Below are 138,912 nucleotides of genomic sequence, written 5' to 3'. Positions count from 1 at the left end.
ATATATACATCCGTTTCCGCTGTTGTTCTCCTCGCAGTTGCTTTCATTGTCGTTACATAAAAGGTAAAGCGCAGTTCGGAGCGGCGGCCTTAAAAAGACAAAAGCGGCAAAGCTAATTAATACAAAGGCGACGCATTGATACCCTGCCATCAGGAGTGGCATGGAGGACACAAAATGCATCGGAGCTGTCAACTTATTAAGATTTGATTTTGGATAACTAAAAAACTATGGCTAATGATTGTTAGGATTGTCTCCTGGTCTGCCACATAACAGGCACCAAAATCAATGCAACTTTCTCGATCTTATAATGGGTTAGAGTATAGGAGCAGCATCACCGGAAACAAGTTTATGGTAACCTTAATGCTTAAAGCTTTCCTCTGTTTTGATGCCTCTGCATGACATAAACTTCACTTATTAAATATTTGTGCTTAATTAAAAATGTAATTCTTACGACACGGCAACACGAAGCAAGGAGTCAAACGGAATTAAGACTACTTAACATTCTCAAAGCCAGAGTTCAAAGTGGCGTTAGGCTTAACAGTTAAGAGGATGACTAACAGAACAGTGGCGGGTCGCTTCAATCCATCTCGAAAGTAGATAAATAGAACTATTAAACTATATTATTTCTTGCAGGCATGAGAGTCGCCAAAGTGGGGAGTGCGTTCTGAAAGCCGATCAGGAAAATGCTGGCATATATGTATGTAGATGTACACCCTTCTGAATACAGGGTGCTTCGCCAGTTGCAGAACTGCTTCTGCGTCTTTGTTCACATAATCCATTTGAATCCATTTTCGGTTAATTTTTAAGAGACCACAATCGATCTCCATTATTGACACATTTTTGACAAATTGCCAGATAGCCGCAGTGCTGCTTGGGCACGGTGCCGTATTGTGGCCAACAATTGCAGAGTCCTTTTTCGTTTTCTTATTCCGTTTCAGTTATGTGTATATCTGAAACGTGTCTGGCATTTCAAAACCTGCCAACACAAAGGGTTCCCTCCGTCCGTCCCACCTTTCTGACTTGCCAAATGAAAAAGGGTCAACGATTTGCGTATTATTTGCTTTATTTTCAATACTCTTACGCATACGCAGCCCGACCCTTGTCAAGTGCAAAAGGTCTGGTCTGGCGGCTCATTGCTAGGCAATGAATGCCTGCCTCAATGCTACGCAAATATTGCCGCAATTGCTGGCGGTAGTCCCATAGTCCTTTCTGGCTCTCACTCGCTTTAGTGGCATGTTGTGTCCTTGCTCCGCTTCTTTCGCATTTCAGTTCATTTCTAGCCTTAATTATGTGCGGCACTGAGCAAACAACAAATGCACAGGCGCCTGGCCACACATGCATGCCCCTGCCATGCACAGCACATGCAGCTCTCAGTTAATTGCTCATGCCACTCGGAGCTCTGCGCCACTTGACCGACCTGCCACTGCAGGGCAGCCTGCGCCGCCTGCCCCTTCCTTCTGGTCCTCAGTTGGTCTTAGGCCAACTAGGTCTGACACTATTTAAACTAAACGCTCACCTAAACTTAAAATCATATTCAGCCCAGAGAAAAGAGAATGTTGTTGCCCTGGTGCCCTGCGGCCAGAATTTCGTTATTTAACAGCCAAGCAACGGCCTTTGTCTGCGCTTGACCCTCTGTCACAATCCGCAGTTCTGTTTCTCCCTCTGCAAGTCCCTAGTCCCTATTTACTTGTGCCTTTTCGTTGGTCCGACTGGGTCTTCCACTTCCACTGTCTCTGGCTCTGTTGCTATTGCACAATGCTGTGGAAAAGGCTAGCTTTGATGTCCTCTTATCAGTTCATCGCCCTGGATTCTGTCGTGCTCGAAAATCAGTCGAAAAGGGTTCTCTCATTGCTGCCGAGGTTAAGTCCTTTCAGAGATGAAGAGATAGTTTCCCTTTGCCAGATTCACATGGAAAGAAGGGATAGCTCGAAATGGAAAAGCTTGCACAGTGAAATCTCTCGGGGGATGGAGAGAGATACCTAAATAGTACAGAACTTGTCCCTTTATGTACTATTTAATCAATTAATTAACATTTGATCGGTTCTATTTTTTTAACAAAATGTGATGAATACAATTTAAATTGGTATATCCAGTAGAGTATTTAATATAAGTATGGATGACTAAATAGAGTCATATGACCTCTTGCTGTGCATTCCAAAAATGACCTTCTAGGATTTGAGGTTGAACCCTTTGCCTGAATGTGGTTTCAGTGTTGGCACGAGGAATTTCTCATGAAAATTGTTGGAAATGTGCATTCCTGGAGCTCTTTTTGCAATGGTTACTGCTGTCGATTTACTAGGGGCAAACAATGCAGGTAATAATGAGAGCCCGGGCCAACGGCAGGGACAGCTACCGCGACGGAGACTCATGCCACCCAAAAATGCCATTTCCTGCTACTTAATTTCCGTTTCAAGTGAATTTCCTTGCTGCTAATTTCGTTGCCCACACACACACAATAATAAGTACACACTGACTTGGGCAGCAAAACACGTGCTGAAATGGAAACTGGGCCACACGGATGCGGACACGGACTGCCTCTGCCTCTTCGTCCAGTGATTTTCGTCGGTTTGCCATTTGCTTAGCGCATAGTTTTCTTTGCCTGAAAACAAAGCAGAGCCCGAAACAAAGCGAAAACTTTAATATCCGTGCTCAATGGCACAACAGCAACAAGCTATACGGCGGACAATGCTCACTTCAATGTCTATTGATGGGCCACGTGTGTGTGTTGCCCACACCTTCCCATCTGCCTCTCTTTTACTCTGCCTATGTCTATCTACATATGTATATACATACGAGTATATCTCCCTCTTGCTTTCTGTGTGTGTGTGTGGTTTCGTTTATGCGCAGAAATGAACACAGTTCACGAGTCCATGGATTTGGATGGGCAACTGTAGCTGCTTCCCCAAATAGGATTTAAATCAAAAATGCAGTTGCAATGCAATCGAAATAATTATATTTAATTAAAAGCGAATCTTCTGCTAGCTTGTTCCGTTGTATCAAAGTGATACCCATCTGTTTCGTATACGTATTTTTAGAATTTCAACCTTGAAGTGCGCATAAACAGAAGAATTTTGGGCTAGGATTGTGTTTCTGCCTCCGCTTGGGCGCATGTTAAGCCATTGTGAGCCTTGCCAGCACGCTTTTAACCCGAAATTCAACGAGTTAGCGTCTTAGACAAAACTTTTTTAACTGAGCAGCAGCATAAAAGCTCCTCGGCCATTACTATCATTCACAGAAGTAGCAGCAGCACCAGCAACAACAATAAGTGACTGCTATTATGGTGGCTTATTCGGGTCTGGGCCTGGATCCTGGTCCAAGACCCTGGCCTGGCCTGGTGCTGGCCCTGGTTCTGCTTCTGTGTCTGTGTGTTTGCTGGCATTTTTATTTGCAGGGCAAGGGTTTACGGAAAATGTGCATTGAGCGTTTGTTTCTCTATCTCTGGGAAGTGAGTTTGGGGGTCCAGAGTCTGCTTTTGTGCGCATTGTTTGTGGCTCATTGTCTTGCCACTGGTTGCAGTTTATACTCGGTGCTCTGTACTCCTTGTCCTTGTTCTTATCCCATACATTTCGTATGTATGCTTGCTGCATGCAGCATTTAGTATCTGCGGTTAGCATTCCGACTGCTGCTTGTCTCTGTTCAGGTTCAGACCGACCTCAAGGAGCAGGGATGTTTGCCCAGCACCGTTCCGGGAAGCTGGCTGCCTACCGATCCAGAGCTACCGAGCTAATGTGAAATATGCATGCTTAATTGTAATTCTAAATCCGAAACCACGGCACATTAGTCGCCCCATGCCCGGTCTGTGGCAGTCACTGTTGCAAATTAACATCAATAATAAATTTCGATTTGCAGCAATTACGATGGGTCTCTTGGTAATGGGATGGTGGCCATGGGAGTTGCCTTATCAACGATAAACATAGTGGTGAACGATGCAGTTGGCATCGGCCACAGCTCCTCCCATTTATTTGTAAAAATAAGCATATATGTATGTACATATGTACATACATAAATATATATATTTATATGGCAGCCACATTGATTGATTTATTATGTATTTATGGGCGTATCTGTGGGGAGTGGGTGGGTGTGTGCTGCTCGATGGGAAAGCGTTTCGAAAATTATTCCGCTCGCATTATATTCGATTGAAGTGCGAATACTGTTGCTAAATGTTTATACGAATATTTCCACGCAGGGCTATTTAGAAAAAATTAATGTTTACGGTAATCCCGATGCCATAAACGTCACATGTATGCCACCCCCAAAGGCCACGGCGGCCCCAACCGCAGCGGTAAGTCATGCTTTACCCCGGCTCTAAAGCCACAGAATCAACCGAATGAAATGATTTGGATTTAAATTAATTAATGAATAGCCAGGCAACTCATCTTATCATATCAGATAAATTACATTTAAATTGCATTATGTCTACAGCAGTGAGAGAAGATTTGCATTGAATTTGGGCATATTTATCGAGAATACTAAAAACAATGTGTAATCATATACACTTCTATGGCATGTCCGTTAGGCGGACTAAAATCAAAATTGTGCATTACACAGAGTGTCAGTCAGAATATGGAAATAGGAGTAGTTCAAACAATGCACCCCTCCGATTACAATTGAGATATGGTATTACCATCATTAGCAGACAAACACCATAAATTAGACATAATAGCACATTTCATATCTTAGAAATGAACAGAACGTAAATGAAGTAGCTTAATGCTTTGCATTCTCCCATTCTGTCATCCTTTTATTCATTTATTTTATTTAAAAGTTAATCAATATCGCGTTTCCCTCTTAGATTTTCGTTATATTTTGTACTTATTACTTATTATTTTGACTTTATTTTATATTTATTTCTTTAAATTGTTATTTTTATTTTGAAGGATCTAGATTCTTTCTTCGAAGATGGATCTGGAGCGGTATGTTTTCCACAACGAACATTTGGTTTTTCCTACCATAGTTTTAACTTTTCTCCCTCCCCACTTTTTTCTTTCTCTTTTTTTCTGGTCCTAAGGGTGAACCCTTCGAAGAGTCTACGGAACTGAATATTTTGAGCGATGAGTTTTGGTCCTCCGCTGATGAGGTTAGTTTGTGGTGTGTGGCTAAATAAAAGGAATACAAAAAGAGTTAATTAAAATAGAGCAATTGTCAGTGTAATATTGAATAGAAATGCATTTTCAGTGGCATTATTTTGGTATTGCTATTGACAGTGCTCTTGAAAGAGCCATACAACTGGCCAGCATTGGTCAGCGTGGGTCAACACTGTGGTCGACTGTTGACTGCACTTTACATAAGTAAATATTTATATTTAGTTATACATATGTTAATTTCGCTCTGGCTTGTTGCCAGGCCCAGCGGTGGAGTCGGATCGGGCAAATCGACCGATGCAACAACTACTCACATTTGCACTTACGTCTTAATGAGTTTTCAATAAGCAAACGATATTTGTTTTCCCGTCTCTGTCCACAGGCAACGGACATCTTCGACGCCAGTGGCATGCAGCCCCCAGGACAGACGCAGTACACTCACGAGCGACGTAAGTGCAGGGCCAGATTCCTTCTGGATCCCAATTAGGAGATATGTTAATGCAGCTTGCACACTTCCACGCTTTAATCCTTGCAGCATATCGCGGCATCAAGGGCGAGAAGGGTGAGCGCGGGCCAAAGGGCGACAGTATACGTGGCCCCCCAGGACCACCGGGCCCCCCTGGGCCCAAAGGCGAAGCGGCTGCCTATCCACCCTTTGTGGAGACAACGAGTGCTGGGGCTGTGAGTATTAAAATATTACAATTGGGAAATATTTGCCGTTGGCATGTCCCTGGTAATGTGATCTCAACGAAAATCTCTTTCTCTCTTTTTCAGAAATACACTGGCGAATGTACATGTAATGCGTCTGATATCCTAGAAGCCATCAAGGACAACGAGTCGTTGCGGGAAACGTTGCGCGGTGCGCCCGGTGCGCAGGGCAAGGACGGGAAGCCAGGCACCCCTGGTCACACCGTAAGTACAGCCGCAGAGGCGTCACTTTCTGCCTTATCCGTGGGCACATCTCTTTTTCATCCCCATCTCCCCGACGGAGCCCGCCCATAGTCTATGTGTATGTAGGCCAATTTCGAGCTACAACGGGTTGCCTAAAAGCCAATACTTGACATGAATCTAACACATTTTCAATTTCATTACACACATCGTCTAATCTTCAAGAGTCAGAGTGGCTGATGGCTGGCCGGACCCCAGGGGGCTCCATGTTTTCCTATGTCAAACATCATAATTTGCACTGTGCAACTGCGTGGAGTGGAGATATGTTTGGTGTTTGGTTGAGTGTGCCTGTTCGTGTAACCGGAAATGGAAAAAACGTTACCGCACACACTCACGCAGAGATAGGGAGAAACACACACACCTCCCTCTCTTAGAGAACGAGAGAGATGAGAAGAAAGCGAGAAAATGGGAAAGCGACAACCTAACGAAACGAAAATTTCTTTATGCGCCAACTCACGCTTAAACACTTATCCACTCTCCGGGTGCTACTCGTTATATTATCTCATCAACTGAGAACGTCTTTGGCAACCATAAGAGTTCCGTACGTCCGCACAAAGGGACTCTATGGCTGTGTCTATGGTAGCGTGGGAGTATGCCTGAACTACACTCGACTGTACTTTCCATTTACTACATGTGATGTGCACACTTACTTTCACTCCCACCACCATACCTCTTTCTCTTTCTCCCATCTGTCTGTGAGTGTGGGTTTGGGTCAAAGGCAAAGTCCACACTGTTACAAAAAGATGACTGCCTGGCCTCTGCCTCTGCCCCCAGCAAGAACACTTTGCTCCACTCTCCTCTTGAGTCCACTCCACTCACTTAAGTGCTTATCACGCAACAGAACCAAAGTTTTAGAAGCTATCCGAAAATGTAGAAGCGCACAAAATGTTGAATTCATGTCCATTACTCTGAGAATTATTCAAAAAGTGAAAAGAATCCAAAGACAAAGTGCTCACCCATTTCTTTCCACCATCCACTCTGAACTCTACAATCTGAAACGGTCTGTCCTCATTTGGGCCACTCTAGCAACCTGTGGAACGCAGCCTCTTCAATACACTGCAATACATCAAAAGGAAAGCGGTATGCCAGCCAGACATTCTGCGGTCCATCGCAAGCAGCTAACTGCTAGGGAAATATGCCAATCTATGCCTCTGCGTATATCCCAACCACAGGGAATGTACTATGCTGACCCACCCATCCATAGACGTTGTCCCATGTTTATTCGAACCCAACCCTGTCCCAAAGGCTTCGCTCGCTGAGAAATATGGCCAGCTGGCGCGCATACCGGAAATTCCTGCGACAACATTGTTGCCCCACTGCTAATCCCTTTACTAATAGCAATTAATTTAAAAGACGAAGATAAGCAACAGCTACAACACAACATCGGGAACGACAAGAACGACAAGAACGGCAGGAACTGGAGCACGGACCGAGGCACGCAAATGGCTCACAGCGTGACCATTTTGCATAAGATTAAGAACATTCGGAGACACATTTTTTGTGTACCCATCCATGTCGCTATTGGAATGCCTACCAAGTCGCAGACCAGGCCGCAGACCAGGACGGGCGCAGCGGCTGTCGAGGGCCCGCGTAGATTAATGAGCTCGGACTGAATCGCAACGATTATGTAAATCGACCACACAGCCAGTTAAAGCACGATCCCCGCCCTGGCCCACACGAATCTCTCGAAAAGCTTGTAGCCACCAGACCCTTTAGAAACTGCAGATGTAGATACGTAGAATTTTAGCACTAAGGACGTAGGACACGTTATATGCACGCCCACTAATGTGATTTATTTTACTGTCGCTGCCGGCGACATTCTCCTTCTCCTTTGCACGTCTCTCTTTTCTTCTGCTCGTTTCCGCTCGTTTATCCAGGGAGCCACCGGCGTGCCTGGAGCTCGAGGCGCCCGGGGTGCAGAAGGTGCCCAGGGGCAGAAGGGCGAGCCAGGCGTCGATGGTCTGCCAGGAGTCGCCGGTCCGCCGGGGCCAGCAGGCCCGCCTGGTTTGCCCGAGAACTACGATGTAAGTATCCTTCAAGATATGACCTATTTCAATTTCTGTACAGATTGTGAATACACTAATATTTTAATTACAATGGGTGTTTCATGTGGAGCTACAAATTCAGAGTTAATTATACATATATTGAAATGAATAATATAAAATGATCTTTGTCCTATTCTCCGGTAAACGTTGATATAGCTCTACTCTACTCATCAGAGTACCACAGTAAAATCTTAACCAAATTTTGATTAGAGTATACTCTTCAGTGAATTAGTATCATTTTTTGTATACGAATTTATAATGAACCCAATGAAATACCCACAGACTTTGGCTATAACAAAGTTGTAAGTCTCTGTACGTTTTTAATCTAGGATTAATAATTATAAGCCATCAATAATACCGTGGTAATATTGTAAAGTTATAATTGAATATGTGAATTTAAAGAGTTTTAAATTGTATAAAAATTGCCAGGGTATTCGTATTTCGGTTCACCGAAATTATTATTTAGTTTTTGTTCTGACTCAAAATTGCACCTTTTACACTGGGCAAACTGAGGCGCGTTCGTTAATGCAGCTGGTTGGTGTTCAGGTCCAGGCACCCATCAGTCTTCTTTCTGGCCTCCGTCTGTTTACAATCACGCACATCTTTATGAATTGGCACGGCTCTCGGCTGGGTCTGGGGCGCAGTAAACGTCCGTCGTGTTTTACAAGCCACACAATTTGCCTAAACTAATTTCCTTCCTGGCGAGCAGAGCAACTGTGAAAAATTACCACTCGGATTGGGCGCAGACCTTCTCCATTCCGGGCATGGCGTCACGCCAGTCCTTGCGAAGCGAGCAAGGAGCTGCGAGCACGTTCTGGCGCTTTCAGTGTCGTTGTCGCTGGCACCGCTGCCACAAATGGTCTATCTCTGCTAATAATCTTAAAACCGCAAAGGTTATACCACAACAACATCAACATTTTCTTTTCGAAATACGAAATGCCTGAAACATAAGCATCTTGAGCACGCGAGTCAAAGTCAAGCCTAGCCCTAGCCCTAGCCCAAGCCCACGGGCTTCTTTCAGGTACAATTCCGGGGCCCCGCATGTCGATGCCGCTGCCAGAGTTCCAGCTTGTGGCAATTACCGTTATCAGCGCACGGCGCGCGGTTCACGCGGTTAAATGCGGTAACACGCACACAGATACTGGCACCCACTCACTCACTCACCCACACATCACTACTGGCATCCTGGCATCCTGGCATGCTGACACCCTGTCCCTAACGCCGTATCGCCGCCATTCTTAACCCTTTCATGCAAGAGTGAAACTTTTCTTTCTGCCGCCCGGCTTTATCGCCGCACTTCAACGCCGTATGTTTGCCGTATATTCTCCGCCCCACCGTCTAAGTGGAGAGAGTGTTCTGTGGGAGTCACGAGGAGACTGGGCCGCAATCATTATCGCACTGTTACGTTTATGAAAGTGTCAAGCTACTTGTGGTCGACGGAGCGGCAGTAAAAATCAGACAGTGGGCTCTAGACTCGACTCTCGACTGTCGGTTGGAGTCTGACGGCTCTCCCATTGTTTAATGTCGGAGGGCTTATCATCATTATCATCGCGGCAGAGCCGGCCTTTGGTGGCGATGCTTAAAAGCTTTTCGCTTTCCTCTGTTGTTGCTCGTGTAGGGTGTAGTACCCCTTGCTCCTGGGGTAAGCGGTGGCTGAAGGCTCGCCAACAAAGAAACTCGATTTTTTTTCCAACCATGGATTTGGCCTTGTGGATATGAGTATATGTACACGAGTATGTGTGTACCAGAATAATGGATCAGAAAATTGAAAAAAATACCATATGAATGACACCGTTCGAATGTATGCGTCAATGATTGTAGGGTAGAAAGCTAGCCGACTTTCGCGTGGAGCTCTTAAGAGTTTCAATCGCTACATTTGGGGACTTTGTGACTCAAATGCTTTTATGTTTATTGGAACAACTTTTGATTGTTGACACGACAATGACAACGTCTCAGACGTTTGATATTTTATTTAAAAATCTTATCGTATCTATTTATATCTACATATTTATATGTATCCCAAGTTGTGCCTTGTCCAGTTGAAGGTGCAGTTTTGATGGGCATTCGTTTGTCCCAAGTCATTTTTGTTTCATTCTTTTCGCCATCGAAGTGAATTCATCTAATAATACGCTTTAATTTCACGCCCATTGCTCTATAATCGTATATTTTAAACGTAAATCGTGTCGAAAATTATGTATTCTTATAACAATCAACACATAAATAACAGATAAATTGGAATCCTACCAGGACTTTCAAGGTACAACCATTTTAACAATTCCATTTTATGTTCAAACAACTAAAACGACTAAGAAAAAAAAAGATAAATTTGTTGTATATATGAGAAAAAAAAGGCAAAAGGTCGGTTCATCCGGGTAAGCAATGGCCACAACACTTAATGGACTAGAACCACTTGGCATCATTAGCCCCGCCCCCTAATCTGGGAGAAGATCATTAATCAAATTTCCGCCGCAGATACACCTCCATACGGCCATATCTGTATGTTGGTGTGTCTGCGGCATGTGCCCCTCATCAAAAGGGGCCGCCTGCTGCTGCTGCTGGTTAAAAAATGTGGGGCCCAGAATACATGTATCGAAAATAAATTGTACAACAAGCAAATATTTAACAAATTACTATGCCTGCCCTCTCTCCACCACCCCACGAAAACACACACATACACGCACACATACACACAGGAGTCCTTAATGGTCAACTCGATGGGCACATTCCGGGGCACGACGCAGCCTGGACCCAAAGGTGTGTCTGGCGAGAAAGGTGAAGCGGGCCAGAAGGGCGAACGCGGCGATCCGGTAAGTCAGAGGGCATGTCTAATAAATGGCCCAAGTATTCCCCGTCCACACCTACCTAGTCACCTACCCAGTATCCCTTGGCGCACGTGTGTGGGTGTACGAGCATACACCTACAAACATACATATATATAATATATTATAAAGTGTGCTGGCGCCCACACGATTGTTGTTTCAAATATATAATAATTTCTGCCCTATTGACTGCTCAATTGATTTTGAGGCTCATCAAAAGGGCAATCAGAGCAGGAGGTCGTTTGCTGTTCCTGGTCAAACGAGCAAATGGTTTGGGAATATTTTCTACTTGTATGTGTCATATTAGTGCGCCCGTCCGTCCCATGGGGTATACTTAAGAAAACGCTGGTACGTACATACATAAATACATATGTACTTCTTTATGGGTTTGAACCGCCTACCGAAAGTAGTTCTTAAACATTTGCGTGAACAAAACCTCATCTTAGAAACAAATGTTATAAATACTTGTTAGCCAAATGAATAGCCTGATATTAACCCTTAAGAGGCGACAACTCCTTAAGTACTTCCCTGATTCCAAGCTAAATTGTTGCCAATTTGATAAACAGTCAAATAAATGTATGTATTTCGGAGCATGGGGCACACGCCTTCCAGCTCGATCCAGCTGGGCACCAGCTTCCCCCTTTTTCATATTTATGGCATCGCAGTCATTTGTGCGGTCGTCCAGCAGGAAATGCCCAATTTGGAACATAAATTTCTATCAGCAACCAGTCCCGAAATGCGTCACTTGAGACGCTGCCAATATCTGATGATTCCTGCTCCGGTCGCCGGTTGCCGGTCGCTCCTGCGAAGGCAATTTAGGTGCGTTTATAGCTCATTTGATTTTCAGTGGATACGATCGCTGGGGTGCCATGTGGACTAGTTTATGTATGGTCATACGGGCACGTCACACACTGGATACTGGATACAGACTGGTTCGGTCTAAATACAGCTGGAGAGCAGCCAGCAGTGAGCTTTAACCATTTCATTTCTTTTCAGTTCTTGTTGGCATTATTTTCATAATAAGTTTTGGCCATTTGGGGAGCTCATCCTGCTTAGGCGGCGCTTACTTCCCTGTCATTACCCTGTACGCCATTTAGCAGCTTAGTTGGGGTGGCTTTGCACCCTCAGATATTGTTGCAGACGTCCTTCTATGCGGACCCTCGCTCTATCCCTCGTTAGCGTGGGGCGAGCATGCTCGTATTTCTTTTATGTGCAACTTCAAAACTTAAATCTGGCAATAGGGCTTGCATAATGTGTTTGTTGGTCTGTTGGTCTGTTGGTCTGGTTTTTACTTGGTGGCCTGTCGGACGGTTTCCGGTGTCGCAGATTACTCTTCGAAATCGGATGCAGCACACCTCCTACCGCTGATCCATTCAATTTGGAGCCTCCAGAGACTTATACGACCTTTGATACGTGTAATGTATGCATGTATGTGCTGCTTGTGGCAAAAGAGACTTACACCATACTTCGGCTCGGGTCAAGGTCTCTCTTAAGTAGTTTCCACATTGTGGCCACACCCGGAATTAATCGTGCGTGAAATAAAAAGAAATTATGCAAAAAGCTCCTCCTCCTGCTTCGGTGAAAGCACATTATGTAAAAATCGATTCGGATTTTATGATAAATTTACGCCCAATTTGTAGGGGGAGGCCCGTTCCGTTCTCCCTTAGATATCCCGCTTCGTTATTGCATTACAATTTCGGAAAACTAATATGGAAATTAGCATTTTAAACGTATGAATACACGCACAATTAGGTTCATTTCATTAAACCTAAAAAAGAGACACTTCCCCCATTTCCAGCGCTCTCTCAAGGTCTTCTAAAGACAGCCTCCGGAGCATTCGCGCGCACTTTGCTAAGGCGAATTACACACAGATACATGTGTGCTTGTATGCGTGGCTTATTAATTATTCATTAGTTGGTATTAAGTTGGCGGTACGGAGCAGGGCTTGGGGCATGGTGGAGGGTGGCGGTGGGTCAAACCGAACGGAAACCAGGAGCCGGATCATCCACAAGCTTGAGCCTCCTGCGAGCTCTCTCCACAACCCAATGTTGGGGAAGGGAAGGCTCGTGCAAATTTATGGCGAACCATTTAAGGCGCTGATGATGTGGAAGACGACGCTGGGGATGAATCGAGTCGGCGCACCCGCTGGGTAGAGTGTGTGTGGAGGGGGCTGGGGATGCAAACTTCCACAAAGGCGGAGGAGACGACCCAAAAGGAATATGGTTTTTGTGTTTTCGGGCTTGTCACCGAGCTGTGGTGCATACATTCGGGCGCATAAATTTCCCCAAACGGTGCGTGTATGGGTGCGGGATTTCGGAATTGATTTGATTTCAAAATGAGTTTGAATTGAATTGTTTCTGTCGTCGACAGAACGTTTGGAATTGAGTTTTACGGCCAAATTAGGCGAGGGAGGCTGTACTGTACCCGAGACCCGAGACCCCAGTCCTCGTCCCACTCACAAACTGATCCCCATTCCCCTTGGGCCACATGTAGCGTATATGTAAGCCCGTAAATCATTTCACACACTTGCTTTCTTTCCGGACCCGCCTTCTGTCAGGGTCACAAAGGTACGCACGGGTCCAACGGCGCAAAGGGGGAGCCCGGCGAGCCTGGCACCCCCGGGTTGCCCGGTCTCCCTGGACAGGCTGGCCAGCCGGGTGGACTCGAGGGCCTCTCCGCCAACGGAACCAAGGGCGAGAAGGGCGAGAAGGGAATGCGCGGGCGGCGCGGAGGCACCGGCTCCACTGGACCGATTGGGCCGCCTGGGAAACCTGGAGCAGTGGGCGATATTGGACACTCGGTAAGCACTGTACTGGAGAATAGCTACTTGTAACTTTTTCCTGCATATTCATGAGGCTGACCAACTTTCACATGCTTTCACCCTTTTGGGCCCTTCTGTTGTTGTTGCTGTTGCTGCTGTTGCTGGAAGAGGGAGTTCAGAAACAAACAGGAAGACAATCGGGGCCGACTAAGAGATTGGCCCCGGAAACAAACAGGGACTGAGGAAGATGCAAAAACGAAAGCGAAATAAACTCAAACGAAAAGTATTTTAAGTGCATTTTCATCACGGTTATTCAGAACGCGGCAGTCAGTGCACGATTCCGATTGCAGTTTATCCAGAAATTCCGCCATTACTCCGCAATAACAACACTAAGCAGCAGCAAGAACAGTGGCAACAACAGCAGTGGCTGGTACTGGCAATAACAACTACGCCACGTATACTGCCATGGCATTGGCAACAAAGAGTAACTTTCCTTTTTGGCCGTTTGTGAGTCAGTGAGTCGAGAGGCAGGCGCGCGTGTGCCTCTCTGTGGCAACTGGCATCGCTTACCGCTCCGAATCAGAGTCAAGCTACGTATTTACATGGACTGCAGCTTCGGAGTGCAGTGGCGTGGTGGCCAAAAGAAAACTTTGGCTCCATTGCCGGAACGGGAAAACAAAAGCGTTGCGACTAGAAAATTGTTGCACTCCAAACGGCAAAAGTTTGGTAATTTTCGCTGGCCATAGTTCAACTGGTCCTGGTGTGCCAGGCCGGGCCAGGCGTGTGCTCTTACCGTCAGTTGCCAGAGCCACTGCCTTTGCATCTCCTCCTCGTTTGCAACAGACATTACGTTTGTGCGGACGTTGCTGCCAACGATCTTATAATTTCACTCGAACTTTCCCACTTACGGCAAGTCGAATGTGATTTTTGTTTGCTACGTGCTCGCACAGCATGTATTGTACGTCCGTATATGTACGTATTTTTGGCACAGTAATTTGCAGTCATTTTAATAATTGCACGTATCTAATGAACTAAAATAAGTCAAAGACGCATCAAAGTTTGAGGTACCCTTTGGGAATCTACAAAGTCAAAGAACTGACATCCTTTAGAGTCTTTACTTATAATCTCCCTATTTAATCGATTCACAGGGCCGACCTGGCATGACAGGACCAAAGGGTGAGATGGGACCAAAGGGTCCCAAAGGAGATTCTGGCGGCCGCGAAGGGGTAAGTGTGCACAAGCATCCCTTTTGGCTTTTGGGGGCAATGGTGATCGATCACCAAAATGACATTGTTTTCGCAGCCCAAAGGTGAGAAGGGTGACACTGGCCAGGATGGACGTGATGGACTGCCAGGACCTCCAGGACTACCCGCCTCGAGCGGCGGTGACGGAGACAGCAGTGGCGTCCAGTACATACCAATGGCTGGGCCACCTGGGCCCCCGGGACCCCCTGGCTTGCCGGGGCTGTCGATATCAGGCCCCAAGGGAGAGCCCGGCGTGGATTCGCGAAGCTTCTTTGGCGACGCCTCATACTACGGGCGACCAGGTGAGTGGGCCCCGCCCCGAAGGTGTCGGACCAGGTTGTAAATATGTCCAGTGGCAGAATATTTAAGTGCCTGTAGTTGTGCCTTGATAAATCATACAATATCTGTACATAACTAGCATTCTCCAAGCCCGAATCAAACCAAATCAAATCAAACCAACTCATTTGTATCGTACTCGTCATCAAGGTGCGCGCTCATCTTTAGACGAACTCAAAGCACTGCGAGAGCTGCAAGACCTTCGCGATCGTCCCGACGGCACAGCCGGTAAACGAACCCCCTAAATCTCAACTCCATCCACAATAGCTGTAGCTACAGTTTGGCCTTTGAATGCCCGTATCATTTGAATGTACTCGTAGCATGACTTTTCATTCCGACCACACCTCTCTCACTTTACTCCCGGAATGCCCCAATACCCACTCGTATTGTACACATATTGCATGGAGCGCGCTGCTTCCCATATTTGCACATCATGATTAACTAATTTAGCCCGTTCATAGAGTACAACATGTAATACTTTGCGTATTCGAGTATTTTAACACCGTCATAAGTTCTTCCCCGGAAAACACATGAATCATGAGCCACCTACATTATTTTGTTTACTTGTAGCCCAGAATTTAAATGTGTCGGTCTTATTTTGCTTGCCTTTTTTATGTGGAGTTGTTGGAGAAACTGAGAATTACCAAGCCAAAACTCCTTAAATCATATGTATCATCTCTTTTCTATTTATTTGGCATTAAAATATTGGCATGTTTAAATTCTTTGTATTTAAAATCATTGTAATCACGGATGCATAATCGCCTTAAAAGTTTAAATTAATATGAGGAGGCTATTTGGTTGTTATTTACCATTTTGAATTCTTTTCAAATTTAAACAAATAAGCATTTTCCAATTGTCGTTATTTTCTTATCTTTTATATTATTTATTTTATTTGTGCTTGGCATAATACATTTAGATTGCTTAAGCTACTGCAGCTATGTATGTACATATGTATGTAGCACTCAGAAAAAAATATTGAATGTTGTTCAGAGCCCATTAGTGCTTCATTATAATGCATATTTCATCTTTGTAGAGGCTCCTCGTCAGCCGGGACACTCACATAAACACGAAGAAGCCTTGGGGCCTGCAGTAGGCGAGGAACCATACTTTTCGGCCTCATCGTCGAACATAAACATGAAGATTGTGCCAGGCGCAGTCACATTCCAGAATATCGATGAAATGACAAAGGTGGGTCGGTCGTATAACCGCCCTTGGATAAATTTGGAATCTATAATTTACTTCGAAACGCTTTAAATACTCGTGCTCCTATCTTCTGCAGAAATCGGCACTCAACCCGCCTGGAACCCTGGCCTACATCACCGAGGAGGAGGCGCTTCTTGTGCGCGTCAACAAGGGATGGCAATACATTGCGGTGAGTCCTGGTTTTGGATTGGGATTTGGATCGGCGTTTGGGTTTGGTTTTGACGACTGGATCCAAGAAGGGAGCTGGATTTGATTTCTGCCTCCTAAGCAAACAGACTAAAAGCGAGCTGAGCATGCTGGCGGGGGTTATTATTTTTAGAGCCGCCTCCGAGCGGCTGAGTGATGTTCCATTATGGCCATATGGCCCCGACCCGAAGACAAAGCCGAATAAAATGCATATCAAAATAGAAGAGAAGACCCACAGAACCAGCACCAGCACCAGCCCCTGTCCCCGTTCTTATTTATTTATTTATTTTTCTTGCCTGCCATAAAATAAGGCTTGTTTGGCATTGCCCTTGTATCGACTCGACTCAACTCGACTCGTTTTTTATTTGCACATTAAATGTTGCAAGCGTACGGACTGATTGCCCCATGGATTCGCAACCGTCGCACATATGTATGTACATATGTATGTATGTATGTATGTGTGTACGAGTATGGTATGTGCGTATCCTGGCGTGTCTGGGTGCGTGTGGCCCGTTATTCAATTATATTGGCTTGAACTTGGCTTTTTACTTGTCCCAGTTAACGGATGCAAGAACATCCACAGAATCGAGGGGAGTTGCTGAGGAAATATGTCATGTGGCAGGCAATTCGACGACACACAGGCTCACACCTCATCCAGCAGGTTTCAAACATTTATTGACGAAATATAAAACATGCATCCAGCGATCAGGAGGGACCCACATTGGAGTCATAAATTGCCACTGCAGATTACAAATAATATTAAATGAAAATCGAGGGTTTTATTATCGTTTGTTGGATACCCAGGATAGGACCCTACTCCCTTAATTCGCCAGAGCCACCTGCCAATTAAGTTTCCCTGTCGCCAAAACAGGTCCTGGCCAAGGTTAGAGGCAACTTGCTCCCTCTTGCCACTGGCCACTGGCCACTGGCCGCTGGAAACTAGACCTTGCTCCATGGCAATTTGCCACGCTCAGAATTTGTGAAGGATTCTCAAATTACACGCAAAATTGCTCGATTTCCCAGAAGCTTGTTAAACGTTAAAGTGGCCACAATTTCAGCTGCTTGCTTCTTTATTGAAATCAAAAATCTGAGAACGGAAAATGGAAAATGTAAGAAAAAACTAGTGCCTGCTTTTTTGCACAAAATGCAAAATATTCTCGGAATTGGGTATAAAAAAAAATATAATAAAAAGGAAAAAGAAAACTGCTTAAGATTCGATTTCCGCTTCCGTCAATGCAAGGCACAAAAGCCTTCACAGCGGGGCCGACGCATAGAGCTGGTCCTGGCAAACTGTGCCTGGCATGTGCATAAGGCGGCCCCGAATGAAACTGAAATCTCTTGCCTTTGACGGCAAGCAGCATTTAAATACTTTTGACAACAAAAACCCCAACACAGGACCATGAACTGTCAGGGCGCTGGGTACTCACTTACTCATCCTCGTACTCCTACTCCTACTTGTAATATGCCAAAATCGACCGGGGGCAAAACCCCTTTGTTGCCCTACTAACTGGCATTTGCATTTCGGATCCGTCTGGGCCCTACACCCAGTTGTCTACACCCAGTTGTCTCGTACTTTCTTGTAGCCGAGGCGGCAGCCTAATTAGATTTCAGTACACGAGTCGACTACTTAAAGTTCAAAATAGTAATTAAAACTTTTGTCAGACGACGTTGACGACGACGACATCGGTGGCTGCGACAACGCCAGAGCCAGACTTGGACAGAGCATTATGGCACAACATTCAGGAGGATGGCAGTCGAAAATTTGACCTTAATTCCGTACAAAAAGCGCGCGGAAGCCTGGTGCTGTTTGCTTCATATTTCCCTACACGTAATGCAAATATTTGAGCAAAAGTTTCAATACAAGAGCGCTGATTTCATCACATAATGGCGCGATTCTTGGGCTCTTTGCCCCCTTTCCTTGCTGAAATATTAACTGATGTCGGTTCCTGTGCGGAGGGATACTTTTGGGAAGCTCTTGTTTTATTAATTACAAATTCGTCAAACGCTTGTTTGTCTGGTTGCCTTTTAATTACGTTTACACATTTAATTCCCGTTGTCTCTTCCATTTTCTTGCATGCAGCTTGGAACCCTTGTGCCGATCGCCACGCCCGCGCCGCCCACCACGGTGGCGCCATCGATGCGCTTCGACCTGCAATCGAAAAACCTGCTGAACAGTCCACCTCCCCCGCTCAACACGCCCACGGTGAGTGCCCTCCATTATATGTACCAACAATATACATACATATTTATGCATTTATGTATGTACATACTCGTATTTATGTATATTTAACATTCTGTCACATCGGATAATGACATTGATGCAGAGAACAATTGAGTAGTTCTTGAAATATGATTGTAAAGCCAGAGTTCCATCTGTGATTCCCTTTTGAATTGTATATTCCTATTTGTATATCATTCGAGGAAAGAGCGAGAGAGTTAATTGTACTCGACTTTGCCACGTTGAGATATGAATATTTCATGAATCCACACTTCACGCGGTTTAAGGCCAAGTAAAGACTTGGACCTATTGATATGTCTGCATAAATGTCGTTAGTCCGCTGAGGTCTCTAACAATAACTTGGATTGAGAAACTTTAACTGACGAGTCCGAACTATCCATGATTTTGTATAAGAAAGGCAAAAGAATTTTTCCTAAACTCATAAACTCATAATTAATGCGCAGTCGAAGAAATGCGAGTCGAAGCAGTATTGTTAATAAACCCTACTAAAAGCTATCTATAATTAATTGTCGTTGAATGCAGTTTACCACCGCGCCCGAATACGAAACGGTAATTAAATCCATAATATGGCATACCATACAGTATCGTAGCGTAGAGTGAAAGTAACAAAAACCAATTCGAAAAACTCGAAATATTGTAAAATTAACGCATCTCCTGCACACACACATGAACACAATCGTTGAATAAATAATTTGATTTTGTTTGCTGGTCAATGAAAATATTTCTAATTAGCGAAATTGCATTTTGAGTTCTGTTGCACACGGAACAATTGGTGTAGTTTGATTTTCTGCTTTTGTCTCTCACACTCTCTCTGTGTTTTTCGCCCAACCGCCCATTGGTGGTTTTTGTGTTCTCATTCGACCAATCCAATGGAGACTGAGACTGTCTTTTATTCGTATTGAAACACGTTTTATATGTACCTGTATGTGATGGTTTGCTTTTTTACTAGACGCTTCTTGATTGCATTTTTTGTCATTTGTTTTTGGTAATCCTTGAAGCTCTTATGAAAGCACAGATGTTGAGGACTCAACTCCTCCTCTGTTTTTCTTGGTGATTGAATACAAAACGTTCATTATCATTCATGAATTCTCTATTAAATTGAACATATTTTTGCCCCATTCTGCCCGCTGCGTCTTCAAACAAAATTAACGGGGACTACCAACGAAATGCCTTAAAATATGAAAATAAAATCACATTTCTAGTGGTATCCGCGAATGGTGAGTCCTGAATTTCAGTTACGTAAGAATCGACCTTGTGCTCCTGTCTTTATGAGTGTTCCCACCAATCCAATCCAATCCAATCTAAGGAAGTTTCGGTTTAATAATTTTCTCTATCCCGTGTTCCCATTACCCCCGCCCGCTTGCAGGCAATTACTTGAAACATTTTACTCTACATTCCATCCACTTATCGTTTTTCCAAGGCATTTTTTAGCCGGAGACTTTTGTTGTTCAAACAATTTCTGGCTATTAAATTCTGTATTAATTAGATCTTAAATTTCTTGACTTGACATAAATTCCGCATTAATTTGCTGACATATTTTACCATCTTCGTTGGAACAGCTCCGCGTGGCTGCACTGAACGAGCCCTCCGTCGGCGACCTGCAGGGAATACGCGGCGCGGACTTTGCCTGCTACCGGCAGGGAAGACGAGCCGGCCTGCTGGGCACCTTCAAGGCGTTCCTCTCCTCGAGGTGAGTAGCGCGTCTTATCGCGAGTGTGTCTTATCTTCTTCCAGATTTGTTCGCGTTTTAGCCGTGTTTTCATGCTTAGTTTTGGCTCTGGCATTAATCCCCCTCGCTATCCGAGCGCAAAGCCGTGCAACCGTTTTCGGCATTGCCTATACGCCACGTTGCTGAGCCGACACTCGGGAAACTCATTAGTTGGCTCATAATCTTGATTTCTGGGCGAGAGCCAAGGGGAACAGGGCTCAAAATATGAACAAAAGCTTCTGAAAACAATTTCGTGCAATTTATTTACACAGCGCCTGCTGAATGGGAAGTACGAGTACTCCGGTAGGCTAGCAGCGGCTAAATATATGAGGGAAAACACGAATAAATAAGCGAATATAGGTGGTGCGGGAAACGCACGTAGCAAAGCACCTGCCACCCCCAGGTTTCTTTTGATGGCCATTTGTTTGCTCGCATGTAATTGCCGCTCGTATGATGGCCATAATCTGATCCTTGTAGTACTAGCACATAAATGAAACGAGGAAATTCGCCCACAGGGTACAGAACCTGGACTCCATTGTCCGTCCTGCTGACCGGGACCTGCCCGTGGTGAACACGCGCGGCGATGTGCTCTTCAACTCGTGGAAGGGCATCTTCAACGGACAGGGCGGCTTCTTCTCCCAGGCGCCACGCATCTACAGCTTCAGCGGCAAGAATGTGATGACGGATCCGCTATGGTAAGGCTGCTTTCTATCAATCTATCAAAGAAGCTGCTCACATTCTCTCTAACTTCAGGCCCTTGAAGATGGTCTGGCATGGATCGCTGCCGAATGGAGAGCGCTCCATGGACACATACTGCGATGCATGGCATTCGAGTGCCCACGACAAGAGTGGGTACGCCAGCGATCTCGCGGGTCATAAGCTGCTCGAGCAGAAGCGACAGCCCTGCGATGGCAAGTTGATTGTGCTCTGCGTAGAGGCCCTCTCTCAGGATCGGAAGCGGAAGAAGCGGGACGCCATTGACAGGTAGTTACACGTGTACGGTTTGGCATTATTGATTTGGCATTAACGCTTTATGGCCCGCCCAAACTTTGCTCATTATCCCCGTCCCCATCCCCATTCCCCTTGCCACAGTCACAGTCGCGGTCCCAGTCGCAGCCAAAATCGGGAGTTCCGTACAGCAGACGAGTATGCAGCGCATTTGGACGATTTACTGCTGTAAGCGGGATGGTCCCATGGAAGAACAATAACAGAACAAACCATTCTCATACATAAAAGAGGAACCAGAACCAGAACAAGAACAAGAACAAGGCAAATCACGGACACTGGCACAGACACACCACACCCACATTAAATGTAAACGTAAATCATGGCCATGCATATAATCAGCGAATTCCAAACAGAAACCAAAAAGAGAATACTCAGACGACAGATGGAGAATAGGATGCATATAAGTACATACAATACAATATATTACCGTACACACATAAATACTTGTCGTAGGTAATACCTAATATACATATGTATGTACATGTATTTTGAAGTACGATACATACCACACAAACATACATACATATATCAGAGATATATACATACATATATGTGTATATACACATACATATATAAAATGTACTTTATGTTCAGGACAAGGCAACAACAATTTTTGTACAAGCAGGAAATCGTATTTTTAGTTTGTAATTTGTAATTTGTAACCTAATGTTAGCCCTAACTTAATAGTGTAATTTTTGTAATTACTTAAGTTCGTTCACAGAGCAAGAGCAGGGCATCTGAATCACTGGATTCACTGGCATCACTACCAAGTCGGAACAGCCCAGAGGCCTGCAGGACCTGGGCATACGCATTACTGGCCAAATTAGTCTCTTACTTAGAGTGCACCCGGGTGACATCAAATACTTCATATCCCATATCCCACATGACTCTGTATATGCGTGTATAAATGTGTATTTTTACCACAAGACTTCTAAGTGTGTGTAATTATAAGGAACCGAAGAAAGGAAGAAACAATAAGAAATCGTTTTTAAACTATCGCATGCATCCCACTCTAGCCTGTCTATAAGAACTTACATAGGATATACATACATACACTTACAACTACTACTACGTATGTTTTATGAACGTTTTGTATGTATACAGAGTCCTTCGTCGGTCAGAGAGAGATTTTCTACAGTGTAGTGCGCAATTCAAACAAATACTCAAAATCCGAGTTCGGATCAAACTTTGGTACGCATCCGACGGTAAAAGTAAATTAAATAATATAGTCACATCCCGGCACACCCACACACCCACACACAAAAGCATGCATATATGCGCAATTGTGTCATGTGTGTAATATTCGTAATTATTTAAATTCGAATACGGATACTTAACTAAACTCTAATTATAGTTAGTTACATAATTTCTTTTTGCATTTAATCAATGCATTTCCAACTAAAACATTGTAATGTAATTAAATGTAATTGTAACGACAGTTAAGGTATTAATTTAAACAAGAAACAACAAAGGCAGAATACAAACGGACGAATAGATGGCATGGAGTCAGCCAGAAGACGGCATTATAGTTATATATATATATTTAGTGAAATCAAAACTGAAGTGTAGAAGAAAAACGAGAACAGAACCCTCTAGTCGTAAGTCTAAACTATAATAAATTATGATGAAGTGAAAAGAGCATAACATAATATTGATAAAATAACTTAAATAAATAATACGAAATAATAAAAACTAAACTATCGAATACACTGAAATTGGAGAGTAATTGTAATTAATTGGAGATTAGAGAGTATTCAGATTAACAATTTATTGGGTTTAAACTTTCTCTTAAACGCCAAGCGATAAGTAGAAGAAACATTGTTTTTTTTTTGTGTTAACACTCCACAAGCAAGAACTGGTAAACTGATTTATTGAATGGTAAGGATAAATACATATGTACATACATATATGTATGTATATATGTATTCAAGTATTTGTAGTATGTCAATGAAATATTAATGTTTATAAACATTTATTTATGTGTATGCAAACGTGGATAGAAGGGAGCTGAACACTTCTGGCATATAAACAAGTCCCCTTGGAACGAGACTCAATTGCAGTCTATATTCATCGACAAATATTTTATGTGGCTCATACATTTTTCACTAAATAAAAGAATATTACGAATTCATCTACGGGGCGAGAATGCCAAGAAATTACTTTGATCAATATTTTTCATTTCACTTGAAATCAATTTCCATTTCCAAACTTAAATGCCACACACCGGGCACAAAACCAAAGAAAATGCTGTCCCATTCCCCTAAAAATAAACGGGAGTATAACAGTGTACCTGTACCTGCATTTGTAGCCACATCGATGTTTGTCTGAGCAGCACGTTTGATAACCAATTTAAATAATTTTTCACTTGAATTAAAGCAAAAGATTTCAAACAAAAAGAGCCACGCGGCCCTCGATACTCTGTGGAGCCATTGATGCTATATGAATTTCAATGGCAAAGCAGCACATAGTTTCGTTTGGTGGAGGGGTAGATTCCCTGTGTCCGGATTTGGTTGTTGCCACAGCGGTGAAACAGATACCGATGCCTATAAAGATACAAATACAAATACATATACATACATACATATATTCATCTTCATATACTTATGCACAAGGCCAGGGCAGAGCGCTGAGCCGTAGATGCGACTGTCAGCCAGGCCTGTCAGAAGCCAGCAAATAAGCAAACAAGCCAGGAAGCCGGAGAGTGCCAACAGTTGCGATTGGTCTTGGGATTGGCACTGGGATTGGGACTGGCAGAAGCCACAGTATTAGCCGGCAGAGGACCGGTTGGGGAGGGGAGAGTCTGGCAGGCGGATGCGTCCGCACTTAGGCACAAAGCAATCAAACCAGATGAGCGGGATGAAATTTTAATTTAATGAATGAATACGAAAATGTTGTATTAGTTGATTAGCTGTGAGGCCAGAGAGTCGTAGAAAGAGAGTCCGTGGTAAGCTCATCCATAGGCACCATCGAATAACTGGAATTTTCAATTATAAACCGTGCTGGAGGAAGTCTCCGGGTGGTCTCCGGGCAAGCAAACTTTTAAATTCCGTGTGCGGCTGACAATGTCATTCATCATAACACATTTAGCCGTGAGCTTATTTAATTCCACTTTTGTGCCCAAGCGAATTTACAAGTTTTCCGAGCTTGTTTTCCCCGCTCCACCGTTTCCCCTCCAATTCCATGTGCTTTTTTTATTGAAAGCAGAGCACAAAACAACCGCTCAACAACCAACTTTCTCCCAGCAAGCCACAGAACTTACGCATCCAGCATCCGTAACAAGTTCTACACACACTCGCCCACGAAAACACACACACACGTACTTACATATGTCACGGATAAAAACAATTTATCATTTAGCTTATCAAGACGAGCGGCCTAGCGTCCATTATTCTGCGGACGCAACGCAGAGAATTGTTTTTTGATGATAGCCCCAAGCCCCTTAGCCTCATAGCCCCCATTGCCCCCATAGACCCTGTACTCGAGGAGCAGGGTAAGCAAAAAAAGCAAATGTCTGAGAAATGATTATGGTTCTGTGCGTATGTGATTTACAATCTATCACAGCTATTGGGGTTTCGAATTACCCAAAATTATGAATGGGTTCCAATCAAAATAAAATACTCGCAGGAGTTCAATGTGCTTCATATTCCTATGATGAGTGGGATGAAGAGGGAGCCTGCATAGGCTCCTGGGCCTCTGAAAATAACTGTACTTGCTGCTCATGCAGTTTAAGAGGCTTGTAGATGGTTTGAAGTTCCAAAGAATCAGAGTTTATGTGGGAGTATATGCTACAATAAATTAATCTTACGATTTCATATATTTCTATGCATTGCGTAACTAACTAATGGCTGTCAACAGCCAAACGGCAAGTAAGTCTCGCAATTACAGCGGACAAATATCAGGTACATACATAAACGAGTATGGAGAAATAGGAAAAAAGAGAGAGACTTCAGGGCTGGGCCGCTCAACGTGTAACTAAAAACCAACAATTATGCATGCCAAAACCGCAGAAACCAATGCAACGCCCACAGCCCTAGCGACGTCAACACGGCAGCGACAGCGGATCGGAATTTGCATAACTTTGTATGAGATTCTCCAGCGCAGAGCGGCAACGGCGAGCCACAATATCGTTCCTACATGCATGCCGCTCACACACACATACGACTATACACCCATTCCAACCCATCCCAGACAATGTCAGTGAGCCGTCAACATTTCAACTTGTCATGCGAGCAGTCAGTGCACAGCCACTGCAGTGCACTATGGGGAATTTTACCACCCTTTTGTGGCAGAAATTAATAACTTCCAAGCCAAATAAGATTTATTTTTTCAGTTTTTTTTAAGTTAGTGGAATAGGTGAGAGGAAGGCATTTTGAATACATGGACTAAAGAGAACGCCTTTTCTTCAGTATAAAATCATATTTTTATTTTATTTTTAAATTGTTTCAAACAAAAAACGAGTAAGAACTTTTGAGAGAAGCTTCGTACTCGTAACAAGTTTTATACCCGGTACTCAGTCAGTGTACCTTAGTGGTTTTTCTCGCATTTTAAATTTTTCTACATTCGTCATCTACATCTACATCACTTCTCCCGCCAACACACACTTTTAGCTTACCACTCTCCCCCGGTGACGAACACTGCATGAGGCAGAGTGTTCGAGCGAGAAAGAATGAGCAACAAAAGACAAGCATAAGCAAAGCTGCTGGACAGGGACGGATGTAGCCACTGCAAATTAATTTTCTCATTCTTTCTATATTAATGATACAATCTAATCACAATTCGGTGATCGAATAAATATGGTCAAAATCTTCAACCACACAAAAAAAAAAAAACGAGAAGGGACGTGTGAGACACTTCTTACGCGTCACAACTTTTATACCCGGCACGGAGTACCACATCTGCCCTTTAGCGGTTATTTGTAAAATTTTATATTTTTTCTTCATCTGTCATCTACATCAACAACACTGCTCACGCCAACACGCTCCTTTAGCTCGCCACCCTCCCCTATAGACACACACTTCAGAGCGGCAGAGGCAGAGGCAGAGACGTGTCAGGGGCAGAGGCCATAAACAGCGCTGAAGCGGAGTATGAATGCAGCGGGACGGGGTGGGTTTGGCCACTGCAAATTAATTTCTTCATTGTGGCTATAATAATAATCCAATCGTATCCCAATTTGGTGATCTGATAGATATGGTCATTCCCTACGGAATAGCGTTTTTAGTTTTCAGCTATCTTCAAAATTGTAGATTTGGGAGGTTTTCGACCTTTTGCGGAGCCGGAAGGGGGCGTGGCTCATTTTTGAAATACACTTGTAACAGTGTGAGCATACAGAAGTCTGGATGCAAAATTTGGTGGCTCTAGCTCTTATAGTCTCTGAGTACTAGGCGCTCATCAGGACGGACAGACGGACAGACAGACAGACAGACATAGACTCGGCTATTGATGCTGATCAAGAATATATGTATATACTTTATGGGGTCGGAAACGTTTCCTTCTGTGCGTTACATACAACCGTTATTCGCACAAATACAATATACCCTATTTACTCTTCGAGTACCGGGTATAATTATCATTAAGCCCCAATTCCATAAACAATAGTTTGGTTCGAAGCGGAAAAATGGTCAGGGTAGTGTAATTTTCGCTTGTTCATGGCAAACAGTTGAGTTTAATAGATGTTATCTATACAGTGGTGCGAGTTGTGTCAGTAAAATATAAGACTGGCGTTATTCTTCTTCATATATCGGTTAAAAAAATATTATTTGATCGACTTTTGTAAAATGAGTGCTGTCCAGAAAAAGTGGTAAAATTCCCCATAGTGCAGTCGCAGTGGCGCTCACAGACACAAAAACACACACTGAAGCGGTCGCAGAGAGGGAGAAGAGGCATGCTGAAAGTCGAAGACGTTGCCCCAGGCTGCAACATGGCCTACCTTCAATTTGTCGGTGCTCCGTGCTCTGTGCTCTGTGCTCTGTGCCCTGTGCTCCGCCATCGCCATCCGATAACCAAGGATGTGGGGCTGGGGTAGGGGTCGGGCACTATGCCACGGATTTTGTTGCATACTTTGCTGGCTTGCTGGCAACGAACGTATTATTTCAGTTACGTTTTGCGGAAATGCAACTGAAAACTTGCAATTTGTTTGACGTTTTGGTATTTTTTCGTATGAATTTATAATGCCCTCGACTTCAACACCTGTCGTTTGCTGTTTGTTTGTTTTGCTGGGGGTTTGCTTCTTGGTTTCTGCTGATTTATAATGTAGACGGGATCCTCCTCCGACTCAACCCTGCCAAGTGGTTTATTGATATATCAGCGGAATCATGATTAGGCAAAAGTCAGGAAATGCTCGCTTAGATATAGGAACTCTCTCTCTCACACATGCGTATTTATGTTATGCCGCCGCAGTAACACACAAAAGGTAGCAACTTTTAATTGAAAAACTTGGGCACTTACAACTTGCGAGGCAACGACTCAGCGACTCTCTCTCTCTCTCTTCATCCATTAGCTTTTGCAAGCGCAGGTGTGGGCGGGGCGGCACTGCACCAAGCGCCGAGCGGCAAGTGGCAAGTGGCAATACCAGCATTGTCACCGGCATTACTCAAGTTGTTAGCCATGTTTGCAGACACAATAATCAAATACGTATACGACAAGCGATACTGCTGACTGTTGTTCGCGGGCAGGCTTAGTAGACTTGAAGACGGTTTTGTCCTGTTTGCATAGAAGTTTTTCTGTTCTCCGTTTATTTTTCCGACAGCCGGTGAAGAACTATACGGCGCTAAGTAAAGTCTGGTAAAGTCTAAGTTTTCTATTTTGTTGAGAAGAACATTTTTGACACCCACCAATGCAACGGCAATGGCAATGGCATTGCCTACGGCCGTAAAAGCACAACTAATTCAAATCGCTATTCTGCGCTAATTAAACTATCTGTGACCCTCGCCGTGCGCAAATAAAACTATCGAAACAAATGGTTTAAAATGCTTTACTTTTAATTAGCCGGCGAGGCGGATCGGCAGCGAAATGCATAATTCAAATTATGATTTGGCTTTTCGGAACTAATCTGTTTTGGCCGAATCGTAATTGGCAGACGGAAATTTCATATGCAAATTGTATTAGGTGTCAGGGGAGAGCAGTCCAGTGGCCTGCAGTTCTGGGCCAACCATCCAACCACAGCGATTATCGAGTGCCGCAGCAGCAGCAGGCTCTCGCATAAGCGAACGGCAGCTAACGCCCCGAAAGCCACATGGCCTGAGTCCCAGTTCCAGTTCCAGTATATCATACAAGCCATAAGCCTATTAATAGCCCCTGTCTGCGATCAGACAAGCAATTAAAATTGACTGCACTTTTCAGCGGATGCCGGGTCTGGGTCTGGGTCTGGGTTGAGTTTCAGGCCCCTCCGACCACCGCCCTTTCTACGGAGCCTTTTTTACGGAATTTGCATTGTTGAATTGGGCGTAAATGTGTTGTCTTCATCGCCACGTGCACGTGCTCCTGTTCCAGTTACTGCCACGGCCAACCGGAAATTTTTTAGGACCTTGCTAGCGCGTCTAAAAAAAGAGAAAAATCGCCCGGAAAATGCCTTGTAATATGGGACAATTCGTGGCACGATAGCTAGACAGGTGATCATTTGATGGAATAGGACAGGAATTTAATATGTTTCTTATGAAATATGTAATCATCTGGTGCATGTACAACAAAGATACGTCGGGTATGAGCTCTGTAGGTTGGACAAGTAGTTTGGATAGAAGCATCCTGCATAAATCACAGTGGAACTCCTTTTACTTGTTTTGTTAACTGCTTAGAGCTTTTGTTATTCGCTAAGAGCGGCGCTATTAGGCACCCAAAACGAAGCTTAAGACGCGAGCTTTCATCGTTCCGAAATAAACTTAAAAGCACATCCTTACAGATAAAAGCTGTATCATTCCTTTCCTTGGTTCTAGACCCAAATAAGCTTTTATCTGGAAATCAAAAACGGATTTAGTATTTTGTATTGTATTTAATGTAATTCAATTATTGCAATATAATATACATAATATGTAAATAAATAATGCAACTCCAAAGCATTAAAAAGTTAGCTTCATGGTTATTCGTACAATAAATCATTATAACTTTAGAGAACAATCGTCTGAATATTTCCTGACCTTAAACATAGTAATAATTTAATTAATATCCTTGCACTTTGGCCCAACGCGAAAATTGTAAATATTTGCACTTTGTTATAATATAATATATTATAATGTAATATGTATACATATATATTTTGGTTGTTAAGGGTATAAGCCTAAAACATGCTTTCAGTATTAATAACTCGTATGTTAAATCATGTTCTTTTTTGACATTGATATTTATGCCATCGCTATGTTCCTCTTGTATAAGTAGCTACATTTAAAGTTTGGTCTTTGTTTCATGGCGGGAATGAAACGCATATGTTTTGTTATTCCATTATCGATAATACTTTGATAAATGTTAATCCGCGAAAATTGTTGTTGTTACTTAGGGTACTGGTACATTGAAACTCGAATTTGCTAAACTTCCTCCCGGAGCTGTTCCCGACCGGAAGTCCATCCATTCATCGATCCATCCAGTCGAGAACAGATCTGTTAAATTCGGTTTAACGCTAAAAGTGTTAACATTTTAGTGAGTATTTTGCTTTCTGCAGTATAGTTAACTATAGTTCAGGCTAGGATAGCTTTGATCGGTGTACAAGTGTTACATTAGAGTTTCTGCTAGTTGGTCAAGATTTACTCTCTAGATTCGGTGTACTTCGGTTACAGATTTTGGATGATATGCAATTGTCGGTAGAGTATCGAGAAGTGTAGAATGTGGAGAGGAGTGTACATATGACAGAACAGAACAATTTTCAAATCTCCCAAAATTGCATCTTCAACAACAATTAACAATAACAATTAAATAATTATTCGATATCAATTCATGTTAATTCAATTGGTTAAATCTAAAATTAAATTGGATAACACTTTCGAGTCCCACAATTCCAAATACGTTTTAACATTATTGTCCTCTGCTTTTTTGGTTTTTGTGTGCGCCAAGTAAATGTGCAATCAGAACCACCACCATTACAATTACATTACAATTCAAACCGAAAGTGGTCCGATTTATTGTGTAAAGTAAAATGAAAATGGAAAAACGAAGCTTCAAGTGCTCACGACACGGGCATTCAGGGGTTCACGGGACAAGGGTGCTCGGACAGAAGTGAATGGCATGGATTGTGATGTAGAACGTGAGTCAGTGATTAATTATGAATGGAATAGCTGTTATACATATGTATGTATGTATATGTAATACGCTCAGCTTGTTCATAGTACAATAACGACTGTAGCGAATAAATGCTAAATGCATTATTAATTAATAGATCAAACACACATTGCTGCCTCTCTACTAGTATTTACACCATAATATCGAAATCACCCAAACGCTGCGTTTATAATTAAGTACGGCGCCATGCATGGCCGCAAGTCCGTCGGGACCCCGCTTGGACCCCGCTCATACTACTATCACACCGCTCTGGTGTCTACATCAGAGCGCAGCGGTTCCAGCGGGAGGTGGTGCGCACGCTCTCGCCCTCGTTGAGGGCCATCGTCTTGGACCGCATCAAGTTCAGGTCCGTGCGGATGCTGGGCCGGCGGGCGTTGGGAGTGACCACTCCGCAGGCGTCACTGAATCGCCGCTTGATCGAGAGGGCATTCTTCTTGGTCCCGCCCACAGCGGATCCGTGCGGCGGCAGCGGCGAGGGCGCTCCGAAGACAGACACTAGGCGTCGATGGTGGTTCGGGGTCATCTCCAGCGGAAGGTTGGAAACCATGAACAATGCATAGAAAAGGTCGTCGATGCGATAGTTCTGGCGCGCCGAGCACTCCACGAAGGTGCAGCAGTTGTCCTGCCCAGCGATGTAGCCCATCACCTCGTCCAGCTGCACGGTCCTGTAGGATACCGGAAACATTTGCACTATATGTATCATATGTATCCTTTAAAAATCTGTCAACTCACTTGAAATCACGATCACACTTGTTGCCTGCCAGTATCATGGGAATCTTCGGTAGACTCTTCTTCTTGAAGCCCGAGCCGGGGTTGAGGGCCGCCCACTTTGTCTCTAGGATGTTCTCGCGAAGTCGCACAACTTCTTCGAAGGACTCGCGGCTATCCATGCTGAAGACCAGTATGAAGAGATCTCCTGGAAGCGTAGCCGAAACCCATAAAAGGAACATTAATCGTCGTTAGCAAATGCAAATTTATTGCTTATTTACGGTCTCACATCGGTGACCTACGCACTCGCAATTTCCTAGACACTATATGAAGCGCTTCCAACACCAGAAGCTCATCTCCGCTATGCTAATATATGTATGTGTTTATGAGGTCCGGAAGTGGGCTGGGAGTTGGGGTTGGTTGACTACTGGGACGGATGAACGAAAGAGGACAAATCAATAGCTGAGAGCCACTGATACATCAATACCCTAAATGCTTAAGAAATAGAGGTTACATTAAACCAAGCAGCCCTGTATAAAATGCTTAAACTTTTCAGTTTCGAAGATTTGAAGGATCGGTGACATATAGTGTGTCTACTTGCAATTGAGCTGCTAAATGAAAATGGCTATCGCCTTCTTAAACGACATAATATGTACATCGGATATTGCAAAACAAATCAGATGTCAAAATTATCCTCTCAAAGGGTATACCAAAAAACTTTTGCTTGGAAGCATGGCAGATGGGGCTGATTTTGATGATAATTTATAGGACATTAAATAGCGCCCGAGGAGGGGAGTCGATGACTTAAGCGATGAAACGTGCGTCTCATACGATTGCGGTGAGACCGCACACACGCCCAGGTCCCTAGACATCATGGAGACCCGATTATTGCGGGTTGTGGGTGGAGAGGGCAGAGGGGAGAACTCACCAGTTAGAAATGACAAACGACGCATTGCGGGAAACGGATGATAGCCAGAAGTATCCAAAATGTCCAATTGAAAGACCTCGTTTCGTATGCGATATAATTTGCGATGAAACTCCTCGATGGTCGGCGTGTATGCCTCCTCGAACCGATTGCCCAGGAAACGTGCCACAATCGAAGACTTGCCGGCACGTGATGAGCTGCAAAGCGACAGATTGGAATGGAAATTGGAAATTCGAATTTGAGTTGGACGTTGAGATTGAGATGAAAGTGGACCCTGGACAGTGGTCTATTTTACACACCCGAGCATGACCAGTCGGTAGCAGTTCTTGGCTGAGGGGAGGCTATCATCGCATAGCGATAGGCCCGCACCGGGGCCGTAGATGAAATCATCCGCCTGCTCAATGGCATCGAGGTTGGAGTGATGTTCCAGCATGTGTGCCTGGTGCAGTTCGGCCGTGGTCACTATTCGGCTGCTGGTCACGGTTCCGTTACTGCCGCTTGCCGTATCATCCAGAAAGGTGACCACATGAGAGGCACCGCTTCCAGCTCCAGCTCCAGCCTGTGGGGACGGTGTCTCATCGGCGGTGGGTGTGGCCCTGTTTGGTGCTGCGGTGGCGTTTGTCTGTTGATTGCTTTTGATCCTGCCACTGCCACTGCCACTGCCGCTTCTGCTGCTGTTGTTGTTGTTGCGTGCGTTTCCGATGCCGCTGCCAAAGCTATTGGCCGTGGCTGTGGCTGTGCTTGTGCTTGTGGCTGATGAGGATGAGGGTGCTGGCAATGTTCCTGGTTCGCTTATTGCAACATCCACGTAGTTGTTGTTGTTGCTGCGCGCACAAAACCAATTTTTGCAGCGGTACATGTTGACTGTATCATTTCCGCCACTTTAATGGACGTCGTCGGCTCCGTAGGTGGGATAATTGGCTGCCTCGGTGGTGCGATGGTGCGATGAAGCGACGAAGCGATACGCTTTGCTTGCTTGTTGATTGCCTGTTTTTTCTGCAGCTTCCGAAAGTCAGTTGCGGTTGCCACTGCCACTCCCACTGCCACTCTCGTGCCTCTGTAAAATTTGCATTTTCAATCACTCAACTTTGCCGTCAACAGGCTGACATTTGCATATGTTGTACGTACTAGCCCTGAACGATTTATGCTGCTTTAATGCTATAACTTAGCCCTTAGACCGCCCTGAGCCGGCTAAAATGCATTAGCTACGTCTGCTCCTTCAGCTGCAAAAAGAGAGAAGGATGTAAAACGTAGAAATGCATTCAGCTCGTAAATATAAAAAAGTTACGCCAGCTGCTTAAAAGGATGAAAAATGGAGCATGGGCAGGAGTGAAGCAAGCAGAGCAGGGGAGCCGAACATTTCGGAGGCCATTAAGCACGGTAATTGCCCCAGGCCCATTCCAGGCGAATAAACCACATAAAACGCAAGGAAGGCAGGAAAAGTGCAGCAGTTGAAGCATCCTCGACTAGGACATACCCGGCAGTCGGCAGCCAGAACGGAATCATATGAACATCTGGTCTCGAAAGTGGGCTAATGCCTAATCTCAAACGAGCAATTTACTATAATTTTCTCATGGGAAAGGAAAAGAAAAGAGTGAACAAAATCATTTTGGGAATCTACTTTATAAATATTTTCCCTCCGCTTTGACTCGAATGTATCTTTGGCCTAAGGTTAGGCTTCGTGGAAAATCTTCTTTCATTCAGTTTAAATTCAATCATAAATCAACTGAACAAGGTTCTCTTCCAACATATTTTTACATATTCCCTTATTTATTTTATATTATTAAAATTCACAAATAGCTCCACTTGGACCATTAAAAGGATTGCTACTTCTACCCGAGCCCCTGGTCGACCGATAATGGGCATCTTGCCGCAAATCTAATTAACTTTGTTTCAGCATGCTACGTGCTCCGTATACATCAGCCGGAACGGCTACATTGGCTTAACTCATGCATATCGCATGCAGCACAGCAGCCCGAGTGTGGAGCGGAGCGGAGGGAGGAACCCCAACAGTACGGCGTTCAGGACGGAGACCGGAAAGTGCAGTTACCGCCGTTTCGGTGCTCGACACTCGCCATAATCGAGTGACCCAAGTGCTCGTACTTGTGTTCAGATTTCCGCTCATTTTCTTCATTTTCGTACACTCTTTTTTCGCGACCATGCCGCATACTCGCCCGTTTCTCAGAGGGGTTTAAGTGCCAGCTCACAAAAGGAATTGGAGTGGAAAATTTGCAAGAAAAGAATTTACCGCATATTATTACGCACACAAAGGGGGGCATCGGCGTCGCACATGAGCATAAGGCGACCGATAGCCATTCGGAGCCGAGTACAGGGTCCGAGCAGAAATCCGAGCATTGAGCATTTTGGGAACTGGGAATAAAGACCGGTTATCGCAACTACTGGTAGTTTTTCCATAATTGATTTTGGCTTTTTGTGCTTTCATCCGCCTCCGCTCCGTGTGGGAAAGCGCACAAATGACTTTTCGCCTTCGCAAAAATAACAACGGTAAAGCCTTGACTTGAGACAATGGCGACATTTGCGGATAAAAGTGGCATGGGAAACGGGTGCCGTGTGAATACAGGAATGCCACAATGAGAATAAGGAATAATCAACTAAATGACGTCGCACTTTTCTTATTATACCCGGTACTCGAAGAGTAAATAGGATATATTGTATTTGTGCGAATAACGGTTGTATGTAACGCACAGAAGTAAACGTTTCCGACCCCATAAAGTAAATATATTCTTGATCAGCATCAATAGCCGAGTCGATTGAGCCATGTCTGCCTGTCCGTCCGTTCGTCCGTCCGTCTGTCCGTCTGTCCGTCTTGTTTGTCGGCTAGTTCTCAGAGACTATAAGAGCTAGAGCCACCAAATTTTGGCACCAGACTGCTGTATGCTCACACTGAAACCAGTGTATTTCAAAAAAGAGCCACGCCCCCTTCCGCCTCCGCAAAAGGGCGAAAACCTCCCAAATCTACAATTTTGAAGATAACAGAAAACCAAAAACGCCATTCCGTAGGGAATGACCATATCTATCAGATTACCAAATTGGGATCCGATTGGATCATTATTATGGACACAATGAAGAAATTAATTTTCAGTGGCCAATCCCACCCCGTCCCGCAGCTTATAGCAACACACTCTGCGTCGCGCTGTTTATGGCCTCTGCCCCTGACACAGCTCTGCCTCTGCAGCGACTCTGCAGTTTGTGTTTCTAGGAGAGGGTGGCGAGCTAAAGGAGCGTGTTTGCGTGAGTAGTGTTGTTGATGTAGATGACAGATGAAGAAAAAATGTAAAATTTGACAAATAACCGCTAAAGTGCAGATGTAGTACTGAGTGCCGGGTATAAAAGTTGTGACGCGTAAGAAGCGTCTCACACGTCCCTTCTCGTTTTTTTTTATACCCGGTACTCGAAGAGTAAATAGGGTATATTGTATTTGTGCGAATAACGGTTGTATGCAACGCACAGAAGGAAACGTTTCCGACCCCATAAAGTATATATATATTCTTGATCAGCATCAATAGCCGAGTCTATGTCTGTCTGTCCGTCTGTCCGTCCGTCTTGTTGAGCGCCTGGATCTCAGAGACCATAAAAGCTAGAGCCACCAAATTTTGCATCCATACTTCTGTGTGCTCACACTGTTACAAGTGTATTTCAAAAAAGAGCCACGACCCCTTCCGCCTCCGCAAAAGGGCAAAACCTCCCAAATCTACAATTTTGCAGATAGCAGAAACCTACAAACGCCATTCCGTAGGGAATGACCATATCTATCAGATCACCAAATTGGGATCCGATTGGATCATTATTATAGCCACAATGAAGAAATTAATTTTCAGTGGCCAAACCCACCCCGTCCCGCAGCTTATAGCAGCACACTCTGCTTCGCGCTGTTTATGGCCTCTGCCCCTGACACAGCTCTGCCTCTGCCGCGACTCTGCAGTGTGTGTCTATAGGGGAGGGTGGCGAGCTAAAGGAGCGTGTTGGCGTGAGCAGTGTTGTTGATGTAGATGACAGATGAAGAAAAAATGTAAAATTTGACAAATAACCGCTAAAGTGCAGATGTAGTACTGAGTGCCGGGTATAAAAGTTGTGACGCGTAAGAAGCGTCTCACACGTCCCTTCGTTTGTTGTGCACCTGTGCAGCAGTCATGTTAGAAAAAGTCCCATTACAGCCTAGGCCTCAGACTTGTGATTAAATTGCACCTCAAAAGACGCATAATCCAAAAACACATTCAATTCAAACGTATTCTTACTATTATTAAGTTCACAAAAATTGTTTACAGTGTCACCGAGCTGTGATTAGACTGACATTTTTTGACGAAAAACAAGCGAATATTGGAACGAAGGTTTCTTTGCTATTGACAGATAATGGCACTTATGGTGTAAGTTTGTCTTATGACAAGTGACACTTCACGCAGAGTCCATAGACGTCCGTTGCAGTGCTACTCTGCTTACCCAGCATCTGCACCTCCGCCTGCCCCGCCCCTGGACAAAAGTGCCTCGTAAAAGTGCCTGCTGTTGCCGTTGCCTCCACTTTCATTCCAATTTCGCTCGCCACGAGAGTTTCCACAATATCTCATATTTGTTTACAATTCGCGTATATAAATGCGCAAGGTTCCCGTGCTCGTGCTCCCTCCCCCCGTGCCGTGCCCCATTTGCGGCTGGGCTGCCATAAGTTGGCATGTGGCAAGCGGAACGAGATGCAATCGACACCTAATCTGGAGGGTACATCTGGAGAGACACTGAGTGGCAGGGAGAAATCCGACAAGTTCAGTGAGAATCGTAATGAAATGGCTGTGGGACCGCGGGTCAGAGAACGGAACCGCAGCCAACGAGCATCAATTACCCGTGAACATTGAGTGATAATCTAAGTGGGGTTATCTCGTCCACCACCCGCGGCGAGCACAGAGAGCACGCCATCTCAGTCGCGATTCGGACAGCCCTCGGGGAGGACTGTTTTGAACTGGGTTAGACGTGGGGAATGGCAATGGGAATGGATCGAACTTCAAGCAGCAGTGTGGCAGAACTTGGCGCAGGAGACGTCGAGGGGTCCAAGGTGGCAGCCCATCAAGAATACGCCGAAGTCCTGTCGCTTGCCAGGCACCGTCGCAAGCGGAGGTGGAATATTCGCTCGTGGAGCACCCTGGATCTCTTGAGTGTGGCGGCTGTCGTCATCGCCCTGCTGCTCATCTTAGGCGCCATTTACATGCACTTAAAACAGAGGCCCCATCTGGGGCGCTTGCACATCGCTCGGAAGGAGAAGGGGAAAGAGCTGGTGGACACAGAGGCATTGCCCATATCTCTGGATGTTGCAGCGGGCGTGGGTAAGTGGCGAGTGCTCCAAACGCTCTTACTGAACTCTCGAACACTTTTCCTTATCAGATACTTTTGTGCGACGCTAGCAGCTGATCTCTCCGCTCAGAAATAATTGTGGCACTAAGAAAACAAATATTATTAATAAGTACTTGCAGGTCAGACTATAGTCTGACTTCAGCAAAAGTCAAAGCGGCAAATCTTTGAGCACATTCTGGTAGCTAGTTCATCCCGTTTTGAGTAATAAAGGCCAACACCATACTCATATATTCATTAAGTGACTGCCTTTAGGAACTGCTACCAAATCCAGCCAAGAGTATGTGGGGTCAATCGGTTTAATTAACTTGACTAATAGTTTCGCTTACTTCTAAACTGTGCATTTTGCAGCTGCACAGAGCATAACTACACTCCGGCCTTTGACGGTGGAGACGAGCGAGGACTGCCTGCTATGCATCGCTGTCGTCGCCACGGACAATCAGCCAGTAACGTGCGGGGGGAAGCCATGTGGCATCTATCGCATCTCGTGGCTGTACTGGATGGACGCTCAGGGGACTAGTGACCCTGTCAACCCTCTTACGCAGGGTAATGCAGACTCTCGATTGACAAACAGCCGCAGACCACGCTCTAACCCGATGCTTTTCCGTTCCCAGCAGGCTACGAGGGATGCGTGCCCGTTGCCAGATGTGCCGAGGGGCTTGTCCGGAGTTATGTGAGGCGCTTCGGCTATGACTGCGATGGAGACGGGCTGATTGGGTGTCGTGATCACGTAATGTTGCACCTGAACGGACCCACGGGCTGCCGCATGGGAAAGCCCCTCCCTGCTCTGGCCGAGCTTCGCATGAATAAGTGTTTCGCCAAAAAAGACCTTCAGTAGAATTGGCTTCATAAGTGTATTTATTAACGAGTGGGTAGGTGGGTGGGTGGGTTTTAGCATTCAGTTGTTTAGATGAGACCAATTCAAGGGGTTCCATGTGCTCATTGTTGGTACATGGTCCATCTTGGGTCGCCAGTAAAGGGTTAGCATAAACAGAGCCACGAATTCATAGAACAATAGAAGAGCCGCGTACTTGTCATCGGCGAGCTCGGCCTCGGTGATTCTGCCTCCCATGATGCACTGCACATGATACATTAGGAACTGCAAAAGACTCGTAAGTATGCGTATGCAAGGGACAGGCGGAAGAATGACATATTTCTTACGGCCATCACCATAACGGCAAAGAGGGTAGAGAAGATGTAAAAAGACCAGTCTAAGCCGATGACTTGAAACATCACAATGCAATACACGCTCAGCACAAAGACACTCATAAACAGAATTAAGAAGAAGATCCCACCCTCTGTAAGGTCACACTGCGTGAGAGGGAATGCGTCATAGCCCGGTTGCCATGGTTAAGAATGCCGCAACCTTCCACTCACCGGCATAATGGCTGCCAGGAGCGTGAAAATGACGACTACCAGTGTGACGATCAGAAAGCCAGCCAGCAAGAACAGAAGATCCGTGCGCACGATTAGCAACGCCATTGGCTGGGCAAGAAACTCCACCTAGAGAAGAGACCCAGACAATTCGCTATTAGGTGCCCATGATGCCAGGTACTCACAATAACCAGAGTCGTTAGCCAGTTCAAAAAGCACAGGCTCCTCATCTGTCGGCTCAGCGAGAATAGCAGAAATAGGAAAATGCCCATCACAAATGCCAGAAGGAGTGCTGTAGAATGGTTGCGCACAAGCCAAACGGTCCAGGTGCTGTCAAGGGAATGGGAGCATTACAAAGAGATAGATTTGTTATAGTTCACCTTACTCCAGTGCAGTTATCATGAGGACCCAGTGAAACAAACCAATCATCACAAAAAGCACAAACTGTAGGTAAACCTTGACAACGAATCGGCGGCGATGCTGTGGGTTGTTCGGTCGGAAGGGCCAAAAGTGTTTTCCCGTTTGAAACATGGCGACCGATAAATTTATTAACATAAAACTCCAGAGCTACTGGCGCACGTCGAGATGAGTATGAGCAGAAACAAAATGAACGCTGCCCAGCTTCCATTTCCGCTTCCTCCCGGCACTAATTGCACATCAAAATGGGCCGCCAGAAAGCGAAAAGTTTGCTCAGCAAATTGGAGCACACAATGCTCTCGATTCGACGTACATAATTGAACTCAACAAAAGTTTATAATCTGGCAGCATCGCGCAAAAATTGAACAACAAGTCTCAAGTGTGTAATAATTAAAAGTTTTCGCAAATGTAGCAGACAAACAATGAGAGCATAGGACCAAAGTTTTCACAAGTTTTTAATCATTTAGCAGCAGAACGGACCAGGTCTCTGTCGGACTAATTGCTGCCATGTCACATTAATTTGTAGAAAACTTGCCACTGCATCTGGCCTACAGTACGCGCGTACGCGCAGTTCATTTACATACAACTTAGTCTGACTGGCGTTTTGTTATTATACCCGGTACTCGAAGAGTAAATAGGGTATATTGCATTTGTGCGAATAACGGTTGTATGTAACGCACAGAAGGAAACGTTTCCTACCCCATAAAGTATATATATTCTTGATCAGCATCAATTGCCGAGTCGAAAGAGCCATGTCTGTCTGTCCGTCTGTCCGTCCGTCTTGTTGAGCGCCTGGATCTCAGAGACTATAAAAGCTAGTCACAAAATTTTGCATCCAAGCTTCTGTATGCTCACACTGTTACAAGTGTATTTTAAAAATGAGCCCCGCACCCTTCCTCCCCCGCAAAAAGGCGGAAACCTCCCAAATCCCAAAAACAATTTTCAAGATAAAAGAAAACTAAAAATGCCATTCCGTAGGGAAGGACCATATCTATCAGATCACTAAATTGGGATCCGATTGGACCATTATTATAGCCAGAATGGAGAAATTAATTTGCAGTGGCTAAACCCACCCCGTCCCGCAGCTTATATTTGTTTTTTCACATTCTCTCATTCACACTCTGCTTCGTGTAGTGTGCGGCCTCTGCCTCTGCCGCGTCTCTGCCTCTGCCATGACTCTGCAGTGTGTGGCTCTAGGGAAGGGTGGCGAGTTAAGGAGCGTGTTGGCGTGAGAAGTGTTGTAGATGTAGATGACAGATGAAGAAAAAATGTAAAATTTGACAAAAACCGCTAGGGTACAGATGTAGTACTGAGTGCCGGGTATAAAAGTTGTGACGCGTAGGAAGCGTCTCACACGTCCCTTCTCGTTAGATTATTAGATTTGTGGTCGAAGCAATGATCGTAAGGTACAGAAGGAAACATTTCCTACCCTATAAAGTATATAAATACATTTGATCAGCATCAAGCCATATATAGCACAGTCAGTTAGTCCGTTCGTCTGTCAGTCAGTCTTTTGAAGATACGAGAAAATTGTAATAGGGAATGGGAGTTTTCGTGTAAGAAATGCTCTACCTCCTCAGCATGTTTGCATTGCCAATGATGCCAGACAGCGAAAATCATAAGGTTACATATGTATGTATGAAAGTATACACTGACTAAACGCGTCTCACAACGTTCCTTCTCGTTTTGGATGTGGCGATTACAGCGAAAGATAGAACAATAAATTGCCACCAATTAATCCTTTTCGCTTGTTCTCCGATATTAAACAAATATGTATACTCGAGGCCCCTAATCGCCCATGACTTTTTGTGAATAGTAAACAAACGAAGTGGAATGAGGCATTATTATAAATGTACACTGCATACATTTTTAGTGCAAGCGTTGATAATTACAGCGGAGTCTCAATTTGAAGCGCTTCAAGACGACAGCATCGATGATTCGATCGAGAGACATCATTAAACAACATTTATCAGAAACTCGGATTATACTATTGTATAACTTTCGCTGAAATCTGAGCTGGAACTGGTTGCCGCGAAAACCACTTCCACATTTTCCCCGTTTGAATCAGCTAAACGCTTGAGGAAAATCAGTAAAATTCGTTTAGAAAATCCGTACGACTTGCCCATTTGACGTCAGAGAAATTCCCATATGCATACCAGCAAGAAAAAACACAGCCCACTTATAATTAGTTGCAAACCGAAAAGTCTTCCTAACGCTGTTTGGGTTCAGCTCAGCTTGGATTCACTTTTAACTCTGATCTAAAGAGTACAGGGTATAAATTATAGACTAGTTCCATGAAAGTGGTTTCTGGGGTGTCTTAAGGTCGTACTCTCGTACTCGCGTTCCCTGGCTAGGCGGGGAGCACTAATCATTCTATTGCATGCCAAATGTATATAACGTTATTCAATCAAATGTGCAAATAGAGCATAATCCAAACAGAAATAGTCCAAATGAGCAGACAAAATGGGGACAGCAGGATAGTGACAGTCGGATAAGCCACGACCCAGTCTTTGCGCACTTTGCGTTCATTATGGTCCTTCGCTGGCTGAGGCTGACATGCAAGGCGTACATATTTTATTTATTGAAGATATCGAGCGCATCAGATAAACATTGCTTGATTGTTTGATTGATTGGTGGGCTGAACGTCTGAGTTGAGGGAGGGAGTTGCCACTGCCAAGGACAAAGAGTTTCATTTAAAAACAATTACGTATTCGGTTGAGCAGCTCGGACAGCATCAACCAACGCAGATGCTCGTCGATACTCGCATTTTTTCTTTTCACTGCACCATGTCAAAGGTGTCGGCTCAGGTGTGGCAGCGGATGGGCAGGGGTAGCTCGAAATTGATTGCTTTATTGCATCAGACAAACAGGGTGGCGGGGGAAGGGAGCTGTGCAACATTGATGGAATGCAGTGCAAGTTTTGATAAGAATTTTTGGTGCACACGAAAAGTTTTGCCTGGGAACTTTTTCAGCTGGATTCCGGACTAGTTAAGCTCTGCCCGGTGTCGTCTGTCGTCTATCGTATGTATATCTCTGCCTCTGTCTCTATCTCTGTCCGGGTCTCTGTATCCTCTCCGCCTGCCTATCCTACTGTGCTTCATGAGTATCCTAAGCAGCGAGACTGCTCTACCTTCTCAGCATGTTTGCATTGCCAATGATGCCAGACAGCGAGGCGGAGGTAAAGTCAAATGAAAATGTCAAAAAGAGCAGCATACTTGGCTGCCATGCTAACAGCATTTACTAAATTAAATTTACATGCCAGAGTCAGAGTTAGCTTCAGTGCCTGGAAAACGGAAAATAAAGACGAAGGAAAAGGCACTGGGAAAGGGTTCAGTTTTGAAAGGGTTCTCTGTTCTCCATTGCCTCGAGTCCCCCAGCAATCAAAAGTGTGCCACATAATTAAGTGTACATCAGAGATTAGCCACCGCATTCAACAGAATCGAGGGCGGGCGCTGTCCCGCAGCGCCACTGTCCTCGTAATTCATGGCAGGCAAACGCAGACACTGGGACTGGGACTGGCACTGGGACTGAGCTGCCTTTGTGCGCATACTTAAATAGACATTGGCAGCGACATGACCTACAACTGTTCCAGCAAACCGCTTTAATGTCTCTGTTATGGCTGCCGGCTAAAAGCCGAGGCGCTTCATTAATTTTATTGCCGACCTAGCGCTCCGCCTTGGCTCAGCCTTTTCTCAGCATTCGTTGTCTCTGCTTTGAAGTTTCTTTGGTTGCGGCAAAAGTTTTGATTGTCTAGCCACACACTCACATGCCACAAACACGCTCCGCATGCCACAGCCTCTTGTGAGTACGATGCCATGCGTGTGTGTCTGCCCACTCAAGTGGTTAAACGTAAAAGTTTTTTAATTAGAGTTGTTTGCGGACAGCGCATTGTGCAAACAATTCTCTTTCGATCATCTTGGGCAAATAGTTCCGCAGGAATAATGCACCCTCACCGCGGCCGGCCAGCAGGAATTTCACCGCGGAGGAGCGAAGCAGCCATAAAAGCTGGCGAGCCAAATAAAATTCATGAGCCTTTGTAATAAAAGTGTCACAGCGATGCAGGATACAAAAGGCAGACAACAACCAAGCGGACACTGATGGAGCCTGATGTAGGTGGCTGCTACAGGGGCAGAGAAGCACTCCCCAGCTGTCAGCGCCATCGCCATCGCCAGCGCTGACAATGACAATGGCTCACCCTCCAGAGAGGGCGCATAAATTTGGATGTCAGCTTTTGTGAGTGGGTCCAAGGCACAAACGAAATTCAAATTCAAATTTTCCCAGCCGTTTGCATTTATTTAATTTTACTATTATCAGAATAAAAAGACTTTGCGCCTGATTAGAGCTCGTCGCTCGCCTAAATGTGTTTTCCCAAATTAAATGAAAATCAAATGACGCCTAGCCGGCGTAAACCTCCATTGACACGGCATGCAAATCTAATTTGAGTTTTCCCCGCACAAACAGCTCCTCATCTTTTATATTAATGAAAATGAAAATGTTCTGTGTCCTGTGTTCTAGGGGTGTCCAAACACCTCACACCATCAGCACCAACACTTTCCGGCACCGCCATTTGCACGCTTCCCCAGGCCGTCAAATATCCGCAGGATGTGTCTGTTGCTCCGCTCTCGCCCGTCTATCAATGCGATTTTGTCAACGCAATCACCCGGAGAAGCATCGGCGAACCAGAGCGCCAGCATCGAAGCACCGGCAAAATATTGTACATTTTCCTGTTATTTTTTTTGCCAATTTTGTGGTTGATGCTCTTTTGCTTGCGCCCACCCGCTCACTTTCAAAATATTCAGGCTCAAACATTCGCCACTCAATATACCGTTGGCATTATACAATAGGAGTATGGGTATCAATGAGGCAAACGCCTTTATTGCCATTTTTCAATGTGCACCACGTGGCGTATTCGCATTATGGCGCAGAGCTGTTTACAGTGGGAAGAGTTTTTATCGTTTCGCACATCAAGTCTAACCAGATTGCTCCTTAGCACATATTGCGGATAAAGCAATCTCTGTTTTACATATTTGTTCGAAAACAATAAAATGAAAAAAGAAAATTATTCACATCATTTCAGTGGTGAAGTCTCAAGCAATTTCAGCACCTCTGTGCTACGATTTGAAATAGGATTGATGTTTGTAATATGATTTTTATTAGAAACAAGAATTGGATTGAAAGAACATACATATGTAATCATCCTTTGGGAGCTTTGCGTGAAGTATTATATCAGCAGTCGAATATTTTAATGCATAAAGTCAAAGTCTTATGAGTCAAAGAGATGTGCTGCGATCATGTACGAACACCATATGGTTGTGTTGAATTTATTATCAGGGTATTTTCATATATGATCATTTACTCTCCTCCAACTTAAAAGCTGAACCTTTACCCACTGTGCGCCATTGGAGACAAACAATGTTGGTGCCTCTCGCACACGACCAAAGCCAGAGCCATGAGCCGTATCCTGTGCTACTGCTCTGCTGCCACTTTTTCATATTTTGGTCAGGTCACATTCATGTTGTATACATTAATTATGGCTATTTACTCTGGACTGACCGTTTCAGCGCAGGCCACTCTCAATTATGTGCACGAAATTGCTTATTATTGGATGCATAAACACACGCATGCGAGTGTATATTTGTCCACATAAAAAGTATACGCAGGAGAGTGAAGGCGGGTATAAGGCCGAAAGCAGCAGGCTAAATGGCAGCATTTATTCCAGGCCTAAAAGCCCAGCTAACAACAGTGGAGACGGAAAGAACATTTTGGTAAACAAAAATACATCTTGTTTACACAGCGAGCAGTCCTACGAGCAGTCCAAAGGTTGTGGCTTTCATACCCTTGCCGAAGGGTATTACACAATCTGCGACATGTTTCCAACGACCAGAAAAGAGATATACCACGGTAAAACGCATTATTATATTTATTCCCAAACAAGTTAGGTTGATCTAGATCAGATGAAGAAAAAGTTGTCAGTTAGTTATTGGAAAAGACATTTGAACAAAACTTCAGAGCAGCTTATACTGTTTGTCGAAATCCAAGGGTATATAAAATTCTCAGCAAAGGAGCTGTACGTTTTTTTTTGTTTTTTTACTTTTGTGCTACTTTGGCAGTTGTTGTCATTTCTATATGGTCCAGAATGATAGATGTTATTATAATGTCGACGAGTCGGCTTAGCAGGCGCCCGACATCCTGAGTGGTCGCCGCAGCAGCGCCTGTCCCAAAACTCTCAACAACCGAGCCGGAGTGGGTCGACCGTGCCCCCAATCCCGGAGAACAGTCCGTGGTCAATTCATAAGCTGCTTAAAAATTATATCAATTTAATATGAATTAAGGCCAGCTGCAGGGACACTGCTCTTTTCACGAGCTGCTGCTGCGAGTGTTTACCCACTAAAAGTATTTCTTTAATCTTCCTTCCCCTGGTAATTATACTAATTGGTAGCCCGTTGTGGTGGGGCCAACTCTAGCTGGACTCGGAGCATAATGCGATAATTTATATTCCACGATGGGGAGTCCTTTGTGGCAGATGCTAGATGAGTTGCGGCGGGCTGTCGCTGAAACCATCGCAAGAGGCGGACATCCCCAGCTTGAAATTTATAAAACAACGATAGCAATTGGGATAATCTTTGTACTAAAGCATTAAGCTTGGATATAATTTAATAACGTATGTTAAATCGAACCAATTGTTGCTTATGAAGCAGAGGATCTTGGCGTTGTGCTTGGAGCTCAGAGTTGGTGTGGAGTGCGGCTTGTGGCATGTGCGCAACCATTTTTCGATCGGCAATCCCGGCACGTCCTTGGCCTCGTGGTGCCATATTTTGGACACTAGTATCAGGCTCAACACAAAAGAAACGCTCACGCGAGACATTTGGTGCTATTGCCAGGCCCATTTACAGAGATATCGTCCTCGCAAAACTCACTTTACGGTCGAAGTTATTGGGAAGCATTCGGCTTCCATTTGGCGCTTTAAAGAGTACACCTTAAAATCATTGTGCCGGCTACATAAATTCCATAACAAAGGCGACGCATGCACAACCACTTTAAGAATGTTGCCAAATCAAATGGTTTACTGCGACAAAACAAGCCGGCCCACCGGGATTCGGGAATGGCAGTGTGTCAGATCTGAAACAGCCTGTTTGAATGGATTTTCGGAAGGGATGTAGAATAAAGGTGATATATGATGTGTACTCTGATTATTTTATTTAATCGGTCTTCAATGAGTAAAGAACAGCTTCAAGAGTTGAAGAAGATTCCTTAGCTATTCGTTAACCTATTTTCCTTTCATGGCTATCAATATAAGCTATTTTACAATGAAAGCCCCATATCAAAATCAGATGAAGACATCAAAATACTCCAGCATTTATCTTTCTACTATTTCTCTTTAATGTGACTGGGAAAATCCTGCAATGTGCCAGCTTTATAACTATACAGAAAGGGAACAGGGTGAATACATATGCCCGCTTCAGTGCTCATAAGGTCCAAGGTCCAAGTCAGGAGAGTAAAGGCATTGGGACAGCTGTGGCTGTGGGCCTGTGAAAAGGCAGGCCATAAATTCGTTCCAGTAAACATTTTTGAATTGTTGAAAAGATTTGTAGGAAAAGAAGGCACGAAACACATAGCACAAACATAAAGAATGTGTATGGGTCTGTATTTATAAAGCTGCTCCAAAGTTTGGCCAAAGTGCTAAAAGATGTGTGAAAGGCTGCAAAAGGCTGCGACGGAAGTGAAGGATGTCTCAGAGTAAAAGGTTAAGCCAGCTCCTCAAATTACTTTCGGGCGTGGGCGCAGCTGTTGATGGTTCCTGGATCTAACTCCCCAAATTTCTTCTAATTTGGATTTTCTTGATGCGGTGCGGTGGCGGCATTCGTGATTTCTGAGATGTGTTAGGGTGGAGCACGGGCACTGCGACGGCTCTAGGGCTGTTCTTCGACTTCAAAGCATGCTTCGCATTTACCACTCAATTAGCAGAGTGAGATACGTTAAGGGCTCCTTCTGGGGAGCTCCTTCTGCTAGAACTTCTCGCTCTCTAATTCATTAATGGCTAATGTCAAATGCTGCCTGCCGTCAAATGACATTGAAAAATTGCCTAGGATGTACATCTAAACGGCAGTGCCAGTGCCAGTGCCAGTACCAGCTACTGTGCCTCTGCCTGGTTCTGCGTCAAGTTCGTGTGAGGGTTAGTGTGTTCTGCCTAATGGCCCGACTGCCTTTTCTCACTTGTTCGGTTGCAAAAGAGTGTGCTTGCAAAAATGAAAACAATTTAGATAAGAAATATGCAAAGAATGTAAAATGCTGCGTCCTCATGTGGGTTCTGTTTGCTTTCATATAAATATGTCTGCTGTGCATGTAAAATTCCCTCCGTTTGCCGTTTGTCGTGCAACAACTTAATCAGCAAAGATTTACGAGTAACTTGGCAGCAGCTCGGGGCATTACTTAGCATACAGCAGGCACAGGAAGAGCAACAGCAACAGAAACTGGAACAACACAAGGAACAGCGGTAAACAGCAACAACAGCAACAAGAGCTGCAACATCAGCAAGACTCATGACAGCCGTTTAAAATTCAAGTAGCAACTATAAAAGAACAGCCGGGGCAGGGGATGTGGATGTGGATGAGCGGAAGACAAAAGCCGGAACAGTTATGCACTCGAGTGGTGGACCATAAAGTATTCGGACTGCTGACTAGCAGAATCAAAGTCCCAGCAGCCTTTCATGGGGCAGGCAGTCGGGCAGCTGGAGTACCACAGTCTTGAACGTAAATGTATAACTCCGCAGGTGTACGAAGGCGAGGCCCAGCTGCCAACCTGCCAACCTGCCAGCCCGGCAGCAAATCAAATACACAACAGCCATAAAATCAAATAAAACGAAATAAAATGAAATAGTCCCCAAATTGCATTAGAGAAAATAACAAAAACTAATGGCGCCTCGATAACAATGTCCTCGTACATTGGTTTCTTTCTGAGAGGGTGAGGTTTTCCGAGATATGTACATGGGCAGGACAAATTGTGGCTCACCTGTAAGAACATCAACGAAATTGGTTGTCCTTTGCAATTATTATGTGTCCTTTTATCACTTTGCTTTGTGGTGCGCTCACTTCCGCTGCTTACACTGCTGGAAATACCTGCAAGTAAATAGTCGCACGAGCACATGGACACTGGGACAGGGAATCCAGGTGTACAGACGCGAACAAGCACGAGACAGCGGAGTGTCGTTGTCCTTTAGGATTTTCCGCGTAGTGTGTTTCGCGTAAAGTAACACACTTTATGAATGAATAGAATGATGACAAATTTGCCAAATGCTTTTTCCCGTTTCTGACTTGGATCTCGCGGCGCCCAACCGTCCAGCTCGGAAGCCGACGAATGTTTATCCTGAACCTCAGCCAGCACATTACTCTTGCAGCACACGAACTCCTGAGACCTGCGCAGTGAGCACTCCCTAACAGTGACCTAACAGGGCCAGAGAGAGTTTCCAATGTGGACTCTGCGTAGGGATTGGCCTGGCGATGTAGGTTGACAAGAAGTTAAATAAACAAAACAAAAGTCAAGCTGTATCATAAATAAAATGAAAAGTTTGCGCCGGCAACAGGCGTGGTGTTCCCTTTCCCACATTGCCATCGCAGGATACTTTATACTTCACCCAACTTGAATGTCAACACCAGCCCGCTCTCAAGTCATACACTCATTCACACACTCACTCACACTCGTGTGTACACATAATTAAGAAATCGTGCTTACTCTCAAGGCACTTTGATTCAAATGCCGAAGTCGGAGGAATTTAGAAATGTCTTTGGCATGGCAAATAAGCTGTTGACTTTGCAATCATTTCAGCATGTTCATCAAGTCATTTATTGAGTGGGAGAGACTGATTAGGTCGTTGCGCTCTTGCTGTCCTGCTTACCTCACCGCACCGAATTAAGAGTCCCGGAGCCCCTCCTGGACGATGCTCCATCAAGGTCGCGGCTAAGACGCCCGACCGACTGCAATTACGAGTATGAGAATAAAGCAGAGCAGAGCCATTCCCTGCCCTGAATGGTTAATTGCTTCCGCACCGAGCCGAGCTTAGCTGCAGCAACGGAGCCCGCGACTCCACCATCAGACAACAGTTGTCTGTGGTCTGCGGCATGTCCTCACGGCTCTCCATTCACATTCACTATTGAGGGTGAGTGCGTGTGAGTCCCCCGCTGTGTGGCAATTGCCTCTGCCGCTCAGGTGAGGAAATTAAAAGTTAACTGCCTAAAGAGAGATTAGGCTGAGTGTGCTCATCTCATCAGCATGTGCTCAGATGAGGTGAAATGTGCCATAATAACGATTCGTAAATACCCTCGAAAAGGAATATGCTTTCAGTGAACAAATTAAATGACTTAAATACATTTGCATTATGCATTAAGAGGAAGTACAAAAAAGTAAGTATCCAGACCTGGGAAAAATTCTTTGAGCAGGTCTTTCGTTTCAAAATCGCAGATAGCAGACAACCGGAATTTATGAAGTCACTTCTAGGAATTTTTCTGGCCCTGGAGTCGGCATTTTATGAAATTTCTCAAAGTACTCCTAATAGCTGAGGTATTTTCGTAATTTAAGAGCTTCGATGGTAAAATACAAATTATAAAGAAACTATTTTGTTTTTACAACAAGAATATTTCTTAATTTGAACAATATTTGTCCTTGCTCAAAGTGTAATTACAGCAGAGTCGGTGCAAAAGTATCTGCAAAATGTGCGGAGGCATCTCTGGTATTGTCAGCTAACTGGCTCGGAGCGCTGTATGTCTGGCAGTCAGGCACGCTTCGCTGGGCAGGCGGATGGCGAGGACAAGCTTATCACAGTTGCTGCCGCATGCTTGGGGAATCAGATTTGCTTCCAATAAGTAAGCAATAACCAGCCGAGTGTTGTCCTGGGTGAAATGGAAATGGAATACCTAGACGCCCATAGAGTGAAGTATCAAGAGTGTTGTCAGTCTCGGAGACTGTGTGTGGAGCCAGAGGCACGACATCGCACTGCAAGTCAGTCAATGAATGCGATTGTTGTGTTCTGGGTAAAGTGTTGAATGGACTCACACAGAAGGACTGACAGACAGAGATGTTCACAGGACTACAGTTACCGGGAGTGGCATTCAATTGCCGAGCAGAATAGACAAGTGAATCAACAGCCGTGCGAGCAAATAAACAGGGGAGAACTCGTACAGAGTAACGACCACAAGCCCGACTTGATAGCATCACTTGACAAGTCAATGAAACGCGCCCTGAATGAAAGACCCACACAAAACTGCAGTTCCTCTCTTTGTTGGGAGATGACAATGGCAAACCAAAGCGATCCGCTTGCACATTCACTTGATTCACTTGATGGAACGGAGAGCATGTGGGTGTCCCAGCCCAGTTCTCGGGACAGAGACAGGAACAGGCGTAGATAGGACAGGCTCATGTTATGCCCGTAAAACGTTTTGTAATCCCATTAATGGGCCCTGCAACAGATAATGGGCAAGTGTATTCATAATCCCCGGCAATTTCGTATTCATTAAAAGCCAATAAAAGTGAAAATTATAACGCAGATTCGCTCTGCCCTTCCTGTACAGGTGAATCGAGGGGGAGAAGCCCACTTCATTAATGGCAGGGCAGGGCAGACTGCGAAGACTGCGTGGGAAGCGCAACTCTGAAAGCGAGTAATGAAAGCTAATGAAATAACAATTAATTGAAAAAAGAATGAACGTGCATACTAAGAGCCGGGCATCATCAGCCAGGCCAATGGCAGAGTCGACGCTGGAACTACACCGAGGGCCAAACACAATTTGTTTTAATTAATTGTAGCCACAACCGCAGCTGCCCTACGTTCTAGCTGGTTCGGCCTAGCAGCTTCCCCTGATTTAGACGAATTACCAGCAGTTCAGCAAGGGCTTTGGCAGGAACTTAATGTCTGACTTGGCAGCCAAATCCCGCATACAACATCAGGAGGAACAGCAGTATGAATAGGAAGGACAAGGAGCGAAGGAGCCCGAAGGCTCGGGCCCCAATCAAGCGTGAAATGATTGGCAGAGCTCTCTCTGGACGGAGGAGCTGCAGCCCATCAAATATTCACATATGTCGCAGAGCCAAACTATTAGCGTAGGGCTATCGATTAAATTTGGCCAGAATGCCCGGTGCCCTCCACCAGAGCGTGACAACCACACGATTTGTGGACGTACGAGTAAATGATACCATAAGCAATACTTCTGGCAGCAACTTTCCAGATCGAGGCTCAAGTCTCGAGCCCGGAGATGTGGTTTGACATTTAAATATGCGGAGGGGTACAGCAGAGCATAATCGATTGGTGTTTTGTCGCTGTGCCCCAAGAGTAATATGCAGTACGAGGCATCGGCCAGTCGACTCCTCCCAGACTCGTCACTCTGCCGAAAAGTGGCTTGCGGCAACAGAAAGTTGAACAGAAAAATTCGGCAAGCTAAGTTGCGCTTATGCTTATGTTTGGGCGAGTATGTAAATGCTGCCGGGAGGCACTGTATCAGTGTCTTTGTGGGGTTGAGTGTCTATCTGTCAGTGGGTGTGCGTGTGTTTGTGTTAGTGTGTGAACCACAACATGTGTCGTCGGGCGTGAACAAAAGTGCTAAGAAAATTACATTTTACCCACATGGACGGAAGGTTGGGAGGAGGGAAGGCAGGGATAGGAGAGCCCGAATGGGATGCCTCAAGCAGCGTCCCGGCCTAATGCCTTAATACACTTAAATTTGCTGTAAATCAGAGTGCTTTCAACTAATTTCCAGGTAGTAACCAGCAACCACAAAGCCTCCGGCAATCGACTTAGCCAGGTCTTAAGAATCACAAGTTACTTGATCCCCAGCCCAGTAAACAGCCCAACACACAAGCCGAAGCTTTAGCGGAGTTCTCTTACGTACTCGTAAGGTTACACTGCGTTAGTGTTTTTTTAATGGAAATTTTAAAAAGTAAGCCACCAAGCGTATCGTCTGCCACATGTGTGCGAGCACTTGTACATATGGATATGAATGGATGCGGTTCCCCGTTCCCAGCTCCCAGCTCCCAGTTCCGAATACCCAGCTTCAGTTACAGTACCCACACCAAGTTTCTTCCCGGTCTCGTGGGTGCCGTGGCTCACTCTCACTCCATGGCAGGTCCTTATGCAAAATTCACATCAACAACAATCGCACTAAACTTTTTTTGCCATATTCCCGTACCCGCAGCTGTATATGTTACACTTTTGTGCCATTTTCATCATAGAAAGAATGCAAAGCAAAAGCGGAGTAAAAACGCGCCAATATACGTGTATAGCAGCGCGGAAAAAATGCAATTTGTGTGTGAACTTTTTAACGTAGTTTCTACGAGCTCACTCACCCGAGTCCTGGGTGTAAGGATACGAGTTCTACCAAACAAATATTTACGTACGGAATTGGGGCAGCCGTAGTCGGCTGTAGAGCCGAGCAGAAGTCAGAAACGACCGGAGTGTAGCGCCACGGGGACACAACTGAGGTGCCGAGCCTGAAGTGGTTCCATTAAACGGAGTCCTCAGAGAGGATTTGCCTGTTAGCTAACAGAGGGTACAAGTAGCTGTTAGCTAACAGAGGGTTAATGTTACAAAGAGCTCTAATAATAAATTAATGAAACCTAAATTACAGCGTCGATGCGATGTGTTTTCATGAATCATAATTCATGCATATTCATTTATTCTTAGAACTTTTATTCTAGTTTTGGAAGTAATTACTTTTCAATTAAAGACACATATTTTTAATGCTCTAAAATGACTGAAATTACAAACAAACAAAAAAAAGAAAGGCCGACCGCAATCAAATTGTCACAATTGATGAGAGAAATATTTCTGGCTTATCAAGTGTCCGCCCGAGTGCCCCGACAAATGTGTTCCAATTAATTGGAACTTTAAAGAAATGACCACGAAGAACCAACCCCATGGAAAAGCGGCTCAGCAGAAGAATGAGGGTCGAGGTCAATGTTCAGGTTGGGGCAGGGCTGAGCAATGGGTCGCTTTAATTGTATGAGTACTTCATCGCATGTCAAATGCATATTTTACCATTAAGCTCCGCCGCTGATGTCCTTGCGCAGGGCGGGTTCTTATTGTTGGCCGCTACTTGGCGCAGTTTTTATCGAAAACGGATTCCGGAAACCCGGAAGATCCGATGCGGATGGAAGTGCACGGGGAGTGTCTATTGAGAAGTGGTCGTGGACAGGCAAACCCACGAAGCGTGGTGCCATCTACACGTTCACATGTTGATGGGCCCGCACTCTGGCACACAGCTTTTTGTCGCCACTCCACTCTAGAATTTGACGTTTTTTTACGCTAGTTGGCCCCCAGCACCCCCTCGATGTCCCGTCTTTCGTCTTGACTATTGATTTTTACTTGGAAATAAATTGGTTTCGTTTGTCTGTTCTGTGTAGTTGTTGTTGTTGGCATTGGCATTGGCACGCCCCACACCATTCCCTGGAAATCCAGTGCTGGCGAGATATCCCACTCTTTGTGTTTGTCGAAAAGTTTTCCTCTGCAATTATTGTTTGAAATAATTTTTCATTTTGTCGACTGTGCACTGGCCCGCCTTTTACTCCGACACACCATCCGACTGACCATCGCAAATGGCCAGAACGGAACTATTGTTATTAATACCGTCAGCGAGCGTTTTTCCCCATCCACGTCTTTCCTCTTTCTTTGGAAACAGGAGTGCGAAAAAAATTGCACACTGAATGAAAAGTGAGCCGGACGAAAAGGCTATTAAAGCCTAGGGCACCAGAAGTATTTTAAAGAAATTTCACTTCCAGGGAACCATTATTAATATAACCGTTCGAGCAGTGCTCAAACAGTGCACGTTCTCAGTTTTGTCTTAATTGAAATGGTAGTCGCTCCGGATAGTGCCACTTGTCTGGGGCCACTCAGGATCCGCTCCTTGTCACTTTCGAGCACTCGCTCGCATATTTTGGCATATACGTGACACATGCCGTGACCATGTTCCGAGGCCCGCAAACAAAGTAGTTTTTTCCCACTTTCCCACTTTGTTCGCCGGTGGTTCGGGGCGGCTTAAGTATGGACATGTAGCTATTGGACCCGTTCCCGGCAAATAGAAAGGTAGCCCCGAACACTACAGAAATATATTTACATTCTATCTGTCCACCCTGGGCGAGGGGAGTGAGACTCGGGATTGGGGCCACGCAGGGAGCTGAATGCGCTACAGTTGGTTGAGTTATGGGCAAATAAACGACGAGCGGAGAAGCTAATTTTGTGCATAGTTTATACGCTCTATAAAAATAAATTGCAGGGGTACTGAGCTTAGGGTTATTGCCCCATTTATTTGATGCTGTTATATATGGGTCTTATCCTCGAGAAAGGTCACAGGGATATCGAGACATGGCTATTTTGTGTGGTTGGATTCCAGCCGATTTGGTATTAAGTAATGCACAAAATGAGGTCACCATTTCTTTTCACAGGCGAAAGGGTTTCAGTTCAGCTGTTCTTTATTTCTACACAAGTGCACTCAACATCCCTGCAAAATCATAATAATCCTCTCCAAAGGGTGGGCAAAAAGGGAACCCGTGATACAACGCATTTAAAATTAGATTTTAAGCAAAATGATAAAATGATAAATAAAAGTTTTATGATTACACAGCAGCATTGTGTTGTCGTCAGCAACCCGAAGCCTGAAGCACCTGTGTTAAGTGGCGACCGCAGAGGCCACAAGGATCCACTGTACCCACACCACAGTCCGGGAATCGCAGCCCGTACGGAAGAACGAGGTTTTCTGTGGCAATGAAAATTTCCATTCATTCTGGTAGAGAGCAATATGAAAGCCCAAAATGGAGGAAAAAGTGATGCACGCGTATCTTCAATAACACCTTCCACATTGCTCCAACTATCTCTCCGTACCTCCGAAATCATTTTAATTAACTACTCATATTCGGCGATGAGCGTACTTAATTGATAGGGGGAGGACTGGGAGCAGTCTACATCCTGCGTGGCCCCGAATCCACGCACACTTCAATGGAGCTATGTGCGTATTAGATGGAAGCTCTTTGTCAGGGTCTTCTGCCGAGTGTGTGTCGTGCCTCTAAATGTCTTAATGAATTTCCATTTCCAGCAGGCTCTCATGGAATTCCCGGCAAGGAAATCACAGTAGAAGGAGAAATTAACATGCCTCATGTCAAGCGTTAATGGGAAGCCAGCTACGCTACCATATTTTGTCCCCTGCACACTGCAACCATCCTCTGATTCTGGGTCTTCAATTTGGTAGGGCCTGCGTTTGGTTATATGTACATATGTACATATGTACATCCATGGGTATATGTTCTCTATGGGTACTTTCGTTTGCCTTTGAGCTCGGAAAATTGTGTGAATGTGCGGAGACAGCTGAGCAGAGAGGGGCGGAAATCTCAGCTCATCCGCTGTAAACATAAATGTTGGTTTATTTCCGACACGGGGGAAGAAGATTGATTGCAAAGGCGCTGATGCTTGTCAGCAAGAAGTGTTCTTCCGCTGCATCATTATATGTCTTCAGAATTGTAGTGTACATACATATAAGTTCAACTCCGTCGGATGTCCTACAAGTCTGATCAAATTTTTGTGATATTGAAAAAGAAATTTGGACTAGAGTTGAGCCACTGTACCAGTGCGCTTGGCTTCGTTGCCATCCAAAGAAGTGCTCATATAAAATATTCAATATCAACCACAAGCCACACAGTGATGGGCTTTGTCTGCTGCCTTGGGCTCTTATAAGCCCACTAATTAGGTTTCGCCTAGACGGGAATTGGATTGGCTGCGAATCATGGAAATTAACACCAGCTGATGCTTATCGTGGCAGCTTACGCTCGTACGTTCGAACGTTGGTTTACTTTGATGGAATGGGATATGTGGCGGGGGTGACATTTAGGCAAACTTAAGACTACGGAGAGAGACCAGATCTAGATCTGCTGGGCACGCACAGCGCGATCGGCCAGCTCCTCGGGCGTGGGATGCTCCTGAATGAAGCGGATGGACTGTAGGATGGCCTCTGGGATAGGTGGAGGGGTGGGCAGCAGCTCCGACTGAGGGCGGAAGCCGTTCTCGTCGGCCTCATAGGTAACCTGGACGGGAATACCTTCGGGCGAGATGTAGGAGTAGGAACCACGGGCTCCCACTCCGCCCTGGCCCTGCTCTCCAAAGGCAATGCCACTGGCCTGCTCCACACTGTAGCCGTATGTTCCATCCGTGTCCGCGTTGGACAGGAACTTCGTAATAGTATCATCGTTGATGGGGGCGGCCAGGGCGCATCCCAAAAGTGCGGCAAGGAGCAGCTTTGGCAGGCAAGCAAGGAAGTCAATTAAATCGTTCCCCATTCGGAGGCTGTCTCTGTTATCCACTTACGAGCTTGTACATGGTGCTGCTGGGCTGCGGACTCTGACGTTACTACTGTGCCAGTCGACCGTCCGTTTACTATTTATAACGCTCGGATAGACGAAGCAGCTCCCCTGTCACTGCCACTGTAGTATCCAAATCCGAGTATTTAAATAAGCCGAGCTGCAGACTCTGACCCATATTTCAGCAATCAAACAGCTTTTGGCAACACGCTTCGAGTCATTCATTAATGGAAGCCCCGCGGGAAGGTATTGCGAATGCTGTACACTCTTTGTGCGTTTAACCATTGATAAGTATACAACAAAATACAATTATTACAGGCAGAATCACAAAGTTTGTTTCTTTTGAGGGAGCTTTGCTAGCCCTTTGGCTTCTCTTAAAATTAATCAATAATATCTATAAGCGACATATAAGCATAGGCCAGCTGGGTCGGTATCTTAACTTCCGGATAAGTGGCATACCCTGATATACCCCGCGAGGGTAAGATGGAGATGATGAAACAACCTCGATGCATCAAGCCAAACTTAAAATCAAATCTTGTGAACGAAAAGAAAACAACAATCCGTATCGATATTATCCACAACAAGCGGAGACATTAACAATAGCAATAGCAACAATTTGTTAATTTAATCAACACAAAAACAAAATTTAAATTGCAACATTTCTCGAAGCAGCATGAGATGCGAAGCGCCACGATTTGCATAATACCGATTTGATATACAACACAATGGGAGTAACAAAGAAAAGCGCGCATTTATGAACTTTAAATTTAATTTCCCCAACATTTTTTTTTGGAGCGAAGCCCACTTAAAGGGAAACCTCAGAGAGAGACTCGAACCGAGATGCATGCTGGTTGGCAGCTGGGACCCGGGCAACTGGAAGCTAAGGACTCGGCCATATGCTGGGTCCGAAGCTGTGGTGGAGGCATTCGTAGTATAAACAACAATATTAAATTGTATTTTTCTTTTATTACATTATTATTATCTCTGGCAATAAATGTCAACGTCAGCCGAGCCGACAATGGACACGCAGGCCAGCGGCCCAGGAGCATGTTGATGTTGATGTTGATGTGGATGTGGATGTATGTGAGGGTTCTATTCTACGAGCATGTACATTTATACAATGTGTGTGTGCGAGTGGGGAGAAAGTGTACTTTGAGGATGTAGTTCAGCTGATGTTCACTCTGGTACTGAGGATGGTGCTGGTGTTGGTATTGGCTGCTGGTGCTGTTTGCTGGATGCTTTGACTATGCAAACAGACATGACATGACAGTGTCACACACTCTCCCACACACTAGAACCACCCGCTATGCAAGCTGTATGTGTGGACGGGACATGAGGCACGAGCTGGGGGCGGGAATAACTTAAAGCTTCCTCTCATAGGGTAGGCCAGAGGCTGCTGCTGGCGCAGAGGCCGGAGCGAGCAGAGAGCCCACTGGCAGCTGCTGTGACTGTCCCTGTCCCTGTCCCTGTTGCAGATATTGTTTGCCCTGCTCTGCACCATGACCATGGCCGTGACCGTGGTGGTCGTGCTGGTCGTGCTGGTCGTGGTGCTCGTACTCCTCGTTCTCCTCTGGGTGGTTGCGGATCCACTCCAGCGACTTGAGAATGGCCTCCGGGATGGGTGGCGGCGTGGGCAGGTGCTCTCCCTGAGGCTGGAAGCCATTCTCGTCGGCCGTGTATGTCAGCTGGATAAGCTGGCCCTCGGGGCTGTAGTACTGGGAGGAGCCGGAGGCGTAGTATCCGCCAACTCCCTGCTCCTGCTGCGCAATGCCGTTGGTCGTCTCGAACTGGTAGTTGTAGCTGCCGTCCTCCTGCTTCAGCTCGTTGACAAAGCTGCGGATCTCGGCGTGGGCATCTGCCGAGTCCGAGGGAAGCGCTAGCACTCCGGCCATTAGGACGGATGCGGCAGCAACAAGTACAGCAACGTGCTGCAAGAGGTTACAAGTGGAGAATGATGATGGTTTAGGTGTGCTCCGGGCAAAGGATGTTTCCTTGACTTACGATCTTTGACATTTTCGCCTGGCTTAGGTTGAGATTTGGTTTATGGTCTATTGCTGTCTTAGCCCTAAGAGCTGAGCTGTGTTTGATGCCTCAGTGCCCTCGACATGCCACTTATATAGCCTGGAAATCTGAAATCTGAACTCTGATTGGATATGCAACGAAAGTGAGGAAAGTGAGTGTGTGCACCCATTAGATATGATGTGCTGATGATGATGATGATGATGATGGGGTTCCATCAACACATCACCCTGCCATACACTCTATCCCCACATTTGGAGTTTGTAGCCGAGAGCCAGCAACGGCTGCAACGCCAATTATCTCTGCTCGGATCGGCTCTAGGTGGATGGGCCCGGGCAATCAACAACCATTTCCATTAATGCCTCGCCGAGTGAAAACGAAACCTCAACAACGAAACTCTGACCTGTCCAGATGACCCGTCCTCTGGTCCACTGCGGTTCAAGAAACTCTTTCGACTGCTCTCCGCTGCCGGCTCTTGGGTAATTAAGTGTTTGAGTTAATTCATTAATTATCTATGAATAACTACGCCATTTCTGCATGTATCAGCATCTGTTTCTGGCACATATAACACGAGCTGCGGGATATAAGCAATTTGTAATGCGTTCCGCGATTCCCATAAATGTATTATGCCGCAGAGCGTGGCACAATGTGAGAAGATCGAGATAAGTGGCCGCAGTAATGAGATATGGACTCCCCACCCATTGTGTGAGTGGGTGGGTGCGACAGGCGTGAAATGTCTGATGGAACATCTAACCTCAATCAATGAATTGCTCGCTAATTTCAAGCCGACTGCAGAGAGATGCTAGTCATTGAACAGGTACAGACAAATCACATTTCGATTTCGGCCAACCTGATATGTAGGTCAGAAAATCCAACTTTGGGCAAAAGGAGTTACGCGGGGGCCAATCCATTTTACTGCCTCTTTTAAATAGAATAAAATATAATAATCTGGAATGAATGTATCTGTCATAATGTTATTCGATCAGCCAGCAATAAAACTTGAGTTTTTGATCTTAGACTAAATGCAATTTGTCAAAAGGCTGCTCTGAATTGTTCAAAGCTTTTATTGCGTTGCCCACGAGTCAAAGCAATCAGCTTTAACATGTCTTCGCATATTTGGACAACCAAATGAATGGCCAAACCATTCCAACTAGCCCTGTTGGGGGGAGGGGTGGGGCAGGACGGTCTTGAAACATGCAAATTGAATCAAGTTTTGATTAAAAGTCCATCAGCGGCGAATATTGGTCCAACCAGAAATGATGCACGTGCACGCGTGTGTACATATATTAAATGGAGGAATCGGAACAATTGAGTTATTCAATAAAGCGCTGTGCTAATTGAAATTGGGACTGCCATTGCGGGTGGGTGTTAAAGTCCCCGGATAGACAGACGCGACTGGCGGCACCGCACCGAATCGAAATGAAAGTTGCAACTACTGGTACAGGCAATTATTGAAAGCACATTTCGTCTCAATCAATCGAAGGTCGTTGCCGAAAGATTTTCGAAAGTCGTTGACTTTGTTTCGTCGGCTATCAACAAAAACCCCCCAAGGGACCGACCTTCCACGCCCAACGCCAACGCCGAGATTAAGCACCAAGTCCAAGCCCAAAGCGCTCTGGCGTTGGACCAGAGATCTGAAACGGTTACATCGGGAGCTGCTTAGATGGGAACACGAGATGAGACGACTCTGTATGAGACGAAATGACTAAAACTAATGAATGGAGCCGCATAAAAAGCCCATAAAGGTGGCCAGCAAGTCTGCGGACACCGTCGAAGGGAAGTCAACTTTTGCGGTAGCGGAAAAAGTGTGAGTTACCTTTCAGTATGTTGGCAATATTTTAATTAATTTGCTAAATGTCTAAACTAAAATTCAAATGCCAATACAGCGACCATGCCCCAATCTGTGGCGGCTGTGAAGCTCGTCTCTGCCTGGTGGTCGTATAATAAATACTTATCAAGACCTGAAGGCAGATTCGGGTCAGGCAGGTCTGCTGCGTTGGTACGCCTGGCTGACCTTCATCGGGACTTAACTGGACTGGAAGGCAATTGTCGCTACCACCGAATGTGGGTCAATTAATGTAGAGCAGGTGAGCGTGGGGAAGCGGGACGTCCAAAGATTCGGCTCGTCGCTTCCTTTTCAGCACACTCTTCAGCATTTACTCTTTTTCGCTGTCGCAGTTCCGAGTCCCACAGGTTAATGCGCGTGAAGATGGATTGATGCCCTAATGGATGCAGGAGGCGAATGGCCCGAGGAAGGTCGAGCGGCAGAGGCAGAGGCAGAGGCAGAGTCAGTCGGTTTACTAAGTACAGCGGAAGCGGCTTAAGGCGCAAGGAAATGCCATCGAAACGTAACAACTTTTGCTTTCATTTAAAGCCGCCCATGCGGCAGGCACCGGACAATTGTGCCGGGCGACCCAAAAAAAAAGAAACCGAATTGCCGCACAGCCGGTTTCGAGCATAAAAGCCAAGAGCAACACCGAAAAGGCCAACAAAAACAGAGAGCGGAAAAAAGCAGATAATTCCGATGCTCCTGCTGCTGCTGATGCTGCTGATGTCGATGCCGCCAGCACATTCACTTTTCTCCAGGCCCTGTCCCTGTCCCAGTCCCAGTGCCAGTTTCATTTCCAGTCTCAACTTCAATCAGAGTATGAGTCTCAGTCCGTCCAGCGGCGGCTTGTTGCCAACCAACCCATGTATTTATAAAATGCGAACACAAATCTTGTAAGCGAAACAGCATGCACTGTCGATGATTTTGTGTCTGCTTTTTGGAGGCACTACTTAGTGATGGAAACTCAGTGACACACGAAACAGGACCTTTGATGTGAGCTTAAAGAAGGAAAGTTGATCTGGTGCATAACAAATAGATCATTCATTTAACAAAACTCTGAGCTTAATTGAGTTTATTGAGCTTAATGGAGTGAGGAAATGTTCCCTTGTAATAAGAATAAGATTAATCTTCAATAAAGAACATAAAATACATACACATATGCACAACCTTTGTGATCCAAGCTATCTTTACCATGATTGTAAGTTTAATCAAAAAAGGAGTCAAGCTGACGGTTACTCAAACTCCGTCGAAACTGGCACCCTTGTATTAAAATGTATGTTAAGGAATCAAGGGGTTTAAAGTTTAAACAGCATATCGCAGAAAGAGGCACACCAGGATTTTCAGATAAAACATTTATGGCTTTAAGTGCATATTAATTTACCTCTTATTGGTGCGTGATTATTGAGTGATGAGCTTCGTGAGCCACGTGAAGCACGCCAACACTGCCACATCTCGATTATTCCTATCAAAACTCAATACAAACTTGCCCCCAAACTTCCCTCGCCGGTAACACTGCCTCACTTTCGGACAGCAGCCAATGCTCCAATGCCGGCCATGGCAAGGTCGTTCGTCTGCTGCAAAGTTGTGGCTGTGGCGAGGAAGGTTATGGCTGAGGGGACCTCTGGCTGCGCTTCTTCTTCGTGGCTTCCCTTATTCAGATTTGGGGTGCCGGGGCCCTGGATGATTTTGTAATAAATGAATGAGTTGACCGAGCATGTGAGAATCTTAATCGATTAACGCGATTCCCCAAACGATTTATTATAAAGCTTCGCATATGATTTTACAAAAATGTTTTCTGGGTTTCCGTTTCCCTGCAGCATTATTAATGATCCGTCCCTGAAACTAGGACATTTGTTTAAGGACTGAACCTTATTCAATCTCCTGGCTACTTTAAAACAATTGTCTGCCAGTAGAGGCAGACCAACATCGCAATACAGTATTTGGCCAATTGCACTATAAATCGTGCTAAATACTCCACAAAAGCCAACTATTCCATACTCAATATTCGAGGAGGTGCTAATGAAAAGTTATCCCCTACACAGCACAGCCGCATCCACAGAACTCGGAGTTGATTAACCGGCCAAAATTGACAGCAGCTGAGACCAAAGGAAGCAACGAAATTTATGATCGCTCTGCCAAAAACCAATCACCAACAAAATATGTAGCGACGGAAGAGCAGAGTCGGACTGGGTCTGGGTCTGGGTCTGGGTCTTGGTCTTGGTCGGGTTTGGTTTGGTTGTGAGGGCAGTTCATGTTCAATGCTGAAAATTATAAAAGTTGTTGTTGCCGTCGGTCGCCGAGTTGAGGTGCGCTGTGGTATGAAATGATTGGCGTGCCAAAATGCTATAAATGCGCCGCCAGACCAATTCAGTCACATTCATTCTCGTCGCGAGTTCCAAGTGACAACAAGTCGGCCAGTCCAATCCCAACACATCCAAAATGAACAAATTCGTAAGTGGAGTGCCATAGTGGAGGAGTTTCGGGTGCCATTCTTATCACCTCTTTTCCAATCAGCTCATCTTAGCCGTTGCCACTCTTGCCATTGCCTGCGTCCAAGCACGTCCGGATGCGTATGACGCGGCAGCCGAGACCCGGGAGTACAAGAGCGACTTGAAGGAGGACGGTTCTTACAGCTACCAGTACCAGACCTCAAACGGCATTGCCGGCCAGGAGTCGGGAGTGGGCGGATACTATGCCAGCGGCTCTTCAGCGTACTACGCCCCCGACGGCCAGCTGGTCCAGCTGACGTACACGGCCGATGAGAACGGCTACCACCCCGTCGGTGCCCATCTGCCCACGCCGCCACCAATCCCCGCTGCCATCCTCAAGTCCCTGGAATACATTCGCACGCATCCCCACCAGGAGCAGCGTCAGGGTCAGGGTCGGTTCTAAGTGTCGGTTCTAAGTGTCGGTTGGAATGGAGAGTGCGAGCGAGAAATTGTTGTATGTTCTTTAATCGAGTTAGTTCTAGGCCATTTGAAAATAAATATCGCTTCCGATAGAAAACAATTTCAAAAATATATTGTACTCATTGTAATCAAACTTTACGGATGTTCGTCCGACAGCCTCATCGAGAAGACACTGGACCTTTCGTTGTTAAAACACTGTGCAAAGTCGACTGGAAAAATAACTAAATAGATAGCTTAGATTTTGAATTTGAAAAAAATAGCGCCAAGTTATTTAGGAGCGACTTCGACAGAGTTGAATGTCGATGTTGTATATCGATAGTAAAAGCAAGGCGCCTAGTTTAAATAATGCAAAACATTCGTACTACGTAAGTAAACGTAATTCAAATAAATAAATGAGAGCTGATAAAATGCCACACAAAATTCCACAGATGGATGTATGTATATAGATAAAATATTGGAGAAAATACTAATGTTGCTCATGCATTACCACAAAAAGCATTATGTTGGCGTTATTATTATTATTACCCTCTTTACCCGCTTTATTACCCACTCCTAACCACGCACTATGCTATGGTACTTGCATTTAAATTAATTTGCATTTGAAATTTAACGGCTCATATCAGCTGGAGGCTGCTATTCACAACGACTTCCAAATATTTGTATTGTTTAGTTTTTTCCAGTGTGACCATGAACATTACCTAAATATCAAAATCGAGGGAAATTCAGTATATTTGGTTACATTAGGCATATTTTGGTATTTTTGTTGAAAATACATACTACTTTCTACATATGTTTTTTGATTTACTTTACATGATATAATTACATGCTATTTACTTAGCTGATGTCTCCACCATCTTACTTAATATATATTAAGGGCTTTTCCGTTGAGAAAATAATGAATTGTGTAAGCCTTACTTAAACTTATTTACGATAAGCTTTTACAGGGAAAAACGCCTGCGGTGGTTTTAATATTATGCGTATACTTGGAATACTGGATTACATTTGCGCTTAACAGCACATTTTTGCACTATTCTGAACATGATTGAATTTCAAATATAGTGCTGTTATCGTTTTTAGGCGGCCTGGCACTCGCAAGTTAGGAGTTTTTTTGTGTCTTAAAAAGAGCCTAACCCATTGCTGGTAAGCAAACACGGTACTTCTTATATTTTCTCACACGAAAAGCCACATGCATCAATAAGTCTTCTAATTTCTTTGATAGCTACGCGCGGCAATGAAATGGCTACAACACTGAGTACTTAACATGCTTCTCTTAACATGCCACTGGATTCAGTTGTGTTGGAAAACATGCGCGAGAAAAACAATTTTATTTATGTGTATTGGGAACTTTTCAGGGGCTTAACATTTTCTTTAACTATAAAACAAGTAGAAAAACATTTATGATTTATTTTAAAATGCTTTCAAAGCACAATAAAACTGAAGTGATCTCTTACAGTCAATTAACATGCTACTGGATACACTTGACTTGCTACAATTGACTTGCGCTCTACATCAGTCCGAAATGTAATCTCTTAAATATAATTTCCTTCACATATTCTTTAGATATTTTTAAAACATGTTGAGTTTAACATTTTAGGAATAGAAGTAAATATTTTTAACCATGTTATAATGCATTGAACAACCAAAGAAACGGCTGATTTTGAACAGCTGATCAGTTAACATGCTACTGGAATCCACTGCTGGAACTGGTTGCGCGATCAGTCCGAAATTGAACAGCGCAAGCTTGCCGTTACTTAAGTTAATTTCGATCGCTCAAACGCAACGGTTATACGCCAGGGATTCGGTTAGGTCGGTGGTACAGTGAGAAATACGAGCAGTTAATAAACAAAGTGGATGTGCAGCGGTGAACTCGGTCAGTACTCCGTTTTTACAGTACTCGGTTTTTGTTGTTGTGGCAGTACTCTCGTTGGTATTACCTGAATTTTTGGGCTCTTTGGCGGCTGCGCGGCCTCAAGTTCTGTGCGCAGTCGTAATCGTAGATGTCGGCACGGTTGCATTTTCAATAAACGCGTTTGCTATTGGCACGCCGCGTGGGCGCCATGTGCATGTGCATGTCTATGCAGGTCCGCGTCCGTGTCGGTGCCTCGTGTGTGCATTAGCTAATGTATTTGTATTGCTAATTAAACAACAACCACACAGAAGCAGTAGCAGCATTAAGCAGCAGCAGCAGCAGTAGAATCAGCAGCAAGAGCGACTGCATCGCAATAACAAAATCAACTAGAAACGATAACTCCGACAAAAGCGAAACAAAGTGCCAGATAGAGGTGATAACCGAAAACCATTTTTCATTCACAAATTGGATCAGCGCGACATCCAGAACAGGTGTTGGCCAGCAGGTTTCCCAATCAACTTATTTTCATATGGTAAGTTTTCCATTTGTTTAACGATATCTTGAGCCCGGAGTTGTTATCAGGTGTCCGTTGTCCACTTACCACCGTCCGACCGCCGACCTACTAAGCACCTATTTTGTTTCCCTATTATCGAGGCGATCAGCCTCGAGCAGCTGAGACAATATTTATCAGCTTTCGAGGCACCGGGCTTTCCAGGGGGAAAAGCGATAAAAACAAAACTAGATCAATTATGCGATGGCTACGATAGGTATGATAAGACGAGACTCTTCATGACGCCTGTGGCTCTTCAATTATAGTCCAAGCAGTCATTATTGTAAGAATCAAGACTTTGAAAACTTCATGTCAAATTTTCTGTAAGTCGAAATAACTTACACTAGTTAAATTCATTATTTTGAAGTTACAAAACTGATTCAATAAAGTGGTGCTCTTAGTACCTTAGTAGTATTTGGACAACAAGATTAAAAAACAATAAACTATCTCAAATAGTTGGAGTAGACCCAGTAAGGTCCATGGTTTATCTGTGAATGTCTGTGATCTTTAAATCGTAACTGTGTTAAAGTTAGCCGTTTGCAGTCGGGTTTTTATTTCGAGCCTCATACCCGTAGGGGAACTAGAAGCAACATATTTCTGATCTTTGCCGATACAAATTAGAATCGCATTTTTTGAGGAGCCGAGACCGAGACCGATACCGAAACCAAGAACAAGTGGGGCGGCTACCTGCTACCTGCCTTGCCGATTCCGAGAAGTGCTTATGCTCATGATATGCCCCAATCTGGGTGCCCACCCCTCAGGGGCGAGAGAAATCTCCGCCAACTCTTCAAAGCGAAGCGGCTTAATTCAAATTGATTTCAGTTTCTTTTTTCTTTGTATTCTGGCGTTTCTGCTTCTTACTTTTTGTTTTGGCAAACAATTTGAAGTGTCAATTTGTGTTTATAAAACTAAAATTATTTATCAAGCACAGGCCATCGCATGTGGGCAGCGCAAACAGTTAAAAGAAGAAATAAAAAGCAAGCGCACACATTCGCATAGATCTCCCAGTACGTACGCGTAGATATACATCTCGCCAGCACTGTTGGCTGGCTGGCTGCAAAGTCAATTGCCAAATATGGCGGACTTGTTTGTGTGTGGTTTAATGTCAAACTCGCACACACACTCGTATCTAAGCACCACTCATGGATGGCGATGGAGGGAGATAAGTATAACTCTATGCTTGTCAATACCTGAGCATTGAAAAAGGAAATACAACTACTTGTTTCACCAAAAACGCGGATAAATAGTCACCCAACGCGACGCTTCGCTGCAAAGCCTTTCCTTTGGCTCTTTCCATAAATATTGAAATTTGCATGCGTCCAAATAAATTTATTTTCTAATTGTTATCTAAGCTGGCTGCCCCATAAGGCGCTCGGCCCAATCATGGGATGAGTGCGCAGGGCCACCCAACACAGATCACAAAAGAGCTAAAGCGGCCCCGCGTTCGCCGCGTCAGCATTAGCAGGAAACTCACTCTGACTAATCGGGGAACTTGACTAATTGAGCAGCTCACTCCATCAGAACAGCTTCTGGAAAATATTCCGCAACATCTTCAATCGAATGCATTCATGAGTAAACTGTTAAAATCCAGACTGTTCTTTTTTAAACAAAAAAATACATTTTATACCTTTCAGACGGGTAAAATCTGTATGTTATTTTAACTCATTTGATTACTGTAATACTGAATGAATACCCCATAAAACCTATTCAAGTTTTAGATGAAACACAATTGAAATTTCGAAAGTTAAATGTTTTCCTTAACAAGCATATGATCTAATTCCTGCGTTAGTTACATGTTTAACGTAGCTCCATTCCTTAGGGCCCCACTTCCACCTTATGCAATTATTTTACGTCAACAATCCAAATCGAAAATACTAATAAAGATCGCAGCTCTCGCAGCGGCTCCGTCGCGTAACACTCTGAACAACCTACGATTGGAACGGCAGACAGTGTTCTTTGCATTGGCGGGACAGCTGCTGCTGCTGCTGCTGTTGCTGCCGCGTGGAAACCAACCGAGCAACAACCAAGTGCAGCCAACACCAATCCGAAGTAGTGGCTCAACCTGAGGCAGCAGCGACCGCTTATTTAATATGCAAATGTGCGCATAAAAGCAATTCATTGCAGGGAGCTCAAGGGAGGGTGGAGTCGAGAGCCGGGATATTTGTTAAACAATAAATAAATGGCAAAACGTATCTTCATAAGATATTTTATGTGTGTGTGTGAGAATAATTACTATTCAGCTGCTGACGGGAGGATGCGCAGCCGCAGCCGTCAGTTGGCAACCGTGTCGCGTTTTTTCATTATTTTTAATTTCAAATTCAGTTCTTTGAGCCAACCCACGCCCGCGAAGCACCAATGATTTGATGTGGAAATAGGCGATAATTACGAGAGCACAACGCGGCGTATGAGTAATTTTTAGCTCGCAATTAGAAGCAGGCGCCGACGTCGACGTGCTGAAATGTTCAAATTGCAAGAATTAATCGCGAAGAAAAAACACAAACCTGCAGCAGCAAAAAAAGAAACTAACAAAACCGCAAAGAGTAATAACAAATGCGGCCAGCAAGCAGCAAGAGCATACACAAATGGAGAAAAGAGGGTTATGATCGTGGGTCGAATCTGATGATACCCCAGAAGATCGATCAACTATTTGGCAAAGCTACGAAGATACACATACTATAACCACAGATGTTTAAAGAAGCAAACAATCATTTGTATTGTAGCAAACATTTGGTCAAAATTATAACACCCTCTTCAAGGGGTATCAAACGAAAAACGACCAAGAAAAGAATTCAAGCAACTTGACAAATGCTGCGTGGGCGTCTGTATTGTTGCTATTGGGGGCCCACGTCTAAAATTAATAATAAAGTACACCGTACAACATCATCAACAGCAACAGCAACATCAACAGAAACAGAAACCACAACGAAAGAGTTGAATATTGCAAAAGTGCTGGCAGAACCTCCGCTAAGAATTCGGATGGAGCTCGAACTGCTGCTGGTGCTGGTGTAGCATACGAAACAGAACAAGTAAAACTTAAATATGTAATAACTTTTAAACAGCGTGAATTACAGGAGGAGGCAAGAGATGGGCAGAGGCGGCTCCTCCGGTTAATGCGCTCATCAAATAGCCATAAATCAGCTCATTTAAATTTTTCAAGCGTGTTAGCTACAGGCAGACCGAAGATTTAGGAGTCGTTGGGTTCGAATTGAATGGAGGAAGGTGCACGTTTGTACACATATGTTGATGCAGCACGTTAAGAGACTGAGAATGTGAAAAGTCATGTAAGCGAGCAACCCTGCAAACCCTCAATATTCGTTTAACCATTTGGCACTCCAAATTTGAACAAAAAGAAATCGCCACAAAGCGAAATTTGGCTGAGACAGTTGTGTTCCCTATATGGAAGTTCTCTCGCCTGTCCATTCAAAAGGAAATCAGAAATCAAAGCAAATGGCTCGTACATATGCGTAATACAAAAGCTAGTCGCCAGTCGTCGCCACTTGACTTCTTCTTAATACTGACCCATCCAAAAGCCAACCCACACAAGGCGCCCAAACACACATAAATTACCCGAACAAAGGCGGATAGGAAATAACTAACAAAGTCCAAGTTGGCCAGAAGTAGCAGCGGCCTCTGCCTCTGCCTCTGCGTCTGTCTCTGTCCATCTGCGATCCCAGTTGTTGTTATGTCCATTTAAGCCTTGCCAATTTTGGCATCTTGTCGACCACTTGGCGCTTCAGCCTCCGCCAGTGCCCAAGTCTCAGCTTTAGCTTGATCGACGAGAGATGAGTGCTCCGAGCTGCCAGACCGCCCATGCCATTTGTTTCCCATATTAATTTATCATTTATAAACGATTATTGTTATATAAATTAAATTGCGCGCCCAAAACATATTAAACTAATAATAGGAAGCGTTTTTCACGCTTCGAATCGCTTGCCATTGGGCTCGCATCGCCCAAGCTCCCCACTGCTGGGAACTGTGTAATTATTGACTTTGTATTTCGCTTTGTGGAGAGCCGACAAGAAAACCGAAACATTCACAGAACAGATACTCGGAGATATGGATTATGGGCCGAGCAAACAGTTTTGCACTTCCGCCCCTCACAGATTAGCTGGCCCACATTGTGTTTCTGCGTTTCGGGGAGCCCAACTTTCTAACCATCCATCCATTAGCCAGGCTTGCCAATTTCTAGGGCATCTTCAGCCAAATATGGAGGAGCCGCAGACCCCAACCCTAGTCGGCCCTATCCCCAGGTGAAATTTTTCAAATACAACGAATGCCATTGCTGTATTTTGCATAATTTATCCATATCTAAAGCCGGTATCGGATATTTGCATTCTGCGTGGCCCACAGACAGCGCAGATTCATAAAATAAAAGACAAATAATTCTTCAATAAAGTGTCGAGCGAGCGAACACTGAGCGCTGAGCAAACAGCACTCGGGCGGGGAGACAGAAATTCACAATTAAATGTTATTACCCTCCTGCATAAGCAAACAAATCACATTAATCGCCAGAGAACTCTGAGCATTATCATTGCGCAGTTTCTCATGGGGTTCGATAACGCCTCCTGGGTGGAGTAAAGGGCTAGGAAAGGGTTCTTCTAATAGATAGTCGCGAATCACAAATATCAACCCATATGTTATCATCAATTATCGTCTATTATACGTACTATTTGCTCCACAAGTTACATAACAATCCCCCTAGACGGAATGATAGGCCACCTATTGAATGACCAATTAGCGAAGGTCTACTACACCCTATTATGCTATGCCTGGAATGGCTAATTTTTATCCATTTTAAAGGCAACGTTTGAACATTTATTGTGCACACACTCGGGGATATTGGATATTCATTTGATTCGCTGCAGAAGGAGTTAACAGTAGCATATGTCCGAGAAGTCTTCTCTCAAGGTCGTTTGAGATTCTTGGAAGACCGGAGTTAGCTCAAATTCCCCTGCATTTATTAAATTTTCGTTAATTTATGAGCAACAGCAGATTGAAAGCGGAAATTCTCGGCTAATCGGTGGCATAAGTTAGAGCCATTTGTTTACAGAGTAAATCTCTCTCTCTCTCTCTCTGTCTGAATCTCGAGTGCGGGGGACTGGCAAGTGCTGCCCTGGGGACCGGACCGCACCGCACCGCAACGATTTGTGGTGCTTTACGAGCAAAGTGTTTGCGACGGCGCCTTTGGGTTTGGTTTGTTTGTCTGATCTGCGGTTGCCGTTGCCGTTGCGGTTTATGGGGCCGCCTCGAAATTCTATTAAGGCCCAAAATCTGTTATTGATTTGCATCTACTTATATTCGCAAGCGAGCAAGCGAGTGGATTTCAGAGCTCTTATGTTTGGCATTTGCGGGAACTTGTTTCACCTACATTGTTTTCGTTTCCGCAGCTGCGTGTGCGGCTGGAGTATCTGTGTATCTTTGTATGTGGCTGCGGCTTTGGCTGTTCTTTCCCCTGTACACTGAGCGAATTTTGCGTGCGCCGCTCGGCGGTAAAGGTAAACAGCCCATGGGTCCAAGGTACAGCTGCAGAGCCCCGTTTGAACTTTGTCCACCAACAGTGGAGCCAAAGCACTAACAGATTTCGTAGAGGCCATCAAAAAGCCGCCGAGCCCCATTACCAATCAATCGATCAATGCGATTGTCGCCAAATGGGGGGCGGACCTTAGACCCTGACATGTCTCTGACTCTGACCACAGCGCCCTGCCCCTGTAACGGGAATTACAATAATTTATGCGGCTGCCCAGATCGAATTACAACAACTCGAAGCAATAACTAATAAGGCTCTCTCGCCTCGGTTAAGTGCGTAAACTGTGCTTCTGACTCTGCTCGGCCATAAATCGCCGGGTGGCAGACAAGGCAGAATGGCAAAGCCAATGCCAATCCGTTCTGTTCCATTGCGAGAGGTGATCGCGCGTGCCTGGCCTGGTATAACACTTTTGAGGGGTTTGGCGATGCCTTGGAGATGCAAGTAAGCAAAGTGCCGCTGCGCGAATGCTCTCCAAAATCAGAAGAAATATCATACATAGATGGATATAGTTTACGATAGATCTTACGCTACACAGTTATTCTACTGATGGAAGACAATAGAGTCCCAGCCAGGCATTTATGGGTCACCATGTCTATTTGAGGGCGGGTGAATTCACAGCTGACGCTTGTCCAGTTGCAATGCCCGGCACGTACGCGGATTTCCGTGCCCAATCTCAAAATCAATCCCAGTTCCCATACCCATAACCATAACCATATCGATGCCAGTCTCCCCAAAAGTAATTAAACACGCTGAATGGGCGTGCAATGGCTCTGGCTCTGACTTTGTGGTCTTGGTAGAGTGTGGGGGAAAGACCCTAGCTCGAGGGCAACTCAGTTTAACGGCGCCTATCAGCAGAGCCATCGATCGTATGTGCTTTGTCAAATTGAAATTATGCACAGCTGATCCTCCAGACAGACAGATGGATGGATGGATGGATGGATGGGGAGAGAGCGATCTTTCGCTTATGTAATTGGAAATGCGCCATGCGATCGGATTGGATCGGATTGTATTGGATTGGAGCAGAGTGTTGGGGGATGCCAGGGAATTGGGAGAGCAATCGTCAGACGTCAAGCGAATGCTGACAATTGCAGACAGCTAATAACTTGGACGAGCACTGAGCGATGGGCGATGAGAAATGGCCAAATTGCTGATCGGTGATCGTCGATCGTTGATCGTCGGTTGCCTTGTCTCTCTCCGAGAGACATGCAAACACTTCCTCGAGAGCGAAAGATCCCTGCTAGTCATGTAACAGATTAAAAATAATTTGCACAAATAAATCAAAGTCATAAAAAGCATGGAGCACGGAGCGACGGCGGCGATAGCTCTGCGGATGGGAGTTGAAGTTCAGCAGCCGATGCCGATCTCCTCTCAGCGCTTCCCGCCGATCGCACAAGGTGTTGCAATGTCTAATGCCTAATGTTGTGGCTGATGTTGCTATTGCTATCGCATAAAAGAATTTAATGAAATTTAATGAAAAGTTACACGATCGCAGACACGACTCAACGCCGATCATCCACAGTGCACAGCACACGGCAGAGTCCATAGTCCGCTGCAGTCGTACTTTGCTGCAATTGCCGTTTGCCTTTTGTCTGTGGCATGAATATGAATTTGTCTTTAGGACATTTTCGCAATTAATTGAATTATCGTCAGCGTTGCTGTTGCTGCTGCTGCTGCCGCTGTCGTCGTCGTGAATGGCACAGGCATCCAGAGATCGATCGACCGATCGACCGATCGTCCGATGGAGCGGCAATCAAATTTGAGTGTCCGTGCAATCACCGAATCAGGGGCTTACTTGGCAGGTCGGTACCTCGCCTTGCCTCGTCATGCCGCGCTGCCATATGCGCACCACGTATTTTTGCATTTTGGTGGCAACCTGCAAGAATATGGCATTAGCATTGCTCACCTCCGATCTATGGGGAGTGGCAGCCACACATACACGAAGAGAGCGAGGGAGAGAGAGAGAGAGAGAGAGGTGGGAGTAGAGGGCGACGCGACTGCGAATCACTTGCCACAACCACAATGCGCGCTATGCTAAGGTTAAAGCAACCCGACAAGCTATTAAAATCAGCCACGCTCCATTAGAGCCAGCGCCGACTGCGCTGTCAGCGTCATTTACGGCTAATTAAACAAATTATTGCATGTCTGTGTGGAGCGCGTTGCAAGTGGCAAGGCAGAGGCTGAGCCAGCGGCAAACTGAGTTGGGCATACGCTGTGTGGCCCATGCCACGAATCTCACAATGAAATCTTAATTGTAAGACAATAGTCAGCCAGATAAAACATTTACTATTTATAAATAGCCCAAAGCGAGCAAAAAGCCAAGAAGACAATGCAAAAAGTGGAGGTAATGCTGAAAAGCATCAGGTTACAACTTGGTTACAAGTTCACGAGGCAACAATGATGTCGAAAACGTAATCCACAAGTCGAATTACTGATGCACTGCACTCACAGAATATACATATTAATTAATTGGCATACTACAAGGAATAGATGCAGTCTAGGCTCTTGAGTTGAATGCCACATCGGGTATGGCTTCTACTGCTTCTGCCATTCGCTACACGACAACAAAGCCAAACGAGCGGCACTGTGGGCGATGCGCCTGCCTGGAGCAGACCCCTTGGTCTGTGGCCACAACTCAATCTGTCTCGGTCTGTGCCCCAAAAAACCAACATTGACCAACTAATTCGCCAGTCACGTGGTGTGGCCTGCGCCTGTGCCATACAAGAAATGGGAGCATTATTACGGGTATGAGTATGTATTTATTTGGATGTCAGTGCAATGTAGTTCAAGTTCGAGTTGGCGCAGCTGGGGATTTTGTTTGGGGGATTGCGCAAGCGCAACGCGTCCACTGAAAGGTAAAAGTAAGCCTGATGCCAGAGATGTGGAGATCTCGGCTAATGCCTGGGCTGGCCTTTAATCTTTGTCTGAGTCCGTCTGCCTGTCAGACTAGCGCATTTCACGCTTGTCACTGGATACCTTTTTTCCCGGGGCAGCACTTAATTTATGCATTTTTTATGGGCTTTGTTTGGCTTTGTTGTTCTAACGAGAAACAAGTGCAGCAGCTGGCAGAGTGCGGCGCGATCTGCAAATGTTGAACTTACATAAATGGCAACTGGTTGCCTAGTTGCTTACCAAGTTGGGCTAGTATATGCCCGTACATATATATTGTAGCTAGTGTCGACTGTGACGACAATACAGTTGAGTCGAACTCTCTCAGTGACTCACAGACGCTTTTGTAGGCGAGACCGACACCGAGACCAAGACTGAGATCGCCCAATGACAAACCGATTTTAAAACACACACGATAAGCCTGCCGCCAAACAAATCCCACAAGCTAAATATAGTTTCCAGATACATCGATAGGCATGTATGATGAGCGGGTACGAGAACACCATGCGGAAATGCGAGTTCGTTCAGATGCCGCAGACCACAAACAGAGCCAAGAAAGCCAAATGTTTGCGAAGGACAAATACTCTCAGTAGAAACCACGCAAAACATTGTGGCAAGAATCGCACCCACTAAGAGCTGCTCCCCAAAAAGCCAAGAAGCTGACTAATCACATAATCGTGGACCCAGAGAGAAGAGTAAAGGAGTGGATAGGTGAGGGGACGGAGACGGGGACTGCCGCAAGACTCAACTTATTTTGCTGAATGAAGTGAAGAAAACAATTCGCGTTCCATGCTCCACGCTCCATGCAGGAGCCCACACACAGAAATCCAAAACTGAATATCAGAGAAGCAGAAAACTTGAAATGCGGCAATGGCAACTCAAACCACAAGTCAATGTCAACTCGGTGGCAGCTTCAGAGCAGAGCGGACCAGACCAGAGCATAACTGAGCGGCAGCATCTGTGCAGCACGGCCAAACTCTTTTCAAATGATTCACTTCTATGTAGGTTTCCGAGCCACGATATGGGGCTGCCGTCGTGGTCGCTGTCACCGCCGCAGCCGCCGTCGCCGCCGCACTTCTTTTGTGCGCTCTGTGGCCATTGTCTGGGGTATTGTGTCGATTTGAACTTTTGTATTTTGACAATTCAAAGTTAAGGTCAACAAGGGATTTGGAATGCTGCAGTCGGAGTGCGGAGTGGAGTGTGAAGTGCTGTTTGTCGGTGGTGCATTGAACCTTTTGGCCAAAACCAATCTCAGCATAATTAGCGCTCATTGTGCGATCCGTTTGTCGATTGTCGATTGGCCCTGAGCGTCGGCGGCTGTTTGGCTCGCTTCGGCATGGCATGCCAGCAATTTCGGCGCACTCAAGTGGCCATTGACCACTGTTCGGTGTGTGTGTGTGTGTGTGTGTGTGTGTTTGTGCCACCTGTAAATTCGGCCAAGCATGTCGCATGTCCGGGCTGTCATAAGTGCAAGAGCCTGAACATATTTATGCACTTTACCAGAATTTCAAGCACCTGGAACACAGCACCAGATGCATGTGAACAGATCGCTCTAGAGCAGTCGAACCATTGCAATCCATGGCCGATTGCGAGCCACCGTCAATAAATAACAAAATAAAACTTTCGCTTTTCCATTGTGTAAATAAGCGTGAAAATCGCCCATTAGCGCCTTATATTTTATAGGCTTACCAACGCCCAGGGACCAGTGACCAGTGACCAGTAACCAGTGACCGGATTCCAGACACAAACTCCCCAACCTGTTCAGAGTTTCACACTTTGGACGGCGACGCTTGCGCAAAACGTGGCCCTAAAACAATAGACAATTTTCCAATGAAGCGGCTTTTGACACATTTTGATGGGTTTTCATAAGGTTCCAAGTGCACAGCGACTATCGTTGCCAGTTGAGTCCATTTAACTCGCACGAACGCCTCTGTGACCATTCATAAATTCTCATCAATGGCAAACACACACCAACTGGGGGAATTCCCCTCGGGCTCCGGACTCACTCCATTCCCCGAAGCGCTGACACTGCCCGCGTTCCCTGTCAAATGTCAACTAGCGCCACGCGGTGCTCCCAATGAGATCCAATAAAGCCAGAGTCACGGATAATCCCCATTCCCTTAAGAAGGGGCCCATCTGTGGTATTCTGATGGAGTACCCACTAATAGACACACAAAGTGTCCCACTGTGAAAATGCATAGTTGCAGTACCACAAAGATTCATTATCGTAATTAAATTCTAGTAAGCTTGTTAAGCTTGAATTCACCTGTTTTGTGTATCGAATATTCAGTCCATTAAAAGTGGACCTCTGCTATGGAATTAGGATGGATTAGGGAATTTCTAACTAAGTTCAATAATTCACGAGATCTCATCTGATGGTGCTCTAACCACCACAACAATCTAGTTTGGAGACCGGCTTGTGTACTTCTTGTTTGATTTTGCCATGGAACGGCGGCTGCTGTGGTCATCATCGAAATGCAAAGCCTACGCATTATTATAGCTATTTTTTGTTGTTTTTCGTGGATTCGTGGGCTGCATTTTATTTATTTGTGTAGTCAAACGTTCTTTGTGGACCGATCAATCTACACAGAAATACATCGTTAAACTTATTTGCTTTGTTGGTGCTCTTGAATTTGGCTGTTATACGAGAAGACGCCCACGAAAGGCGATGCTGGCGATGATGATGAGGTTGTCCAGCAGCTGGTCCCACCAGAGCAACACCAAGTTGGCTTTCTGGCAGGCTAATTGACGAATTAAGTCGATTCAGTGCAAATGAGGCGTACTCTGCCACGCCCTAATTGCTTCATTTGCACAGCCTGCAGTTTTCAGCTTTGAGTTTTCAGCTTGCAGTTGGAGTCGCGACCTTCGGGTGCGGCACTTAAACTTGACATGTAACCGAAATTGTGCATTGAAGTATCCTTAAAATTATTGTATTGCCAAGTAAACTTGTACGGCTGCTTCTACTCGTGAATGAGTAGTGTGTCGAGACGAATTGAATCGAATCGAGTGGAATCGAACATAAAACACAGACTTAAAGGCTATAAAATATATCCCAGCTTCAAGTACGCGACATCTCGGCTTGAGTTTTGTATTTTTAGCTTATATTCGTACGAATATATTGGAAACATATCAAAACGTACACCGATCGGGCTACAGTGCCACATGAGGCTGTAAAGATGTTTTTACCGATTTTAGAAGTCATAAGGTCAATGCTGAGAGCAAGCGCCAAGCGCCAAGCTGCAGCCAAGCTCCAACCAAGATCGTGTTTTGATTGGAAGTCAGAGTCGATGTCGATGTTGTTTCTGTGGATGTTTCTGGCGTCGACGTCGTATGTTGTCTGTTGTCAAGTGTTATGACTCGTTCTGTCTTCCATTGGATTTGGCGGGGACTACTCGGCTCTGCTCCCCTCCTCCCAACTGGCAACCGCCAACTGACTAGCTGCCCCAAAGCTGAGAGCTGCAACAATGCGACTCTCTGTGCCCCATGGTTCTCATGCCTCCCAGACGCATTCACACAGTTTGTGGCTGTTGTTGATAAGGCGGCTTATAAACAACTCAACAGCGCAAGGGAACTATAAATGAAAATGAAGTTTCTCAAACATTGTAGATTAAGCAGGAATGAAGAGATCAAGATGGCATGGATAAGTTATAGGATTAGCTCTGAGTCTGTGTGAGTGGCCATCGTAATGACCCTAATGATAGATACTGCTGATCCAAGACTCCCTTCCTGCGCAACAACCCACAAAGAAATCTCACCATTATCAGTGGCATTTATTATTGAGTGCCAAACACTTAACTCAATGGCTTTTTGTTTAATTTATTTTATATTTTTTCCCACTTCATTTTTTCTCTACACATCTGAATGCAAATTCAAATTCAAATCCGAATTCAATGCGACGATGACGGCTGCCTGCAGCCAACAGAGCTCAATAAAATTTATGAAAATTGTGCAGTCACAGGTACAGATTAAAGTTGTGGACACACCCGCACAAATCGTTGATAGAAAAGCCAACAAGGTCCCCTTTTTTGGAGGAGGGGCTGCAGTTTCATTTGCTGTAATTTGTTCCAGGTGGAACGACCTTGCCACAGATATTTCAGAGCTGCTCTGCTACCGAAGCCGGTATTCAGCGTCTGACTTATGTAAATCTTCTCAAGCATCCTCAGCCATGTTGGTTTTCAGATTTCGAGATGTTTGTTCAAGTCTGTCGGGTCTCTCGGAGGGTCCTATCAGCGCTGATAAGCTGCATTCACCTGCTTGGGCCTCTCCCAGAAATATGTTTATGCACTTTGCACAACATTTAATCACGTTTAGGCATTAGGCATACGCCCCGCGAGCTGTTGTTGAAAGGCGAAAACATAATTTATACAACATTATTATAATGTCGCGAGACATTGAAACTACAACAACGATCGAACAGCCCTCATTGGGGGGAGCAGAGGGAGATTTTGAGGCTGAGGGTGAGGCAAACATTGAAAAGTTTTGAAACTCGTGAATTATTACTTGCACTTTAACATGGCTCCGAGCGGGAGGCGATGACGACAAAAATCTGTGTGTGTTTCCACAACAACGACGCGGCGTCGAGCAATTTGTGGGCATGTGGCTGTGGTTGACATTTTATAGACGGCAACGACAACGACAACGACAACGAGTCGCCAATCTACCACCTGTCGGCTCCAGGGGCCGATATCCGTACAAAGGGGGTCTCAAATATGAAAAAGCATTTGCGCCTGTCAACGCCCCGCTTTTGTCTGAGTTACACTTCAAAATGAATGATTTCCAGCCAAAGCCGGTCTCTCGAAACCCATTCTAATTAGGTTCCGCAGCAGTTCTGTTCTCCACCGAGTTCATTAACATTTTGGTGGGACCCATTCCCACACCAGGCCCATTTTTGTCCCCACTTCGGGCTAACGTCTCACTTTGTGCGGATCTTTCTGGCACTGCTGCTGTTTTTTCCTACCAATATCGACAGTAAATAGCCACAATAATGCGATGTCCAGCCAGATGGAATGGCCGGCCCGCCCAATGGAACCAGTTTACCGATAAGCTTTTAATTTATCGTCCTATCATTATCGCATGTGGCTGATACTCGTATGGAGAGCACCGGCTGGCTCGGCCGTTGCGCGGGTGTTGTGCCAAATTGTCTAGAGCGGACTCGGCGCCCATTTGGCTTGAGCACACTGCCCCACACGGTTGTTGTGGAATGGTCACAGAGTTGGACAGGAGATGCCAAAGATAAGATGCGATAAGTTTATTTACGTCCGCTTCTTTGATGAGCATCCCACATCATTATCTGTCCGTCCAACTATCCTTTCGTTTTGATTGATCATGGAGTTTCAAATCAGTCGGAGCATTTTACAAACTTTAAAACCGAGATGCCAAGTGGTTAAGTTCTCAGCTCTGGTTTGGTCGCACAGTGTAGATTAACCTTCATTCAAATGTGAATATGAAAGCGAGCCAAAGAACATGACACAGAATTGCAAATGGGTCTGTGTTTTGATTGAGAACTTGTTTCTGTCCCGAAGCATCCGCCATCTGAGCTCCACTCCGGCAATTTGCGCTGAATTATCGGATGTATCATGCGAACAGACGACTGACAATAAGGCATATCGCAAGGATGTCACTTTCTGATGTCTCTCCATTAACTCGATGTCGTTTTATGTGATTTCATTAGCGCCGCATCTAAACGTCAAATGCCACAAGCATTCGTTGCCAGTCCCAATCCCAATCCCTGCCCCCCTACACAATCCAGCGACAACTAATGCCACAGCCATGTAGCCATAGAAACAACAGAAACAATAGCAATAACATGAGCATTTAGCGCAAACACAAATTATAATTTCAAATATCGCAAAGTGCCACTTCAGATCAGAGCTCTTAACAAAAATGTTAAGCATTTTATCGGCCTTTTTGTATTTGAATGAAAATTTATAATATACAAAATATGCGAGAACCTAAATACAGACTTTGTCGGCGATTAGACGGAGACTAATCGAAAATATTGAGTGTTTTGAGTGCAGGCAAATTAACGAGATAGTTTGCTCGTAATTAAGATGCCGATGCCGATCTAGAAGGCGGAACCCGGTGCCCCATAGCCAAAGGTTGGCTTTGATCGTGCCTGCATCTAGTCCGCTGACCGTCATTGGCAAATAACAAATCGAAAAATAATAAAAAACCGTAAATACAAATAACTATGAAATCTGTGACACCCTCCGGCCGTTGCCTAAGCCAAATCAATTTATGACAATTTTGGCCCGAGGGCTAAGGGAGCTGATCGTAAATTAATTAAAGCGGTGTGCAGTGGACGGGAAGGGCGGGGGTTTGGCGGTGGCACATTAAACGGGGGCTTGCCCAGAGCGACAATTGATGGGCTCGAATGCAATCAAATCTGGGTTTTCATCACTTAACTCCAACTCTAAATCTATTTTACCGCTCTCCTCTTACAGATTCAGGGCACGAGGAGCGTTCGGCATGACGTGAACTGCTTAGATATTCCATGCAAGAACAAACCGAACCCTTTGGAACTAGCCGCCCCATCGATCGTCTCGATTCGATTCGATTCGATTGAATAACGTCCGAGCGGGACGTGATCAGTCAAGAGTAGAGCACCGTCCGCCCCCCGAAAGAACCAAACTTTGGCATCATGGACTCACGCATCGGCTTGGACTACATTGTAGAGAATCGTGACTACATTGCCAAGCTGGGCGCTGCCCTAGACACGCAAAATGCAACGGTCAAGAAGCAAGTCTTCGAGCTGCTCTCCGCGCTGTGCGCCTACAGCGCCGAGGGTTATGTGCGTGCCATCGAAACCCTAGAATTTTACAAGGTAAGCGCTCTGGAAAATGGATCACAGGTGATTCATCGCATTTATCGCTTCGTTTTCCTTTCCATGCAGAATCTCAAGAAGCAACGATACCGCTTCAAGATCGTCATCAACGAGCTGGAGCTGGCGAGTGCCTCCTCATCGCCACCGCTAGACTACCAGGCCGCCCTGCTGGCCTTCATCAACTGTGTCATCATCTCCGCCGCCACCCTGCAGGATCGCATACGCATCCGCAACGAATTTATAGGTACTTATCGATCTCCCCATTCCACTTCCAACTAACGTAGAACCCCCTAACGATGAAGATGCATCCACTAGGCCATCCGCGAATGTCGTACTCCGGCTGTTTCGTCTTCGTTTTCGTTTTCGATTTCATTGAATTTTATTGATTAATGTGATCCAGAGGCCTTGACCGCATGTGCCGTGTTCATGTGACACAAACACAGAGTCCCACAAATCCCAGCCAGCCACACCAACGGCCCTCGGGGCAAGCAGTTGTCTGAGGTTAGTCGCTTTGGTGGATAATGGTAGAGTCGCTCGGTCCGACAAAGAGTCACAAATTCCAAATCGCCTTTGTCTCTTCAGGCAATGGCGATTCGCGTAACCTTAGCACGTGTCGTCGATGTAGAGGCGCGTCTTTAAGCCGATAATTACTCTGCGAATTCATTTGAATTGGGTCTTGGAAAATCTGACATTATTTTAGTTCACTTATGGTAGATTGATGTTCATTATATGTATCTTCCTACATAACATACCTGTTATATTTCCATTATATGTGCATTGATTTCGTTGCTTTGCCACTAGTTTCCCATTAGTTTCCATGAGTTTAATAAAAGTTTAAGCATAGAAAAAAAACCCTAAACAGCAGATAAATCGGGAAACGTGACGATTGTGAAGATTGTTTGATGTAGGTTGCTAATAGGGTTGGGACTGCCTCCATATTATGATTGTTTCTCGTTTCATTGAGGAGATACAAAAATCCAAAGAGCTTTCATATTTTTCGGACGTGCTTCCAGATTTTTTCTGTTCAAGCCCACCGATTTGCCTCCGGTCCATCTCGTCTGTCGGTAGAAATAAGAGCCAAAGGAGACGACAATCCACAAATGTACTTAATATGTAACAAACCGCCGCCAACCTCCAGCTGCGGACAAACAAGGGACTCACCCACATCCTGCCATTGCGACGGCAGTGCCCAGCCCTTACTATAGGCCCCTTTGCTGTTCAAAGTTCATGAACTGTCCCCGAACCCGAGAATCCCCACCCCTCACAATACTTTGGGAGTCGTCAACCCGCTGACTTTGATTGAGCACGGTTGTGCGTGCGTAGTCGTTGTGTCGTCGTTGTCGTTGTCGTTGTCGATGTCGCTGTGGAGTTTGTCTTGTTCTGCGCAGACGCAGCACCACCAAAACGAGGGGTGCTCTCGGTGTCGGTGGTGCATTGAATGACGGCTTCACCGCCTGATGGCGGGGTGGGGAACTGCCGTTTTATTGTTCTTAATTAAAATAAATTGAGCTGCGCTTTTTCAGCATTACAGGAATATAATAATAAAGCAGCGGAGTTGCAAGACAAATTCGAAATCTCAACGGCAGCCACAAAATGTAAGTCACGCACTGCATTCCACTTCCGTTTGAGAGGTGGCTCCAGCTTCATTGCCATAGCACCAGACCCAATTCCCCACACCCCACACCCAAGACTCAGCTCGATTCCTGTGAAGGGGACGACTTCGCCGCGGCTGCGTCGGAATTCCTGAGCGACACATTTGACAAGCAACGGCCGCATTTTGTTTGGCAATGAAAATATGTATTCGGTTTCAAGGCTGTTGACTGTGTCTTCACTCTTTGACGATCTGTTCTCTCCTCATCTGTTTTATTTTTGTGTTTTATGCTTCGGTTTCCAGGAACGCCGCACAAATATTTGCATTTTTCCAATTCGAATATCTGTGCTCTGGCCTGCTAATGCCACTTAAGTGCCCAATTACCAGAGTTCTATCTGTCGTTCTGACTGGGTCCGTATGCCCGATCCGATCCGTACAGATAGCCATCATATCTGTATCTGCTGTATGTCATCTGTCATGCCACAGCCGCCAGCTGTGAGGCACTGGTTGGGGTTGCCTGGCATCTGGCTGGACTTATGCCCCACGATTTTCCACTTTGGCACGCAAAAGTTTTCCCATAGCCAGAGCCATAAATTTGTTTGTTCATGGACAAAATTCAATCTCAATTGATTTATAAATCATCAACAGATTTACAATATTGAGTGAAATATTTAAATCATTTGCGAGAACTGATTTCTTGCGCTGTGGCATGGCATGTTATTAAACAATTATTTGTAGACTTGGGGCGTGCCCCAATATCAGAGTATAACAGTACCCGGCACCATTCCTTCGGCAGGCTGATCTGGTTTGCTCTCGATCAGATTCGACCCTAGTTCAGATCTCCACTTCCGAATCCACAACAAAGGCCGGGACGGGGACAAAGATACTTTAACTCACACTGCCCCTCGCGTACGCATTTTAATTGTGCGCCTTTTATGGATTTCAATTTCAAACGAATAAAACGACAGCCAGCGAGATCATAAAATGAAATTATGAACGTCAAGGCGCCAAATAAGGCGGCCCAAAGGAGGGGTTCCAAGAGAGAGAGAGAGAGAGAGAGAGAGAGAGAGAGAGAGAGAGAGAGAGTGAGAGCGCGGAAGAGGGGGCGATCTGAGGGACACAGCGACACAGAAGCGGCAACGACTTTCACGAGCTTTTCGTAATTAATTTTTTTATTGTTATTAGTATTATTTGTGTTTACAACATACAGATATGAATGTACGTAGACAGATCTCTCCCTCTCTCTCTCTGTTTGTGTGCTAAATAAATTGATTGGTGAGTGCGCAAATAAAGCAAAAAGGCGAAAAAACGAGCTTGACCGGAAGTGCCCGGGATGCATTGGGCGGGCCTTGGCTGCCTATGGAAGAGCTGATTCACGCAGAACAAAGAATTTAACTAACTTACTTTAGTACACTATACTTAGTGCACAAGTCAAAATATATGGATTACATTTTGCCTATAGTTTATAATCCGTATAATCTTTCTTGTTTAAGTTATCTTATCTGAACTAAACTTTCAAACATTGCCATGAAAGCCCCTCTCAAGCGTACCTTAATTGGTATCCAAGATGTTTTCTGTTATTAAAGATTACTGACCGAGTCCATTTCAACCTTAAAATAACCAAAAAGGTATGGAAATAGAGATATCTTCAGCCTCTACTGCTAATCTACTCAGTGAGAGAGAGAGAGATAAATATTAGGAGAAATTCAAGCGAAACTATCTGATCCGACTGTCTCGCCTATTTTTGCTAGATCAGTATCTTAATAATTACAATAATTTTTTTCCTCAAACCAAACCTACTTTTCTGATAAACTTGCGGTATTCCATTTTTTGAATGAATAATGTTTGTTTTCTATGGCAGAACTTTTTTTAATAATTTTTTAAACTGTAATTTTTTGTTAATATTTTTTTTATAGCTAGCTACTTAGTGCTTTGTTTTTTCATATAACTAGAGTATCCTGTAATTAGACAATTTCTAAGCCCCATACCTTTCAGAAAAAGTTTGTTTGGTTTGGTTCCTTGAGAGAAAATCGTGTCGGGTAGTGTTATTATAAACAATAATTTATTGAAATGAGATAGCGGAGATGGACAGTAGGGGGAAGGAGGGCAGTCCAAGTCTTACAAAAATATGTTTAATAAGACATATGTATTTTATATGGGCACCAAATTGAAAAAGGTGTATTGCAGTCGTGAATGCAACACAGAAAAGTACAGAATCGACGCCACGTGCCCTGACAGCTCTCACATTTTGAACTCGAAGACAGGTGTTCTAAAATCATGTTAATCTACCCTACTGAAGTACATGTTTTTAGGCCCTTGTAATAATATCCAAACATCAAACTATTACTGTTGCTCTAAAAATACATAACTGCATGTCTTTGTTCTGTACATTTTCTATTGACCAACTTCTATTATGCATTGCAGGTCTCAAAGTGTTGCCGCTGCTCAATAACCTAAGGTGAGTTTTGAAGTACACAGATCATGAGGACGAAGCGTAAAATTAAAAGATAAAAGACAAGACATTGTGGGACACCCGCAGTTGGTAGGGACGTCATTAGTATTCAGAGTGGAGGGTGCATATTTGATGGAAAGAAGACCTCAAGAGCTGGGTGAAACCCTGAAACACTCCCACAATGCATACACTCTACGAGAGCAGTAACAAGCACCAGTCAAACGACTACGAGTATCACAAACAGTTTAACGATCGGCGTTTGCTTTTATGATTTTTTGTTTTTGCTTTTTTCTGAGTTTGTCCAATTGCACGCACATTTTAATTTGCATGGGACGATCAACAAGACAAGATCAAGGTATTCGACCATTTTCACATGGCTATGAGAAAGCCCTCTACAGCAGAGGTGGGGAGAGATGTTGTTGCGGCGGAGATGGGTCATTAATGACCGATGAATAACCGCTTTGGACGCTTGTCAAACATCCATCAGCCATGGCAAAGATTGGCAGGCAGACAACCGAGGATGACCACTGGTGGATCTGCGGCTGCGCGCTGATCATATGCAAATAATTTGCGCTGCTTTCGAGTCTGTCCAACCAATTAATTCAATATTTAATTAGTCAACAATAAATCAATTAGTTTCCTGCTGCTCTGCCACCCCGGCACCCTTCGCAAACGGGTTTATTTATGTGTCTTTGGTTGACAAATTTGTCGATTTTGCTGTGCGCTCAAGCTGCTCGGTTTGTTGCTCGGAAATGGGGGGAACACTCATAAATTCAATTAAGTCTTGGAAATGCGAGTAGTAGCTCTGGTCCAAACTGTACGAGACACTAACAAGAGCTGCCAGCCCCTCCCACAGATATACCCCTGAGCCACATCTGCAGATTCCTCCGCTTGTCAGTCAGATCAGTCGACTAATTGATTGTCCCATGCCATTTGTCTTGGCGGCACTCTTCCATTCTCGAGTGGATGAGGACCATTTGAGCGCCCCTACGGCTCCTATTGTTATTAAAATTCTAACGCTCTTCGCCCATAAATGAAATGCGTAGTTTCTAGCGCTTTTTAATTTATTTCAAATTTCAAATCGCTTTAAACGTTCCCATTGAGCCGAGGAGGGCTTTGATTTGAGGCCGCTTCTCAAAGGGGGTGAGGCGATGCTGATGCTGATGCCTCCTCCATAAATAAACAAACACAATTCTCGTTCATTTCGGGCCCCGAAATTTATTGATGTCTTGTCTTTGCGTAGCTTGGAAGCTGCCAAGATGCTCTAAGCGGCTTTTAATTGTTCTCTCTCATAATGAGTGCTCTAATCGAATCGAAACGAATCTGGAAAGGAGCTCAGCAAACCGAGAATGGAATAGCACACCTAAAACGATTTCGTATTGAGTTACCGTCAAAATAAACTAAATGTCCGCTAAAAATAAACTCTAGAATATCCGATTTTTCTGAGCTGCAGTTCTCAGAATCTTTTCAGAAAGCAGTCAGTAATTGGTTTAGCAATAATCCGACTTTGGAATTTAATTTCCAAGTTTTCCCACCAACATTCGGCCACCTTCCTTCTCTGAGCTGCATGCTGGCAGCGCATTGAGGTTTCCGGTGTAAGTTTTGTAATTTGGCCGCCCAATTTCCCCAGTTCTCCCGGCCACGCCGTACAGCCCACCGTCTGTAATAACTTCCGTGACTGCCCAAAATAGGAATCGCTACCAACGCAACAAAAACAAACAGAGAACAACGTCCACGTGTCCATGTCCGTGCACTCCATGGATGTTCACGAAGTTGCTCGTCGAAATAAAGAGTCGCCCGCCTTTCCACGCGCCACTGGGAACTCCTGCGCGCGCAGCACGTGGCCGGAACAAGAACAACATTCGGCAGACTCGGAGACGGAGACGGAGCAGCCGAGATACGGTTGCTGTTTGCGCTCTCTCTGTGTTTCTAGTCGTGCCAGGCAGTCGCGCGGTCCTGCCTCGTCCTCGTCCACGTCCTCGTCATTGCCTTTCAGGCTTTTCTCTCGTTCCAACTGCAAAATCATTTCGAAAAGCAATTAAAAGTGACAGTCAATTTATGGATATCAATTGTCAAGCCATAAAAGGTGCCATTTGATGCGAGTCGCCGCCACTGCCACCACTGCCACCACTGCCACCACTGGACAAGGACACATTGCAAGGACACCATTTAGTTGCCTCGCAATCTAGCGTTTGGCTAACGATTTTGCACATCACATCGCAAATATGGTTGGGCCAGGCGCAGGCCATTGCCTATAGCTGATTGCCAAGGCTGCTGCAACGTGGAGTCGTCACCCTTGCAATCCTCCTCCCCTTCTCCATCGTCGTCGTCATCCTCCTTGTCCGCCTCGCCGGTGCCATCGCCCTTGCATCTGCAGCGACGGCTCACGTTCTGCGGCTCGCTGTCGCGGTACAGCTGCGGCGCCCTGCAACTGGTGCAGAACCTCAAGTGAGTGAATGGAATGGGAGTCGAGTGTTGGCTGGGCTTCTTGGCAGCTTCCGGAGGTTACCCAATGTCAGCCAACAACTTGTGGACCCCTCCGGTACGAGTGCTCGTACCTGCTACCCTGACACTTGACTGCCATAAATTGTGCACAGAATTCCGCATATCGTAAATGGGAAATCAATTAGTTCGCAGTCGGAATTGTCGTCGGCCGGGAACACAACTTACAAATTGATTAAATAATGAGCTGCATTTTACAGATAGACACAGTACACCCTAGGGGGGGACAGACAGACAGAGAGACAGTGATTTTACGGAGCTTAACCCCCTATTGACTGCTGTTTGAATTCGAATTGCCATTGCAGAAAGGTTGCACAGAGTGTGGGCGATATCATCGTACAATTGGACGTATTCGTGGAGCAGCAGGAATGCGACGAGGCCCAGAGCCTGCAGGCGCCCGACGGCATCAATCTGAGCTCGCACCTTGATGTCTTCTACGCGATACTGCGACAGGTGAGTGTTGGCCCAATGAAATGACCAGCGTTATGACTGCGCATTACGTATAGCCAGAGTGTGGGCATACCAAGGTTGTGGCAAGCCAGAATCGAACGGATGCTGAAGGACTCACTCTTTATTTCAATTTTTCCCGCTCACAGGTGGCGGATACACCTCAGGAGGGACCCTTTCTCAGTATCCTGCAGCACTTGCTGCGCATCGACTCCAAGGAGCAGCTGAGTGACATCATCTGGGACACCACGGAGCGACTGGTACACCGGGCCACGCTGCTCGAGAGCCATGAGGATGCAGTGCGCCTGCTGCGCACGCCCAGCAGCCAGAAGTTCTCCTGCCAAAATTGTCGCGGCAGCGATGCCAGCAGTCCCACACGGAAACCCTCACAGCCAGTGGTGGCCGCCAAACCACCCCCACCTCCGCCACCGCCGGCACCAGGAAAAGCCAATGCCCTGGTCCCGCCGCCCCCTCCTCCACCCATGCTGAATGGCAGTGCTCTGCCTCCGCCGCCACCTCCGCCCTCGATGCAGCTGTCTTCCCGGCCACGCACGCCAGACCCCCACGGTGCGGCGGGGCCAGGTGAGCCTCTGGCCGCAGCGGTGCTGCTGCCGCAGCAAGACACCCCCGCCCCCAAGGCCAAGATGAAGACCATCAACTGGGGCAAAATTCCGCACAACAAGGTGGTGGGCAAACCGAACATCTGGAGCATCGTGGCCAGCAACCACCAGGACAGCCCCATGAAGGACATCGACTGGAATGAGATGGAGGGTCTCTTCTGCCTGCAGTCCACCAGTGCACAGGGCTCGCCCAAGCTGGGACGCGAGGGCAGCAATCCTTCCTCGTCCTCCAACGGCTGCGACACCCTTGACCGCAAATCCAAGAAGGAGTGCACTGAAATCACCCTGCTGGACGGCAAAAGAAGTCTCAATGTGAACATCTTCCTCAAGCAGTTCCGCACCAGCAACGACGACATCATCCAGCTGATCCGACAAGGCACCCACGAGGAGATCGGAGCCGAGCGCCTGAGAGGTCTGCTCAAGATCATGCCCGAGGTGGACGAGTTGGACATGCTGAAGGGCTTCAATGGCGACAAGGCGCGTCTGGGCAATGCGGAGAAGTTTCTTCTGCAGCTTCTGGAGGTGCCAAAGTAAGTATCCCTGCCCGATAGCTGCATCCTGAATGTTATTTAAGCCGTTTGCTTGCACAGCTACAAATTGCGGATTGAGAGCATGCTGCTCAAGGAGGAGTTCGCTGCAAACGTAGCCTACCTGGAGCCCTGCATCAACGCCATGCTCTATGCTGGCGACGACCTGCTGAACAACAAGACGCTGCAGGAGGTCCTCTACATGGTCGTGGTGGCAGGCAACTTTCTCAATTCCGGTGGCTATGCGGGGAATGCCGCTGGCGTGAAGCTGTCCTCGCTGCAGAAGCTCACCGACATCCGGGCAAACAAGCCAGGCATGAATCTCATCCACTTTGTGGCCCTGCAGGCGGAGAAACGTAACCCGGAGCTGCTAAAGTTCACCGGACAGCTTAGCACACTGGAGAATGCCAGCAAGTTAGTGGCGGAAATACATCCTATATATATACATATGAGAAATGGTTTGTCATGGATCGATCATTTTTTTTTCAGAACGACATCTGAGCAGATCAACAATGAAATCAGCACCCTCGATGGCCGCATCAGAAGAATCACTCGGCAAATCGAACAGCCAGCCACGGACACGGACATCAAGCAGCAGATGGCGGAGTTCCTGCAGGCCGCCGAATCGGAGCTGGCTGTGCTGCAGTCGGGCATGAAGCAGGTGGAGGCCATGCGACTGAAGCTGGCCGAGTTCTTCTGCGACGATGTGGCCACATTTCGACTGGAAGAGTGCTTCAAGATTTTCCAGAATTTCTGTGATAAGTTCCGGCAGGCGGTCAAGGAGAACGAGAGGCGGCAGCAGCAGGAGCAGCAGGCGACACTGCGCAGGAAGCAGCGCGAGGAGCAATTGGCCAAGAGAGCCAGGCAAAGTAAATACCGGTCACACTTAACCGCGTCCCTTCCTCTGAAAAAAAGACTGACGGATGTCATTTATTTTGCAGTGGGTCAGGCTGGGACGCCCGTGTCCGATTCGGATCACTCCTTTCTGGGCGATGCTCTGTTTGATCCGCGCGCCAGCCCAGCGCTAAGCAGACGACACCTGGGCTCCGGGGAGATCAGCAACGGTTTCATTCGCCTGGAGCCGGACGGCGCCTCGCCAGACATCACCCCCAACGGCAGCCTGAGGCGTCGCCGCAGTCGTGTGTTGGCCGAGGAGGATGATCTCATGGAGTTCCTGCGCAGCTCCACGGGACCCCACGACGGCCACATAAGTCGCGAGCGAAAGGCTGCCGCCTACGGCAGTCTGGATCGCTCCTGGGCCCGTCGTGCCCGCTCCGGCAGCTCGAGTCGTAGGCGACCCGATCTGCTCAACATTGACTTTGGCCTGGACCGCGAGCGGGCCAGTTCACCGGCTCCCCTGCTCCAACAGCAGCAGGACCGACTGCAATCCCCGTTAGCCAGTGGTACTGTCACGCCCACAACGTCAGCCCATACGCCCACAGGCAATGGGCCACCCATTACGCAGCCACAGGCAGTGCACGAGGATGCGAAACCGAGGTAAGTAACGCCAGGAGTGTATCAAGCGTTCGCTTAGTGCTTGGTTCTCAGATTCCTGACTCAAAAATCTCTCTTGTCTTGATATCTCTTGTCCATACTATCAGAAATTTTCCGTAGTTTTGATTAGATTTGTAACTGGGGCTCCAACAATTTTCAAGGTACTTCAATTGGGTGTATCCGGTACTCAAATAGCTCAGGTATACATGTATTACCATACCACAGAGTTTGCGTTGGTTGTATGCTGCGACACCAACTCCAGCAGTTATGCATAGAAATATATTCTATACATATCTGCTCATACATATATGTATAAACTAACTAAGTACCGAATGGATATATGAGTATATATGTAGGATAAGTTTATTAAAAGACTGTCTGTCCGTCCGTCTGTCCGTCCGTCTGTCCGTCCGTCTTGTTGACGTAGCCCAAAAGTAGCCACAAAGGGCGAAAATCTCCCGCAGCCACAATTTTGAAGATACAAGAAAACTAAAAACGCCATTCGGTTGGGAATATCTATCAGATCACCGACTTGGGATCCAATCACTTCTCACACCAACACGCTCTTTTATAAACAGAGACGCACATCGGCTGCTGAAGAAGGATTGAGGGAAACCACTGCAAATTAAAATCGTGATTCTGGCTATAATAACAATCCAATGTGACTCTTATTCGGGGATCTGATAGATATGGCTATTCTCTACGGAACTGGGTTGTGCGTTTTCTCGTACCTTTAAATATTCTTGATATAAACTTGTAACAGTGTGATAGTACATCAGACTGGATGAAACTCTTGGTTGCTTGGGGAACTAAGCGTCAAAAAAGACAGACGGAAGGACGGACAGACAGACAGACAGACATAGACTATTAATGCGGATGATGAATATACTTATATATGTATATGTATACGTATACTTTATGGGGTCGGAAGCGTTTCTTCTGTGTTACTTATGTACATCCACTTTCGAGTACGAATACCACTTTTACTCTTCGAGTGCCGGGTGCTAACATACAATCCATTATGAAAACTTTAATCATGTGTTGCCCTTTCAAGAATATCCCGTGAATGGCGCCAGAAGATCGAAACCTGGCTGCAGTCCAACGAAAGCGATGAGAAGCAGAACGAGGAGTACAAGCGCAGGCGTCGTCTGGTCAACGCCAATCGGCGTTCGCTCGAAAACGATACAGGTGAGTCCATGACTATTGTAGAGCTCCTATATACATATATCTACCATGATTCCCATTGTCGCGCAGAAAACGAACGAAAACTGGACCCATTGCCGGAGGAGAAGATCATGCCGACAACGACGCCAACGAACATGCCGAACACTAACCCAACTAACAGACAGGACCCGGAGTCCAAATACCAGCGCGTCTACTCCGACTGGAAACCATCGAAAACACTGGAGCAGACGGATGTGGTGGGCCATCTACAGGCCATAGCCGATGCCAGTAGCACGGCGGAGGCGGCACAGCAATCCAACACCGCCGAGGGACTGCGTCAGTACCGCCGGCAGCGATCGCAGGAGCAGAGCCCCGGAGTACTGCATTCCATAGCCGAGGAGGATCGCCGCAAGTCCCTCCTCCAGAAGCTGGGCGACAGCAGACGACCAGCGGGCATGGACCTGAAGCCGACTGAGGTGGCCGAGAAGGATGAGGCTGAGCAGCTGGCCCCCAAATCTCCAAAGCTCAAGCAAGACGACACCTTTGCTAGTCTACTCAATCACCACAAGAGCCACAACGAGACCCAATGTGGAGCGGGCTCCTCCAAGGAGGTTGATGCCGACAACATCGAGACGCCGCCGGTGAGCCGTCGTGTAATAGCCACGCCCACGACCACTGTGGTGACGGTGAGCATGACGGACAAGCCCAAGGCTGTGCCCAAGGCTGTGCCCGAGGATAAGATCAGCATTGTCGTAGGATCCGCAGATCACGATGCACCCGGCCACTTCGATCGCCATGCACTAGGACGACGCACGCGCCGCTATAAGCGACCAACGGACTACAGCAGTGGCAACGAGGAGCCCAAGCCGGAGCTGAAACCATCCTCGGGTAAGCAGGAGACACAGCAGCCAGAAAAGGCCAAGCAAAAGGATCGAACGATTACCAAACTGGAGAAGGTGGGTCGCCACATTAGTTCCATCAACCAGGAAGATGTGCGCGAGGCCATACGCAACCTGAAGTCACCAACGGGAACCCCCGAACGCCCCTGGAGTCCACCCCGCGAAATTACGCCCACCAAGCTGAAGATCTCCGGCAGCGGACACCACGAGCTCAACGACGAGGGCTTCGAGGAGACGCAGAGCCTCGTCTCCGACACGCCCTCCCACGGCAAGGGCGAGAGCACCAACTCCTCGTGCAACGAGGCCAACGATGCCCCCAGCCGGACACGCCCGCTCCAGAAGCAGAGGCCCACCACCACCAGCATCACCCAGATGGGCAGCCGGCTTGCCGATCGACTGCAGGTGGCACGACTCAGAGGCACCTCCACATCCGCCTCCAGTGCGTCACAAGCTGCAACCAAGTCACACAACCAAATTCCGGCCAGTAGTGTTGGCCAGATCAAGCGCAGTCTCTCCGCCAGTAAACCCATGCGCATGCCCAATGGCAATCCACTGCCCAGTGCCACGCCCATTCGCTCAGTATCCACGGTCCGACGGTCGCCCCAGGAGCAGCAGGTCCTCTCCGGCGTGGAGCGCAGCAGTTCCCGCAACAGTCTGCGGTCCTCGCGGTCCTCCATCAACAGCGGAGCCTCCACCCAAACCGTGGTGAGACGCCTGCCAGCCGTCCAGCGAGCAGGAGCCACTGTCTCCGTGGACTCGTCACCCAGCAAGCGGCCACTGGCTGCTCAAAACACCCGCCCAACGCCAGCACGCGGAGTGCCAGCCAGCCGTAGCAGCAGCAGTGGCTCCAGTGTAGGACCCAGTGTGATTCTAGTGCGCAGCAAAGTAAGCGCCACACCCAGAGGCATGACGGTCTCCATAAGTCCATCTCTGGGTGGCAGCACCAGCTTCAAGGAAAACCAAGCGGGGGCTTCCCATTCCCTTCCCCAGTCCCTATCGCAGTCTAGGATTAGTGCTGCCCGCAGCGCAGTGCTCGTGAAGAACGTGTTGAGCCAGCAGGCGGCCAAGACCAATCCGCAGCAGCGCAGCTCAAGTACCAATCGCTCTGTGAGCAGCTTCATGCGTCCCACTGCCAGCAGTGCCACCAAGAGGCAGAAGTGAGGTGGGGTCCGGGTCCGGGTCCATTGTCAAAGTTTACGTTCCAAACAAACGCCATGACAAAGATAAGTTACAAACGCAATTGCATCTACTCTAAGCCGTCCAAGCGAACGACAAAAAGCAACAATCTCGAATTTTCAGACAGGATCCATCCTGTGCACAACACAAACACTCACACACCGACGCTCACACGTTGGACACGACCGAAAATTGTTACAATTGCACGTCAGATATTTTGAGGGGTGATTCCCCAGCCCTCAATGATTCCCCAACACATTCCAAAACGTATTCCAATAACAATTGAAAGACCAGTAGACGGAGTAGATGTAAAAATACACATCTTTCGAATTCTTAAATATATTTGAGCACAAACAAAAAAAAAATACAAAATACTAGCATGTAAAACTACTCAACTAAACCTAAGATTAAGTAAACAAAAAACGGTTTAATCATTTTTTTTTAACTCGTTTTCCATATTCACATGTAGTTATAGACATTATTCGATTATACATGTGTAGGACAAATTTTGTATAGAAGAGAGTTATTTACAAAGTGTGTACTTGAAGAAACCAAATCTTGCAAATGATAACGAAAATGACAATTATAAATCTTTGAATAAGAGAGAAATAAGCTTTAAACTGCATAATAAATAAAATACCATAGGCATTAATTTGAACTAAAATGTCACAAAATGGTGAATATTCCATTCTATGCGGTTTGTTGCAGTGACTCGAGCAGGTCTCTTTGTAGCTGCTCCTGGTGTATGGAGGGATGATGCACGTAGTTCTCCTTATCGAACCATTCCTTGTGGTTCTCCAAATAACTAAACAGCAAAATTAGCAATGTAGTTTTGAGTTACGAAAAACACGGTCACGGATCTAGGACTTACTTGATGAATGAGTCCAGATGTGGCAGCAGATCTTCTAGCTTTTGATTTGATATGGGCGAGATATTTAAGTACTCGGGCACTTTAACTGCAGATACAAATAATGGATTGAGGTCTAAAAACATCATTTAGGCTACATTCAAAACATACTCATCAGTCTTGCTAGGTGGGGAGCGCCAAAGACCATCGATTTCTCCGGCATGGATTCCGCTGACAACAGGCGCCACTTAAAGGTTTCGCGCAGGAAACCGCGCATCTCCATTGGCAGCTTGTAGGCAGCAGTGTACGGAGATGTCCGCTGATCATAGGCATGCGCCGTGTTCTTGCCGCTCGACTTTACTATATAGAGCAGACACCTTTGCAGCTGCTTCTCATACTCTAATCCGTTAACAATGTGGCCTCCGTATCCGTTTGTGGGGCCGGATCCACTAGCCCCCAACTGGGTGCCATCCATTGAGATGAGGTCCGTATCGCAGTTGGGATTGATAAACTCATACGAGTTGTTCAGCATCATGCTGACGTTCCTTAAGTTGTCGTCAGTGAGATAGTTATAGGCGTACTCCTTCTCCTCCTTGTAGAGCAGATGGTCCTCCACATGGAACTCGAAGTAAATGCGCAGGCCATCGACGACTTCCTTGAGCATGCATACGCTGCAGATGTAGCACAATAATAGCAAATTATTTGTCTGAATGATTTTGTGTAACCTCTGCCGATACTCACTTGGACATGACCCGATCATACTCCCGCTCCATGCGGGCATTTCGACTCTGGGTGTTCCTCGCTCTGCTGCTGTCTTGCTTGATTCCAATGGCCAGCTCCACGGCCCGCTGCTTCACAAAGTTCTCCAGGATGCAGATAATGGGCATGCGGGCGGGCATTGCATGCTGCTTTCCCAGCTTTACAACCATGTTGTAGTCGTACTCCATGTACTCCCGCAGCCGCTCGCTGATGCGCAACATCACACGATCTTCCTGGATGACATATCTCTCCAGCTCCGCCGTATCTTTCTTCCCAGCCTTTTTCCCTGTGGAACGACCGCGAGTGTTCTTCATTTTCACCTCCTCACCGCCAGCACTCTTGTCGGCCTTGCGACCACCACTGTTGTCTCTTGAGCGGTTCCCGGCAGCGAGTACAGTTCCAGTTCCGTTGGTCGGCGGCAGCTCTGGTTCGGGTGGTCCTTGGGTGGTGTCCAAAGCTGCTTCCTGATCCTCGACGTTGCCTAACCCACGAGTCAAGCGCTTCTTCTTGCCAGCAGGCGGTGTGGGGGTGCCCTTGTACGAGTATCCCCCACTTCTGAAACCGAATAATGCCGGTAATAACACTTCACACACAAACACAGAATACACCTATTTACTTACATCTGTAATTGTGCGGCCTCTGCCAGTTCACGCTGCAGCTTACGATTCTCTTCTGTGTCTTTGAGCAGAAAACAACCACGCACCGCTCGGTCATAAGAGGGCCGCCAGCCCTGGAAGTGGATCTTGTAGTCGTAGTACTTCAGGCCATGTTCATCTTTGTGCTCCACAACATTTAAAACCTACGGAAAATTCAGTTCTATATTCGGTGAAAAATCAGTGGAAAAATAGAACTGCGCGAATGCGTCGCCGACTGACGTTTCGTACAGCGGTGTGTGTTCGTGTGTTTATGCGCGTGGGCATGTGTGCTGTGTGTTGTTACCTTGCTGTTGTACAGAACCCTCGCCTTCGATTTATCCGGCTCGTAGCACAGGACCTTTTCGCCCTTGTTGAAAACCTGTACCTCGTCCTCTTTTGCCGTCATTACTTTAGTAAAATAAACCTAAACAAGTCACTTATACTACAAAAATAATGTTAAAAATTAAAACGCTGGAGTCCAGTGTGACCGTTCGAATTTTAATGCGTCGAGCAGTGTGACTGCCTCGTATTTTTTCTGGATTTTCTGGCACACAGTATGTATGGTATTTTTAAGTATTCTTAGATTTTGGGTTTTGGCTGCATATAGCTAACATGTCATTTTACATTTTCTAAATGATAAGATAGTACGAGCGATGCAATTGGATATTTTTGATAAATATACTGAAGTGTACTTAAATATACCGAAATATATTTGTGTTCCGAAATATACCGAATTTCCTATGAATTTCAAATACCGAAAACAGTGTTCGTTCGGCAAACAACTCTTTTGAGTTAAAAATTTTCAGTAACATTTTTATAATATTCAACACAAAACTGAAGTACCTGGTCAATGCGGACTCATCTCTGTGACCAACCAATTTCGCTGTAGCGATTAAACATAAAAAAAAATAAATAAAAATACCGAAAACGTTGCGAGGGCGCCAAGCAACGGTTCTGGTTCCGAGGCGACCTCCAGCTTATCAGAGCCGTGCTGGTTCCATACCCATGTCAGTGGAACATCAGGGTACCTAACAGTTTAAATTAAAGTGCCAAAGCATATAGGGAAGTGAAAAATTAAAATTATTAAGCACAGTTTAGAACATTGTCACTGGGGAATTGACCGTGCACGCGTGCGCTGTGACTGGCTATCAATATCGATACAACGATAGGAATGGAATTTCAAATGTGCGGGCGCCGTTGCTAAGGTGCAGAATACCAAAACAAAAGTCCTGCAGCCTATTATTAAATCATCTGTTCATTTTCACACTACACCCCGCGAAGTACTATTTTCATCCGACTGATCAAAGCTATGGCTGGCGGCACTCCCAATTGGCTCCATGTGGAAATGGAGGATGAAAATCCGCGCTTGACAACTCTGACCAGCTGTATGACGCTGAGCGACGTCCAGGGCGATGGCTATATCCGACTTCTGGCAGCCGACATTTCGCTGGAGGACGAGGCCTACGAGCCCAGCGCCACCTTGAAGGTGTTCCGCGGCCTCAAAATTAAGCAGGAGCAGCCCCTGCCTGGCATACCGACAGCCATTGAGAGTCTCTACATCGACGAAACGGAGCCAAAAACCCCGGGTGCGTATTTCATAAAATTCAGAAAGTTGTTCTCATTACCCTTACCTTCCTGGCACAGTCATTGCTGTGGCCATAGCCGAGTCCGTGCTGTTTTACCGCCACCTCAAGCCCTACTTCAAGTACACCATTCCCGCCCTCGATTCGGATGATCTGGAGCTGGAGGTCTGGCGTAAGCTGCCAGTCGTGCAGGCTGACACCCACAACGCTCTGCTGGAGTCGCTCAAGGGCATCGACCATGCCAAACTCTCGAGGAAATCGCAGCGCCTGCTGCAACTCACCGAGGCGGAACGTCCTGTGAGTCTTCCCATGTTATATTATATTTTATTATACTGAATCACGAATTGGCTTTCAGGCATTCATTAAGACGCATAGGGACTCGGCTGTTGGGCGGGTGGGCACCATTGTGATCATGTGCTGCATTAAACGCGTCTCCAGCGATGCCAATCCCCCCTCCCACCTGGTGCTGGCCACGGACACAGGCCACATATTCATACTGGAGCCGCAGGGCTTCAACCTGGTGTACCAGGGCAGGACCTGTAGCCATGAGACGGCCGTACCCAGCCTACTCTCTGTCCAGGGCACCTATGAAACGGACTTCTGCATTGTGGTGGCCACCCGGAACGGCGGCGTCTATCTGCTGCGAAAGTCCAACAGCGAGGGGCAGGAGATCTTTAAGCTGAGCAAACCGCTGACGGGTCTGCTGCTGCTGCCCATCGACCAAACGATACTCGCCTCGACCATGGACAACCGCTACCAGTGCTACTCGAAGCGGGGCAAGCTGCTCTACCAGGTGCAGCTGGAATCGCTGCCCGTCTGCATCCTGCCACTGACTATGACACATCTCGGCATCACTCTGGTGGCCGTTGCCTTGAGGGGTGGGGCCGTCAAGTTTTTCCTGCAGCGATATCAGGTGGACGAGTTCGTGCTGGAGGAGACGGTGGATGCCATGCTGTACGGGCGCATGGGCATGGAGGATCACGTGCTGACCCTCGTCACGCAGTCAGGCCAGATGATTGTCAAGATACTGCGCCGCGTCTCGCGCTTCGAGCCGAGAGCGGAGGCCTTGGCCGGCAGACGCTTGGGGGCCAGCGACAACAAGCTCATCGATGGCTCCTCAATATTGGACAAGCCCAAAAAGAGTTCCATATTTGTGGAGCAGGCGGCACGCGAGAAGCAGCAGGCCAAAGGTGAGCCCGCTGCCTGCCCTGTGATTCTCCTAATCGACGTACTTCGCCTTTTTTCCAGCAACCTACGGCAGCTTTCAGGTGGAGCTCTGGCGGCTGCGGCACACTGCAGCCCGTGCAACCATCAACGCCATTAACTCGTCAGAGAGCACCATATCCGGTGACCTGACCCATGCTCCCGTCAAGCTCTCGGCAGAGGTGTGCGGCAGTGGACCTGCCTTTCGCCTCTACCTCACCGTGCAGAACCTTTCGACGTTCAAGATGGCCTCCAATCTGACGGTTCTGCTCCACGCGGATCGACGCCACTACGCCATACAACAGACCCTGTCCAGATTGCCGAGCGTTCTGCCGGGCATCCCCTTGCGCATGGACTTCGAAGTGGTCGCTGTGCTAGATCCCATGGATAAACTGCCACCCTCCAGCCTCACCCTGGACAACTCCCTCGTCCGTGTCATGCTAATGAAGGCTGGCCAGGCCAAGCCACTCATTGCTGCCGCCGTGACCATGCCACAGTCGGAAGCAGCCTATTGAGGCGGTGCCTGAATGGAACTGTCAACTTTTGTGTCTTTGATTTTTGTGGTAAGATTACGAGTTTATTTTATCCTGTCAGATTAATCCTTAAACGTGGCGTTTAGGCGTACTTGGGAGCGTACTTTTGGTAGACCTTGATGTAGGCCTCCTTTGCGGCTTCCTTGGAGAGACCCTTCTGAGAGTTCCAGGCCTCGTACATAGCCTTCTTCTTGAGATCCAGAACGCCGGGCTTCTCGATGTTAACATCGCCGACGGTTGCCTGCTTGAAGAGGCCGTAGAACTCCAGAAACTCGGAGTCGCTGGGCTTCTTGGCGAAGTTCTTGGCTAATTCGGCGGCTTCCTCAAAACTGACCATGTTGCTTGTTGCTTGGTGATTGAGTCCTAAAAGATGATTCCAGGCCCCGCGCATCTGACTTTTATAGCTCGTGTCGGGCGATTGGGATTAGGAATTTAATTAATTCGGATAACCCATTGGCCAAATGAGTATCTTCTATCTTCTGACACTCCCAATCCAAAGACCCCTTCCCATCGCTTAATTAATATTGTGGAAAACTTTAAAAGCTGATAGGACTATATCTCCTGAGCTAGCGGCATAATAATTATTATCACTTATATTAAAACTTTCGACTTCGGCATGATTGGTGGCCAGACCCTGACTCACAAGAGCTATAGGTAAAAGTAGAAGCAGTGACGAGCGCTATCCAGATTTCTGGCTATAAATTTCGAGTGTTACCCCCGGCTCTTAGGGCCGTCTAGTCGTATCAATCACTCAGATAACATATATGCATGTACATATGTATGTTCCTGGGGCATACATATACATATGTACATATGTACAAATGTATGTAGTACCTGATACATGGCTGACTCAATTTTTTTTGGCAAGTGCAAGAGCGTACTTGACAGAAGCTCCGATAAGGCCCTTCCCGGAGCTGACTAATTATATACTTTATTCGGGAATTCAGTGGAACCCTCCTTTCGCCGATTAGCGGCAAGCGCAATCCACCTACCCCCAAAATACAGTCGTACATAGAGAGCCTTTTATGATAAGGCCAAGTGGGAACTACTATTGCAGCTGGGGCTCCGATAAGATTACCGAAAAGCATGAGCTATGTTTGGCAATATATAACAGTGTCCATGGCACGATCCTCACAGTTTGTTTTTGTTTCCCACAACCACAACAAATTTACAACATGGTGACCGTAAGTTTTTGCATATGAATATCGACCCAGAGTAGTGCATATTAATGTATGCTTCATTGTCTTGAAATAGTTTGAGGAGATCGTTGAGAAGGCCAAGTCCTTGAAGAACCCCCCTACCAAGGAGGATTTCCTGGAGTTCTATGGCTTTTACAAGCAGGCCACAGTTGGCGACTGCAACATTGAGGAGCCCGAGGATGAGGAGAAGAAGGCTCGCTACAACGCCTGGAAGAGCAAGGCCGGTCTGACCATTGACGATGCCAAGGCATACTACATCGAGGTTTACAAGAAGTACGTCGCCCAGTCCGAATAAGCTGTGAAGCTGTAGACCCATTCATTTGTGGCCTTTAATACCTAATTTCCCTCTCCCGTTGGATGCATCTGAAACACAGTTGAAAACTTATGTATTTATTGTAATGTAATTTTGTAATAAACCAAACAAACACCCATGCATTTAAATTAGATAATGTCTTTTCATCAGTTTTCCACAGTTCTGCCTACGCGTCTCAAAAAACGATCATATGACCCACTCCAATCTTATCACACATTGGCCATGCCTTATCTCGTGGTTCTCATAAAACACTTTCTAGAGTTCTAAGATGAAATCCAGCATACATGCATACATATATGGAAATCAATAATTTTAGATTGCAGGGGAGTTCCAATGATAAGCATGCGATATTTTATTTATCTTCATATGGACAACAATTATAATTAATTTTATATGAAAACTGACATTAATTCTCTAGAAACTATCCCCCAATAAATTGGGGATTCAATTCAATTAAAGTTAAATTGTTTTTCGAACTCGTCGAATGGTCTTTAATCAGCAGCAATTATTTAATTTTACGTCATAATTAAAACAGGCTGCACCTACGGGATATTTTATGCACAACGTTCTGGGGAATAAATTAATTATACTTTTGGGGCCTTGCAAAGCTTTATTCAGAATTCTCTTATATGTAGAATTCATGTAAGAGTCTGAATTCTTAGTATCTAGGTGTCGCCACATTATTAAATACCAACTCATACCAAATGTTGGTATTTAACCAGTCAACAAATTTAAAAATTGTCCACGAAGGTTGCAAAAAAGTCGGCATATAAATTGAAACGAGAAGGGACGTGTGAGACGCTTCTTACGCGTCACAACCTTTATACCCGGCACTCAGTACTACATCTGCAACTTAGCGGTTATTTGTCAAATTTTACATTTTTTCTTCATCTGTCATCTACATCAACAACACAACTCACGCCAACACGCTCCTTTAGCTCGCCACCCTCCCCTAGAGACACACTTTGCAGAGTCAGGGCAGAGTCGCGGCAGAGGCAGCGGCAGAGACGTGTCAGGGGCAGAGGCCATAAACTGCGCGAAGCAGTTGGGAGAATATGCAAAAATCAAATATAAGCTGCGGAACGAGGTGGGTTTGGCCACTGCTAATTAATTTCTTCATTGTGGTTATAATAATGATCCAATAATGCCCCAATTTAGTGATCTGATAGATATGTCCGACAAACAAGACGGACAGACGGACGGACGGACCGACAGACATGGCTCAATCGACTCGGCTATTGATGCTGATCAAGAATATATATACTTTATGGGGTCGGAAACGTTTCCTTCTGTGCGTTACATACAACCGTTATTCGCACAAATACAAATACAAATACAAAATACGCACAAATACAAGTACTCTTCGAGTACAATAAAAAATATTCGATATCGATAATAGAAAAAAGAGGTTTTAATTTGTAATTAATTTGTGATATGCGATGCGACAATAAAATGCACGAAGACGTTTGTCCTGACATAGAGGCACAACGGGAATGTTGTTTAAGGCTTGGTCCGGGCACTTCCGGTGTCCTGTCATTCTCTTCATGGCGCAAAAGACACTCTGCAGGTATTGGAGGCGCTTGTTGAACTGTCCACTGGACATCGAAGTATATGGCGGGATCGGCGGTTTGGGTGGGATTGAAGGATTCCGCGGGATTGGCGGGATCGACGGGATCGACTGAAATTTAATAATTTGGCGACAGTTTGACGAGCGCTCTTGACCGGGGGCCAATAAAAGGCGTTAATCAACCTTTTTAATCAGCATTATTTCTCGAATAAACCTATTAGCGATATGATTATAAAAGGAACTTTGCCGTAAACGTTTGCTTCCATCTTACAGTTCCGGAAAGATCAATCATCCCTTAAGCTGTAAAGTTGTAAGGGAGGGTGATGCCTTTCGTTGCTGACCTAGAAAACGAATGTACAATTGTTTGTACTGTTCGCATATAAAAGTATCACATATAATTCATAGATTTTATAATCTTCAGATTACAGCTTTTATATGTATATCAACCCTCGTCACTAATTTATTACCAATTGTATAAACTTCAGTGTGCGGAACGAAAGTTCGCGGGTGTGTCCATCTACAGTGCTCCCTTCGTTTCTGACACTTGGTCAGCCACTTTTCTGGAGTTATAAATGATAAGTGTATCCGGGGGCTATCTTCCATGTCGCTACCTTTAACAATGTTAGGAGCAAAATTGGCGAAATAAAGATATCAATATCTGCACAGTCGGGTGAGGTAAACTCAAGTCTAATCAGCAGAATGGGTATAAATTTCGCTTGGGCTCTAACTCGAATGTTTGTACCTATAAAAGCTCGACTGTAAGGCCCCTGAGCACTCATTCGCCTGTCGCCATTTCAAGTGGTAAGCACTCACATCCTTATAGATCTAACAGCCAACCCCTAATGCCAATTGCCAATTAAATTACCCGCAGCACTTTTAGCAAAAACCTCAACACTAACAATATGGTGTCCGTAAGTAAACATATCATAGATATAACAATTTCGATTTGGTTGATTAATTACTAATCTCTATTTGCAAATAGTTCGAAGAAGCCTCTGAACTCGCCAAGAAGTTCACCAAGAAGCCCACCGATGCCGAATTCCTGGAGTTCTACGGTCTCTTCAAGCAGGCCACCGTTGGCGATGTGAACATCGACAAGCCCGGCGTTCTGGATCTCAAGAAGAAGGCTATGTACGAGGCCTGGAGCTCTCAGAAGGGTCTGTCCAAGGAGGCCGCCAAGGATGCTTACGTCAAGGTGTACGAGAAGTATGCCCCCAAGTACGCCTAAGCCGGTTACCACTTCCCTTGCACTACCACTAACTTTTCAAGCAATAAAGATACCAGAACAGATTTGAAAACAGTAATCTTCAGGTGTTGGCCCTGCTAAGCGGCTTTTTATTGGAGCTTTCATGGGGTATTGCTGCTGTAGTACATGCGGTACTTTTGGCCAAAAGTTGCGATAGAAAAGCCGCTCGTACTTCGAACCCGATGGGTGGCCGTGCTACGTGGCTTTGCTTCGACACTGCCTTCGTTGGTTTCCCAATGGTAAGTATATCAGTAAATCGCTGCTGTTATCAGCTCGGCTGCACTATCACGGTTGCCCAACCAGCCCACTCGAGCAAAGCTGCCTGCAACAGAGAGAATTACACCCATAAAGCCCACTCAGAAAACAGAAAAGAACATTGACAAAGCTCCAGAGAGTGTCTCATCTGTCCCTCTCTCTGTGGAAGAAAGCTTTGTGGTTGTGGGGCGATCGTGCGATGTGGAAATACTTATATTGAAAGTCAAATCAAGATTGGAAGTCAGAATGTGTTTAGTTCTGTGAATGCCTAGACCTACAAGTAAGTCGAGTCAAGTGATAAGGCCTCCACCGATTAGTTTATGCAGGAAATCTTTAGTACCTACGCGTGACAAATATCGAACTCATTTAGATAGTAAGAACTGTGAGAAATCGGCCACATGCGAATACTTCATGCATAAACATACATATGTACATATCTACATATGTATGGACATTCGAGTATGTACATATGGATGAACGATATGTACTGTGGCCCACGCCCGTATCCATATTTGGATCCATTTTGCTTCATTGGACTAAAAAGGTGGCTTACGGTTTCCGAAGTTCCATATTTCATAATTTCATAATTGGCCTAGAGATGAATATGTGTGTCTTCTGCTTGTTGCTGCGTCCGCTTCCGCACCATAAATACAGGTGAAAGTTGGACTTGTTGGACCCTAGAGCCTAGCCACTATTAGCAGTGCTCGTCGAGATTGCCTGATGCGTGCCAAAGTTCATAAAACATTTCGGTGACCGTCAAACATTTTGCTCCAAACTAGTTTGGCGATCACTGATAGTACAATCCAATCGTAACAACAACTCATTATATTCTTAACACTTCCACACTGCTTTCAGATAAAATCTATACCAGAATGTCCCTTACCGAGGTAAGTACACACTTCCTCTCTATTTCTGATTGCTGATTGCTGTACCTTGCATTAGATTGACTGTACAGCCGATTCAGCATGTCACATAGGCTTATCACCTTTCCGATTGATCTAATCTATATCCCACTCTTTTTTTTTCTTACAGCAATTCAACGCCGCCGCAGAGAAGGTCAAGAATTTGACAAAGCGCCCCAGCGATGATGAGTTCCTGGAGCTGTACGCCCTCTTCAAGCAGGCGTCCGTTGGCGACAACAACACCAGCAAACCGGGTCTCCTCGACCTGAAGGGCAAGGCCAAGTGGGAGGCCTGGAACAAGCAGAAGGGCAAGTCCACCGAGGCCGCCCAGCAGGAGTATGTCACCTTTGTGGCGGGTCTGGTGGCCAAGTATGCCTAGAGAGTCCCAAAAGCCCAGGACTATCTACCTATCACCATTGATCTTAACCAGAAAGAGACTTTAACCCTTTGCGATAGCTATGTTATTTACTCGTAGAATGTACAATAAACTTTGTACGTAAATTGTGTACCTCCCTGAATATGCCCCCCGAGACAGCTTTCGCTGTGCTGCATTCATATGGCAGGTTTGACCTTGCTTCCCTGTTTGCAGAGTAAACAAAAGGCTGTGCTGCACCTTGTACCGGCTCAAGTAGGCTTTTGTTAGCGCAAAACTATTGATGGATCTACGACTATGGCTCTCGAACAATATGGAGATGACCGTTGGTCACCCATAAATGGCAGGGCAGAGAAAATTGAACTGCATATTTAAAAGGGTCTATTCCAAAAACGTTATAAAATAAAGTTTGACTTTCAGCGATACATCAGTTTCAACAACTTAAGTGCAGCTTCGGCAACATCGAAGCTGGCAACACTAGCAGCTGCACAGTGGTCTGCTGCACGAAAAATAGTGTGTAAAATGTGGACATTCTAAAGACAGAAAAATATGTGATATGTACCTATTTTTTACTTTTCATATGACTTTATGTTTGTTTTTTAACTTGTTTTAACTTGAAGTGGGCTTTAAACTAGATTACATTGGACTCGTGCACTATGAAAACTTTATTTTCGAACCCTGATCCGTTTCCTGTGATTGGAAATTTGTATTATTATATTTAAGAAAGGAATTGACGGATTAGCAAAGGAATAAATACCCAGCTACTCCGCACACTCCCACCTGGTGGTTTTTCATCTAAGATTTGAAATAACAAAAATGTATCCCTACATTTTCAAGAGATTTTTAGCCACGAATCTTTCTAAATGCAAATCTAAATGTATGTATGAATGCATGTGTGAAACCCCTTGTACGCTTTTTAGTGACGCTACATTGCACCAAAAACGGATCAAATTCGATTTTGTATGGGATTTTATCCTGCCATAAAACGGTGCTAAGAACGAAACTGAAGCTCTCAGCTTTTTCAGCCAGAGTTATTTTCTTGCAGAAAAACCAAAATAATTTGCGTCTGGCTGCCTCTCTTCCATCCAAATATAAAAATAAAAAACAATTCGATACAAGATTGCTATGCCTTAAATCTATCAGAAAAACTCGGTTTGGATCCTTGGGGAAAAAAGTTTAATTCTGTCTAGTAATGAAATAACATAAAGAACACAAACAAATTTCAGTGTTGGCTGGCAACATGAGGCCAAGCACTGCGCAACAGGTGAAGCCGAAGCAGAAGAGACGAGCAGCATATGTATACCAACAAAAAGGCTACCTTTTTGTTTATGAATGAAAGGTGAAAAGCAAAACGGCGATAAATTTGTGTGGGCAAAAAAGTAAATGGGAGAGCTGAGGAGGATCGATGATTTGATACCCTGCATATGTACGTATTTACATACATACATACACAATTGGCTGTGATACGATTATGATTAGGAACTCAACGCTTTATAGCATTAACTACTGAGGACCAGCACGGATCAAGGTCGTTACAAGTTTTATTTTACATACATATGTACATATGTATGTTTGAATAGCTGCTGAATTTTCTTTTAGTTGACATAGTTCACCAAATAAGGTGATTATATATCATAATTATTATGGATGCAAGCCTTTCCAAAATACAAATATTCCACTCGCTACCCATGGTAAAGGTGGCCAGAAACTCTGAGAGAGAGAGATAGAGAGAGAGAGCGAAATAAAGAGCGTGCTGAACGGGCGATCAAGATATAGTAATATTAGGTATGGCCGTTTCGTTGTCTGAGGGACTTAAGCTCCTGGATTATGTGAGAATCGCTGCCAGAGGCAATTATGACCCCTCAAGGAGAGAGCGTTCACTAAGTGTTCCCTACCCTTCGCACATAGTTTTTGTATGAGCGATCGTGCAAACAAGCAAGAGAGAGGCGGCCAGAAGAGCAGATATATGGCCAGATGGGAGCGATCGGAGCCAAGTCAGACAATTGGGCTGCTGAGACCTCGCCATTCCCGGTTCTACGTTTGGGCCTTAATGCAGTTTGTTTGGCCAACGCGCACCGTCGAGTCTTTAGTTCGTTCGTTGTCGTCGTCGTCGTCGTCGCGTCGGTGGGTCTGGTCTGTACTATACCCGCTCACCACCAGCTCTCTTTCTTTGTACGTGTTTCGTGTATACGGGTACGTGTGCGCCTGTGTGCGCGTGTGTGTGTTAACAAAATGTGATTAGCAAAAATACAAAGAAATCAGGCATAGTGGAACGCAGGGCATTTTGGCTTAAACAACGGCAGCGTTGGCGCTCTCACACATCAGTCGTTCCATTTCCAATAAAGAACAAATAGTTCAAGATATACGCGAATATATGTACATAAATATATACTGACATATGTATACATATATGTACATACAAATGTATGTAAATAAAGTGCGGACAAAAAAAAATACATGAAAATTAGCATGAAGGGCAATGCGCTAACGCTGCTACAGAGAAAGGCCCTAAAAAATAAGTAACACTAACGAAACTACTTAGTTTTTTGCTTTATCGGCAACACCAGCAGCAGTCACAATTAAATTATTATTGAACTACACCCAAAGCGAGAGGGAACGGCAACAAATACAACCACGGATCTGCGGCTGTGCGGCTGACTCGGCCAACAGAAACAGCAACATTTTCTACCTTTTCAACCAGCCACAAAGTGAGCGCAGGGTGAGAAAGAGAGACTGAGAGAGAGAGAGAGAAAGAGAGCCACTTCGACCAGTTCCAGCAGTTGTTGCACCACTGATATGACCAGCTGTCTGCCAGCCTCAGATGCAATTCGGTAAGTTTCGGCTATTTACCGTTAAGACTGTAAACGCATCTAAAATTCAAAACTTAAAGCTCAAATATTCAGGTAGATCTTCTAATCGTGCCCCAATTCTCATTTAAAACTGCAAAAAATTCGTATACATATAAATGTGTGTGTCTGTGTTTGTGTGTGTGTGGGTATGGGTGGGTTCATACGCGAAATCGATCTACATATGTACATATTTACATACATATGTATGTATGTATGAACATACATACATTCCCCATGGTTTTCGTGTTCCTGTTGTTGTGCTAATTCGTAGCGATGTCTTATTTTGAGGCACTTTTCATTAATAAATTTCACGAGCCGCTCATTTTTCAACCATTCCCCATCCTCCTATCACCATCCCTCTCCCCTATGTTTGTGCATGTATTCCCTATACGCCTAACTGAATCCATTCCTTGGTTCTCGGATTACCGTGTTGATGTTGTCTTTACTCTTCGCAGCCCCGCTCCCAAATAATCGACAGAGGGGGAAGGCGAATAAAATAAAGAGTAAATATATATGTACATACATATGTATGTACACTCGAATGTATTTTGTTTTTGTGCACAAAGTGGATGTACATACATACATACATATGTACATTCATGTGTAATGCACAGAAGGAATCGTTTCCGACCCCATAAAGTATATATATATGTATATATATATTCTTGATCAGCATCAATAGCCGAGTTCATATAGCTACATATGTCCGTCCGTCCGTCCGTCCGTCCGTCCGTCTTGTTTGTCGTCTAGTTCCCAGAGACTTTAAGAGCTAAAGTCGCCAAATTTTGACTCCAGACTGCTGTATGCTCACACTGAAACCAGTGTATTTCAAAAGTTATATATACAGGTATACAGATATACTGCCTGAGTACCGGGTATAAATGTTTTGATGCATAAGAAGCGTCTCACACGCCCCTTCTCGTTTTGTTTGTTTTTAGTTCACGAGGCGAGGGCTAGAAAGAGAATTTGTATAAAAGAGGAAAAATATTAGCCCAGAGCCGTGATTTTGACAAAAGTGCCCAAAGTATCTGCTGAGCTACCAGCAGATCTTAATTCGGTAATTGTTGCTATGGGCAGATGAACTAACTCAACGATATAGATTCTAATCACAATCAGTAATAATTACCCATAGGTTGCTGTAATACTAATACTGCTGTATTAGGCAAAAAAAAAAGAAATACAAATGGAAGTCCTCATTTGAATCATTAAATCCTCAATATCGCAACCTCAACAACAACCAGAAACCAATCATGGGTCCAAAACCAATTCTGACATTTTCAACCCAGATTTCAGCATCCAGAGCAATATATTATCGTGCCAATCCACCCAGAAATTACGGGTACAGTGATGGTGACGGTGAGTGTCTGCACATGCGTAGGGTGGCCCGTTGGTGCTCTGTGTACGAAAGAAGGTAATATCGAAAACGGGTTTCCAGGCACAACACAACAAACACAACGGGTTTCATACTCGTACTAGTTGGGTGCTTTGCCGCCAGCCTCTATGACTGCCATCCGCCATATGCACCGCCCAGCCCCCCGTGGCAGACTTTGGCTAATAATTGCAGTCGCGCCAGTCGCCAGATCTCTGTGCAGTCGGTTGCCCGGTGCTGGCGATCGAGACACTTGACGCTCTTCTGGCCGCCGGGCTGGAAACGGCCACTGTCCGCTGGCCAGGTATTTCAGAGCAGCGACTGTTACAAAAGAATGCACAAACAAGAACAAAACACTAGCAATGCACGCAATGCGACTCGGAAAACTGAATGCCAGCGTGGTATCGGAGTACGTATACGACTGGTGTGACGGTTAGGTGAGACTGCAGCGGCTAGGGGGAGGAGAGGAAGGCCTTGTCACCTGGTTGGCCAGAGAAGCCCTGGCTCACGGATAGGGTTACGCATTCTCTGTCTTCCCCCGATCTTTCGATCTCTCGATCAGAGTGGAAATTAAGTCATTCGCACAGCGAAGCACTGATAATTAAAAGGCTTAAAAGTTGTTTCCATTTTGTTAAAGCCAAACGGACGACAGGTCTGACCCCTGCCATTTGAGGGGCAATGCAAATAAGATCGAAGCAGAGAATTATGGAACCTCCAATCGAGTCTTGCCTTGGGTTTTGGCACAGCCTTTGTTCCCACTCTTGTCTCCAAAATCTTTGAGCTACGAGTCTGCCTCTGTCCCTCCCCTTCTCACAGCCAGCCCCACCGCACTTTTGGCTCTTGGCTTTTGGTTCGTGGTCTGTGATCGTGGTCGTGGTCGTGGTCCGTGCTTCGTGTGTATTAACCTGCCGCACCGGTTTCGGTTTATGTTTTAGCCAACGCCATCATCCATCCCATCCATTACTTACGAGTATACCTCGTACTCGTGCATACATATGTATGTACATTTGTATGTATCGCTCATACATACATGCATACATACATATGTACATACATAAGTGTGTGTGTTTCTATTTCTCTTTTAATTTTCTCTCGGGGCGCTCAGAGTTTCTGCTGCTGCTGCCGCTTGCTGCGACTTGTTGCTGCTGCTTTATTTATTTTTTAACCAGTTTTTCTGTTTGTTGTTGGTGCTGCAACCTGAGCGCGAATGAGCCATAAATAACAACAACCACAATCCAAAAGAAAACCAAAGAAACCCAAGAGCTACGTTTCTGGCTCTGTCTCTGTCTCCTTACCCTGCCCCAGTCCCAGTCTCTGTCTCTTTCTCTCTCTCTGTCTCTTTCTCTGTCGCTGTCCCGGTTTCCAGGAAGCAAATGTCTGTCCCATGCTCGAACCAAACTCAAACCCAAGACAAGAAAAGACCGTCTGCAATTCGCGTGCATAGCTGCCTGACGGACGACTGGCCTGGCATGGCCTGCCCTCTCCATGGATTATGCAACTTTTGATTTTTATTTGAAAATTTAATAACTTAGGCGTTGGCGTTGACGCTAACGCTGACGTTGACGTTGACGTTGGCATCGCTTCCTTGATGGCGCGGCTGCAGTACCAGCCAAGAAACGACGTTTCTCTCTGTTAGCTCTTCGGCGCCCACTCATTTGGCCACCAAGCAAATTCCCCAGTGATCCGTTAAGTCGGGGCTAATCCCTCAGCGGAATTTTGCGCATCTAATCAAAATCCGTATCCGTGTAACAGCTTGGGCTAACGCATTCCATTGCTCACCCAGGCACCCACCCAGACCCAAAGCCTGAAGCCTACAGCCCAAAGGCGTCTACGGCTACGGCAAGTTGGCCAACAGCTTGTGCTGCTATCAGAGCAAACAACTGAGCCAAGTGCAAGTGTGGATAAACACAGCGTTCGAGGGAAACCCCACGGAACAGAACAGAACGGAAATATCTGAGTAAAACGAATTCCATCCAGTTCGTGGAACCACATGTTCGAGTCTCGTAGTGCAGTGGCAGAAAGTGCACACTCAGTGAAGATTTTTTACATTCAAATAACAACAGATCCCTCAGATGTTCCGACTGGCATTGAATTCGATATTGTGTAGCACATAGTCGGAGATAGCAATCCGAACGTTCAGTTCAGATATTATGAGTAATGAGTGGTCATAAAGATAGGATATCGTGATGCTGATATACAACACTGTTTGTGAAACAACTGGTACCCTTTCCACTTAAAATAGAAGCTATGCGTCGCATCTAAATCCAGATACTACCCGACTAGACAATGCAACAAGTACATACATCTATATTTATACAACTATTGTGTATGGTATGTTTGGACGCTGAAAGTATACCAGAATAGAGAAAGAAACATTTTGGAGGAGCTCGGATATTTGGCAGTCCCGGCAGGGGCTCAGGGGGACTGCTGTACTTGGACTAGTTCGAGCATTCGCGAGCGCCTACCGATAAGATAAAGAAGTTGTTACCCGTAGGCGCCTGAACTTTGGCAATGAGCCAGCCAGCACCAGTCAGCGCCAGTCAGCTAGTCAGACAGTCCGCCAGTACGCCGTAGAGAGACATGACAGTGAAAGAAAAAATGCAGCGACAAAAATAAGCAAGAAGCATGTCCCTAAATCGAGTTCGTTTTTCGTTCACTTTCAGCAGGTGCCACAGATGAGGCACCGCTGGCCACGAAGGCCACTGACTGACCACCAGCCATTCCCGGGAGACTCCTCTTCCAGCTGAGCTGCAGCGAACCCCGCGAGATGCACGACCTCTTCACGAAAGTGCTCGCCAAGCGCGATCTTTCCCGGGCTGGGGACCTCTTCTCCGTGCCCGATGCGGACATTGTGGACGACATCACAGAGGTGGTAGGTCAATCTGCAGATAGATCATGTATGAGCCCCGATCCCTGACCACTCATTCGTTATCCTTTCAGCTTTCCGAGATCAGCCCCATTATCTCGCACGCGGACTACGTGAAGAACAACAACGACCAGAGCGTGGTGGAGATCTGTGTGACTCGGGTGCTCTCCTGCATCCGGGAGACCCGCAGTGCCGAGCGCTACTGTGCCGCCCTGGTGGATCTGCTGAAGACATGCCTGCTCTGGAACCTGCAACCCTCCAGCGCCACAAAGGAGGAGCCGCCGCATGCGAAGATCGCCGCTGACATTATCTCTAGCATATTCCTGGTGAGTGGAGCTCAGATTTTAATTGCTCATACATATGTAGATACTTATCTGCTCCAATCGAACCCAAACAGAACTACGATAAGAAAGCATTGATGAAAATTGCGCTGCCCATTGCTGTGCAGTTCCTGCCGAAGGGCAACAAGGAGCTGTCGCGCAACCTGGCCAGCTACCTGTCGCTGGCGGCCATCGATCACGCCATCTTGCTGAGTCCGCACACGGAGTCCGTGATGGAGTCCATCCTCTCCGGAAACTACGGACTACTGCGAGTGCTCTCGCAGGTGTACGAGGTCTCCCCCGAGGTGGTGACACCGCACGCGCCGCTGCTTATGCCGCTGCTGCCCCAATGCGATCCCCAGGAGCGCATGGCCGTGTTCCAGCTCTACCTGCTGATCGTGCAGAAGTCGCCCGAAGTGCTGGAGCAGTGCGTGCCGCAACTCTGTGGCTTCCTGCTCGACAGCGACACCTCCAGTGTCACCATGCAGATCCTCCTGAAGCTCTCACAGCACGCCCCCCACCTGCTCGTCGACCACTTCGAGCAGCTTCGTCTGGCGGCCAAGACCAATCCCAGCACGGTCACGCTGTGTGCCCAGATCCTCACCAACGCGGGCATCGGCAGCAAGGAGACGGCCCAACAGGCGCTCGACTTTGTACTGGAGCACCTGCCCACCCAGGCGCTGTTGCAGCAGGAGGCCACGCGGCTCTGCTCGGCCTATCCCGTCCTCTTCACGGACAAGGTGCTGGCCTGCGTGCGGCAGAAGAATGCGGCGCTCAGCTCCCAGCAGGATGTGGGCAGTGCATCAGCCAACAAAACCTCCGGCGGCGTCACCATCGTCAGCCTGAACAGCACCAGCTCCAGCCCCAGTCCGCCGCTGAAGCCAGCTCCAGTCGCAGGACCGATCATCCAACAGGCGGCCCCCACCAGCAGCAGTAACGTCAATGCCACGCCCGTTGCGGCTCCACCGTCAGCTCGCATGGCCACATCAACTCCAACGCCAGCCCCGCAGCACGCGGGCTACACGCGACGCGTAAAACTGGGCGACTCCCGGAGCACGGGGCGCCTGCATCCCGCCAGCAACACCCACAGGAGCGTCACACGACTGAACGTCGCCAGCGGCTCCGTCGGAGGCCTCCACAAGAGCATGACGCGACTGAGCAACTCGCAGATAAACCAACAGCCTGGAGGCAGCTCCAACGGGAACGTTGTGGTGCAGTCGGGAGCCGCGCCCAAGACCCCGGCGACGTTCAGCAACCTGCCAGTGACGCCTGTGCCGCCGCTAAGCAACAACGTGGTCATCACTGGCCACAACAAGCATGGGATTCCAGTGACCTCTGGTGGGGTGACTGTCACCACATCGCCCTCCAAGGTGCGGCCTCATTCCCAGGGGCCCTCGACACTACTCAACTCCAGCACGGTGCTGATGAAGTACAGCACGGATGCCCTGAATCAGTCTGTGGGATCGATCTCTATACCTCCAGCCTCGACGGCTGTAGGGGCGCCGGCGGCGGCTGCATCTACGGCCCCTTCACAGCAGCCGCAGAATGCCGTGTCCGTGCACCATGCCTCGCCAGCACTGCCCACCGCATCCTCCGGCAATGGCAATGCAAAGTCGGTGATGAAGCTGCCCGGGAACGGGAATGTAAGTGGAAATATACAGACTATTTGTAAGTCCTAATGATAGCTGATGACTAAAGTGCCATTGGTGTTTTCAGAGCGAGGTCATTGTCTCGGGACCCACCACAAATGTAGCGCCGCGACGCAGCGACAACACCAGCCGCACCCTGCTCAATGCCAACAGTGTGATGGACCAAAGGATGAGCACCTTTGAGCCGTACCAGATAATGCGCGATCCCGTCCAGCAGTTCTGCGAGAAGAACTTCAATTCGATCAAGTCCTACATGGACGAGGTCTCGCAACACTTGCCCCCGCCCACCCGATGCAGCATCGAGGGTAAGCTTGTGCTTCTGACTGATCTCTGACTCCTCCCTCAATATCTGACCAACCGCAAACACCACCACACACATCCACACACAAACACATCACACAGTTTCCAATGAATTCGCAGAGCGACGAACGAAGAAGGTGGCCAAGCTGCATTTCGCCTGCCAGATACGAGGACCCCACTGCCTCTACTCGAAGACGTGCTTCACGATGCGCACCCGCAACCCCAAGACCTGGATACACATGATGTTCCTGGACTTTCAAGTGCGGCACTTTGTAAGTGGCAAACCACATTGCAGAACCCATTGCAGATGGCAATCTTGTCACGACACCACCTTTCCACCCTTCCGCCTTTCCATTTCAGGTGAAGGAAAAGTGTGTGCTGAGCACACGCGAGTCCGGGATCAGCAATCTCAAGAACATCTGGCAGATACTCAAGTGCGAGAACAGAAGCTTCACGGAGCTGGTCACCAGCCAATTTCCGCAGGTCAAGGTGGGTCCTCGGACATGGCGGCGGAGACTAGCTTATAAATATGTAAATCTTTGATGTAATTCCAGGACCGGGAGATACTTGTGAATGAGCTGAGACACTCGGGATTTCTGGATGTGTTCGAGGTGTCCATCACCGACAAATCGAATCCGAATTGCAACGAACTTGAGTACCAGTGGGGCTGCTTCCTGTGCAATCATCCGGACAAGGCGGTGGGATTCCTCAACGGCAGCAACCAGCCCATGATAGAGGGCCAGCTGAAGGAGAAAAAGGGCAAGTGGCGGCTGTTCAGGCGCTGGCGTACAAGATACTTTACGCTCTCCGGGGCCCATCTATCGTGCAAGGGATCGGTAAGCTAAGAACAACGCAATCACTATAAGAACGGATAGTAATCCAATCCTAACTGGTTTGATTTTTGTTCAGAGCGGAGGAGAGAGCATCGATGTGAACCAGATCCGATCGGTAAAGGTGTCGCGGGGGGCACGCAACATACCCAAGGCGTTCGAGATCTTCACCGCCGACCAGACCCTAATACTCAAGCCCAAGGACGGCAAAAATGCGGAGGAGTGGGTGCAGTGCCTCAGCATCGTGGTGGCCCATTCGCAAGCCCGTGACAACCCCACGGCAAAGACGAATAGCCTGCCGGCCCGCAGCATGGGCAGCAGCAAGCCCTCCTTCTAGGATGGCAGGATGCCAGGGTGCTCTGATGAGGAGCACCCACATTGTGAGATTATTTGTAAATTTAAAGACAGAGCAACCACAACACACACAAAAGACAAGGGACAGCGGCGACCAGAGGACAGCTGTATCCCCCTCCACGCACTAAATACAACATATATACAATATATATTAGTCTATATATAATATATACACACAGCATAAATGTACATATATGTACTTACATATTATCCATAGACTTATCTAGCAAGTACTTACCATTTCAAGGGATTTCAAAAATTGTACGAAATTGTTTTTTCATTCATAGTTGATTTTTATACATATGTATGTATGTATTTAGTTTATGCTTATTTATTGTACGTGTATTAAACAAACAGCTTGCTTTCAAAGTCGGATCGTGGCTTTCACCTTTCCTCGCCATTCTAAGCTAGAGCACTTCTCAGTGCAAAATGGACTTGTCTGTTCGCGTAGGAGGATGGAAGTAATTTTGGGACTTTATTAAACGTGTGATCTACAGATTCACCAGAAATCTTGGCTATCGTACATTATGTTGCTGGAAATGCAAACGAACTTAAATTCCGGCCTAAGCCGATTTTTGCTTGTTCAAAAGGAAAATTGGGAGCAAGGTTTAATGCATTAACAGCAGGAATACCTATGATGCTTTTAATGGGACGCCAGGACTGGAAAAAGGGACTGATTCCTTCGCCAAACATTTGTAGCGACACATGGCACTGCTGAAGCAGCTTGTATGGTACAACAATATTTGTTCTCTTAAAATAGTTCAACCTTTGAGGGGGCTAAAATGTTTAGAACTAATTTTTTGCTTGGAGTTTGGTGACTCTCATCCACATTACAGACGAGAGCTGGACGCAAACATTTGTAACTATCTACGTGTACATATGTATCTAATGTTAAACAACTGGCAATAGTTCTAATAGTTAGTTATAGAATTAACAACAATTTGACACGATTCAAGGCAACTGCAACGATGTGGCCACATCCCCATTGGCATTCTGATCAGGCTCGCTTAGGTCCAACAGCTGCGTCCAGTTTGCGTTTAGCCTGACGATCTCCATGTCCTCACGCAACTGCTGGAGCGGCGGGTGCAGCTCCAAGGGCAAGCCGTCCCCCAGCACTCTTGATACATGCTCTAGTTGGTTGGCGTATATCCTTAGACGCTCCACATTGTTGTTATCCTGCGGCAAATTCGATACCTGTTGAGGGGGAGGAAGAAAATTTATTTTAAATATAACTTTTATTAGATGTGCTCTGAATCTGAATGAGGCTCACCTGGCTGACACATACCGTTCGCAGATACGCACTAAGGCGTGGATCCTGCAGCTGACCGCCAGCGTGCCACATCTTGAGCAGATTGAGGATACCGGCCACATCGCCCTGCTCGGTCTCTTGGCTGGGGGGTGAGAGCAGGCGCATGGGCGGAAACTCTGTTGTAGGCGACAGCTTCTTGTAGCTGCTGCATAGCGTGCTCAGCGTGCAGATGTCTTCGTTGAGGCGCTGGCCGTTGAAAGGATGGGCAGTTGAAGGATTAGCGATTGCAATTAGATTTGTATTTTCTGGACTGGGCTCTGGGTTTCATTTTAAACGAAAGAGTGCGCTTTTGAGCTTGATTTGTGACTGTCGTATACCATCGATGTCGTGTGGTGTGGTTGATGCAGAGATGATGGAGTGATGATTGGAAACAAAGTGAAATAAATTATATACAAAGATCTGAACTCGAAGCGAATGCTGAACACAAGAGATAAATAAGCCAAGTGATTTATTTCGAATTAAGACTACAACTAAACTAAATGATTCAAATAAAATAAAATAAGATCGCGGTAGAGAGATTGATTTGTAAAATAGTATGAAAACATATATGTAGGTATATATATATCTGCCCATGAACGATACTCGATATATAGAAATGTCTTCGAAGGATGCGCAACAGAAAAGGATCCACTAAATCAAGATCTAGATTCTAGAATCTTACGTCGATCTCGTTGCGATGGCGCTGCATCTCAGCCTTGGCTCCGCTGAGGTCGCTCCCCTTAATCATCAGCTCCTGTGTGGCATCCATGAGTTCGTCCTGCAGCTTCAGGTTGACGTCCTCCAAGTCTTTTAGTTTCTCCAGCATATCCTCCTTGTGCTGTTGTAGTTTGTTCCTATAAAAAGCACAGACAAGCAAACAATATGTCAAAACTTAATTAGAGCAGGAATCAAAGCTCCCCACTCACTTGTCCACAATTAGTTGCTGGATGCAATTGTCGTTGTCCAGCTGAACAAGTCTCAGGACCTTAAGCAACTTGGTGACCAGCGTGTCCACCTCGATCACCTGGTCCACCACCGCCTGAGCCGTGCTGTACTCCATTAAAGACGGCAGCTCTGCGAGCGAGTCGTGGCAGCTCAACTCCTCCGTGTTGCACTGATCGCGAGGACTGCAAGGAAACCAAACCCATGGAAATTAAATGCAATTTTATAATAAGATGCATAGCGACTGCTTACTTCATGGGAAGTGCACTGATCTTGTGCACGTGCAGCTCCATTTGCTGACGATTGGTAATGGCCTGTGACAGCTGCTGCAGTGAGTCGTCGCCTGCATTCTGGTGACTGATCAGCTCTGTGGGCAACTCGATCTGGGAGATCATGCCCGTGCAGGAAGAGACCATGTTGTGGGAGTGCGAGTCCGGATGGACCACATCCTCCAGCACATTGTCCATCATTAGCAGGCAGGGTTCCGTCTCAGAGTCCAGCATTTCCGTAGAGTCGGAATCTTCTCCAGGCTGCTCGTGGCCCGTGGTCGCTGTTGCTGTTGCTGTTGCAGAACCGTTGTGAGTTGAACCGCCTCCTCCTCCTTCTCCTGCTGAGCCTGTTCCTATTCCTCCATTGCGTTTTCCCGCCTGACGCAGCGATAGACGCTTGCCAGAGTGTGTGGTGGCCTGGCGAATGGCACCAATGACGGCGGCTATGAAGGATTGGTTGCGCTGCGGCGACAGGGAGCCATCGCTGGCCAGGACGAGCGTGTGAATGGCTTCTCCACCGTTGGCCGGACAGAGCGGAAGGTCCAGTCCGTTGGGGCGGATGCCATTGGGGACTTGTTCTGATTCTGCCTGGAAGCGGATGTCCTGCAAACAGAAGGTTAGATGGTCAAAAATGCCATAGGAAGGGAACTTTGGGGTCAACTTACCTCCAAATCTTGCTCGGAAATACTGTAGGAGTAGACTAGCTGCTCTACGAGTCCATCCAGGCGGGAGTGCAGTCCGGAGAGGGCCGTGGAGGCGCCTGCTACCGATGCATTCTGCTGGTGGATAAGCTCCCGCGACTTGGTCTCGAGGGCCGCGTATTTGGTCTGCAGCATGCGGTTCTCCTGGCGCCTCTGCTCGTTCAGCCGGACCAGATGCCGGCACTCGTCGCGAAGTACTTTAGCCTCCTCCTCGCGATGGGCCAGATGTGTCCTGGCCGCCTGGTGCTCCGCTTCGAGCTCCCGCAGGGCGTCGCACTGGGCGGCCTTTTCGTGCTGCAGGAAGTCCTGCAACTCGCTGGACTCCTGCTCGATGGCCGCCTTCTCCTGAATCAACAGATGCTGCGTGGCCAGAGAACGGCGCATTTCCAACTGGAGGGTGCGGCACATGGTGCGCAGCTGGCCAATCTCTTGCTGTCGCTCGAACAGCTCGTGTCCGCTCATCTGTATCTGCGACTCCAGCATAAGGAGGCTGTCGTGGCCGCCGCCATCGTTGCTGTCCTCAGAGGTAGGAGTTCCAGCACTGGCGCTGACCACGCGGGCCAGCTCCAGCATCCCCATTACCCGCTCCGTGTTCAGGTGCAGCTCCTGCTGCATGGCCAGCTTCTCCTCCCGCTCCCGCTGCAGCTTCCCGCTCAGCTGGCGCACCTCTTGGCGCAACTGCTCCAGCTCAAAGTCGCGCTGGTCTGGTTCCGCCTGGCTGCTTTGGTCCCTCTGTTCCACTGCGTCCAAGGATCGCGTCTGAAGCAGCCCCCCGCCTAGGACCTGCTCCAGGTCCTCGCTGGTCAGCGCCGTCTGCACTGCCGTCTCGTGATAGATCTTCGTCCTACCCTGCACCGTCTGCAGGGGACGCCGCAGGGAGTTCACTTTGGCGGTGGCCGGAGCTAGGCTCCGTCTGCTCGTGGGCACCACCATCACCGAAGACGTCATCCTGGCGTCCACCGTGCCGGCTGCTGCTCGACTGATCGAGTTGCTCCTGGAGAGCCGTCCGGCCGTCAAATCCTCTACAGACTGCTGCTTGCGGCGGCGCGGAAGGGTGCCACCTGGGGCCGGACTGCCCCTCATCCGACAGACATTTACTTCCGGAGTCACAGACATTCCCCGACGTGCTCCTCCCGCTCCCCTATTGGCTGGCCAGCGACCGTCGTCGGAGGGGGTTCCTGGCGTTCGTGCCCGACTGAGGGATGGGGTTCTCTGAACCTGGCCGAGACGCTGCACGGACTGGGCCCGATTTAGGGCGCTGGGTAGGGTATCGGGTTTCTGAGGACGCGCCATCCGCGCGGACGTGGGTGTGGCCGTGGCCGTGGGCGTGGGCGTGGTCGGAAGCCGAAAGGAGGCGGACGAGAGCCGTGCCTTTTCACGGCTCCCAGCTGTAGGTGTGGCCGGGGACGGAGGCGCCGCACTGTTCCTGGGCAAGCTCACGGCTCGCTTCAGGTTGGCCACTCTGCCACGCAGCTGTTCCAGAGGCTGTGCCCTCGGGGTGGCACTCTCTGCATTCTGTTCCGGCTCGAACATTGCCACCTTCTTCTTCACCGCGCTGTTGCTGGTGTTCGTGCGCCTTGGGGGTGACTCCTTTTCGCTGCAAGTCTCGCTGGGAGCCAGATCCACTGTGCCGGTGGAGGCGGAGACCACCTTTAGTTCGCAGCTGTCGTAGATATCCTCCAGGCCATTGCTGCTGGTGTAGCCCCCGCTGGTGCTGCTGAGGCCCCGCTGCAGCGTCACCCGGGAGAGGCAGCAGCTGCTGGCCACGTCCAGGCCGCTGTCACTGCCGTCGCAGTTGCTGGTTGCTGTGATTCCTTCACTCAGCTCTAGACAGGCCAGTCCAGCCACCAGCTGCTGCTCCTCAAGAGCCGACAAGAGATGCTGTTGCTGTTGCTGTTGCTGTTCCTCCGGTTGCGCAGCCATGTCGAAGAGAGTGGCAGACATCGTCGTTCACTCGCCCACTGAGGAGTAGACAAAGAAGAAGGAGTGAGAGGATGAGTGTAAATCGTGAGTGATTCACTTGTGTCGACCCACATTTGGTTTGCGTATTTTTGGGATGCTGGCATTTCGGTCGCATCCCGCTCCCATTTCCCCTCGCAATGTGAAACACAAACAAGTTGCATGCCACCGACCTTTTGCAAGATGGCAAAAATAGGTATTGCTCCCGTACCTCCCGTGCACCCGGCATCCTATCCGACCACAGATTCGACCAAAATTCCGTTTTTCGGTCAAGTTGCACGCTTGCACGAAACATGGATCCGTTTTGCTCTGGCAGATGAAATTAACGACGGACTGGGCACAACTGCTGTGTGGACCGAAAGGAAAGTGGAAGGCCCCCAAGGCAGTGATTGACTCGAACTAGTTCACAGGCGACAGACAGGCCAAACCCACACCACATGACCCGACACGACACCGCTCCGCGACACCGCACCGCGACACCTGTCCGAGCCGCGAGCATCGAGCACCGAACACCCAACAGAACTGGGACACCACATCGCCTGGGCCCTGTCTGAGTCTGGGGGCATACATAAGTTATGAGGAGTCTCATTGTCTCATGGCCCAAACGCTAGTACACTGAGAGATTAACATGCGAAATACAGTGCCACAAATGAAATTTCTGTGCATAGTGCATAGGATAAATGTGTCCGGATTTTTCTGTATTGTAAACAGTTGGTTCCCCATTTGGTGACTATCTGGCTATACATATTATTGATTTCGCTTATTATTATTATTATTTTTCCAGTGTCGTTTACAACATATAGCAGTGGCACATTGACCCAACTGTTTTGGTTGTGCCCCGCCGAAACACTTTCTGGGCATCCAATTTCGTATGCCGCATTGTTGTCCCAGAGATTCGCTTGGTAGTTTTGCACTTTATAGCGTCGATAATCCCATCTCTCTAGTTGATAAATAACTCATACATGCAAGTTAACAAGAGTTAACTAAATTTACCACTGGGTGGGACGAATTCTGCATTATTGTAAAATAAGCAGTTTCGTCACCCGTGGGATCGCCGTCGTCGCGATCGCCGGATGCCGGCCGCCACTGGACACCGCACACGAGGCGCAAGGTCAGCACTTTTGCTGGGCAGCGACGAGCGCCGTGGCCGGCAGCTAAAGGTCTGCAAGTTGGAAGTTTAGAGTTCTTAAGTTAGTTTTTAATTATCAGCCGAGTGGTGATGACATACAAAGTCTCGCCTTGCGGAAGTTAATCTCTCATTCCTTTGTTTAATATAATCAATAAATAACACGGTAATTCCCGTAGACCATTTAAACATTACTGGCGCCCAACACGATCAAACCACCCCCGCCCGAGAAAGTAAATTAGTGCGGAGACAACGCCCACTAAGTGAAAATCGGTAAAAAGTGAAAAAGTCATAAATCAAAAGATCAACAGTATCGGGTGCGGAGACAACGCCCACTCGAAAAAAAAAGAAAGGGATTCAAAAATCAGTAAGCGAGGAGACAAAGCCCGCTAAGTGAACATCGCCAAAAAAGTGAAAAAAAAGGTCAAACAAGAAAGACCAAAAGACATCGAGTGCGGAGACCAAACCCGCTCGAGAACAAATAAAAAATAAAAAAAAAGACGTGGAGACAGTGAAGCGCGGAGACAACGCCCGCTTCACAACACGAACATAAAAAGTGCGTGCAACAATTGCACTAAAAAGCTACACTAATTAACCCCAAACTGTTACACCAGAGCGGACGGCTTTGGGCAGCGGCGACGATAGAAGAGAGAGGAGGACAACGCAGAATAATATAAGAAATAATTTACCAAGTGGAGGAGAATAAAAGAGGAGCATGTAAGTGAAACTTTTCTTCAATTATCGCCCAAAAAGAAAAAAAAAAAACAAAACAAAACAAAAACCAAACAGATAAAACGTTTTTATATTCAAAAATATTCGACTGTCATTGTTCTCAAACAAAAATTTTTTTAATCTTTTTTTGGTTGCGCTAAGCGCAAGTAGGAAACATAACACCGCACCATAAATACATTGTTGTCGGCGGGCAACAACAACGACATCTGTGTTTGAGGGAACTTGAATTTGATTCCTTAAGAAAATAAACAGTAACAACGGCCCGGCGGAGCTTGATCTGACCCACAACAAGACACACGAAACGCTAGGAGGGGCGACCGAAAAAATTCCGTTTATGCCTATTTCTGATTTAGAGAGATTGTTCGGCGGACTCAGTTTAAACCTTGAAATAGAACCCGTGGAAAGAGTAGAAAGAATGGACCCTGATCAGATCAAAGCCATTATAGAGGCGGCGGTCAGCTCTGCGCTAGCAATACAAAAAGCTGACTTTAATCGGCGTTTGCAGGCTGTAACTGACCAGCTGCAGGCTGCAAGAGTTCAGGCTCCCGAGGCCAGGGCCTACGAGGCGGTCACATTGGATCGAACGGTCCAATGTGACGAAGCTCTGGATGCGGTAAAAACGCTGCCGGAATTCAATGGGGCCCAGGAGCAGTATGTTTCCTGGCGCCAGGCAGCAAAAGCTGCCTATAAGCTGTACGAGGGTTTTGTAGGAAGCTCGAAGCACTATCAAGCGGTCTTAATAATCAGGAACAAGATTAGAGGGCCCGCTGACTCACTCTTAGCGTCGTTCAACACAGTGTTGAACTTTGAGGCAATCATCAATCGTCTCGACTTTACATATTCGGACAAGCGTCCGATACACCTGCTGGAGCAGGAGCTTGCCACACTACGGCAGGGTGGATTATCCATTAATAACTTCTACGAGGAGGTTGAGAAGAAGCTCACCCTTCTGACGAACAAGACAATTATGTCACAAGACGCCGCACAGGCGCAATACATTAACGAAAAAATATAGGGCTGACGCACTCCGTGTCTTCGTTTCGGGCTTAAGAAGAGGCCTCACGGATACACTGTTTGCGGCACAGCCTGCGGACTTGCCGTCGGCCTTGGCATTGGCGCAGGAAATTGAGGCCAACCATGATAGGCACGATTTTGCAACAAATTACGCAAGAGCTTTAGAAAACAAACCACAGAACCGAATAAAATATAAGCAGGGCGCACAGAATGAGCCCGATCACTATAAGAGACAATCAAAGAACCCGTTCTACACGAACAATCAGGGGAACCACCAAACGGGTGGAATCCGTAGCCAAGACAAAGTAGAGATGATGGATGTTGATCCGTCTTCCTCAAAATTCCGTCAGCCAACTGCCTTTCAAAAGCAACAGGGGCACAACCCAGGCCTACCGGCTACAGCAAACCCTAATAACGGGCACCAACAGGGTGCGTATAAAAGGCCAGCTGGATCCCAGAGATTCTCCGACCAGCGCAGGCAGAGGGTCGATCACCTCGCTCAGGTGGACGAACAACAATACGAACAGTTAGCATCGGAAGCAGTGGCGGAGATTGATGAGGACAATGGTGCAGGGTACGACAGTGATACTGTCAATTTTTTAGGGGAAAATCCCTGCTCCCGTTCGTCAGACGAACAGTAGCAGGGAGAACGCTAAACCTTTTAATAGACACTGGGGCCGCTAAAAATTATATCAAACCACTAAAAGAACTCAAGGGAATTGTCCCTGTAGAAGCCCCATTTGTTGTAAAATCCCTGCACGGCTTCAATAAAAAAAAAAAAAAATGTTTTCTAACCATATTCGGCATTAAATGCCCGTTCTTTATCTTGCCGGAGCTGTCAACTTTTGATGGCATCATAGGGCTCGACACGCTAACGGAAGCTGGCGTCAATATAAACCTGGGGACTAAAAATCTCCACTTTGGACAGGAATCTGAAAGGATCCTATTCCACAAATGCCCCAGCGTTAACTTTACGAAAGTGGACGACATCGAGGTCCCGCCGGCAGTTAGGGATGAATTTCTCAGAATGATGTCCAGCCGTATAAAGGCATTTGCAGATCCGACTGAAATGCTACCCTTCAACACAGCCGTAGTAGCCACGATTAGAACCGAGGATGAAGAACCAATCTATTCGAAAATGTACCCCTTCCTGTAGGAGCCACTGATTTCGTCAATGATGAAGTGAAGGACCTATTGCGGAACAAAATCATTAGGCCTTCCAGGTCTCCGTACAACAACCCCATATGGGTTGTTGGGAAGAAAGGCACTGACGACTCGGGCTCAAGCAAGAAGCGGCTAGTCATAGACTTCCGCAAGCTTAACTCAAAACCATACCAGACAAGTACCCGATGCCTTGTATCTCTATGATACTTTCAAATCTGGGGAAGGCAAGATACTTCACTACCCTTGACCTGAAGTCAGGGTACCACCAAATCACGTTAGCTGAACGCGATCGTGAAAAGACCTCATTTTCAGTTAACGGAGGCAAATATGAGTTCTGCCGTTTGCCATTTGGTCTCAGGAATGCATCAAGCATCTTTCAACGGGCCATCGATGACATATTACGGGAGCATATCGGTAAGATATGCTACGTGTATGTTGACGACGTCATTGTATTCTCAAGAAGTGAGACGGATCATGTCAGAGACATTGACACCGTGCTTGGCAGCCTCCACGACGCGAACATGAGGGTGTCGAAGGAAAAATCCCAGTTCTTCAAGGGACAAGTGGAGTTCCTGGGCTTTGTGGTGTCAACCGAGGGCACGAGAACAAGCCCCGATAAAGTCAAGGCTATTCAGGAGTTTAGACAACCCTCCACCCTGTTTGCCGTAAGATCATTCCTGGGTCTTGCCAGCTACTACAGGTGTTTTATAAAAGACTTCGCTCAGATAGCAAGACCTATCTCTAGCATTCTGAAGGGGGAATATGGTAAGATCAGCAAGCAACGCTCGAAAGCCATTCCCATACAGTTTGATGAAGTTCAGAAACAGGCCTTTGATAAACTTAGGAACATTTTGGCGTCGGAAGACGTCATCCTCCACTACCCAGACTTCAACCAACCATTCGACCTAACCACTGATGCCTCATCCAGTGGCATCGGGGCGGTCCTGTCGCAAAATAATAGACCCATAACCATGATTTCTAGGACTCTGAAAGACAGAGAACTAAACTATGCGACCAATGAAAGAGAGCTTCTGGCGATAGTCTGGGCCCTAGATACGCTTCGTCACTACCTGTACGGAAAGAGTGACATCAACATCTACACAGACCATCAGCCACTGATTTTCGCGGTTTCAGATAGAAACCCCAATTCCAAGATAAAACGTTGGAAGGCGAGAATCGATGAATGCGGCGCAAGGGTATTGTACAAACCAGGCAGGGACAATCACGTAGCGGATGCGCTATCACGACAAAACATTAATGCGTTAGAAAGCCAGAGTCGATCCGACGCAGCAACAATTCATAGTGAAGCCTCGCTCACTTACGTAATTGAGGCCACAGACAGACCAGTAAACTGCTTCAGGAATCAGATAATCCTGGAGGAGTCAAATACCCTTCCAAGCAGTTTTCACATCCTCTTCTCCGAAAAGACCCGTCACAAGATCGACTTTGCCTGTCGAGACACACTTTTGCGTCCATCAAGGAAGTGGTAAAGCCTGGAGTCGTGAACGCCATTCACTGCACTCTGCCAACTTTGGCGTTTGTGCAAAACGATCTCGTAAGAGCCTTTCCGGACACAAAATTTCGATTTTGCAAGACCTTGGTGACGGACATCACCAACGACGGGGAGCGAAGAGAGATAATGACAGCTGAACACAATCGGGCGCACAGGGCAGCCCAGGAGAATGCGAAACAGGTACTGCGTGATTATTATTTTCCAAAGATGGAAAAAATCGCAGCAGAAGTGGTGATAAACTGCAGGATATGCCAGAAAGCCAAGTATGACCGGCACCCTAGGAAGCAAGAGTTAGGGGTGACTCCAATTCCGGCAAGGGTAGGCGAGTTGATTCATATCGACATTTTTCCACTGCAGGGGAAGTACTTCCTCACTGCAATTGACAAATTTTCAAAGTTTGCAATAACGCAGCAGATTGCTTCACGCACGATCACAGACGTGAAAATACCAATTTTACAGTTGATAAACACCTTCCCAGCTATTAGAACCATCTACTGTGACAATGAGGCAGCTTTCAATTCAGAGACCATTCGGTCTTTATTGAAGAACCAGTTCAACATTGATGTAGCGAATGCCCCACCGTTGCACAGCACGTCAAACGGACAGGTGGAACGCTTCCATAGCACCCTCTTAGAAATAGCCAGGTGCTTAAAACTGCAACGCCAGGTGGACGATACGGTTGAACTAGTTATTCTAGCGACCATCGAATACAATCGAACCATCCACTCTGTCACAAACAAGACACCTATGGATGTGGTCCATGCAAGTTGCGACCTTGGGGAAGAGATTATGTTGAAGTTAGCAAAAGCCCAACAAGAACAGCTAGATAGGAACAACCCGGCCAGACAAAATAGGACCTTTGATGTAGGCGAGCAGGTCCTGGTGAAAACCAACAGGAGGTTAGGGAACAAACTAACTCCCCTCTGCGCCGAACAAAAGGTAGAGGCAGACCTGGGAACCACCGTTCTTATTAAAGGGAGGGTGGTCCACAAAGACAATTTGAGGTAGATAAGGAATTAGGTCTAGGAAATCAGGATTCATAGCTCTAAGTTCAAGTCCACTAGGACAAGTTAAAAGAAAGTATAGTAAATAAGCCGTTGTGTTCAACAGACAAGACAGGTCGAGTATGACTTAATAAATGCAAACAATAGACAGATAGCCATAAATTCAAGGACTCAAGCACAGATAAATGCCCTTACCGAAACCGTTAACCAATTATTAAAAGTAAACAAGCAGGAAGAAATTAACACTGCCCATCTATATGAAACACTCTTAACCAGAAACAGAATGATGACGCTCGAATTGCAGAACTTAATGATCGCCACTACGCTGGCTAAAGTAAATATCGTAAATCCGGCTATCATCGATAGTGATGACGTAGAGGCGATTTTTTTGAGGAAAGGTTCCACCGATATCAGTGTAGCCCAACTTTTGGACGCTGGTAATGTGAGAGCACTAGCTAATAAGGAATTAATCATCTTTGTAATCGAAATGCCTAGACCTAAGCTCATTTGTAAGAAAATAACCATCTTCCCAGTAGCACACAAAGGCGTAACGATCCATCTACCTGAGGACGTTATAGCAGAGTGCGGCAGCAAGATCATCGCTGTCTCATCATGCAAGGGGCCCCATCATTAGCCTTCTGCAAGGAGGCACCGGCGGATAGCTGCGCCCAAGAACTGCATTTTGGCGCTGTGGCCCACTGCGAAACCAAGCCAAATAACCTGCCCCCGATCTTGGAGATAGATGAGGGTATCGTGGTAATCAACGATGCCACCGCCATTGTGACCACCGACGACGGCCCTGAGCGAAATGTTACGGGAACGTTCTTGGTAACCTTTGACCAAGTCGCTCACGTCAACGGGACAAAATACACCAACTTCAACAATGCGCCAAAGAGAGTACCTGGCGTAGCTACCTCGGCGAGGATTAATGTCACCCGCCACCAAACGCTGTTGAGCCTGCCGTATCTTCACAAGCTGAACGAGGAAAATCTGCAGCACCTGACCAAAGTCGAAACAAACCTTACGATCGGTCCAGCACTGGCCGCTGTCGTGGGCGTGGTCGGGTGCGCTGCTCTAATCGGCGTCTCCTGGTGGATGCGGTGCAGGCAGCAGAAGGGTAACACCGTCGCTATCGAGCAGATGCTGAAGAGCATGAGCTTGACCGAGGACGGTCAAGTCTTGAAGGAGGGAGTAGTTAACAAGAGTTAACTAAATTTACCACTGGGTGGGACGAATTCTGCATTATTGTAAAATAAGCAGTTTCGTCACCCGTGGGATCGCCGTCGTCGCGATCGCCGGATGCCGGCCGCCACTGGACACCGCACACGAGGCGCAAGGTCAGCACTTTTGCTGGGCAGCGACGAGCGCCGTGGCCGGCAGCTAAAGGTCTGCAAGTTGGAAGTTTAGAGTTCTTAAGTTAGTTTTTAATTATCAGCCGAGTGGTGATGACATACAAAGTCTCGCCTTGCGGAAGTTAATCTCTCATTCCTTTGTTTAATATAATCAATAAATAACACGGTAATTCCCGTAGACCATTTAAACATTACTTGCATGCATGTTTTATTTGGGATAATCATCTCTCATTAAACGGAACCAGGAATCTTGCTTTGCCTTTGAAAGAGTATAAAATGTTCTCCACTTTCAATGGAGACTCTTCTGCAAGCTGGTTGCTTGTGTTGGTCTTTTATTGGACTCCCATTCAGACACACACGTCATTAGGGCCATGTTGTTATGTGATCTCTCGGAGATTCGCCAAAAAATGTTGGAGATTTCATCACGAGTTTTTGTTGTTTGTAGCAGAGAGTGCAAATGGAGAAGAATCAAATTAATGAAGTTGCTCCCGTTTTCAGATAATTGCAAGTTCATTTGAAGCGAATCACTTAACGAATATACATTGTGTGCTGGTACGATACATATACCTCGAAGGCGAATAGTCACGGCAGAGTGCCAACCGGTTTGTGGGTCTCTTCCTCCTTTTAGAGCCAGAAAATGGGTTTAAATCCAGAAAACAACATTTTCTTACGATATGTTAAAGTCCGGTTCAAGCGGCACTGCGGCCCTCGGGCCCCACTCGAGTGCAATTTAAAGATACGTTAAAGAGCAGAGTCTAGGCCCCCGCCCTAGATGAAGGCCACTCGAAGGCGCTGAGAAGACGCTAAGGATGCCGCAATGGGGGGCGCTGAGAACGCGTCGATGGGAAGCTTCTGAGTGCCTGCCTCGTGGAGACATGGGGCCGCACTAGGGCCTGTAATGGAACGAAGCAAAGGAAAAGCCATAAAAAGACACATGTTTGCAACGGCAACGATTCGAGTAGACACACAAAAAGCATCTACTGGATACGTATTGAAAGCAGACAGCCGCAGACAGCGGGTCGTCGGGAATGAAGTTGTCGCCGCCAATATCCACAGAATCGATCAGAGTGGCCATGGCAGTGAAAGATGGTAGTTTCGGAAGCTTGGGTGAAACTCGTTTCGATCCGCAACGCCTTGCCTTATCGGAGCCTCTGTCACTTCTATGCAACATCGAGCAAGAGCGAGACAGAGAGAGTGCGGGGCGGGAACAGGCAACTGACGCTGCATGCATAGAGAGATGTATTGTCGGATCGTTCAAGGCGCCCACACGCAGCGGTTTCTCGCCTGGAGAATAGACCCTCTGGAAACCCTTCAAGGGCCAGTCGTCACGGCACATTAACTCCAATCAATGGACGACGCTCTCAATTGCCAAAGCCTGGGACAGCCCCTCCTCCTCCTCATAGCCTCTAATTCGATTACAGCGCTTGATGGAGCAAAAATAAGGCTGCTCTGAACGTGGCAGTGTCGAGGCAATGGCAACTTAATTGCTGCAGCAGCCACAGCAACAATTGCAAAGACGAGTGCAAAAAGCGCGTAAATAGATGGGATAGCGCTTGGCTCCACGCTAATTGCTGGCTTTGAAGTCTTCTGCTCTGTCTGGCCGAGACAGTCAACAGTCGCACCGCCACAGCGGAGACATCTCCTCCTGCCATCACACATTGGCATATTTTCATTGTGCTGAGGAGGGGAGAGGCAGACTATTCCGCGCTCTGGGCAAATCAAGAAATACCTGATTTCGATACCTGATCTACGATTACCCCTGAGCAAAAAGCTCTCTGCAGCTATTGCCAGCTGGAGATGAAAGGACACACAGGCAGGTAGGACCCGACAAGATGGACTCAGAAAACGATAACCAGCCCATAAATAAATTATCATCGCTGGAGAATTCCGCAGATCCTCAGTGTTTACATACATATGTACATACATACATACATATGTATGTATGTATCGGTGACGATGCCCAAATGGAACAAGTCTGCCCACCGCTGGTTTTATGTTCTCACACTGAACACCAATAATATCTTGAATAAAAAAAGTTTGTTTATTGAGTCTCAAAAAATTAAATTTAGTACTTACGAAGCACTAGAAGGACAGTAGAGATGTCAGCGTAGTTAGCAAATAATGGTTTTATAAAGGCTGTGTGCAGCCTCCGCGTCTCTTATTCAGTGTGGTTGGATGGATATGTACTGTTTGAAGTTCTGTTAAGATATGAAGAATATCAATCAAAAATACATTTGAAAATTTGAATTCTGTTGCTTTTCGAAGCTGGTGGTTGTCGTGGAGCGAGCGTGAGCATGCGCCAATTGGCTGTCAAGTTTATTGTTTCGAAACGCGCTGTAAACATACGGTGCAAAACATATGGATGGATGTTTATGCAATCCCCATCGCCCGGGCAATCGGTTTATCTGTGTCATATGCTCATGGGGAAGAACGTTCACTTGCATACATCGCACGGTTTTGCTGTCCGTTGTGGAAGTTGCATTGAAAACAATTTATTCCCATATATGTATGTATGTACAGCGGGGTATTTATAGCAATTTATTTCTGCTTCGGATGGCATGGGATTAGCAGTATCTACCCCTTTTGGGGTACGAACCCACATCCAGAACTTAATGTTTTGGATGGCTGATTGTGGCGACGACTATCATCAATTGATATGCTATTGAACCGTGTGTCGTGGGGGTCTCCCACCCCCTCTGAACAGGTGGACTGCTCGTAAGCCTTGGTCGAGCCCATTGGGGCTACGTAGGTATACTCCACTCCCCGATGTTACCGTTTGTTGTTTGTCAAAGCACTTCCTGTTCTGGCGACGATCCACGAAACTCCAATGAAGTGAAACATTTGTGACGCGAATTACAATCGAGCGGCCGCCTGCCACTGGCTGGCCCGCATCTGCAGCCAAGCCCCCAGTCGCAGTCGGAGTCGGAGTCGCTGGGGCAGTGGGAGCCCCCTCGCAGTCGCGGCAATAATGTGTTGCAGTTGCAAGTTGCGCGCACAGTTTATGTCTGTGGGATTGGGGCAGGGAGTGGGTCTCGTACTGCTACTGCGACTGGTACTAGGAGTGGGACTTGGGCGACGAGTTCACTTTTCGGAGGGGAACAGTTCGACTCTTCCGGGTTCTATGCCACGTCTCTCTATCGCTCTCTATTGCTCCCTCTCGCTCTGTATGTTTCCCCTTCTTTAATGGTATTGCTGGTGTGTTTTCGTTTTGTGTATGTTGCACCTGCCGACTTATCACATATTATGCACACAGAACAGAACGGGAAAAAGAATTGTAAGCATGATTCTCTAATTTTTAGCCGATTCCGTAGCTGCCCCTGTCTTTCCCATTCACAGACTTTCTTCAATTTGTTTTGGGGGCTGCAACTCCTCTGTTGCGTTGCTGCCGAATGTTTTGTGAATCGAAGAAGAACGGCCCGGCCAGGGGGCCAGGGCGGGGCTGCGATGGCTGTCACGAACGCGGCTTTTGGGGCATTGGGGATCGGCGGCACTGGGAGTCGGGAATTTGACTCTCTCTTTCTCTCTCTCTCTGTCTCTCAGGGCATTGGGCAAGGCAATGCTCTTGCAACGGCAAAGAGCAGGAAGAAGCGGCCGACTGAATCGCTTTTGAAGTTGCCTCTGTATCGGTGGATCCATGGATTGTTGTTGATTTAACAGTTGATGGTTTTTTTTTTATTTTTTTGTTGCTTTTTCTGATGTTGCCGTAAGCTATAAACATTTTTGGCGGCACGCAAAAGTTTCGTTTTGCATTTAAAGGAAAGTCTTGACTCAGTAGAAGATTGGGCAACAGCACATGTAATGTAGTTTCAGCCCCAATAAAGGGGAAAATATACAAACACCAAAAATAAAATCAGAACTTTTTAGAGTGTAATACCAGGATACATTTTTCTACTCGAGCCTTTTGATTCCGTGTGAGACGCTTCGTATGCGTCACAACTTGTATACCCGGTACTCAGTCAGTACCTTAGTGGTTTTTTTTCACAGTTTTTCTACATCTACATACATCCCTTCTAACACCACAGCCCTTTCGGCTCGCCACCCCACTTCCCCAGAGCCGCACACTGAACTGTATAAAAGTTGTGACGCGTACGAAGCGTCTCACAAACGTCCCTACTGCTTATTCTCTCATTCGTCAGAGTTCTTAATAGTTAATTTTCTACAGCAGATGAATCAATGAGAAACCGCGATGACTCTCTTTCCAATTTGCCAAGAAAATAAACACAGTGTGCGACAATTTTGATTTGTTTTTAGAGTTCTTAAGTTGTCGAGGGCGTTGAATCGTTCATTGGCCTGGTCTTAAACCGAATCCAAACGAACTGGAACAGGCCGGAATGAACCGGAATGAAATGGTGACTAGCATTTCTCCCTCCATCCGCCCGTCCATACATCCATCCGTCTTCTCTCTTTCCGGAGCTCTTTTGGCTTAATCAACAACTCATTGCGTTGGCAATTACTCCGCCAACTACTGAAAATATTGTTCATATGACAGAGAAAGTCTCTGTGCATCCGAGTCTGAGTACTAGTCTGGGTCTGGGCCTGCGTTTTCATGGCAGCTGCTGGCTGCTCTTTAAGTGTTTGGGATATCAAGAAAATAGCTTTTTACGACATGCCATAATACACATATTTTTCATACCTGATAGATGATCCGCTAGTACGAGTACGAATAGTAGTATATCTAGAGCCCGACTCTGGTCGAATGTGGTCTCTGGCAAAAACAATGAATGGTGTGGTGTACTTCACGCTTGGCAGCGCTTTTTCAGCGGCATGCGCCACATGACACTCTCCATTGTAGAGGGATACGCGGCATGTGGTGGGACGGGTCGGGCCACAGACAGTCTTGACCATTGACCAGAGACTCTGAGCACAGTTGTTGGGCATGACTGGAGGCAATCGTAAAGCCAGCCAAAGCGAGAAACCAGAATGGCAGAAAGCGGCAACAAGACTTCAAAGAGCAGCTGCTGCTGCTACTGCTGCTAGATGGAGGTGGCTGGAGACGCCACCGAGTCTCGCCTGAGGACCTCGCTCATTGTCAACTTGTGGGGTGTCTCGAAAACTTTGGCAATGTTCCAGGCCCAAGGCCCAGTCCCCTGACAAGGAGGTTCTACTTACCCTCTCTCTTTGAAACGCTGTGCGGGCCTGCCTTTTGTCTGACGTAAACCGAGACGCGGCTCATATGCTTTGGTTTCAAAAAGCTTGCAGATCAAACAAGACCTAAATCAGGGCGTTCAACTGACCTTGAATGTGGCAGAAAAGAACCCCACCACACACCTATACATACATATGTACACATGTACATACATACAAACATAACTATATACTATATATAACAAGATTTCTGCCAAACGTACTGGCTGGACTGCTAAATTTCGCACATTTAAAACTTGTTTATCGCGAATAACGAGCATACATACACATGTACATACTGATACATATAGCGATTGGGCTATCGGTCTCTCTGATAAGGGCGTGGTACTTATCAGGGGAATTCTTTGAAAATGCAGCCGCTAGATAACATTAAGTACTTGTTGTTGCTCGGGTGAAAATTGGAAAGTGGCTGATGGGATAGGGGCAAACATATGTCACATACACAAGAAGGGGGGAGAGTAGAGCGACTCTCAGCGGAAGCTGCTTTAATTGAAGCTTAATTAGCGGCTTCCTGGAGTCGCTACTCCGCCAACTCCATACTCCATACCTCCCCAATGATCCACTGCTCCACAAAAGTGTCGCATTATGGAATAGCGGTTGCAATGTCCGCTACCCATAATCATGAATATGCTAAACGCTAACCAACTCTTGGCCAAACCAGTGATTAACTTGGCTGATTGTCAAATGCACCGCTTCCTGATTGCCTTGTCGCTTCAAAATCGATTATCGACGATGTCAAGCAACTGCTTGCAACACGGGGCATAATGAAGACCGCGCGGTACGTGCCCAGGATATACATTACGGAAGCTCCGGGGGTCGGGTTGCCCTGACCTTTTAATGTCTGCTAAAAAGCAGAGCTACAGCAGAGCTTAAAACCACGACAAGGCGACGCAAGACAACCGCAGAGAGAGACAGAGAAAGAGACACCTATGACCTGCCCCCCACACACAGAGGGAGCTCCCCTTCCAATCCCAATCCCACTCCAGCTTGAGCTCCCCTCATCATAGTATTCCATAACAACTTTCTATACGCGAATATTTTGAGAGTACTCACCCACAGAGCAGCAGAAGAAGCGACAGGGTAGAGTGGAGACGGGCGCAGCGCTGTTCATCCAGAGGGGATGGATGATGATAATGAAGATGATGGAAATGTCAGGTCTCCCAGAGCATTCTCTTTCGATTCTATGGCCTCTGTCGTTGTGGTGCGGTAGGCTGGCTCCGTTGGTGCAAAATTGGATGGTGGATGGCAAGATGGCAATTTGCGCATTCGCGGACGGAATTTACTCAAATTTTGTGCACTCACACACGCACAAGCAAGGGAATGATCGTTCCAGTGCACACACACAAACACCAACACGCGCGGCAGCAGCTGCAGCAGCTGAAAAGGACTGGAAGATGGACGAGGGGCTAAGTTCCTTCCGTGGCTTCATGCAGGGCCTATTGTTGTTCGTTTCGTTTACCTAACCTAATGGTTTATTTGTATAGAGTCCTCGCAGGACCCACACACTAACACACCACACACACTCACATTTACTGCAGCAGCAGCAACAGCAGCAGCAGCAGCGTTTCAATGGAAAAATCGATTGAATCAATCTGCAGAATAACAGGCCTCTGTGGCATTTACAAGCGGAGGCTTTGGCATTAAGGAAAACCCAGCCTTGTGTCGCTTTTATTGGGTCTGGGGCCCGAGGCCAGCCTCGCGAATTCGTTCCATAAGGCTTCACAGACAACCGAAAACCCGTTCACATTCAGGGGCCGCGCCACAGAAAGACACACACAAGCGCGCGTAGAGATCGTGAATTCAAACGGGAATCCAATGCACATATAAAATATTTATATTATATGCATAAATATAATATGAACAATAGTTAATTCGACAGTTAACTTTTGCACACTTTTCGAGAATTTTCAATTTTTTATGGCGCGCGCGCAGCAATCGTCGTCCACTGTGAATGGTGATAATAACGTATGTTGCAGCAGTCGAGGAGTACACGCTAGGTGTATTTTGTCGGATTTTGCTCCGACTCACGAAAATTGAAAGATTGACTGAATGATGGAATGGAGGAATGAATGATACAAATAATAATAAAAGACGCCCATTGTGAACGCGCAATTTCGTCAATGGGAAATTGTGTCCCATTGTGAATGGGCAATTTGTCGGGGAAATCCTCTCCTGTGACTAAACGGTCAGGGAAATCCTCTCCTGTTACTAAACGGTCAGCGGAGAGAGCTGACTCTCTCCTCTCATTTTTACGGCTCAATATGAGAGGCAATTTAGCTATTTCCACAAGATCTAGCGTTTTTCAATTGCCGGTTGCGGGATGGATAATAAAATTGCGGGTGGTGGGAAATATCATCAATGCAAAACATAGCAATTTGCACATACCAAGACAGCCAAACATAAGTTTCCGTCATCTACTTTTGCACAAAGAAACATAAAACTGTTTATTACATCTGCCTCTAAAGAAATTTGTTTATACGGACTAGTCCAGAAAGATGAATGCTTTCATAATTACAAAGTGACAGCATTATTCTTAAAATAGGTAGGGAAAATCAATGTCACACACCAACATTCAGCTGCAGAAGACGATATGATTGAAGTCCTTGATAAGTTTTTAGAAGTACTACATCAAAACAATACAAATTTCGTTCCAGCACCCAAACGTTTTTCTTAGCTGACATAACAATTTTCGGACTTTTCTTGCTCTCAAAGGCTAGTTTAGCTTTTTTATGACCCGAGAGTTGGCACCACTGCTTGGACATTTTCTCCTGTTGTCATATGGGTAGGGAAATTCTCTCCTGTGTCAAAACAGTCTCATGCTCCAATGTTAGACGCATTTATGAGTAAAATATACCACATGAAAACGCACACCAAAATCCCGAGAAATGCTGGTATTTTTTTGGAACAATGGAAAAGTTTGGAAATTAACTCGATTTCGATAATCTGTCACTAACCATACAGTATAATTAGTGACTACTTTTAAATTTTAAATAAACCTAGCAAGCTAGGACGGGATTATTATTTTGGAATGGCTTACAAAATAAGGTTCATATTTAAAAAAAAAACAAGCATACAACGCGTTGTAACGCAAGCTGCAATTGATATTTGCAGAAATGCAAATGTTTGCTCCAACTCGTTGTGGTAAAACCCCCGGAACAATCGAGTTACAAACTGGTTAAAACCACTATCGATGAATTTGCATTATCGGCGGCTTTTTTGATATGCCAGAAGGTTTCAGTTATTTGTGTTTGGCTGTGTACTCATACAACAACTTATACACACAAATGTACATACATACATATATGCTTATCTTAAATAAAAAAAATTTACAAAAAAGTATAGAAAAGAAAAATGTAAGCTTTTGGTGTTTGCTATTCGAAAGCACTCTGTTAACTCTATTCTTTAGTTTTCATAATACAAAATCGAAAAGAAACGAGAAGGGACGTGTAAGACGCTTCTTTTTTATTTAAATGTTACATTCTACATTTTTTCTACATATGTCATCTACATTAATTCTTACGCCAACACGTCCTTTTAGCTCCTTATATAAAAAATATATTTGATTGATTGAATGATTGATTGTTTAAATGTAATTTGATTTGAATCGCTCCAACGATTTCATTTCGCTTAGTACTTGTTTACAAAAGCAATAAATTTGAATATTGCAAAATCAAATTTGAAATTTCAATGGTTTCCTCTTGAGTTAGACAGTTTCCGTCCATTCTTTCTACAGTACAACATTTTATTGCGTCTGCAATAGTGAATAGTAAGCATCTGAAAAATGTAATTTTTTCCGATAAGTTGCAAAAACGGGCTAAAAGCATTAACCCCACTTAGTCTATATTAATTGGATAATAATATGTAATTTGAAGCTTGGTGAAGTGGTGTGCTGAATAAAAGTAATGTTCAACTGAACACACGCACATTTCTTAGTATACAGCTAAAAATACACCCGACCAAAACATTGGTTATTTCAATAACAACACATAACTATCGAAAAAGGTCTAATAACAATTAATCTAAATATAATGACCTGTAAATTCCATGTTTACATTATTATTTAATTCTTTAATATTTTATTTAATTATTTAATATTTCCCGCACTTTCCTCGAATGAATCTCCTCTGAATCAGCAGACATTGAAAATCTTCTAAACATTTTTTTATTCTCTCTTAATATTCAGGAATCAGAGAATTAAAATCGCATTCAAATATTTAACAAACAATAAATTATCTTAAAGACAAAAAATTGTGCTTTTTACAGCTTTTCTATAAAGTGTATCCAAACACTTTCTGCCTTCAGCTTACCGTTTGAAAAATAATCATATACTTTTGAAATACAATGCTTTGAAATGCAAAAATGTTCATTTTTGTGCTGTATTTATAACGAAATTTGGACTTTAAAACCTCAGGAAAAGTCGAAAAATAATTAAAATGAGAAGGGACGTGTGAGACGCTTCTTACGCGTCACAACTTGTATACCCGGTATTCAGAAGAACATCTGTACCTTAACGATTTTTTTTTCAAATTTTAAATTTTAAATTTTTTTT

The 138,912-nt window shown here is 46.1% G+C and overlaps 16 protein-coding genes across 42 annotated transcripts in view; 9 read left to right on the top strand and 7 right to left on the bottom strand.

Annotated features, from left to right (window-relative positions):
- Nucleotides 1-22,077, top strand: part of LOC117894937 (collagen alpha-1(XV) chain) — a 38,955-nt gene extending 16,878 nt beyond the window's left edge. The window contains exons 3-23 of one of the 19 annotated variants that reach the window (XM_034802240.1): nt 4,190-4,285; nt 4,881-4,916; nt 5,012-5,080; nt 5,467-5,533; nt 5,620-5,765; nt 5,859-5,996; nt 7,910-8,056; nt 10,771-10,884; nt 13,454-13,696; nt 14,806-14,883; nt 14,960-15,203; nt 15,388-15,465; nt 16,271-16,425; nt 16,517-16,609; nt 18,707-18,829; nt 19,388-19,414; nt 20,068-20,082; nt 20,425-20,555; nt 21,089-21,268; nt 21,327-21,557; nt 21,660-22,077. In XM_034802240.1, the coding sequence (XP_034658131.1) occupies nt 4,190-4,285; nt 4,881-4,916; nt 5,012-5,080; nt 5,467-5,533; nt 5,620-5,765; nt 5,859-5,996; nt 7,910-8,056; nt 10,771-10,884; nt 13,454-13,696; nt 14,806-14,883; nt 14,960-15,203; nt 15,388-15,465; nt 16,271-16,425; nt 16,517-16,609; nt 18,707-18,829; nt 19,388-19,414; nt 20,068-20,082; nt 20,425-20,555; nt 21,089-21,268; nt 21,327-21,557; nt 21,660-21,753 (2,505 nt within the window). In that variant the 3' untranslated portion in view covers nt 21,754-22,077. The remainder of the gene's footprint in view (nt 1-4,189; nt 4,286-4,880; nt 4,917-5,011; nt 5,081-5,466; nt 5,534-5,619; nt 5,766-5,858; nt 5,997-7,909; nt 8,057-10,770; nt 10,885-13,453; nt 13,697-14,805; nt 14,884-14,959; nt 15,204-15,387; nt 15,466-16,270; nt 16,426-16,516; nt 16,610-18,706; nt 18,830-19,387; nt 19,415-20,067; nt 20,083-20,424; nt 20,556-21,088; nt 21,269-21,326; nt 21,558-21,659) is intronic. The other 18 variants (XM_034802242.1, XM_034802243.1, XM_034802247.1 and 15 more) reach the window with 18 other exon arrangements.
- A 7,921-nt stretch (nt 22,078-29,998) lies between these two features.
- On the bottom strand, nt 29,999-48,960 carry LOC117894944 (GTP-binding protein Rhes). 2 transcript variants are annotated; one of them, XM_034802266.1, is made up of 6 exons: nt 48,627-48,960; nt 33,604-33,698; nt 32,775-33,532; nt 32,479-32,672; nt 31,575-31,758; nt 29,999-31,507 (listed from the first exon to the last, which is right to left on the bottom strand). In XM_034802266.1, the coding sequence occupies exons 3-6, from the start codon at nt 33,332-33,334 to the stop codon at nt 31,099-31,101; spliced, it is 1,347 nt and encodes a 448-aa protein (XP_034658157.1). In that variant the 5' UTR covers nt 33,335-33,532; nt 33,604-33,698; nt 48,627-48,960; the 3' UTR covers nt 29,999-31,098. The 2 variants fall into 2 exon arrangements, with proteins under 2 accessions (XP_034658157.1, XP_034658158.1); XM_034802267.1 differs by lacking the exon at nt 33,604-33,698.
- LOC117894946 lies at nt 37,393-38,671 on the top strand. 2 transcript variants are annotated; one of them, XM_034802271.1, is made up of 3 exons: nt 37,393-37,802; nt 38,179-38,373; nt 38,442-38,671. In XM_034802271.1, exons 1-3 carry the CDS (start codon nt 37,460-37,462, stop codon nt 38,663-38,665), a joined length of 762 nt encoding a protein of 253 aa, XP_034658162.1. In that variant the 5' UTR covers nt 37,393-37,459; the 3' UTR covers nt 38,666-38,671. The 2 variants fall into 2 exon arrangements, with proteins under 2 accessions (XP_034658162.1, XP_034658163.1); XM_034802272.1 differs by having other exon boundaries at nt 37,394-37,802; nt 38,445-38,671.
- LOC117894945 lies at nt 38,711-39,778 on the bottom strand. The gene is made up of 5 exons (XM_034802268.1): nt 39,587-39,778; nt 39,387-39,531; nt 39,205-39,330; nt 38,989-39,138; nt 38,711-38,926 (listed from the first exon to the last, which is right to left on the bottom strand). The coding sequence occupies exons 1-5, from the start codon at nt 39,754-39,756 to the stop codon at nt 38,726-38,728; spliced, it is 792 nt and encodes a 263-aa protein (XP_034658159.1). The 5' UTR covers nt 39,757-39,778; the 3' UTR covers nt 38,711-38,725.
- Nucleotides 48,961-56,392: 7,432 nt separating the features above from the next.
- On the bottom strand, nt 56,393-57,024 carry LOC117893888 (pupal cuticle protein Edg-78E). The gene is made up of 2 exons (XM_034800660.1): nt 56,947-57,024; nt 56,393-56,876 (listed from the first exon to the last, which is right to left on the bottom strand). Exons 1-2 carry the CDS (start codon nt 56,956-56,958, stop codon nt 56,505-56,507), a joined length of 384 nt encoding a protein of 127 aa, XP_034656551.1. The 5' UTR covers nt 56,959-57,024; the 3' UTR covers nt 56,393-56,504.
- Nucleotides 57,025-58,283: 1,259 nt separating this feature from the next.
- On the bottom strand, nt 58,284-59,003 carry LOC117893875 (pupal cuticle protein Edg-78E). Its single transcript, XM_034800648.1, has 2 exons — nt 58,941-59,003; nt 58,284-58,867 (listed from the first exon to the last, which is right to left on the bottom strand). Exons 1-2 carry the CDS (start codon nt 58,950-58,952, stop codon nt 58,301-58,303), a joined length of 579 nt encoding a protein of 192 aa, XP_034656539.1. The 5' UTR covers nt 58,953-59,003; the 3' UTR covers nt 58,284-58,300.
- Nucleotides 59,004-63,170: 4,167 nt separating this feature from the next.
- On the top strand, nt 63,171-63,791 carry LOC117894637 (pupal cuticle protein Edg-78E). Its single transcript, XM_034801809.1, has 2 exons — nt 63,171-63,237; nt 63,301-63,791. The coding sequence occupies exons 1-2, from the start codon at nt 63,226-63,228 to the stop codon at nt 63,676-63,678; spliced, it is 390 nt and encodes a 129-aa protein (XP_034657700.1). The 5' UTR covers nt 63,171-63,225; the 3' UTR covers nt 63,679-63,791.
- Nucleotides 63,792-65,437: 1,646 nt separating this feature from the next.
- Nucleotides 65,438-94,618, top strand: LOC117894630 (FH2 domain-containing protein 1). Its single transcript, XM_034801796.1, has 11 exons — nt 65,438-66,076; nt 80,951-81,330; nt 81,400-81,574; nt 85,346-85,379; nt 88,181-88,328; nt 88,472-89,472; nt 89,533-89,883; nt 89,959-90,338; nt 90,411-90,966; nt 92,018-92,151; nt 92,218-94,618. Exons 2-11 carry the CDS (start codon nt 81,148-81,150, stop codon nt 94,185-94,187), a joined length of 4,932 nt encoding a protein of 1,643 aa, XP_034657687.1. The 5' UTR covers nt 65,438-66,076; nt 80,951-81,147; the 3' UTR covers nt 94,188-94,618.
- Nucleotides 83,988-116,527, top strand: LOC117894633 (protein melted). 4 transcript variants are annotated; one of them, XM_034801803.1, is made up of 10 exons: nt 83,988-84,006; nt 108,362-108,448; nt 112,499-112,707; nt 112,776-113,027; nt 113,099-114,664; nt 114,738-114,975; nt 115,073-115,242; nt 115,331-115,459; nt 115,525-115,806; nt 115,880-116,527. In XM_034801803.1, exons 3-10 carry the CDS (start codon nt 112,603-112,605, stop codon nt 116,135-116,137), a joined length of 3,000 nt encoding a protein of 999 aa, XP_034657694.1. In that variant the 5' UTR covers nt 83,988-84,006; nt 108,362-108,448; nt 112,499-112,602; the 3' UTR covers nt 116,138-116,527. The 4 variants fall into 4 exon arrangements, with proteins under 4 accessions (XP_034657694.1, XP_034657693.1, XP_034657695.1 ...); XM_034801802.1 differs by lacking the exon at nt 83,988-84,006 and having other exon boundaries at nt 108,050-108,448; nt 112,502-112,707; XM_034801804.1 differs by lacking the exon at nt 83,988-84,006 and having other exon boundaries at nt 108,050-108,448; nt 115,091-115,242.
- Nucleotides 94,526-96,946, bottom strand: LOC117894635 (protein male-specific lethal-3). Of its 2 annotated transcripts, none has more exons than XM_034801807.1 (6): nt 96,748-96,946; nt 96,429-96,607; nt 95,791-96,360; nt 95,221-95,720; nt 95,074-95,158; nt 94,526-95,007 (listed from the first exon to the last, which is right to left on the bottom strand). In XM_034801807.1, exons 1-6 carry the CDS (start codon nt 96,847-96,849, stop codon nt 94,893-94,895), a joined length of 1,551 nt encoding a protein of 516 aa, XP_034657698.1. In that variant the 5' UTR covers nt 96,850-96,946; the 3' UTR covers nt 94,526-94,892. The 2 variants fall into 2 exon arrangements, with proteins under 2 accessions (XP_034657698.1, XP_034657697.1); XM_034801806.1 differs by having other exon boundaries at nt 95,791-96,363; nt 96,748-96,945.
- LOC117894634 (Bardet-Biedl syndrome 1 protein homolog) lies at nt 97,503-99,888 on the top strand. Its single transcript, XM_034801805.1, has 4 exons — nt 97,503-98,029; nt 98,088-98,323; nt 98,382-99,216; nt 99,275-99,888. The coding sequence occupies exons 1-4, from the start codon at nt 97,753-97,755 to the stop codon at nt 99,742-99,744; spliced, it is 1,818 nt and encodes a 605-aa protein (XP_034657696.1). The 5' UTR covers nt 97,503-97,752; the 3' UTR covers nt 99,745-99,888.
- On the bottom strand, nt 99,780-100,143 carry LOC117894639 (acyl-CoA-binding protein). Its single transcript, XM_034801810.1, has one exon. The coding sequence runs from the start codon at nt 100,097-100,099 to the stop codon at nt 99,845-99,847; it is 255 nt and encodes an 84-aa protein (XP_034657701.1). The 5' UTR covers nt 100,100-100,143; the 3' UTR covers nt 99,780-99,844.
- On the top strand, nt 100,803-101,426 carry LOC117894636 (acyl-CoA-binding protein). The gene is made up of 2 exons (XM_034801808.1): nt 100,803-100,946; nt 101,017-101,426. The coding sequence occupies exons 1-2, from the start codon at nt 100,938-100,940 to the stop codon at nt 101,254-101,256; spliced, it is 249 nt and encodes an 82-aa protein (XP_034657699.1). The 5' UTR covers nt 100,803-100,937; the 3' UTR covers nt 101,257-101,426.
- LOC117894641 (acyl-CoA-binding protein-like) lies at nt 103,608-104,145 on the top strand. The gene is made up of 3 exons (XM_034801812.1): nt 103,608-103,642; nt 103,713-103,752; nt 103,824-104,145. Exons 2-3 carry the CDS (start codon nt 103,744-103,746, stop codon nt 104,067-104,069), a joined length of 255 nt encoding a protein of 84 aa, XP_034657703.1. The 5' UTR covers nt 103,608-103,642; nt 103,713-103,743; the 3' UTR covers nt 104,070-104,145.
- On the top strand, nt 104,546-105,750 carry LOC117894640 (acyl-CoA-binding protein homolog). The gene is made up of 3 exons (XM_034801811.1): nt 104,546-104,622; nt 105,198-105,229; nt 105,375-105,750. The coding sequence occupies exons 1-3, from the start codon at nt 104,607-104,609 to the stop codon at nt 105,621-105,623; spliced, it is 297 nt and encodes a 98-aa protein (XP_034657702.1). The 5' UTR covers nt 104,546-104,606; the 3' UTR covers nt 105,624-105,750.
- On the bottom strand, nt 116,427-136,324 carry LOC117894632. 3 transcript variants are annotated; one of them, XM_034801798.1, is made up of 7 exons: nt 135,417-136,324; nt 119,319-121,315; nt 118,637-119,256; nt 118,369-118,569; nt 118,125-118,296; nt 117,440-117,649; nt 116,427-117,348 (listed from the first exon to the last, which is right to left on the bottom strand). In XM_034801798.1, exons 2-7 carry the CDS (start codon nt 121,296-121,298, stop codon nt 117,106-117,108), a joined length of 3,426 nt encoding a protein of 1,141 aa, XP_034657689.1. In that variant the 5' UTR covers nt 121,299-121,315; nt 135,417-136,324; the 3' UTR covers nt 116,427-117,105. The 3 variants fall into 3 exon arrangements, with proteins under 3 accessions (XP_034657689.1, XP_034657688.1, XP_034657690.1); XM_034801797.1 differs by having other exon boundaries at nt 117,425-117,649; nt 135,417-136,323; XM_034801799.1 differs by lacking the exons at nt 116,427-117,348; nt 117,440-117,649 and adding an exon at nt 117,676-117,769 and having other exon boundaries at nt 135,417-136,316.
- Between the last annotated feature and the right edge of the window lie 2,588 nt (nt 136,325-138,912).

This window comes from Drosophila subobscura, chromosome J (assembly GCF_008121235.1).
Source record: "Drosophila subobscura isolate 14011-0131.10 chromosome J, UCBerk_Dsub_1.0, whole genome shotgun sequence".
Taxonomy (NCBI): domain Eukaryota; kingdom Metazoa; phylum Arthropoda; class Insecta; order Diptera; family Drosophilidae; genus Drosophila; species Drosophila subobscura.
Note: the sequence above shows the minus strand (reverse complement) of the source record. Positions and strands in the feature narration are given on the sequence as shown.

Coding starts and splice junctions, on each gene's coding strand:
- LOC117894944 (XM_034802266.1), bottom strand. CDS start 33,334: ATGTACCGCTGCAAAAATTGGTTTTGTGCGCGCAGCAACAACAACAAC. Junction 32,673..32,774: donor TACCGACTGGTCATGCTCGG/GTGTGTAAAATA, acceptor GTCGCTTTGCAG/CTCATCACGTGCCGGCAAGT. Junction 31,508..31,574: donor AAGTGTGATCGTGATTTCAA/GTGAGTTGACAG, acceptor GGTATCCTACAG/GACCGTGCAGCTGGACGAGG.
- LOC117894946 (XM_034802271.1), top strand. CDS start 37,460: ATGGCAATGGGAATGGATCGAACTTCAAGCAGCAGTGTGGCAGAACTT. Junction 37,803..38,178: donor GGATGTTGCAGCGGGCGTGG/GTAAGTGGCGAG, acceptor TGCATTTTGCAG/CTGCACAGAGCATAACTACA. Junction 38,374..38,441: donor TGTCAACCCTCTTACGCAGG/GTAATGCAGACT, acceptor TTCCGTTCCCAG/CAGGCTACGAGGGATGCGTG.
- LOC117894945 (XM_034802268.1), bottom strand. CDS start 39,756: ATGTTAATAAATTTATCGGTCGCCATGTTTCAAACGGGAAAACACTTT. Junction 39,532..39,586: donor CTCATGATAACTGCACTGGA/GTAAGGTGAACT, acceptor TTCCCTTGACAG/CACCTGGACCGTTTGGCTTG. Junction 38,927..38,988: donor TTGCCGTTATGGTGATGGCC/GTAAGAAATATG, acceptor AGTCTTTTGCAG/TTCCTAATGTATCATGTGCA.
- LOC117894630 (XM_034801796.1), top strand. CDS start 81,148: ATGGACTCACGCATCGGCTTGGACTACATTGTAGAGAATCGTGACTAC. Junction 88,329..88,471: donor TCTACGCGATACTGCGACAG/GTGAGTGTTGGC, acceptor TCCCGCTCACAG/GTGGCGGATACACCTCAGGA. Junction 90,967..92,017: donor CACGAGGATGCGAAACCGAG/GTAAGTAACGCC, acceptor TGCCCTTTCAAG/AATATCCCGTGAATGGCGCC.
- LOC117894635 (XM_034801806.1), bottom strand. CDS start 96,849: ATGACGGCAAAAGAGGACGAGGTACAGGTTTTCAACAAGGGCGAAAAG. Junction 96,608..96,747: donor GGGTTCTGTACAACAGCAAG/GTAACAACACAC, acceptor AATTTTCCGTAG/GTTTTAAATGTTGTGGAGCA. Junction 95,159..95,220: donor CCACCTAGCAAGACTGATGA/GTATGTTTTGAA, acceptor TTGTATCTGCAG/TTAAAGTGCCCGAGTACTTA.
- LOC117894634 (XM_034801805.1), top strand. CDS start 97,753: ATGGCTGGCGGCACTCCCAATTGGCTCCATGTGGAAATGGAGGATGAA. Junction 98,030..98,087: donor AACGGAGCCAAAAACCCCGG/GTGCGTATTTCA, acceptor TTCCTGGCACAG/TCATTGCTGTGGCCATAGCC. Junction 98,324..98,381: donor TCACCGAGGCGGAACGTCCT/GTGAGTCTTCCC, acceptor ATTGGCTTTCAG/GCATTCATTAAGACGCATAG.
- LOC117894639 (XM_034801810.1), bottom strand. CDS start 100,099: ATGGTCAGTTTTGAGGAAGCCGCCGAATTAGCCAAGAACTTCGCCAAG.
- LOC117894640 (XM_034801811.1), top strand. Junction 105,230..105,374: donor CCAGAATGTCCCTTACCGAG/GTAAGTACACAC, acceptor TTTTTCTTACAG/CAATTCAACGCCGCCGCAGA.
- LOC117894633 (XM_034801803.1), top strand. CDS start 112,603: ATGCACGACCTCTTCACGAAAGTGCTCGCCAAGCGCGATCTTTCCCGG. Junction 114,976..115,072: donor CACCCGATGCAGCATCGAGG/GTAAGCTTGTGC, acceptor CACATCACACAG/TTTCCAATGAATTCGCAGAG. Junction 115,460..115,524: donor GCCAATTTCCGCAGGTCAAG/GTGGGTCCTCGG, acceptor ATGTAATTCCAG/GACCGGGAGATACTTGTGAA.
- LOC117894632 (XM_034801797.1), bottom strand. CDS start 121,298: ATGTCTGCCACTCTCTTCGACATGGCTGCGCAACCGGAGGAACAGCAA. Junction 118,570..118,636: donor ATCAGTGCACTTCCCATGAA/GTAAGCAGTCGC, acceptor GTTTCCTTGCAG/TCCTCGCGATCAGTGCAACA. Junction 118,297..118,368: donor CAGCAACTAATTGTGGACAA/GTGAGTGGGGAG, acceptor TGCTTTTTATAG/GAACAAACTACAACAGCACA.